Source organism: Brassica napus, chromosome A7, assembly GCF_020379485.1.
Source record: "Brassica napus cultivar Da-Ae chromosome A7, Da-Ae, whole genome shotgun sequence".
Lineage (NCBI taxonomy): Eukaryota > Viridiplantae > Streptophyta > Magnoliopsida > Brassicales > Brassicaceae > Brassica > Brassica napus.
Genome location: NC_063440.1, coordinates 2,739,749 through 2,881,700, shown reverse-complemented (window position 1 = coordinate 2,881,700; position 141,952 = coordinate 2,739,749). Strand labels below are relative to the sequence as shown.

The following is a 141,952-nucleotide window of genomic DNA, read 5'->3' as shown; positions in this document are numbered from 1 at the left end:
AAACAAACCGAAATACACCAAACTAAACCGAACATCCGAAAATTCCATTGAAACAAAACGAGTTCAAACACACCAAAACCCAACTGAAAATTTTTAGACACAACAAAACAAGACAATTTGTGTCTAAACTTAAAACCAACATTCAAGCCGAAAGAAAGTGATCAAATTGCAAAAAAAAAAAGCATAAACCTCAAACCGAAACAAAGAAACAAAGTGTTCACATAGCCATGATCTTCTTAAGCAGCAACAAAGCCTTAGTCTTCTTCTGGAACTATTGTGTCTCCACACTCTGCAAACACAAAGTTCAAAACCGATTACTAATTTAAAACTGAACATTCATATGATAAGAAAAGAAGATTGAAAGTATATGATATTATTACCTCTTTCAAGCATGTCCACTTCTTCAAGATCAGCTAGTATCTGAGCATTTGAAAGCACTCTTGACTCCATCTTTATGTCTTGCTTCAACCACTGCTCTGTGCACATTAAAACCTCCACCATGTAATGGGTGAGAGAGCTCCGGTGTGGTTCGAGAAGCCGACCAGATGTACTAAAGGCACTCTCTGAAGCAACTGACGAGACTTGTAAAGCCAAGACATCCCGAGCAACCGAAGACAAGATAGGATACTTAGCTGAGTTCTTTTTCCACCATGAGAGCACATCATACTCCATTCCAATCATCAAGTCAGGATGTTCCACAGACTCTTTGAGGTATGTTTCCAGCTCATCCTTCTTTTCTCTAACCCCTATTTCGTTGAGTTTCTGCTTGTACCTGACGTCCATTCGTTTATAACCCACACAGTCGTCCACAAGATCCATCCTTTCAATACATTGGTCTCTAGACTTACTTGAGTTGTTAGACTGGGAAGATTGGTCACTTGGATTAAGCGCGGCTCCAGCGGCTCCATGTCTTGAACTGTACTCTCTGAACAAACTCCTCAAGACACAAATCAAGGAGTCATACATCTCCTTATACTCAGTAGTCTCTAGCCCATATAACTCTTCAAAACACATCTTGGCAAGCTCCAACTTGTTGCTGGGGTCGAAAACAGTGGCCACAATTAACATCATGTTAATATTTTTCATACCATCCCAATACTTCTCAAACTTCTTGAGCATATCTGACGCCTTAGACCTCATCTCAGAATCAGGGCTGCTGGAGAGTTCTAATAGATTAGTCGCAATGGTTACAATCTCACCATAGCACTTATGTGAATTGAGTGAAGTTGAAGCCGAGACCACCAGTGTCGAGTTGTAGAAGATGATAAGAAATTGACATAACTTCTCAACAGCACTCCAATCCCTTTGCTGAGGAGGCCCGACCCTTGATGCTCCATTTTCAAACTCAGAGAAGTGATCATTGTAGAGCTTGTCTTCTGCTTCCATCTTATCGAAAGCCACCTTGAACTTTTGAGCTGTTGTCAACATTAGATAAGTTGAATTCCACCTTGTCTTCACATCCAACGGAAGACTTCCCCTTGTAATCTTACCGGAGTCAACTTTTAGCTCAAAAGATCTCAACTTGTTAGTATGTGATCTAACATAAGAGACAGCATTACGGATAGCAACTACACTCTGATCTATTTCAGCCATTCCATCTCTAACTATCAAGTTAATGATATGTGCACTGCATCTCATGTGTAAAAACTCTCCATCTAACACAAAAGCCTGATCAGAACCTAAAGCAAAACTACTCTGAAACTTCCTCAACGCTGAACTATTGGCAGTCGCATTATCAACAGTTATACAGAAAACATTTATGATTCCCCAGTCAGACAAGCACTCGAGTAGAACATTTGATATAGTCTGACCTTTGTGATCTGTGATGTGTTTGAACCCAATGATCAGCTTCTTCAACCGCCAAGAAGCATCAACATAGTGCACTGTGATGACCATGTAACTCGCACCTATATACAATAAACAGTAAGAACTCCATGATGTATAAACGAATAAAAAATGTGTATAAAGAATCAGAAAATGTGTAACAGATTACCTGTAGTTGGGGAGACCCAAATATCTGTTGTCAAAGATACTCGTTGAATGTTAGACAAGAACCATTTCTTGAGTGCTTCTTTCCTTTCCACATACATCTTGATAATGTCTTTAGTTCCAGTTCTTCTTGAATGAGGAGTGTATCCAAAGTTAACCTACAAACATAGAAGAGATAAGATATTAGTTACAATTTAACATGAACAAAAAATATAATTGACGGGCAAAGAACATGAGAAAAAAAACACAAGTACCTTGTTACAGAAATGTCTCCAAGCTACACTTTCAACAAATGACAACGGCAATTGTCCTAAGACAATCATCTGATTTGTGGCTTCTCTCAACTGAGCTTCAGTCAACTTTGCTTTCTTAAGTTTCCCTGCATCGTCAATGGTTGGCTGCTTATCTTCTTGTCCATCCGACCAAGCAAGATGACTCTTGCATTTCTCAAGATGGCTCTTAAGATTTGAGGTCCCTGAGCTTGTGAGACAGGAAAATGTGTTCTGGCAGTAGTTGCATACACACTTGTTTCGATCTTCCTTCGTTCTTGTGTAGTGTTCCCACACTTTGGACCTTGTTGGGAGAATGCGCTTCACATTTTTTGTCGCTCCACTCGCTCTCTCGGTTTCTTTTCTCTTGCCGGTAATACTATCCGGTGTTTGAATGTTGCCTGCATCATCCATGTTGTCGGTTTCTCGGTTAAAAGATGATGTAGAATCCATCTGCAAAACGAAATTAAGCAAAATATCAAAATCAATTAGAGTAGACACAAACACAAAAATCAATTAAGTAGACATGAAAAACCAAACACAAATTCATATGTTCCATAACGATTACGAACCATAATTATAATCGATTTGACTTAATTCACTAAGGAATCGAAAAAAGAGACAGACAATAATCAAAGAGAGACAATACCTGTGACTGGATTCTGGAATGCTTGGATGAAGAAGAAGAAGATGGAGAAGCTAACTGATTTATAGAGGCCGGTTTGAGCTTTTGAGTGATGATAATTAATTATCGAGAGAATTTTTTTTTGGGAATTAGGGTTCGTCGGCTCACGCGTACAAGAAACGAAGAGACTGTTTTCTTTCGCGTGTATAAGTGTAAATGAATGTATGTATACATTATACAGTTTTATAAATGCTCGGTATTGTTCGGTTACTTGTTTTGATTTCGGTTTTCAACCGAACCATACCATAACCGAAATTCGTGGGCTACAAAATCCATTCGGTTTTTTGCTAAGGCCCGTTACCGGTCCAATACCGAGACTTCGGTTCGGGTTCCACTTTGGGCTTCGGTTACAGTATAAAACGCCCACGCCTATTAGTCACTATGTATTGTTGTTTGTTCTTTGTTTAAAAAATATTAAACAATATTATCAGGTCTAACTTTTAAAATTTACTAGATATTCATGTACGTAGATTTTCCGAAATATTGTAAAACCATTTTTTTAGAAACCAAATATTTCTAAAATATTTCTTTTTCTTTTTTTTTACGAGAGAGCTTGAGGTTTTAAGTTATTTTCCTCGAGAGATTAATAAGAGAGTTATCTATATTATTAAAACTGAAGTACATTTGAGAGTTGTTTGGAAACTTGGATAGTAGTATAAATGAGAATTGTTTGGAAACATGGATAGCAATACAAAATAATACTTGCTTATCTTAATTGATTTTTTAAAAGATTTTTATTCTATTGTTAATCAATTCTAACCCTTCATCTATTATATTTACTAAATAAGTTAAATATCATTTATTACAGAAGTACAAAACAAAATTTATTTGTTTTCAATTTTTATTTTATCTTTTACATTCATTTTTCTCAATTTTAGTTATTTCTATACAAAATTCAAATCAAAATAATAATTTAAAATTAATTTATATAAATAATTGATTCAAAAAATATTTATATATATATATTTATATAAATATATATATATAAGAAAAATACAATACAAAACTTAATTAAAAACACCAACTTAAATTATGGCTTTTATATTTCATATTAAGTTTATAAATATAATATATGTGATTATTTATATGATGGTACATATAAAATAATATTAATTATATGATTACTTATATTATGGTACATATAAAATAAAATTAATTATATGATGACATATATATGATATATAATAGTGACATGAAAAACAAAACTTATTTGTTTTCAATTTTTTTTATTTTATTTTTTACATTCATTTTCTCACTTTTTAACTATCTCAATAATTATATTTACTATAATATTTTGCCAGGATTATTTACATATTAACTATAATAATTCGATATATCTGAATGAAACCACTCTATTTGTGATAAGAATTCAAAATGGTTAACAAATATATTTTTTTATTTACTTATGTATCGGTTAGACATGAACATTCGGATAACTATTCAGCTACGAGTTATTTCTTTGGGTTATCATGCTTTTTGAGTTTTGAAACTAGACTTCATTTCGATATTATAAATTTTCATGTGTGTTTCGAATCGGATCCAGATGAATTCAGTCTTGATATATACAAACCTACAAATATCCAAAAACTAATGTATTTGACGCCGGTACGGATATTTGTATGAAAAGTAAGAATATTAACCGATTCAATTCGGGTATGTTGAATTCAAATTAAAATAAAAATAATCAAATTACCAAAAATAATCATATTACTCTATTTAATTCAGGTTGGATTATGATGTATAGAAATCTAAAAGTACTTATGCAATTAATTATATTATGACACATATAAAATATATAATACTAATCATAAAAATAAAATATCAATTTATAAGAAAGTAAAAATTAACACCCGCACAGGCGTGCGGGTCAATCTCTAGTTCTTATTAAGCTTGATTGCGATTCTATATTGTATTGTCTGATAAATGTATCAAGATAGTTAAATTTGCATCCAGCCGAGATGCCTATAGCCTTGCTCACGAAAATCCTAACATTCTACGCCCTACGACCCCTCCTTCAAAGTTAATATGATTTCCAGGATAAATCTGTTCTCAACAATTGTCACTGGTTTGGTATTTTTATGTTCTGAGTTCAATTTTTGTTCGGTAAAGAGTGTTATTTTCTAAATCAGAATTTCGAAAAACTGATTCGGATCTGAAGGAGTTGGCTAAGGCACAAAGCTACCATACCATTATCCCAAAACACAATCCCCTATATATTAATCCTGAAGTATTACAACATGTTTTCGTAGCCACGTGTCATCACGAAGATGATTCTTAGAATTCTTAAAAAACAAGTTGGTTCATATAAACATATACTATGTTTTTTATTAAACTAACTATTAAATGAATTAGTAATATACAAAAGAATATTTTTTATTTCCTTAAATAAAAGCTACGGAATTACCTTATATGGTTAATATATATATGAAAATTAATGATTATTAAAAATACATATTTGATAATAATTTTTGTATCTTCTCTCTTTTTTGTTAAATTTCATATTATTAAAAAAATTTAAACTATCACATTAATGATATAAAAAAAAATATATTTTTTCTTACATGTTATATTTTGAATTTTTTAAAACGGCTATAAATTATTAAAAATGGTAAAAGTCCCACACTGAAAATTTTGTGATATTAGTTTAAATTTTTTTTTCTTCGAGAAAGATACAAATGATTATATATCGTAGGGGTGGGCATTCGGATACATGTTTGGATTCGTAACGGGTATTTAGGATTTGAGGTATTTCAGTATAGAGGTATAGAACCAGTTCGGGTATTTCTACACTTCGGTTCAGATTCGGGTATTTTATGTTTGGGTTCAGATATTTTGGGTCGTGTTTGGATATTTAAATTTTGAAGAAAAAATTATAAATTATTCATTGTTTAATTTTTTTTGTATATAAAATATATTTTTAACTTAACTGGTTTACTAATTTTTAAAAGATTAAACTATTAATAGGTTTGGAGATAAAATTTTAAAAATAGAAAGACACTAATTTAGTTGTTGTTTTTGAAATTTAAGATGCAACTTTTGTTAATGCAAGAAACAAGAGCTTGATATATATTTTAAGTGAGTAGCAAATGATTTAGTCCATAATATATGTATATTATCTAATTTTGAACAATGTGCATCATTAATATAATATTTTGGAAAGCCCGAAAATATTAATGTGCATCATTATCTAATTTTGAACAATGTGCAACCGAAGATGGATGACCATCAGTTTGCATGGATTCTATGGTATATTTGGAAAGCCCGAAATAACAAAGTCTTTAGTAATTTGGATATTGATCCACGTGACACTCTAAAATTAGCGGAGGTAGAATCTTCACTCTGGACAGAGGCACAAGTAGGAAATGAACCAACGAGGGGGCTCTCAGTACAAGCTATTACTCCTTTAGAGATATCAGGTCGATGGTGTTTTGTTGATGGTTCCTGGAAGGATAAGGATCTAATGTCAGGGCAAGGCTGGTATAGTACTTTACCGGGTTTTGATGGTCTACTGGGGGCAAGGAATGTAAGGGCATGCCTCTCTCCCCTTCATTCGGAGGTAGAGGCTTTGATTTGGGCAATGGAATGCATGAAGAATTTACGACAGTTCCAGGTGACGTTTGCAACGGATTGTTCTCAATTGGTGAAGATGGTTTCGGAACCAGAAGAATGGCCAGCATTTGAAAGTTATTTGGAAGATATCACGCTTCTCAAAGGAAGTTTCCTCAACTCAGACATCGTTCATGTACCTCGAATGGCGAATCTTCGGGCGGATAGCTTAGCACGTAGTGCAAGGAAGCAACTGTCCTTTGTCGTTCACATGGATGCGGAGTTACCAACATGGTTTACAGAGTCATCATGAGTCTGTGAATTTCTTGCTGTCAAAAAAAAAAAAATAATATTTTGAATAAAATGAGAGAAGTAAACTAGAAATATACGGTTAAGTATACTTATGTTTGGTTATCTTCGGATATCCATTCGGGTTCAGATATTACCCATTTGGGTTCGGATATCAGATAAAATGCCCAGTCCTAATAAATTGTATGAATATGAAGTCTCATTAATAGATATTCATATTATATATATATATATATATATCATTTGAAATAAATTATATAATATATAAAAATATAAAATATGTTAATTTCAAAATTTGCAATGAAAAATTATTGAGATCTTAATATTTTAAGTTTTAAAATTTGTATTGAAAAATCCAACATTAAAATTTTGTTATTAATGGTTTAAATTTTTGTTATAGGAAATATACAAATGTTAAAAAAAATCATATGAGTATGAAGTGTCAATAATAAATATTTATATTAAAATATACTGTATATCTATGTCAATATCAATAAAGTTTAATTTATACCATATAAAGTAAATAAAATGATTGTTTTGATTTATTTACCAAAAACATGATTGTAAATTAACAAAAGGTATTGGTTTTTATTTATGTACTTACTCTAATGTATATACTTTTATGTATACAAATTATGTTTTAAATATGTGGTTTCTGATATCTTATTTGGTCCTCACAATCCGAGAAACACACTTCTTCAAATCATAGTGATTTTAATATTGAAAGCACTATATATATTATTTTATTCAGATTAAATAATTTATTTTTTATTTTTATTCATAAATTTTTTTTAAGGAAATATCATGACAAGATTTCAATCACTTCCTTTTGAGTTTGTTCTAAGAATGAGAGATCTGATCATTTGTTTAATATTATTTCTCCGTAATATCCTATCTAGCTGTTAACATTGTAAGAATGAGAGATTTTAACTATTTATTATAAGTTTTTTAGTTTATCATTTAATAAATCAAACAGTTCTTAGTTTATACATAGTTTACATATACGTAATTTACATATACTAGAATGGTCAAGTATTATATATATTTTTATCTTTATTATCTTAAGTAACTAAACCTCAAAAGTGTAGGCTAATAAAACAAGTAATTTGTTTTGTTGTTCTAGAATTAGATGATTTTAAACCAAAATGGTGAATATATACTAGACATACATTTGTATTTCGAGTCATCGCTTATATTCTATAACAGCTTGATATATTAGATTTTAACACTAACATGTTAATATAGTTTGCTGATGATTTTCTTCAAAATTTTGATTCTTAGATATGTATCTGGAGTGAAACTAATATTTACATATGTCCATCTTTTTAAATTGACATTTATGTAATTCACCGAATTCATAGAGAAAGTTAAAAAACAAACTAAACTCATATCAATGAAACAAAGACAAGAACGAAATCACAAATTTTTTAGAGGTATAAAATGAAATCACTTATGGAGAGTCAATAGTAAATAAATCAAGGGCAGAAAACCTAATCTCCTTTCGTAATTAAACAATCGGGGTTGCCTATTTGGTTTTGGTGATTTGTGTCAGCCGTAAAACTTAATTTCCTTTTGTGGATATTAAGTCTTGAAAACAATTAAAATGAGATGTAATACGTTAACTCTTCAACAACGATGATATATTTAATAGACCAACATTTGTATTAGTTGTTTTATAATCGATAATGATTGTAATATAACAAAATGTTAAAACTATTTAATGAACAAACATTATTATAAACTCACCCTGCGTATGCGTTCGGGCTATCATCTAGTTATTAGTGTTTAGGATTATCCTAAAACACAATTATTAGTGTTTAGATATTTTATTTTCCGATCTTCAGGACACATTCTCTTTGTCATCATTTTATTGATTATTTTTTAACTTTAGACTGAATGTCCTCTTTTTCTATTTTAGGTATCTTCTAGAACGAGAATACACATGGAACATGGCGAAATAAGTTTTATGATGGCTCTTCAAAGTTCAGATCAATAATTGTCAAATGAAGACCACAAGAACGACATCGGAAAAGGAAAACAAAGAGAAAAAAAAAAGAATAGTAAAAAGTTTAGCTGTCCTAAAGGATTATGGCTATGTTGAATCTTGGCTTTTGTGGTGGCTTTTTAGGTGCAAGAGAGTGAAAAGTAAGAAGTTTGGGTGAAATGGTCAGAATACATGTGCAAGTTGCTGGTAAATGCAGAGAAGTTGTCAAATACGTAACCAGAGTTGGAGTCTGAAGACATGCTCTGGGTCGAAGAGGAGAGTAACAATACGTGGCCATAGTTAGGTTAGTGTAAGTATTGTTAAGTGTTTAAATTTATAAGTTTTGGTGCTTTACGTTATATGAATATTTTTCATAATTTCCTTTCTGTTTTAGAGTGTTTTTCGCATTAGGATTATGAATAAGTAATTTTCATGACTTAACTGCAATCCCAAAAATACGATGGTTAAAAGGAAGATTTATTGACGCATATAGATATTTGAAAATATTCAAATATATTATCTTTTATTTTATTGATTATTTTAAATTTAGATAATTATCTTTATTGTTTAAGGATTTTTGCGGTTTTCTTATATAAAGTCGTTTATGTTTAACTTTGTATTTTATTTATTATTTGATTAATAAATTTAAGATTTCTTTTTTTGTTTCTTGTTTTCTATAAATCAATAAAGATCTCAAAGAATTAAAGAAGACATTGATTTTAGGTATTCGAAGTCTAATGAAAATCCTCCTATTTATCTAGCTTCCGCTACATCACACCATTTACCTAAGCTTTCTATCTCTTTCTATCTTGAACAAAAATTTACATCAGGCTTATTACTAGGTTTTAATACGATCATATCAATCAGAAGACTTTTGATAGCTTTCTCTTTCTCTTTCTCTTTCTGAGTTGCTTAATTTTTTGGATGAAGATAAGGTTCATTTGATATATATGCGAATTGACTCAGTCGTCGGTTTTTTAGGAAGCATCGAGCCATCAAATGGAGTTCCACTTGAAGGCAAGTTGGATGTAGTTGATAATGATGCAATGGATGGATGACATCAATGTTAGGTAATTTAGTGAAGAAAAAAATGGAGAATGTAGTTGTCTCTGACTCCAGAAAGCACAGCAACCTAAGAGGAAAGTCACCAGTAACAGCATTGGTTAAAAGTATAATGGTCCGTCCTTGAAGCCCTATGAGAATCGACATGAACAACATTGGTAGTTTTATTCCTAATGGAAAAAGATAAACGAGTTGATTTTTTGTCATCAGAGTTGATTTATCAATGAAGTTAATGCAAATATGAGTTCATATTTTTGTTTCACTAGTCATCATTGATGCAAGCAATGATTTCATACCGACCCGGATCCACGAAAGAATCGATAAATCCACTGATCCATATATAATTCGGTTCGGAATTATTAAAAATATTTAACTTAATAATTTGATAAGAACCCAAAAACTTACCAATAACTCACGACTCGATTCATCCGATATAAACCCATAAAAACCTAATACCATTTTTTTTAACATCTGATATATTTTTTTTAATAGTACATTAAATGAAATTTTTGATTTGTACTTTTTCTATTTTTATTAAACTTTTAGTGTGTCGTTTGAAGAAAATGAAAAGAATGGTGATGGAGAAAAGCAAAATTTGTTAAAATGATTTAGTATTAGTTTATTTTCATTATTATAATTTATTATGTTTATAGTCTTTGTTTCTTGTGAATTTAAAAGTTAACTCTATAAAAATTGTTATTTAATTTTTTGTTATCTTAATATTTTGCAAAGTCATAATAGATTAATCAAATGATTTTTTTTGCATGATAAGTACTAACTGAAATTAAAATAAAATTTTCAAATATTGAATTATATTTTTAAAAATATACTTGAAATTTTGAAATTATTTAATATTTTACAGTGATTAGTAGTATTATATTAATATACAACTATATTATAAAAACAATTAAATAGATGATCCGCAGTTCAACTACAGTCGATCTAGTGACCTAGTGATCCAAAAATATCCGATCCAGTGTCCAGATCTGATTAAAAAAACATTAGATACCAGATATGATATGTTAACATTTTCTGTAGCAATATAAGTTTTCATTTCAATACCAAAAGCATCTCTAATATCTTATTTTATTTTTACTTGAAATTTGATAATTCCAAAGTAAAATGAAGTTTTACAGTAAATGTATTCTATTTTGGAATAAAAATGAAGTGAAAAACTGAAAATAATTTGATTATTTTATTTTTAAGGTAAACCTAGTTTTTACTTTATAACTGAGTTAAAATGAAACAGGATTTAAATACATTTTACTGTAAATTAGAATTTGAACTTAAAATAAAATAAAATTTGGAGATTCTCTGAATGGTTTCTGGTTACATTGAAAAGTACATTTCACTAACATATACTCCATACAGCCTATACAGTATATATTAATTATGTTTTACTGAATAATCATCATCCAATTATGAGGAATCTTGTTAGGACCCTACCTTATTTTTGGGTAGTTCCGCTGATATTTTATTGATGTTTGCTTAAAAAATTAGTTGGATGTTCTTGTTCGGCATTCGTAATGACAAATAATCGAATAAAAGTAGTTTTTTTGCAATTTCCGAGAAACTATTATATGCTAACGTTTTAGCAAAAAAAATATATATTATATGCTAGCATATATTCCATGCCACACTAGTCGCTATCTCTAATCTCTATAATACTTTTCTGTTTCATATTAAGTGTTGTTTTAACTTTTAAATTTTTATTTCATTATAAGAGTCGTTTTTCATTTCCAAAGCATATTTTAAACAAGTTTTCCAAAATTTCCCTCATTTTTAATTAATTAATCAAGTAAACTAAGCGAAAAATTATATTAAATAAGGATAAAACTGAAAATTTAACAATTTTCTTAATTCTTGTGCAAAAAACTTAAACGACACTTATATTGAAATGGAGAGAGAAATATTTTAAAAAACAATTTTGATGTACTAATCTAACATTAATTCTAATAGTGATATATTTAATTAAATAAACATATTACGCATAAATAGTAATTTTTTCTATTTTAATATTTCTTTTTACATAATGGTTTTGAATAAATTTTTAATTTTAGTTTTCCAAAAATTATGAAGAGGTGCATATATATATATATATATATATATATATATATATATATATATATATGATTTCAGAAAAAATCTTTCATAAAAAATCATGTAAACATTCATTTTAGATAATACGTTTTTTAGAAAAAAATTTCTCAGATAGTATAATAAATATTAAAAGAAAACAACTAAAATAATTTATTATATACCTATTTTATCAAATGACTAGATTAATAAAAAGAATAACAAAGTTGATTATGGATCATATACTGACTATTTGATCATCGGATCTGATCATATTTTTATGTCATTACTAACTTTAAAGTAAATTAGACACTGACCCACACGGTTGTGCGGGCGTTTCTTCACTTTTATGTATATATTAATTTTGCAAACACGATAATTCTATTGTTTACATTTTTGTCTAATCAATTAATTTTTAAATCCACCATATATATGTTTGTTGCTTCTTATTATAGATTTATTTTATGGGATTTATATTTAATTATTACACGAACTAATATATACTTTCTTATACAAATTTGAAATTATTTTATATTTAACATCTTATTATGAAAATTAAAATTTACATGTAATTATTTTCAACTTAAGTTATATATAATAAAAAATTATCAATTATATTATAGTTTTTAGGAATATAATTAATCATCTTAGGACTCTCATATGCATTGCATTTGATAGAGAATCAATTTTTAGATTATGAATGATATTTTTTTATGTCTTTATTATTTTGTCGCAGATTAACTAATACATTATATGTTTCGTTTACTTGTGTTTTCAGATAATTAAAATGCACGGATCATGATTCTTAAATGTACAAATTAATTGCTTCCTTCCGATCTTATAGAAAAGTAGTTATTATAGTCAATAATATATGAAGTAATTTAATAACGATGCCAAAATTTTATTAAGAAATAAATGAAACATGAATTTCTAGGGTGATCAATTTTTAAAAATATTACACATAAATAGAAGTTGTAACTTCTATTTTAATAGAACAGATAACCGATTCATGAATTGGAATAAAATTATGATGACTAATTAATCAAAAATAAAATTAGGGAGACTGATATCACTTTTTTCTCTTAAAATAATATATAACGCAATATTATTAAAGAATTCATTTTTATCTGTATCGCTCCTACTTAATTCATAAGAGTGATCAATCACAAGAACATATGAAATTATTATGTATAATGCCATTACAAAGTTTTAATTTATCTTTTTACTTAATAATATTTGGGAATATTTTACATAAATACAAAAACAAAGCATCCCTAAATAAAATTTGAAGATATATATATATATATCTGTGTGTGTGTGTGTGGCTTAAAAGTTTTTTTTTTCTTTAAAAGTAATTTAGAAAATAATATTTTTAAAAATACTATCTCAGATAGTATATAAATATTACACTAATAATCAATTCATGAATTTGAACTAACATTATGATGATTAATTAACACAGATAAACTTAGCTAAACTAATATCAATTGAATAATGTTTTTCCTATTTATCTCAAAATAACATATAAGAAAGTATACAGTTTAAAAAAAAAATATTTACAAGTTTAAAACAATTTTGTTTTTGAGCCTAACTCGCTAAATTCCAGATTAATTTTATTCATGAAATTTAGTTCATTCCTTCATCCTAAATTTGTGGATATATTTTCGTAAAACTTTGAATAAACTGAAATAGTCGCCAACTGAGAGTTTGATTCCATCAGGTAAGTCATGTGTGGCTCCAATAAAGTGAATTATAATTATTTTCTCTAAAAATTCAAATCTAAGGTAAAATTTTACCAAAGTTTTCAAAATAACTATTTTCATATAATATTATTGAAATATATATTGAAAATTTAATATTATTACTCACGAAAGAAAAAAAATTATCTACAAAGATCGTGGAATACCAAAAAATTGAAAGAATTTATTGTAAGATTGACCAAAAAAAATTATCACATATGTTGCAAGTAGTTGATAATTATATCTAGATATTATATGATGATGTAATTGTTAACAGTGTTAAAAAAAAGAATCTATTGTAAGATTGAGGAAAAACAAAGGCTATAAAACAGAGTATGGAAAGGATGATGCAAAACAAGAACATCATGACAAGCCGTCATCCATTTATGTAACCGATCGGAAACTTCATTTTGTTGGCTGGTGAGAGATGTGATTCGATTTCGATTCTCATATATATATATATATACACTTGGGATTTTAAAATATCTTTATATAATTGCAAGTATCTTAAACATCTGTAAAACATGCCCCATTAACTCGTGTGATAAAATATATATGTTAGCATTGAACTTGCCACTTGTATGCTATCCTAAAGAAAAAAAATTTGGCAGGAATTTGTAAGCTTTTAGCAAATCAATATCTCTTACATCTTATTTGGCATTTGATCACAAACAATGGTTGATTATGGATAGTTTGGTTAGGGCTGGGAATCGGGACCAATTCGGGTTTCTGTTTGGATTCATCCGGGTTTCGGATCTTCGGGTTCATGAATTTTAGTCCCATTCAGATATTATAAAAGTTTACGTCGGACTGGGTTCAGGTTTGGTCAGGTTCGGTTCGGATTTAGTTACATGTTCAAGAGTCGGTTAAATCCAAAATAATTTTGGTTTCAAATATTAAATTGGGTTATCGATTCCAAACATATTGATTTGTACTTTATTAAACTCAATATTTCTATTAGTTTCAATTAATTTGTGTATGTAACTTCTTCAAACCATATTGTTATCTTTTAAAATAATTTTGGGAGACTCGTTTATCAACCAAACGAGTCACTTCTTTGAACTATATATAAAAACATTAGACATATCATGACAAACCAAAGCTTTGTGCAAACAAGAATCTCATTTCATGTAAGCAAATTAAATTAACAATTAGTAACTCTATAAACCTAAGAAACACTATTTAAAATTTAAAAAACATGTTTAAACTTGAGAAGCAAATTTATTCATAATTGCACTTCAAATGCAATTGTTGAAACATAAGAACATTAATATTAACCAAATGCCAAAAATATATATTAAACTTTTTATTTGAGTTACATTTCTAATAGTTAAACATTTTAGGTACTTAATAATATCTTAGTGTATTTTGGATATATATTAGGGACTGAGATCGAGTTTGGTACAAATTATTTTCAGGGATTTTGATTTTTTTTTTGTTTCATTCGAATATCCATTTGAGTTTGGGTTCGGATCGGGTAAAATCTATAACCCAAAATACTGTAAAACAAGATTCATTTGGTATTTGTGTCAGGTTCGGATAGGTTTGGATTCATTTTTATCGGGTCAGGTTCAGTTCAGACTTTCTGATTTGGTTTATTTGCCCAACCCTAGTTTGGATGCCACATTATCTTATACCTTACTTTTAAATTCACATCACTTGAATTTGAGATACATGACACAAAAATTAAAAGAATAGCCAGCTTTTGTAAGTTATTTGGAAGATATCAAAATCCTCAAAGTAAACTTCCTCAACTCAATAATCATTCATGTACCACAGACGCAAAATTCAAAAGCGGATAGCCTAACCCGCAGTAACAGGAGTCAACTGTCTTGCGTCGTTCACATCGATGTGGAGTCACCCGTTTGGTTTATAAAGTCAATATGAATCTGTTTATGTTGATGACAATACAAATAGAAACATGCATCAAACATCCATTAAATCAATTTTCTATATTTTCATTATATTAAATAAGGAGACTTTTTAATATGGAATTAATAAAAATGACGTTAAAATATTTATGTAATAAATGAGTTTGCATATATAATTTGGGTTTTATATAATATATTATTGTTATATATTATGAAAGTTTTGAAAACTAATGCTGAATTAATTATAAGAAAAATTAAAATTCTATTTTATAGAAATATCTAAATCATGTCATTTATTTTTTAATAAATATCTCAGTAATTAATATACTTCAAATTCTTAGTTTATTAATTAAATAACTTAAAAATATAGTGATTCTGTAAAATATATTCCGTCATACCAAAAGTATATCCACAATTTTTTGTTCAACCGACTTTAAATATTCAGTAACTTTATTATATTTTATATCTTTCCATTCGATGATCATGATTATACAATAGTACGTAATATTAAACTACCCAAAACCGTATTATCGGATTTACAAAGGCACAGGCCCAGTCCCACAATCTTTTAGACTGGAAGCAATCAGAAGAAAACGTGGCCACTGCCATTTGATCCCAACCAGAAAAACTCGAGCGATAATCCGAACCAAAATAATAATATACCCGAACTGTTATAAACATGTCTGGATATAACTTATAAACATACATATATTTTTTTTTGTCAAAAACATACACAACAACTGAGATTCTGCAAACCACATCGGTAACTCGGCATCCATATGAACGACAAGTGACGATTGCTACTTAGCACGCCGTGCAAGACTGTCCGCTCTTGTATTAAGCGTCCGGAGTATACGAATGAGCTCTGAGTGATTGAAAATTCTCTTCAGTATCTTAATGTCTTCCAAATAACTTGCAAATGCTGGCCATTCTTCCGATTCTGAAACATACATATATAATCCTAAATCTACATTTCTTATTCTACATTTAGTTTAGCCGACTTTATGCAATTGGTTAAAATTTTTGATTTCAAAGCTAATCCAATTTTTGATTTTTGAACCATCTCCATCTAAATGGTCAAAATTGGTTCAGCTGAATGGACTTTAAAATTAAGCCTAAGTTTCCGAAAATCATCTAGATGATCCATCCGGAGGAGTTGCACTTTTAGTGTCTAAACAAACAAAACTTTCATCTCCATCCAGATAGCTCATCTGGATGGAGAAACGAACCGGCCATAAGTCCTTCCATAGATCCGAGACACCCTCAAATTAATAAAAAGAAAATTACTATTAAAATCTTTCATTATTACTAGTTATTGTTTCTATGTTTTTATTATATATTTTAATGTTCTTGAGATTTAAAATTTTCTATATTTTAATTATTTTTAAATATTTAACTAAAGCATAATTCTTTAACAACAGCTTTAAAAAACAATGGCAGCAAAGCTCTCTTGGCCAAATCCTCAAGACCCCTTCTAAGATGAAAACGCGTGGGATCCATCAACTTTGATAAAGACCTTTCTCTTTCCTAGTAAAGATCACAAACCTCCAAAGTATTCAGAATAGTTACACAATATGGCTTTGCATCTTTCTTTTGACTTGGTCTGCTCCCTCAAAACAGTGCCTCATCACACAACACATTGGGTCCAAGTGCTGTATATAGGTGAGCATTCTATCAACTAAGTGATATCACCACCAACGACATTTTCACTTACACAGCTTAACTAAAACCTGGTACGTGTTCTTAGGGACAGTGAGAGATATGTCAAAAGAGATTCAGCTGCCAGGTTTCAGATTCCATCCAACTGAGGAAGAGCTTCTTGATTTCTACCTCAAGAACATAGTTTACGGGAAAAGATGTAAAGTGGAAGTCATTGGTTTTCTCAACATTTATGGTCATGATCCATGGGACTTACCTCGTATGTACTAGTATAATTGCTTTCTTCATTTCTATTATTATAGCTCTTTTTCTCAATAATTGTGTTAATAAAGTCTTGACTTTCGATCGCAGGTTTATCAACAATTGGGGAGAGGGAATGGTATTTTTTTGTGCCAAGAGAAAGGAAGCATGGGGACGGAGGGAGACCAAGCAGGATAACTGAGAAAGGATATTGGAAAGCAACTGGGTCTGATCGTAAGATCATAAGCTCGTCTGAGCCAAAACGTATGATTGGGCTCAAGAAGACTCTTGTGTTCTACACAGGAAGAGCACCAGGAGGAACCAAGACTGATTGGGTCATGAACGAGTTCCGGATGCCTGATAACCTCACCTTACCAAAGGTACTTTTAAGCTCGGTTCTGAATCAGTTATGCGACCTAGAAACAAATTTGTTTCTCATCTTGTCTTGTCTTTTGATCGCAGAGCGTTGTGCTTTGCAAGATATATAGAAAAGCCACTTCACTTAAAGTATTGGAGCAAAGAGCAGAGATGGAAGCTAAGATGAATCAAACACGCCCAAGCTCTCCTCTCTCGTCTTCGGGGACGAATTGTTTAGCTGGAAAAGAGGAAGACGTGATGATGACCTCGTTCCCTTTTCCTCAAGCAGAAGCCATGAAACAACCAAACCACATCTTAATGTTTCAAGAGCATAACGAAAATGCTAAGAACAAAGAGAAACAGAGAGAAGCCGAGAGAAAGCAACCTTCTTCATCACTGAAACTGCCATCTGGGGTCTTACCAATACCCGAGCTGCAGCTACCTAAACAAGGATTCGAATTGGGACAAGACCAGTTCTTGAGTATAAGCCCATGGCTGCAGAATCTTACACCTATAATCAACCTATTATATTTTTAGTTATGCATCGAAGATATCTCGTACTAAGATTTAATTATACTTCAGTGTTACCCTCCTTCACCAGCAAAATACAGAACTTGTCGGATGTATGGCTTTTAGCTTAAGAGTTACCAACAGTAGTAAGTGACTCTTCTATACTCATGTAGGGATATAAAAATTTACAAAATAATCAAATTATATGTATTTAGTGTGTATTTTCATTTGTTGATCAATTTAAAATTATTTTATATTATATACTAGGGTCGGCCCGCCCTACGGGCGGGTTATGATTTACGTATGATGTATATGTCTATATTATTGTATGTTTTCTTTGCATGTGTTTTATGTTAGGAATTGAAAAAAAAAATATGTATAATCATGTTTATGGTTGTTAAGATGTTTGGGCATGGAGAAAATATGGTTTAGCTCTTATTGGTAGTGTGTTAGATTTGCTTTCGAACTAATATGTGTTAGCGTTGTTTGCTTTACTAAATGATCTGTGCGAGGAAATGATTACCGGAGATCAACCGCACGAAAAGTTAGATGTGGTGTGAGTGAGGTTGTATGCTTTCGAATTAATATATGTGTTAATTTGTTTAATTCTTACATAAACGGACTTTTGATTTTTTATCTTTGACGGTAAAATCGTTCCATAGAGAGTTTCATTTTATTGGTTGTTCTATTCCGGTTTAGTTATCCAGACCACCTCAAGTTTGAGTAATATAAAAGCTTTTCGTCAAAAAAAAATAATAGAAAATAATCAATAAATTTTAAATAACCAAATAGGAGTAAACGGAACATTTAACATTTTTCTTAATTAATGTGAAAAAATTAGAACGACATCTTATCTGAAAAGGTTGAATATTATATATAATACTGGTGTAGTTTTTTTTGTGTGAGTACAGTTTCAATTAGAAAAAATAGTCGGCTAATATATATTATAACCATGGGTAGATCTACATGAAGCAGGGAGGGGGCAACTGCCCCCAGTGAAATTTTAAAAATATTTAATTTGTTTACCAGAATAAAATTTTTAAAGCTGACGTTCCCCCCCCCATTAACTAAAAGTCTTAGCCCCGTTCATTTATGGTTTAGTCACGTTTTTAATTCGATCTTGTTTTGTTTTAAACTTTTTTTCCTTTCCAACATAAATCATAAACTATTTCCTAATTTACCTCTCCCATAAATGTCATTATTTTAATGATTTCAACATATTTTGAATCTATGTCCTATGATATATTGCTCGCATATTCTTCATTTGTTTCTCGCATATTCTTTTTACCAAGTTTTATTTTACTCATTTTTATTTAATTATCTATTATGTAACTATTTCTCAGAATGTTTATTTACTTTAATGATATTTAAAATTAAAAAATATATTATAATAGAAATAAATTTTAAACTTATATATATATATATTCTCAAAATTTTGTTTATGTAATAATAGTTATTATTTAAAAAATTTGAACAGAATATGTTTTATATAAACAAATAATTGTAATAAGTATTTTTATTTTATATTTAAATAATATATGTCCCCACTATAAAAATATTCTAGATCTGCCACTGATTATAACAACTCGGTGAGCTTTCATTTTGTGGTTGGTTAATTGTTTTGTTTAAATCATTTAGTTTAATGGCTAACTGTTAATATTTTTTATGGAATTAATAAATAAAATACCCTTTTTACATGGCATTAAAAACATAAGTATAATAAATATGATGATATTTAATAATCTCATAAAAATATATTAACCTTCTGACAAAAAAAATATATTAATCTTTTTATATATAAATGTTTTGTAATAGTTAGATATTATGTTTTACATTGTGGAAAGAGATACATATATGAATATTGGATAGTAATATCGCATTTTTAACTCATAATTATCTTTTCAAAACTGAAAAGCGAATTTATTTTGTTACTTTGAATTTTTAAAGAATCATAAACCCAAGGATTATATTTAATGGATCATAAAGCAAAGGATTACTTTTAATCTCAAATGGATTATATTTAAAAATATAATTATACTGAGGTGCGGGTTTATAACACTAATTTATAATAATGTGTACGTGAAAATATAAATTTAACCTACTTTTGTTTATATTTAAAACAATATATTTGAAAAATGTAGCTCTAATTAGTAAAAATATCATTTTCTAATAATTAAACCTGAGCATTACAAAAAAAAATTATATATATATGGACATCGGTTTATAATGTACGTGTATCATTGAAATTAACAGGATGTCTTCATGTCTTCACGCCTCTGTTTAGCCTCATAACAACTGAAAGGGAGGATAACATTTTTTTAATCAGTAATATTCTCATGTACGATACAACAACAAAAAAGATTATAAAAATCAAAGAGCAAAAGAGAACGGAGGAGCTCTCACTTATCACATATCTGACAGTATTTGCACCGACTGCATACAACAATTCAAGATATGTGCAAGAAGTTTGCAAGTGGACAGCAATAAAGTCCTCAGTTGTCGCCAAAGATTTATATGACTTTGTATATTTACAAAGTAAATATTTTCAAGACTAAATATTCGGTAGGGTGTGTTTATATAAAATTATTTTATATAAAATGTATTTTAGTTTTATAATATAGTACATATTGTGCGATGTCAAAAAAAAAAAATATAGTACATATTGTTTTTTCTAAGATCATATTGTAGATTTGTTAATTTTGTTTAAATATTATATCTATTTTGTTAACATTTGACCTTTGTTTATAATTTTTTTGCATTTAGATTTTTATTTGTTATCAACTATATTTTATTTTATCAACTATATTTTACGGTATTATACTTTTTATTTCCAGTATTCATTTTTGTTATATTTTTAATGGAAATAAGTTTTCTTTTTTTACATTTGCATGAGATTATATTATATTATTTTCAGTATTCATTTTTGTTATATTTTTAATGGAAATATAGTATATTAACATATTTTACAAAATAATGTTTATTTTTAGAATGGTTTAGGTTAATTTGTACCGAGTTAAGCTGAAAAATTCTATAGTCTTAAAATATTTTATTGATATTTTTACATTAATTTTTTTTTTGAAGTTTCACCAAAAATTTCTATATATATATATATATATATATTAGTGGTGATAAAGGCTTATAAAATTTATAAGATATCCTATATACATTTTACAACATGGATTTAATGTATATTATTTATTAACTATTATGTGTTTTGGATATATATTTTTTTGTTTCTAAACGAATTTGGATTGATTAAAGCATATTAAAAAAAAAAATTGATTTAATTCGATCGGTATTTTGTTTGGCTGTAGAATATAAATGTTTGGTTTTCTATTAAAATGGTTTAGCTTAGCTTATTTACAGCCTAAGTATATAGACAGTTAACCATTAATATTGTAATTGATGTACGTACAATTTTTCAATATATCTACTGAAGGCCAAACAATTTAAAAGTTAAATGTCGAATGTGCGCCCATCTCAAGACATGATCTTCATAGATAGAAAAATGGTTCATAATGATTTAGTGAAGGCAATAGCTCTCAAAGCTTTCATCCTTTTGAAATTTTTTGCCTATGTATTTTGTTACTTGAATTCCCCAAAGCATTCCTCAGTTTTATATTTAATAGGGTTCTTTCTTATTTTTTAGCTTCTTTTTTTAGAGAATTTTTTATAGCTTCTTTGTAGAATGGAATCTGTGTTTATATCGGACACTACTCCAGAGCAATTAGAGTTGTTGCTCTTTTCTTTCTAATTAAATGGTTTGATACCTTATAGAAAGCTTCCATGAGTGACTGAGTAGGTGACCTTTTAGTTCATTTCAGGTTTGAATAAAGAGGTTTGTGGTAAATATTTGAAGGACTCAATAACACCAAAAGAGTAAAGATCTGTACATAACTAAACAAATATCATGAATATGTGAAGAGCTCATGCATATAAGGTGAAGGCCAAAAACAAACGCAAACAAAGAGGCAGTAAACTTTGTTATGTTTTAATTAAACGACACGGTATGATGATGTACAGATCACCTATTAAAAATTACACAACCTAGGGCCCATGAGTGGATAAGATACTTGTCTTCAAAGGGAATCCGACTCAGCAGATTCATGAGAAAGAGTAGACTGAGTTGTAGCACCAGACTAAGCATCCTCCTTGAAACTGGATGTGATCCAAGAGAAAGGTGTGTTGGTCTCAAAACCCTTGTCAAGATTATCCTGACATTCAAACCTGTAGTGAACAGTCATATCCTCTCCTGCTAACAGGCACACACCGCAAGACAAAAAACAGTTAAGTAAGATGCTTGTGTTTACCATGTTAACCCCTCAGCAAGATGCAAACTATTATTATCTATGACAACACCTGACTATTCCAGTAAAAATATCATCAAGTTTGGCGAGCTTACTGCAATAACATATCCGTCTTGCATGCTTCAGGTTGAGCTCTTGCAAACGTCAAAAATTTGTTTAAAAATTAATTTTTAACCTGTAAGAAAAAAAAACAGAACCATTTTAGTTGTTTGGCGTGAAGGTTATCAAGTTCAATTGCTTTTATTAATTAACAATCAATCAACAGACGACTCACACTAACACTTAACAAACAGATATAAGCGTGTAGCCATCAAAGTTATTACCTAAGTAGCAAAAGAGAGGGAAACTCAGTTTTGGTAATGAATAAGAACAATGAGAGGTCTAAGGAGGATTTAATTGGAGTATAATGAAAAACTATCTAAAGAATCCAAAATTTTAAAGGAACGCTAACCCTAGATTCAATCCACAGCTTAAATCACCAATCGAGGAATCAAATAAAATTTAACAAAAATGATATTTCCTGAATCTTAAACTTAAAAATAAACGAAAGGAAAGATCTTTCTCTTCCTCATCCAAGAAAAGATCTTTCGGAGCCCTAAACGCTAGGTGAGCACAGATCAACACGACTCCGACCATCACAGCCGAGACAAAAACAGATCAAACATCGGTGAGGAAAAGCACAAAGATCCGATCGTGACAGTTTCTGAGACTCGGTTGATGAAGACGGGAATTAAGGGATTGCGATGGGTGGTTGAGATTCGACGGAAGAAGGAGCGGCGGAGGGAGTGGTTTGGGAAGTGGAGATTGGGAGTATGTGAGACGCCGTGGAAGTATGTAGATACACCATGAATGAGATGATGTTTCTGAAGATAGGAAATCATACCTTTTTATTGTCGAACTCCACCGCCTTGCATAAGAAAAATCTCGTATTAAATCTTGATCGTGGGTGATCAATTAATTGAGTGCTTAAAGATGATAAATCGGTTACTGACATCGCGAAGAAGGAGACGAAAATCGGCTGCTCAACCGAAGTCCCCATTAGCTTTGGAGATGCGAGTATGATGTCTCGCATACCCAAATGAAAAACGCGGCGTTTCATCACGTTGAATTGGTTAAAGCACGCAATGGACTCGACGTAGAAAGACATGGCCCAACAAAACAGAAGCCTGCACAAACAAAATAGACAACACGTGTCAGCGTCCCCTCACCTCATTTACTGACGTGGCAGGAGGAAAAGAGAGTGGAGCTCTTCTTTATGTTATAAGATGTATAAAAATTAAACCTAATATGATGTTTAAATAAAATCATGTTGTTATGTCAATTTAATGTTATTTAATGTATAAAAATTAGATTGGTTCAATTTTCTTTTTTAATTATATTAGAATACATATTTTTCAACTAAATCATAATTTATTTTTGGTTTAAATATATTAAAATAAGATTATTTTAATTATATTAGCTCGATTCATCGTATTTATTTTTAAATATATTTTATAAAAAAAATTATCGTTTAATATATTTTTTAGGGAGAAGAAAAATAAAAAAAATAAATTTTAATTTAATTACAATTTCAATTATTATATAATCAGTGACATTATAAAAAATTATCAGTGATATTCTAAAAAATTTAAACATATTTAAATATTTATAAATAAATTGATTATGATTAAAAAGTATTGATTCTCCCAATTTAAAACTGAATAATTAGAATATTTTATTTTGAAAAATAGTAAATACTTTGTAAATAATTATTTCATAATTATAAAAAAATATAAAATTAAATAATATATTTTGGTATAATTGATTATATATATATTCTACAATTATTGTATAAGTGATTAATTGTTAGACTAGTTCTTATTGATCCATTACAAATATATTGTTGGAGGCATCAGTCACATTGTTTGTGTGACCGGATTGGTTTTTGATGACAAAGGTGAATTGCTGGAGAAAATCTATCCACAGAGCAATATGCCATTTCCCAAGTGTTTGAAAGCGTCATGATCCGTGTATAAAATAAACTCTTGATGAAAGAGATAATGGTGCATATTCTTGATAGCTTGGACTATGGCGTAAAACTCAATGTCATACATACTACAACAAGCACGAGATCCGCAATATTTTCACTATAGAACGCAACAGGTGGACTATTCAGGCTAAGAACCATGTGTATCTTGATTTTACAAGCATCTCAATGTAGTTTGAAAACTTGTGTAAAATCTAATAAATAGCTAAAATATGACCTGAAACCAAGTGACTTTTGAGTTCTTCGAAAGCTGCATTAGCTTTTGAAGTCCACAGAAAAGAGATTGCCTTCACGCATCCTGTAAGGGGGACCACTATATTACTAAAATGATGAACGAACTGACGATAAACGAAACAATTCCGTGGAAGCTGCGAACTTCGCTAATTGACCGAGGAGTTGGCCATGACTTGATTGCTTCGACCTCACCCGAATCGACTTTAAGGTCCTGATTCGATACTATATAATCTAAGAACAGAACATGATCAACACCAAATACACACTTATGCTGTGCATAAAAAAAACATTCACGTCGTAGTACAAGTACGTCCTGTAGTTGTGACACATGACTATCCACATTGGTGCTAAAGTTCAAAATGCCGTCGAAGTAGACTACCACAAACTTTCCAATGAAAGGACGAAGATCTTGATTCATAACTCTCATGAAGGTGCTAATTGCATTCAACAATCCAAAAGGAATGACTATCCATTCTAAAAGTCCTTCCCGTGTCTTGATAGCTGTTTTCCATACATCTCCCCGACGAATAAGAATTTAAGTACCCGCTTTTGAGATCAATCTATGTGAATATGGTTGCTGCTCTGATCTGTTCAAGAAGATCATCCAGTCTTGGTATGTGAAACTGATATAGTGTCGTAATTTTTTGAATGGCACGGCTATCAACACATATACGTCAAGTACCATCCTTCTGAGGAATAAGTAGAGCTGGAAAAGTGGCTGGACTAGTCCTTTGGTGAGAAGTTTTTCCACTTGTCTTTGCAGTTCGTCATGCGCTTGTGCGCTCATTATAAAATGAGGTCTATTGGAAAGTATTGCGTTGGGGGCCAAATCGATGTGATGTTGTATGTCCCTTAATGGTGGGAGATCACTAGGGATTTTATCTAGAAAGATATCACTAAATTCAGTTAGTAGAGGATCGAGGTGGTCAAGATGGTGTGATACGTTGATGGAGTTGATGGAGAAGCAATGAGTGCCCAAACAATGGCATTATCTATTAATTGCTTCTCAAAAGCTGCTTTTGGTAAGGTTAACAATGCGTTTTTCTGAAGCAGACTTAACAGGACTGTTGTCAGTTCGAGAACTTGGTTCATGTTTTTCTTTAGATGAAAGTAAAGTGATAGTTCGATCCCCAAAGAAGAAGTTGTACATGTTTTTTTGCCTTGGTGGACTACGTCACGCTCGAATTGCAATGGGAGACCGAGTAAGAGGTGACAAGCGTCCATCGAAATGAAATCGCAAGTTGTTGAATCCTTGTAATTGCCGATGGAGAAGGAGAGGAACACTTGCTTGGAGACTAATATATGTACCATTATCGATCCAAGGGAGCATGTAAGGTGACAGATGAGGAGTGAAGTCCAAGCCCAATATATGTGCGTCTTGTGAGATTAGTTTGGCATAGCTTCCCAAATCTATAACGAGCTTAGAGATTCTGCAGTTGATGGTGCCTGTTAAACGAAACAGGTTAGTGTGTACCATGATTCTTGCGAGGCCTTGGGAATAAGACAGTTCTGGCGAATTACCAAAATCAAATGGTATTACCCTGTAAAATGTCGGTATTTTCTTCATTTTATGCCTCACAAACATCAAAAATTGGTTCGCCGTCGAATTCCTGAATGATGAGACCCCGATTTGTTTGCTTAGGACACGCCATTTGGATGTGTGCCCGTTCTCCACATGAGAAGCAAACAAGAGCATTTATCGAGCTGGTCACGAGTTTGCAATTGATTTGGAATTGGTTCCTGGTTTCGCAAAGTCCAAGCGTGGAGTTTCACCGTTCGAGGAAGTTTGACCTGTGTTGTTGCCCGTGGAGGCGGATTGAAAGAAAGCGCAAGATGTTGAGGTCCACTACGAGCGGAGTGGAACAACATTGAAATTGCTCGTTGGGGAGCCTCTGAAACAGATATCCAGTTGAATTGAGCTAGCGCCACTTTTAACTAAGCTCGAAAACCTCCGAAGAAGTGAGCGATGAGTTTCTTTCGGTTTCACCCGAAGTCATCTTAGCCTTCATCAGAAAAATTATGTTGCATATTCATAAACCGATCGTGATCGTTGTCTTAAGTTTTGTAACTTATTGTACAAGGTACATTGATAGTTGAATGGTAAGAAATCTCAACGCATGTGTTTAATCAAGTGGTCTCATGTATTTATACGAATTTTGTTATCTTGTCGTCGAGACTCTTTAAGTTGTTGCCACCAAGCCATAGCTCATCCTTTGACGCGTGTTGCGACAAGGGAAATGTAGAGAATGATGAGAGTAAGAGATGGAAGATATTGTATTGACTCTCATAAGAATAATGGTAGGAGTTAATATATATTTATGCTAGAGATGTTTCCTAAACTAGATAGATACAAATATATATGAGTATCTTATATAATAAATGTACAATATTAACAATAATGTTTATGATCTCCTTGATCCTTATATACGCCCCCTCAATCTCAAGGTGGTAATGTAGTTGTAGCGGAATTAGCTGCTTGAGATTGACTCAGTAATTATGCCATTATAGTATTTGGATCAGCAGGAGAAGACGGTGGTGTTGGTTGTGAGGAGGTGAATGGACAGAGATGATAATGATGTGCCTCCTTTGGTGCTTGTGTTCTCGTTGACTATGTGTAGCGCAAACACTTACATGAGGGAGTGTTGCTTGTTGGATATGAAGCACCTTGGCTTGGAAACAGAAAATAGAAGGTCGAAGGCTTATAGATTCAGAGGCACGTTTGATGAGCTTGAATGATGATAGGAAGCACTTTGGCTTTGTAACAAAACCATTTTCTTAATGTTTTTTTTTCTAATACCTAAAAAATATAGAAAAGAAAACGTTTCTTTTTTTTTCAAAAAAAAGAAATAGATTCAGAGGTCTTCGGAGACATGAATAATAAGAAGCTCCATGGCTTTAAGAAAAACAAAACAAGAAGCATTAAGCTTTGATTTTGGAAGTGAAGCCACAATGGCTTAAGAATTATAAAGATAAAAATGAGACATGAATATAAAGAAGCACTAGGCTTGGATTCAGAGGTCTATGCTAGACTTGAATAACAAAAAGCTCAATGTTTTAGATTCAGAGGTTCACATGAACATGAATGGTGGAAGCATATAGCTTAACAGAAAATATAATAGAAGCTCAATGGCTTGAAATCAAAAAATAAAGAAGCTCTGTAGCTTGAAGAAAATAAAAGAAAAACAGGAACAGAGCAGATCGTTAGATCATTGTAGCTCTGATACCATGTAGAGAATGATGAGAGTAAGAGATGGAAGAATATTGTATTGACTCTCATAAGAATAATGGTTAGAGTTACATATATATTTATACTAGAGATGTTTCCTAAACTAGATAGATACAAATATATATGAGTATCTTATGTAATAAATATACAATATTAACAATAATGTTTATGATCTCCTTGATCCTTCTATAGGAAACCCTAACATCATCCAGAACTTGACGAAACACAAGAACTTCAACCGTGTTTAACCAGTCAATGAAATCCTCAGAGTATAAGGTTCCGTGAAATTCCAGAATATCAGAAAAAAATCTGGACTCCTAACGATTCTGAGGTCCTTATCATTGATCATGATCTTTTTTTTTTTGAACAACTGATCATGATCATCTCTGCGAACGTTGTATTTCTCGTTTTGATGGTTGACATGTCGCCCTTGTTTTTCATTGTGTTTCTCAACAAATTTGTCGACCATATCTTCCTCATCTGATGCTTCAAGTGGAGCATCGTGTTGCTGAGGTTGATGTTGCTGTCGATCTCCCAGATTATCGTGTTGATTGCTTTGCTGTCGATCTCCCGGATTGTCTTATACTAATAATAAAAGGCCTAAGTCTTTAAGTACTATCATAAAGTCTTTATTCATATTTTGTTTTGTAATAATAATACTAACGTTTACCTTAAAAAAGGAAAGTAAAACAACAAAAGCTTTCCAGGAATAAGAACATATGCTGCATTACTTGACAAACTCATCTGTCTTCCTTTCACACAACAATCTTTATCCCTAGAGAGAAACAAGAAAGCTATTGAGCAGCTTCTTTATGAATCTCTCAAGATCTTGGATTTGTGAAACATTTCCTAGGATGTTTTTACGCAGCTGAAAGAGAGTATCATGGAGATCCAATGATGCTGAGAAGAAAGCGCAGAGACCTATTGGGAGAGGTCAAGAAGTACTTAGCCTCAATAACATCCATCAAGGAGTCACCGCAAAAGGACCTTAAGAGTTTAAATGTGAAAAAGACCATGAGGGCAAAGATGAATATTTGGCAGTGTAATTTGGACAATCAGAAGCTATTACATTTGCTAAGTTCGATTCACTGTTGTTGGAGACCAGTTTGGTTACATTGTCAAAACCCTTCTTAAAGTCAAATCGGTCAATTTAATAAATGAAAATTAGGAAAGAATATAAAATTAACAAGGAACAAAAATTGGCAAAAAAATAAAGAAGTCGCCAAGGGACAATACCCTAAAACAAAAGGAAAAATCTAGACGGAATAGTAAAAGACACATACTACATTTTCTATAATTAAGGAGGCTTCCCAAGTGTAAACGATCATATAAACTCATGGGACATTATCTCAACAACTCTCTACACAAAGCCGATAACTCTCCTAAACATCTCCCGACGACTTTATCAGCATTCTTGTAATGAACTATGATTTGGCTTGATCCATAATCAAAAAGTAGACATACAATTTTAAACCGGATTCAGCTATAATAAATATAACTTCTTTTATGTTCATTCGCCGAATTCCAATCACAATACAGAGATTTCTCCTAAACTTTCAATCGAAATCGTACTTTTATTAAATACGTTGATTTTAGATTCAAAACTGTTTTGATTCATCTATGGATTAAAGAATTGCATAAAATGGTCACTCGTCTAAAATCTAATGAACCAAAAGAAAGTTACAAGCCAAGCTGCAACAAATAAATTAACAATGGTTCTCCGGATTCCAATCACAGAAGACCTTAAATATGGAATGTGCAAATCCTAGAGTCATGCATTCGAGATCTTGAAAATGAACTTGAATCTCTATTCAAGTGCTAGGTGATGGATGAAGCCGAGATCAAGCCAATGTGTTCTCTCGGTTTCACAGAGGGTGGGAGGGAGAAAAAACTTCCTATCAAATACCAAGATTTAGAATGAAAGACAGTACAAAGACGAGGAAAACATGGCCATCGTGGTCGTGGGTGTAATCGCTAGCTACCATCTCTCATTTCGTTGTTGGTTTTGCTCATTTCTATCTAAGTAGTTTCTTAGGTACAAGATGTTATTTATCATGATATATGTTCATGCAAATTTTATCTCGTTATAGAACTTTAATAAGTAATAAATATTTATTTAATTTAAATTTGAAAGTCTTTTGTCAAAAAAACCCATCGTACTCAGCTTTTATACAACTCTGTTGCACTCTCTTATTTGATGATGACGTGGCTTTAGTGATTACGTTCTTTTGATTAGTATAATCATAAATTTATCAGGCAAACGTGTGCAGACTGCAGACAGAGGGACTTATAAATCAGAAAATATTCAGACGCAGGAGACAAAGAAGCCAAGCTGGAATTGATAAAAGGTATTGAGAGTGCTTGTGCAGTTACACGGTTTGTAAGATAATAAAAGCTTACATTTAGGGCCTTATAGGCTTTATTTCCGCACCTTCAACGTGATTACCTGACTCTTTTATCAGCATTGTCTATTCCTTGTCCTATGGCTCATTCTACTCTGGAATCTCACTGAGAAAAATATATATTTTAGTCCTTGAAGATATGCACGAGATTTACACGAGTGGCACTGCCTTGAATAGCAGACAAGCCAGACTGGAATATATCTCATTGCAATGAAAACTAATCTCAATGCATTAAGTAAATTGAGATGTAGCTGGAGGGAGACACTGAGCTTATATGGTGGAGATCTCTACCATTATTTGTGTATAATGAGAAAATGATGCCTTGTGCCATCTTGAAAAGGAGACATTGTATTAATGCTGTTAATATTATAATCACTATGAGATCCCTCTTGCCTCTCTTTCTTAGATGTTTATATATGTATTGACTTGAGAGGCAATGAGAAGGCAGAACAAACATCATTATCTCTCTCAACGCCTTCTCTTTGATCAATAACAAAGAGCTTAGATTCCGAAAAAATGGCAGCCTCTTTCCACGTTCGCTCTAACAGTTTCCCTTCTAGAACACACCCACAAGCCGCTCATGTCGATGAGCAGTTGGCCAGATTGAGATCATCTGAGGAAGCCTCAACATCTTCTACCTATTCAATCTGCAAAAGAATTGACAACCTCCAAGAGCTACATGAGTCACTTGCCAAGCTTATTTGCCTACCCGTCACACAACATGCTCTAGCTCAAGGACAGAACAAGAAAGCCGTCGAGCAGCTTCTTGATGGATCACTAAGGATCTTGGATTTGTGCAACATTTCTAAGGAAGCTTTATCGCAGATGAAAGAGGGTCTCATGGAGATCCAATCGATTCTACGAAGAAAGCGAGGAGATTTATCAGGAGAGGTGAAGAAATACTTAGCCTCAAGAAAGTTCCTCAAGAAGACATTCCAGAAAGTACAAAAGCCCTTGAAGCTTGCACGAGATGGAGAATCTTTGGCTGTCTTTGGAGAAGCAGAAGTTGTTACAATTGCTCTGTTTGATTCTCTTTTCAGCTACATGTATGGATCAAAGATTTGTGGCAAATGGTCACTTGTCTCAAAGCTAATGAGCCAGAAAAGAGTTTCATGTGAAGCACAAGAAAATGAATTCACAAGGGTTGATTCTGAATTTCAATCTGAAAAGACCATGAAGATAGAAGATGTTCAGATTCTAGTATCATGCATTCAAGATCTTGAAGATGGAGTTGAATCACTTTCAAAGTCATTGATCAAATATAGAGTCTCAATTCTTAACACATTAGGCCAATAAAGCCTATAAATTTTGTATAGCAGAGAAGATAATAGAAACGTCTTCAAAGTCTCAGTTCTAAAGTGCTTACTTATTTAATCTCTGACTCTTTAACCATCAAAGAACAAGTTCATTCTAGAAAAAAAGAAATCAGAAAGTTCAGCATTAACTCTTTGAACTCGAAAATTACACAAACTTTTAACCTAATAGTAAAACATTAGTTTAATAACTTAATTCATGTAATTGGAGTTGTCTTTGGTTATTTATTACAATAAAATCTCTGAGTAATGAGATAATTGAATTTCACACGTCCCAGCAATGATACCTCTGTTAATGTCTGTATGGTACCATACATTTGAAGTGATTCAAGAAAAAAAAACTTTAAAGTCTTCATGTGCGCATGTTAAAATAACGACGAATATGGATCTTGCCGTCTATTATCAATATTAAACTTTGTTTTCTTTGGATCCACACTTTTTTTTGAACTAAGATCCACACGTTTTCTACAACTAATTACTCGTTCATGTCTATGGAGTGGGACACCAAAAAGTAAAGAACTTTAAAATTCTCGGTGTGCATGCACATGTCAAAATAGCTGGATAAGGATCTTGTCTCTATTCTAATATTGAAACGGTCGTTTATTTACAAATCTTGGTATAGTATTAAGGTACACATTTTTTTTGTTCGGTTGAAATATTTTAGATACAAAAATAAATAAATTTATTTTAGTTAATGATTTAGTTCTTTGTGTTTGATTTGATTTTTTTTTGTTTTGGTTAAAATGCTAGAAATTAGTTATAGTAGTGCATAATTTATCCTTACATTTTATCTAATAATATTAATAATAAATATTAATTATATTTGACTAAATTTGTAACACTGAAAAGTAAATTACAAAAGAAACGAAAAGAAACGCACGTTAACGTATGTTCCGCACTACAACCAAAGCGTAATCACGTATGTTCCGCACTACAAACGCACGTTAACGTATGTTATTTTTGTTTTGTTTTCACAAGTGCGGTTTCGATCGGTTACTGTTGGGTTATTCAATTTTTTCTTGACTGGTAACATATGTGTGGTAACATATGCGTTTTTTCTCTTTCCATACCACAAATACGCTCCGCTTTTTGTACGCCAATCACAACATTAGACTTAGGGTCTGACTGGTTCAACCGCAACGGTTGCGGTTGCGGAAGTTTGCGGATGCAGGTGGTTGCGGTTTCTAACGGTTTTACGAGATTTATACGACTGGCTCTGTGGTTAAAAATTGGTGCGTTTGCGAGATACTTATGACTGGTTAACTACCAAATGCAACAGCGGTTAAATAATAAATTAACAATATTTATATTTTATACAATTATAAAAATATCAAAAATAATAATATTATAATAAATATAAAAGTTATATTTAGAAAGTTATAGTTTAATTTTTTTTAAAATATAGAAAATATTTTTATTTTAAAGTTTTATAATATTAATTAAAATATAATAGATATATTTTAGCATTTTTATAATTCTAATTTATTTTTTTTATTGAATATTTTTTATTTTTTGTATTTATATTGTTTTCGAAAAAAAAGAATTTTTTTTATTCTCCCGCAACCGCAAACGCTAGCTGGAACCAGCTTTTGAATTTATGAGGTTCAGAGCGATTTGGAGCGGTTTGGAGCGGTTTGAGCGATTGTTGCAAAACGCCAATAACCGCTACCAACCGCAAAAGCTGCGTTTGCGGGTGGTAGCGGGAAAACCAGTCATACCTTTAGCCGACAGTTTGAAGGTATTGAAATTCGATTATAGTCCAAATTCGGTGATGTAAGTTGTTGCAAACCTCGTTAATTATAGTGTAATTCATCATTGACTTTTTCAACAAAACGAGTGAACTAAATGAATAATGCTAAATTATAACAATACCAACCGAACTACAATTACATTGTAAAAATAGACTTAATTCCACAGCTATTTTTTCAGAATACAAACGATGATGGCTATATGTGCTTATTGAAATTTGAGATTTAATAGGAATTTTATTTTGATCAACCGATACTATTTTGGTTTCTCTTGTCATTAAAGAAAATAACAAACGAAATACCATTTAAAAGTAGTTTAGTTAATCACTTCATCTGAACCTCCACATGTTTTGTTCACATGCTTTATCTACGGATACGGATCTTACCGTTACCTCCACCCAAAAGGCCAAATTTGCATTATTATTATTTTTGGTAAAAACCAAACTTGCATTATTATCATAGTTAACTTGTTTTATTATATTTTTATTGATTAATATAAGTACAACGCAAACGTGTAGATGTAGATCATACTGGCAGGCTCATGTGATCAACCTCTTGCCGTTAACTCCACCCAAAAGGCCAAAATTCGCATTATTATTTCTTTTGGTAAAACCAAAATTTGTTTTTTTAGAGAAAATATGTATGAAGGCAAAAGCATGCATTGTTATTTTGTTACTAAAAACAAAAACTTCCATTATCATAGTTGCTTTATTATATTTTATTGATTAAAATAAGAACAACACAAACGTGTGGTAAATCATTATTTTAGAAGGAAAAAAAATACTTACATTATCACTCTTCTTTACTTTGAGTCACAGAATTAAAATTTTTAATATAGATTTAAATTCATAAATTTTCTTTTAAAAAATGTGATTGTCGCGTTGAGCTTTCTTCTTGTGTCCTCTTTGGAAATGTTGGATTCCTCCATTTTCAACAGCTTACTCGGTTTCAGGTAACTAGAAGCATTTTCAACGTGGCTAAAACATGAAATGCACAATCGTGGATCAGCATTGTCCATGCATTGTCCTCTGGCACCACATTGTAGTCTGTAAGTTCACGTGTAATGTGTAGTAGCTGGAAAAAAAAAGAGACACATTATTATTACTTAAGCTATAGAAAGAAAGGATGAGATCTGCATGTTGGTAAAAAAAAAGGATGAGATCTGCACGAATGGCATGAGCTTTTTAAATAGCAGACAAGCCAGCATTGGTTTTAATTAGTCCCTCGTGCAATGAGCACATCTCAATGCCTTAAAAGAAAATTTGAGAATTGAGCTTTGAGGATGGTATTGGCTGGCAAGAGATATAGATCTTGATAATTACTTTTATATTAAGTTGAGATGCCTTTTGTCACCTTCGAAAGGAGACACTATACTGATGATCTAAATATTCTAACCACCATGGATTCTCATATCTCTCTCTTTCCTGATGGCGTATATATGTATTCCCGGAGAGGCATTGAGCAGGCAGAACAATCATCGTTATCTCTCTCATCTTTAGCTTAAAGATCAACAAAATGGCAATCTATTTCCATGTTCGCTCTAACAGTTTCCCTTCTAGAGTTCACCCACAAGCTGCTCATGTGGATGAGCAGTTGATTCGTTTGAGATCTTCTGAGGAAGCGTCAACATCTTCAAGCTCTTCAATCTGTCAAAGACTTAACAACCTTCAAGAGCTTCAACAATCTCTTGAAAAACTTATTCACTTACCTGCCACAGAGCATGCTCTAGCTCAAGAGCAGAACAAGAAAGCCACCGAGCAACTTCTTGATGGATCTCTCAGGATCTTGGATCTATGCAACATTTCCAGGGACGCTTTGTCGCAGATGAAAGAAGGTCTCATGGAGATCCAATCCATTCTAAGAAGAAAGCGTGGAGATCTATCAGGAGAGATTAAAAAATACTTAGCCTCAAGAAGATCTCTCAAGAAGTCATTCCAAAAGGTCGTCAAGAGTTTGAAGGTCAAACAAGACCTGAAGTGCAACGATGACTCTTTGGCTGTGTTTGAAGAAGCAGAAGCTATCAGCGTGAACATTTTTGATTCTCTCTTCTGCTTTATGTCTGGATCAAAGACTTGTAGCAAATGGTCATTGGTCTCAAAGTTGATTAACCAGAAAAAAGTTTCATATGAAGCTCAAGGCAACGAATTCACAAAGGTGGACTCCGAATTCCAGTCTGAGAAGACCTTGAAGATGGAGGACGGTCAGAACCTAGAGTCATGCATTCAAGATCTTGAAGATGGACTTGAATCTCTCTCTAAGTCTTTGATCAAATACAGAGTTTCAATTCTTAACATCTTAGGCCAATAAGCCTACAATTTTTGTATATACATGAAAGAAAATTTAATAGAAACTATTTTATGATTTATCATATACTTTGTGTTATCCATTCTTAATTTGATTCTTCCATCATCTAAGCACATGCTCAGTCCATAATCAAGAAAATAACAATAACTTTAATCAACATCTATCAATAGGTCACCGGTTCGCACCCGGTTGTGCCCTATTCTTTTAATTAAGCAAAAAAAAAAAACATCTACCAAGGTCTGTAGAACTTCTAAATTGGAAAAAGTTTTCAATTTAATGAGGGTTATTGATTTATGTATTTTAATTTATTTAATTAGAAATTTAAACTAAATTTTCTGGCAAGTTAAGATCCAACTTAAATACAACAAATTAATTTTAGTTCCAAAATCCTGATTATAATAGGATAAAATCTCTGAATTCACACGCTTTCAGCAATAATAGCTCAGTTCATGTCTATTTGATTAAGAACGTGGATATTTTATTTTATTTTAAAAATTAGTCATGTATGGTATGAATGGTGACCAAAGAACACGAAGAATAATGCATTCCTTAACATTCCTAAAAAAAAATCAATATTCATAAGGAATAATTTTGTCTTCTCATTCTCTACCATTCGTTTTTTTTTTGTAGAGAAATAAAGAACAAACTTATTCATTGTTAAATATGGGATGGAACAACCATTCTTTTTCATTCCTGCAATTTTATTCATATTCTTTTATTTTCTATTTGTTCTTTTTGTTTCCAGAGTAGTTACCAGTCAAAACTTGATCTAATGGTTACCAAAGTATTTTTCATATATGTTTAGAAAAAATGTATGATTTATATCCAAATACAAAATATAAAACCCTAAATATCTACTCTATTCTAATATAAACTATAAACCCTAAATTATAACTTTAAGCCTAAATTATAAAAAAAAATTATAAACCCTACAACATATCTTTAAACCATATATTTAATAGTATAGATCCTCGATCAGGAGACTAGAAATTTTGAAATTTTAGTAACTACAAATCTTTAGTAAATAGTATTGTTACCATTTCAAAATCTTTGTAAATAGTACCAGTATTTATTTTTTCACCTATTTTAGACCAAATCGAGGTGTATCCATATTTTTTAATAGTCACCTAACAAAATTAGAACTGAGTTTTTTAAAATAATTCATTTATATTAGGGGAATAGTAACAATATTCATTTATCATAAGAGATTCTTATTTTCAATTTATTATGAATTTGCATTTTGAAACGATTTTGTCTACAATTTATGAAATATTTTCATTTTGAAAAGATATTGTGCATAAAAATATGAATATCAAAATACTTACAAATATAAAGCTTCCGTTATATTTGGACCGACTGTAATCCCTCTGAAAACACATTGCTGGAAAATTCGGTGTCCACCAAAAATTAAACATTTTTTTGCGGCAACTTGTTACAAGGTGTATATTGGTTAAGAAGAATTTGAAAGCTAGAGAGATTCAAGGGAGACATAAGATGTGCACGTTGTGGAGCTGAGAAGGAAACAATAAATCATGTATTTTTGAGTGTCTAACGGCTATCCAAGTTTGAACCCTCTCATGTATTCCTTCAAACTCACAATTCTTTCCCCTTCACTCGCTCTTTCCAAATATGGACCTTTTTTTTTTGGAGAGTTTTCCCACAAATGTAAACTCAGCTATTTGCATGGATTCTCTGATTTATTGAGAAGGATATGAAAAGTACGTTTTTTAGCAATATGGATATGGATCCAAGGGATACAATCAAGTTTTCAGAAACGAAGAAACATTAATGACGTCATTTCCTTTGATTCAGGGACGATGATGTTACACGGATAGATCATGGAAAGCTGAAGGTGCTTTTTAAGGACAAGGATAGTATAGCACATTAGAAGGATTTGATGGTTTGATTCTAAACTTTTTAAGGTTCATAGAGCCATTCAAGCTCATGATTCTTGTTCATTAAAAAGTTAGTCGATTTGGTGGTGAGTTTTGTGTGGTTAGAGAAGCTAAGAAAGTTATCTCATTGTTTGAAACTATCAAATCAAAAAAAAATTTCAGAAGACTTACACGGAAGTCTTTTGTTCAATGCATATGTTAGTTTTACAGTTAAATTTATGTGTTTGTTTTAGAGACAGCTTCTTTAGATGTCTTCTAACTTTTTTGTATTAACAAATAAATTTCAAGAAATACCAGAGAAGACTTTTCGGTAAGTCATCTAGGATAAACATGTTAGTTTTGCAATTGACTATATTGTGCTAAAAATTTGACTTTCTCTAGACGAATTACATGGAAGTCGTCCCCCAACAGATTTCTATGTAAGTCTTCCGAAATCTCGATGGAAGTCATCTCACTTTCGGTGAAAGTCGTCTCAGGTTACTTTTGCAATTAAAAAATAAAACTTAAATATTTAATTTTAATTAGATGACTAAGTTTTTCGGAAGACGACTTATCCGGAAGAGGACTTACCCGGAAGTCTTCTGTGATAACAATCATGTAGCCAGACCCTGGCTCTAGGGATGTGCTAGTAGTGTAAAAGCACATGATCTTACAAAATTTCTTAAATCTCTTTGATTCAGGGTCTCAAAATATACTAAGCCTGGACCTGTAAATGTTCAAGTTAAACAGTTCAACCCTATAAAATATTGGATTTGAGGTTAGTTATATAAGTCCAAATATAGTTGGGCTTTACAGGCTTAGTATATTTGCGTCTTAGATATTTTAGGCTAAAACCTGTTTAGAATACGGCCGGTCCAGAAAATCAAAAACTTTATATTTAGTTTAGATAATATCATTTTTCTAATGGTAGTCATTCTTGATATTGACATGGTATTTTTTTCTTGATCTAAACTATAGTAAAACACATGTAGAAGTTGTAAATGTACCTTGGTGTTTGAAAATTAGAAGAGTCACTTTTTCAATTCGACAAATAAGCCTTCTTCATTTTATAGAACAAGGTTGAGATATATGCCTTGCGCGGTATGAACATTATATAAAAAATATTTTATGTATAATATGTTTTTGCAAATAAGAAATGTATATTGAATAATTAAAAAATTATTCACTATTACGTTTATAATTAAATTGGTACGGACATAGAAATAAATTTTATTAATCCAAAATTTTTTTTCTATTTGATATGGTATATAATTAAATTTAACATATATATAGTATATTTTTATATTAATATCTATTAACTGATGTTTTCTACTTACGTTTTTTTAATCATTTGTATCTTTTATAAAGAAATTTTCATTGTGGGATTAATAGTTTTAGTAATTTATATATAACGAAATTTTCATTGTGTTCAAAGCTTTTATCAACAAAAAAAGATCAAGGTAAATTTATAAATTAAATATATATATATATATATATGTATTTTTTATACGGTATATAGATAATACATATATATATATATATCTTTTAATCTTAAAATATATTAAATGAGATTTTCTATTTTTATGATTTTGTAATCATTTGTATCTTGTCATAACAAAAAAATTAAACTATAGATCACAAAATTTTAATGTGAGACTTTTAACAGTTTTAATAATTTATAGTCGTTTTAAAAAATTTAAAATATAACATGTACGGAAAGATCTAAACTTTTATTATATGGTTAATATGCTTGTTAACAGATATGATAGAAGATAAACTAATTTTTAGCAAATATTTATTATTCATAATTATTAATTGTCATATGTACTTTAGCCACATTAGGAAATTCCGTAATTTTTATTTAGGAAAATAATGAAGAACATTAATATTTATTCTGGTTAGTTTGATAAAAAGTTTATTATTTATTTAGATGGGCCAGCCTATTTCTCAAAAGATTTTAAGAATCATACTAGTGATGACACATGACTACAAAAAAAAATATAGTAATGCTTATCAATTAATATAGGGAAATTTGCGAGAAATAACCTAAATATTCATTTTTAACATAAAATTAGCCCCCATATTCAGTCAAATGCAGAACCAAACTAGAGGGGTGGTAAAACTACTATTTAACCCGTAAGACAAAACAAAAAAAAAAAACAGAAAATTATTTTATGATTATGTCATTTGTAAATATACATGTAACAAAAGAAGTCAACAAATCCATAGACCGCCTAAGAAATCTATTTTGTAGTCTACATCTTGATTTGATTTTATAATTAATTTTTAAAAAGTATAAAAAGTAACTTTTCAGAAATTTTTAATTAGTCATCAATTTAAGGGTTAATATGAAGTTTATAAATTAAACATTTATATAATTGGAAATTTTTTTAAAAATATATATCTATATTGATTTGGTAACTATGTGTTACACAATGTTTATGGTTTAGCAACAAAAATTTCTAACATGTTATGTTTTTAAGGGTTAGATTCTTAGGTTTGGATTTTAGATTGAGATTTTTTTTGGTTTATTGACTTAAATTTACATATTAATGTTGAGCAGTTTATATTAAAAATATTTTGTTATTTGATATAGTAATTGACACTTTTTTATTATAAAGCAAACATTTAGGGTTTGAGATTTGTGTATTAGGGTATAGTCGTCCTACAACAAAATCTATTGAATTGTAGACGTCTTTTTCAGTCTACCTTAATTAGTGATTAAAAAAGTTATTATTATTAAATTAAATTTAGCTCTTTATGAATAAAAATCTAAAATCATATATTATAACTACTAAAACATAAAGAAATAAATTTAGTAAATCATACACTAAAAGTACTAAAACAATAAAGAAAAAATAACCCCAAAAAATAATCGTTGTAAATTTGCAAAGAAGTCTACTCACCTGTAGCAATTTAACCTAACCAAATTTCACCAAGTTAATTTTAACCTAACTGAACTTAAACCAAACTTTGTTAACCTAATGTGAAATCACATATTAAAATTATTAGAAGAATATAGAACGAAAAATTAAATTTATATATTAATTTTTCTAAAACAATAAAGAAACAAAATATTACAAAAATCAAAACAATTTTGATTAATTTTAGTTTTTGTATGAATAATTAATCTTCAAACTAATATTCAAAATTGTAATATCATAAATTAAAATTATTATAACAATAAATAATAAACAACAATAACGAAATTATCATAGTAGACTTACACAAAGGTCAACAATAATGAAATTATGTTTTTTGGTTTTGGCGAGAAAATGCGTTTTATCCGGTTTTGGTGGGAAAATTGCGTTTTTCGGTTTTGGCGAGAAAATGCTTTTTGCGGGTTTGGCCGGAAAATCTTTTTTGGAGTTTTGGCGGGAATATGCGTTTTTTGGGTTTTGGCGGGAAAATGCGTTTTTTTTTGTTTTGCCGGGAAAATGCGTTTTTTGGTTTTGGTCGACAAGTGCGGTTATACTTGTTTAGCCTAAAAATGTGTTTTTATGAAAATGTGTGTTTTATGTTTTTCTGCGGAAAAACGCATCTTGCGGTTTGGGCGGAAAAATGTGTTTTTTAGTTTTTGCAAGAAAATGCATTTTTTGGTTATAGTGGAAAAATGTATATGTAAAATAATAGGATTTACGGTTTGAAAATAATATTTTGATTTTAAAAGGTCATTTTTGTCATTTATTATTTTGGACTGAACTAGATGCATTTGCATCCAGATGCACCACCAAAACTCACCTTCATTTGGGTGAGAACTTGAGATGAGTTTTTAAAAATTCAGCTGGGTGATCCATCTAGATGTAGCATTATAATGCACAAAACGAACAACAATTTGCATCGTCACCCAGATGGATCACCTGGGTGAGCAAACGAACAGGGCCTTACAATAAAGTCTACTCTAAAATTTCAAAAGAAATTTTAAAAGTCTTCAAAAGAAGTCTACGGTATCTTTTTGTCTCCCTATATAAATAAAATTTACATAATCTCTCTCTAAAATGACTGCACAAGTTTCAAAAACACTCTCACTTCTCTCTATAACTCTCTCCCTTCTCTCTAAAACTATCTTGTCTTTCTCACAATATTATCTTGTAATTTTAGGTATTATGATTCATGATTTTCATTTTTTCCTTTAAAAATATAAGTTTTAGATCAATAGATTTTAAATGTGTATTTTTATGCTATGTGTTTCTCACAATATTATCTTGTTTTTTATAGGTATTATCATTTATGGTTTTCATCTTTTCCTCTAAAATGTAAGTTTTAGATATATAGATTTTAAATGTGTATTTTTATGCTATGCCTTTTTCACAATATTATCTTGTTTTTGTAGGTATTGTCAATCATGGTTATTATCTTCTCCTCTAAAAATGTAAATTTTAGTATATAGATTTAAAGTATATTTATATGTTTATATTCAATTTTTTCCAGATCTGAAAATTATATGATATTGTTGATTTCTAATGAATTTTGCTTATAAGCTAAAGCTAGAATCTACTAAACCACTAATTTTAAACAGACTTTATTGGAGGTATACAAAAATATGACTTTAATTTTTTTCCAATGTTTTATAATAATTTTTTCTTATTTTGTAGGTATTCTCTTACATTGTTGTTGTCTCCTCTACCTAAAAAGTAAAATTTACATCTATAGATTTTAAATATGTGTTTTTATATTTATATTTAAATAAAATTCATCTTCAAAATTTATTTATTTAATTTACAACTATTTTGTCTTATAAATTACTTAATATGAAACTAGATTTTATATTCGCGCTATGCGCGAGTCTGTATTAATAATTTAGTTTAGTTTTATAATAATTTTTAAACTCATTGTGTAATTGATTATATAATTTTCTTATCTGAAATATGATTTGTTGATTTTATTATTTATGCTTAGTTATAATTTTACCATATAATTAGCAATTTGGTAAATTGTATTTATAAATATAATAGTATTGTTTAGAAACATATTGAATAAACATTGAAAAAAAGTAAAATAAAATATAAACAACTAACAGATATAACTATTAAATAAAAATTGAAAAACTGTCAAACAATAAAATTGAAATTAATATCAAATAGATCTATAATAATATATAAAAGTTGAGGCTATAAGTCATTAAAAGCGTCCACGTAGGATAAAACCACCAATCATATTATGAAAAATCAGATTTTAATTTTTAAAGTTAACATTTCTAAAAAACGAAATTAGTCTTCAAAATAAATATTAACATTTTACAACTTACTTAAAAATGGTAAATATTTTAGTATTATAGAAAATCAAAAGAAAAAGTGATATTCACAAAATATGTTAATTTTAAAATAGCTAAAATATAAAAGAATTTAAAAACATTTATAATATATAATCTACTATATAAACTATCAGCGTGATTACAAATAGTTATTGTTATGGTCAGTTTATGAAGAACAAGCTGGAGGCCTATGTGGACTTCCTGATAGATGGTCTTGAATTGTCAAACTACATCTCCTACACGAATGTCATAAGACTTATTGTTACATGCTCTATGCGATTAGCAATTACTATGGGAGCATGGGAGAGGTGATCATTACACTGCATGATAAAATATATATTATATAAAAGCTGATGTTAAAAATGATTGAAGGCATCCACGTAGAATTTAAAATGTCCAATGATACTATGAAAAATCATTATTTGAAATTTGTTATTTTTTAAAGAGAAATTCCCTAAGATAGCCATTTTTTTTACATTTTAACCCCAGAGTTAACTAACATAAACCTAGGGTTTAGAGTTAAAGAGTAGGGTTTTAGGAATAGAGTTTCAAATTTAAAAAAAATAAAAAGAAAAATTTAAAGTTTCAAAAGAATATGAGATATTTTGGTCATTTTTTCCTTGAGAGCTATTTTTGTGACAAAAACTTAAAAATAGCTATTTGAGAGAATTTCCCTTTTTAAATGTCAATATTACCAAAAACTGTTTATTTAAAATAAAATATAAATCATTATCAAATAAGGAAAACATACAAAACTAAAAACAGTATATATAAGTTAACATAATGTATAATATATTTTCGAAAATTAACATAAAACTAAATAACAAAAATACTAATTAATTTAAAAATGCAAGAATTCCAAATAAGTATAACTACATAAATTTAAACCATTATTTTTAAAAGTTTAGGTTATATGCTATTGAAAATATTCATAAGTAACATATAGTATATAGAAGTTTAAATTAACATAATTTATAATTTAACGTAATTTTCTAAATTAGGCCTTCCGCAGCAGAAAAGGGCTATCGACAGAGTCGACATCGGAGAGAGAGGAGTCGTCGCGTCTCAGAACCTAAGAAAAGGAGAGAAGCTTCTCTTTGTTCCTCCTTCTCACGTCATCAGTGCTGATTGGGTAAGTTCAAAAGCGTTAAACATTTATCTAAACTTGCAATAAAGTCACGAGCTTTAGATTCCTTTCCTCGGGGCTTGTCTTGTCATGAGCACAAGGGAGTGATATAGAGACCAAAATTTTCAGAGCAGCTGACTGTACAAAACCAGAAACGTCTTGCTTCTGATCAGCAGTCTCCCCAATTAGAATGTTATATATAAAAATATATTTTATATATTGTTATTTTTTTGTATTCATTTACGTATTATATATATAATTAAATTAGAGTAAGCACATAAATCAAAACAATTCATCTTATTCATTTATGATATTTTTTTGGTTACTTAATCAAAACAATCATTTTATTTATTTTATATGGTATATAACTAAATTTCAATCACATTAACACATATATATATAGTATATTTTAATATAAATATTTATTACTCTGAATTCATACTCATATGATAAACACAAATTTCTAATGTGCAATTTTTTTAATGCAAATTTTAAAATTAAAATATTAAGGTTTCAATAATTTTTTAATACAAATTTAGAAATTATCATATTTAAGTATTTTTATATGTTATATAATTTAATTTTAAACTATATTTATTATATAATATGAATGTCTAGTGAATGAGACTCAACCAGGACTTGTGGCCTGCTTGTGATTAACTTGAGGGAAAATGCCCAATACGGTGAAGCCACCAGGGTTCAAGACCCGTCACTGGAGAATTAACATTTCGGCATCGCCGGGAACAGGGAACCGATACATGGCAACACGTGACTAGTCTGGACCACTTCTGTGTAACCAGGATACCCTGTATAATTCAAAAAAAAAAAATGAGACTTCATATCCATACTATTCATGATAATTTGTATCTTGTTATTACCAAAAAGGTTAAACCATTGATCACAAAATTTTAGTGTGAAACATTTAACGTTTTTGTAATTTATAGTCGTTTTAAAAATTCAAAATATAATTTATAATTTTTTATTATATGGTTAATGTGATTGTTTAATACCTTTTAATAATATAAAATTAAACAAAAAGAGCTAAAATACAAAAATTGTTACTATGTTTACTATTCATAATCATTAATTGTCAAATATATGTTAATCATATTAGACAATTCTGTAGGTTTTATTTAAGAAAAGTACGAGAATATTCTTTTGTACATCTACTTTATTAAAATAGAAGTACAAATAAGAAATAACCCTAAGAGTTAGGGGTGGGCACTTTACTTGATATCCGAAGTGGCACCCGAGCCCGATCCGAAAAAACCGAACCGAAATCCGAACCGAAGTAGCAAAATACCCGAACGGGTATTGAATAAGGAGAGATTGGATACCCGAACCCGAACGGATAATACCCGAACCCGAATGGATATCCGAAGATAACCGAACATATGTATAATTAACCTTATGTTTCTAGTTTATATCTCTCATTTTATATAAAATATTTATATTGATACTACACATAATTTAAGTTCATATGATATACATACAATTCTGGAAAAAATGATTTGCTACTCACTTAAAATGCATGTCAAGTTTTTTATTTCAAAAATTAACAAAAAGTTATATCCAAAATTAAAAAAAAATAACTAAATTAGTGTCTTTTTAGTTTTAAAATGTTATGTCCAAATCTATTAACCATTCAATCTATTAAAAATAAAAAATTAGTTAACTAAAAGTTATATTTTTAAATACAATAAACTTGAGAAATGAAAATTTTAATATTTTTTTTCAAAATCTAAATATCCGAACCCGATCCGAAATAACCGAATCCGAACTAAAAATACCTGAACCCGACCCGAAGTACAGAAATACCCGAACGGGTTCTAGACCTCTATACCGAAATACCCGAAAATCCGAAATACCGACCCGAACCCGAACGGGTACCCGAACGCCCACCCCTACTAAAAGTTACAACTTAATTACAATACAATATCATTAAAGTAATTAATAAACTTAAATCTAAATTACTATTTTTCCTAAATCTATTCCACCACTTAATGCACATTAATACTATAAACCTTAATATATAAAGTAGAAAACTTTTTTCCATAAATTTGTGGGTATAATCCTTTATTAAATAATGTTTATTACATTTTTCAAAATTTTATTGTTAATGAAATCAATTCACAATATTTAAAAAATTTAAAGGATATACCGTATTTGGGAATAAAAACTTAATAATGAGAACATATTTAAAAAGATCAATTTTACTTGATAATTCTAAGTTTGTGCCTAATTAAAATTTTCAAATAACTAATTTGACTAATCTATTTAATTGGCGATAGTGTTTTAGATATATATAACTAAAATGCTATTAGAAAATTATGTATGATATTACATATGTTCAATTGAATTTTACCTTAAAGAATATTTTTCTTTAGTAAGGATTTGAAATATAAGGTAATAACATGTACACTTAAGTATTAGTATTAAAAAAATTAAAAACACCTAAGATTTTTCTTATGAAAAAATTGTAATAGGAAAAGTTTCAAAAGAATATTCTTCAAGTTTTGGTAAAGAAAAACATTTAGACAAGATAACTACGTTCTAAAAAAATTAAAAAAAAAGTTCATATAAAATAAAAATCCTACATATAATAAAATGTTAAAGTCAATAAATTAAAATAAAATTAATTTGATAATAATATAAATACAAGAAATGTAATTACTCATTCTAACAAATTACTCATTTTAATAAGTATAATATAAATATTTTACTAAAAATGCATGACGAATATTTATATATCGGATTGAGAAATTAAAAATTAAGACTACTTGTATAACGGGTTAGAAATTTAAATATAGTTATCATTTATGACCAAAAACCTATCAAAACATCTCAAATATTATTTTCGCATATATATTTTATTTTATGGAAAACACATACATAAACTAAAAATAAACTATATATATATTAATTATTATGCATAATGTCATAATAAAAATACATAATACGTGAAAAAATAAATATATTTTATATTATTTATAGAAAACAAAGGTATATTTCTAAAAAATGAAAAAAATGGTTTCTCTTTTTTACTGGGAACCCACATATTGTAAATAATTCTTTCCAACGCGTATCAAACCCGACTAATGAAAGACTACTAGCATTTCCTTACCACTAGCCAACTCATTATCAGGTAAATAAAAATGATATCGGTTAAAGAAAAATAAATATTCGCGTGATATTTACATTTACAGTTATATAAATCATTTTACTATTACTATTAGTGGAATTATGTAACATCAATATATGTATTATGTGATGTATTTTTGTCACCATTGTAAAAAATATTTAGTTATATTACGTAAAGAAAAAAACACCCGCTCCGTCGGACGGGTCCAGCTCTAGCTATTTATTAATTCAATAGTTAGTTTAATAAAAAATATAATATAAGTTAAGATGAACCAACCTATTCTTCTAAGAATTTTGAATTTCATCCTCACGGTGACACGTGGCTACAAAACAATGTTGTAATATTTCTTAATTAATATATAAAGGATGTTAAACATTGTGTACACAAATTATTTTTTATGCACTATTACTAGTTAGTTTATGTTTTTATATATTATGAAAAAAATAAAAATAAATATATATTGTAATTATTATGTATATAATTAAAACAGTTACTCTTGTTTATTTACAATCATTTTATGTTAAATAAATATAAGCAAACGTATTTCTCTATTTTATATGGCATATAATTAAATTTGAATGATATTAATATAGATATAAAGTATATTTTAATGTTGCTATCTACTAAATGAGGTTTTCTACTCATTGGTTTTATTATCATTTATATCTTTTTGTAAAAATAAATAAAATCATTAATAAAAAAAGTTTTAAATATAAGAGTTTTAATAATTTTAGTAACTTATAATCATTTTTAAAAATTCGATAGATATTTTGAAATTAAAATATTAAATTATCAATACTTTTTAATATAAATTTTAAAATTAAAATATTTATGTATTTTTATGATATATAGTTTACTTTAAATGATATTAATGATAATTTGAATATCTATTTAATGAGATTTCCTATTCATATAGTTTTATGATTATTTTTATTTTTATTAAAAAATAAAATAATTGATCACAAAATTTTCAATGTGGTACTTTCAATAGTTTAGAAATTTATAGCATTTAAAAAAAATCGATATACAACATATGTTGAAAAATATAAATTTGTATTTTATGATTAATATAGTTGTCTCATTTGTAATAATATAAAATTAAATAAAAATAATAGATGATGTATATATTGTTATCAAATCTTTATTATTCAAAAGCATTAAATGTCATATATTTTAACTACATTAGGTAATTATGTAGTTTTATTGAAGTAAATAAGAAAAATATTTTTATTCGTTAATTAATTTTGTGGTTAACTTAATAAAAATATAATATATATATTGATGGACTAACTTAATTCTTTAATATAAAAATTGGTATCAAATATGTATTTTATCAAATATGCATTTAATAATGATTCATATCATAGATAAAATATTATAACGATTCAAAAATAATATATAAACGATATATTAATTCTCTTTCATATTAAGTACCATTTTGATTTTTAAATTTTGTTTCATTATAAGTGATATTTTATATTTCTAATGCATATTTTAAACAAAATTTTTAATTCTTACCGTTACTTTTAATTTTTATTAATTGATAATATTAAATATGGATAAAATAGAAAATTTAATCATTTTATTAATTCGTATGCAAAAACATAAATGTCGACTACTCTCTGCGACGTCTGCGTGATAAAATAACTGACAACATTTTCCACTAGGGACCAAAGCACAATGTGAACAGCAGACTCTGTTTCATGTTGTGTTCTCATTTATTTGTCTTCCCTAAAACTCAACGGTCAACAGTAAACTCCAAAAGTCTTTTCTCGGTCAACTCTCTTCCTCCTCTTTTTAATTCCTTTCAGACCAAACAAAAAGCTCCAGATTACCTGAGAACTCCCCGGCGACAACAAAACAAACAAAAATGAAAACTTCCTGTTTTACCCTTCCCTTTCTTCTCATCGCCTTCTCCTTCCTCCTCACCCTCTCCGCCCAAATGACCGGAAACTTCAAATGCGGCGAACCAGGTGACTCACCCTCCACGTGTCGCTCCCTCGTCGGTTACTCAAGCAAGCAAGCCACAACCTATGGCAATATCCAAACCCTCTTCGCCGTCAAGAAGCTCCGTTCGATCCTCGAAGCCAACAACCTCCCACTCTCCACCCCTCGCGCTCAGGGCGTGAACCCGAACCAGGTCGTACGCGTCCCGATCTCTTGCTCTTGCTCCAACGGAACCGGCGTATCGAACCGGACTCCGGTTTACACCGTCAAGAAGGGAGACACGCTCTTCTTCATCGCATCTGAGATTTTCGGAGGGTTGGTTCGGTACCAGAGGATCAGTGACCTGAACAAGATTCCCGACGCAAGCGAGATCGATGTCGGTCAGAGGTTTTGGATACCTTTGCCTTGTAGCTGCGATGAAGTAAACGGTCAAAATGTTGTCCACTATGCACACGTGGTCAAATCCGGAAGCTCCCTCGGTGAGATCGCTTCTCAGTTTGGAACTGACAACAAGACGTTGGCTCAGCTCAATGGGATCTCTGGCGATGCTCAGCTCCTCGCTGACTACCCTCTTAACGTCCCTCTCAGAGGTACAAACATAATTAAATTTTCTTAGGACTTTGAATTTTGAAAAGTCTTGTGAATTTTTGACTAATCTAAATGACTTTAGTAGTTTGATTGGACAAATCTAGTTGAGATGGTTTGGTGTAATAAATGAATTGGAAATTTTATGATAAAACTGATTATTGGGTCTCAAAACTTGTAACTTTAATTACAGCTTGTAACACTTCCTTGAGGGAGGAGTCGTTGGACGCCAAAATGCTTCTACCTAACAGCTCATACTCCATCACTGCAAACAATTGCATCAGGTGTTCTTGTGAAGCTGCAAACAATTGGACGTAAGTGATGATGGATAATCTTGGAGTTGGTATGATAAGAATAAGATTGGTATATTTGATAGATTCTAATGGTTTTGATTTTTTGGGTTTGTGATCAGTTTAAGCTGTGAAGCCTCTCAGCTTAAGCCTTCGTCGACCTGGCAAACTTGCCCGTCTCCACAATGTGAAGGAGCAGAGAGTTTGTTTGTAGGTAACACGACAAATACCTCTTGCGGACCTCGTTCTTGCGCCTATGCTGGTTACTCCAACCAGACAATCTTCACAGCCCTTTCTCCAGATCCCTGTTCAGGTTTGTTTGCTGCAGGTTTATGCACGTTTTATCATTGTGTAATGGCGGTTTTATGAGTTAACCTGGCTACACTCTGATGATCAGGTTCTGGTGGTAATAGTTCTGGACCTCCTGGCAACTATGCTTCAACGTTCAGCTCAAGTTTCAGTTTCGCGATGGTGTTAATTCAGTGTGCTCTGATCTGTCTATGTCTTCTCTAGCAATGTAATAATGGTTTCGTGTATGTGAGGTGTGCACCTAAGTACAGTCCGGATTGAAATAAGAAAAATGGTTCCACGTGAAGCATGTCTTTTTGTGTTTATGTATGTACTAGGTGTATGTATTAGAAGAAAAAAAGGGTGTTTTGTCCAACGTTGAGGTAGTAATAAGTTGCTTGATTGTTATTGTGGCTTTTGGTATTATCCAAGAACTGCTAACAGCACAAAATCTGTTCTGTAAACCCATAAGTAAAGTGTGAGGCTTTATATTGCGGTGACAATTGTGGATGCGAAGTCTGTCAATTTTCTTGCAACAAAACACAATTAAAAATCAACGTCTGGTAGTTCAAAATTTATGATAGCGGGTCAATGGACCGAGGGCTATTCCTTTTAATCTTGTGCTAGTTTATTATTACTATTATAGAAATGTATAGAATCGAAATATGTTCCATCTCTTTGAATCAAGTTTGAATGGAATCTTTTTTGTTAATTATTTTTATGCTTGTTAAACCGGAAAAAAGTATATGTATATTATAAATACAATATGAGATTGTGGGATGAGATACATAGAGGTGCTTATGTATTATCCACGCCAGCCGTGTGATATAAGATTTAGACGGTTCAACTCGAAGGAGGCTGGCATTTTGGAAGTACTTCCCTATGGTAATGTTATTATACATATTACACGGAGTATATCACATCGACATCTTAAATTAAACTAATTATTAAATTTTTGTGTTACACAATCTAGTCTCCAAGTAATTCTTGTCGAGAGAGCAAAAAAAAAGACAAAACCATGTATTTGTGTTCAGTAGAAATTCGAGTTATGTCGAAAGAATTGTGGAAAATAGTACTTTATGTAGTTGCGATGATTACGCAAGGGGGAGTTGAAATTGTCAAGTCAATGCAAACTTGCAATGGCTGCATCAACGACCATAGAACCTACCAAAGTTTCAGAGGTTTGATCAATGAAAAAATCATACCATAGAACCTACTGAATTTCACATCCCTCACGAAGTTTTGAATACGCTGTAAGCATCATCTTGTTCATGAGCTACCCTTCAATACCAAATCATCTAAGAGAAGAAATATATCTTCGTAACATGGATCATTCTTTCAGGTATAGGCCAACGCCAATCCAAAAATTGCTTCAAATACAGAGCAACAAATTATGGAAAAATCATTATCCTAATAACACAATTAATGAAATCATATTTTTAAGCAAAACAGATTTTGAATGAAATTTAAAGAACAAAAGATCATTATACAAATAACATTGATTTAAAAATATCAAAATCCATGAATTAATAACAGTGAACTTATGTTAAAAATATATAAAAAAAATCAATAGAATTTAAATCCTTTAGTAATCAACAAAAAAATAAAAATAAAAAACCCCTAAACTATTACATCAACCAAAACAAAACAAAGAAGAAAAGAAAGTTCAGACCAATAAAAAAACCCTAAACTATTACAGCAACCAAAAGAAAACAAAACAAAACAAAGAAGAAGAAAAGAAAGTTGAGACCGCCGAAAAGAAACGACTTTGAGCGTCCTAAGATCTCTCTGATTCCTTCGCCTTGAAGAAATCTGGTAGCAACCCATTACCTACCGTGAGAAAATAAAACAAAAACAATCTCAAAGATCAACTCTTTTTTTTTTATTCCGAATCAAGAAATGCTCCACCATTGATTCAAGATGCAATCCAAGATCGTCGGCGGCGGCTTACCTCCGGCGTTTTCTCTCTTCCCAAGCTTAAACAAAACCTTCACATTCCACCAAATCCTCGTCCTCATCATCACCTTCCTAGCCTACGCTTCGTTCCACGCCTCTCGCAAACCTCCGAGCATCGTCAAGAGCGTCCTCGGACCTTCCGTCAACGAAGATTCAAACTCTCCGATCGACAACGGATGGGCTCCGTTCAACGGAACCGAAGGAACGCAGAGACTCGGCGAGCTCGATCTAGCGTTCCTTTCTTCCTACGCTCTCGGTATGTATTTCGCAGGACATTTAGGAGATAGGATCGATCTGAGGCTGTTTCTCGTGTTTGGGATGATGGGGAGTGGGATCCTCACCGTTGTCTTCGGGTTAGGGTACTGGATGAACGTGCATCTCCTCGGCTTTTACATGACTGTTCAGATCGTTTGTGGGTTGTTTCAATCTATTGGGTGGCCTTGTGTTGTCTCTGTGGTTGGCAACTGGTGTGGGAAGGAGAAGCGTGGGTTGATCATGGGTGTCTGGAACTCTCATACATCTGTTGGGAACATTGTTGGTTCCGTTGTTGCTTCTTCCGTGCTTGATTCCGGATGGGGATGGTCTTTTGCTTTGCCTGGTGGGTTGGTGATTGTGTCTGGATTGGTTGTGTTTATGTGTCTTGTTGTCAGTCCTCATGATTTGGGGTTTGAAGAGCCTGGGAAGGAGATTGAGATGAGTTTAGCTGCTGAGACTGTAGTGGTGGAGGACAAGGAGGATGATGATGTTGGGCTTCTTGAAACTGTGAATTTAGATGATGGTGATGATTCTTTGTCAGCTATTGGGTTTCTTGAAGCGTGGAAGTTACCTGGTGTTGCTCCTTTTGCTTTCTGCTTGTTCTTCTCGAAGCTCGTCGCTTACACGTTCCTCTATTGGTTACCATACTACTTAAGGCACCAAGGTAAAGATTCTTTACTCTCATATTATGAATCATGATGACGACTCATTGTTCTTTCTATACTTTACAGCTGTTGCGGGTGTTTATATCTCCCACAAAACCGCTGGGATTCTCTCGACAGTATTTGACATTGGAGGAGTGTTTGGTGGGATATCAGCAGGGTTCATTTCCGACAAGATCAAAGCCCGTGCACTCACATCAGTCGCGTTCTTGTCGCTATCCATACCTGTCTTGATTATGTACAGAGTCTATGGGAGTGTGTCCATGTTCATCAACATCGGTTTGATGTTTATATCAGGTTTACTAGTAAACGGTCCTTACGCACTCATAACCACAGCAGTTGCAGCTGATCTTGGAACACAGGACTCAATTAAAGGGAACGGCAGGGCGTTGGCGACGGTAACAGCTATTATAGACGGTACTGGCTCCGTTGGGGCGGCTCTGGGACCGTTGCTTGCTGGTTATATATCGAGCAGAGGGTGGAATAGTGTTTTCTTTATGCTTATTGTTTCGATTTTCTTTGCGGGTTTGTTCTTGGTTCGGCTTGCAAAAGCTGAGATTAAAGAGATGAGTAGTTCTGGCGAATTGATAGCGTCTAGTGGTCCTTAAGGCTCATGATTTTGATCCCACGAGGATGTTGTATACCAGTGTATTATCAGGTATATAGATTCAAACAAAACTATACAATACAAATGAAAACACCACCTTGATTTTTTTTTCTAACGTCTTGAAATATCTTTCTACTTTTGGAAAAGATTTGGTTACAAAAACCAGAAAACAGTCGAGTTTACTACAAGAGGATAAATTATTTTCTCTCGTCTCATTTGCCTTATCATCAAAAAGAAAGATGCCACAAATTTGGACGAAATACTACTAACCATAAGATCTTGTAAAAGCAGCATCTTGTTCCTCTCTCAGGCGCAAAATCTATATTATTAAAACTGAAGTACACATTAGAGTTGTTTGGAAACAAGTATAGCAATTTAAATCAAATTGTTTGGAAACATGAATAAAGCATGAACCAAATCGAAATGAATGGAATTACAATTTTGGTTCTTGGCCCGTTTGTCTCCTAAACCAACTGGTTTAGTTAACCATACAATTTTGAAAAACACGCTCATAAAATAGAAATTTTAGATATGGACACAATAATTAGCTAACTAACATGTCTATGTAAAAATCGCAAGGTTAATAGCAAGAATCTCTCGTGCAATCTTAGCAACAGAATATTACCTAATTATTTCATCCTAAACTTTCTTCTCACGTTTTTTGTTCTCCAAGGTAGATATTTTTTGGCTCTCTTATCTCATGATTTCCTTAAAACTTGTCGGATGCCTTCATAATTATTTACAATAATCTGCACAAACAAATAAAATAATATTTATCTTATTAAAATATAAGTACTTTTGAAAATTATTTAGAAGCATAAATAACATTTTTAAAAATATATATAATATTGTTTGGAATAGCAGTATATTAAAAAAAAGTATTAATGGGCTTATGTGAATTCTATTATATTACGAGAAACTATATATTTAGACTATCTTTAAAATATACGAAAATGGTCTAATCTAATAACCTAAAACATCTTTTGTCCAAAATAAATTTTATATACATATTTTAAATCAAAAATTGATTCAAAAATATACATATATTCAAAAATTGATTTTTACTAAAATGTTTTCCAACAACCATTATCAAAAAAATGTTTTCAATATATATAAGAAAAATATAATACAAAGCTCAATTTCAAACACCATCTTAAATAATGGTTTTTATATTTCACATTAAGTTTTAAAAGTATAATTTATATGATTATTTATGTGATGATATATTTAAAATATTATTAATTATATGATTACTTATATGATGATATGTATAAAATACGATTAATTATATGAGGATACATATATGATATATAATAGTGACTAGGGATGGGTGTTACGATACTCATTCGGTTCGGTCGGGTCTCTTTGGATTTCAGATTTTTGGGGTCAAAGACTTTAGTCCCATTTGGATATTTCTAAATTTTGATTCGGGTTCGGTTTGAATCTTTGCAGATTAGGTTCAGATTCAGATAACTCATTTAAATGATTTTTAAAATTTTAAAATTTATTATATACTTTAAATTTCTCAAAATCTATAAATAAAATAATATATTACATATAAATTTGAATAACACCTGTCAGGATACCTAAACTTAACATATAAATTGGAGTGGTTTAAATATTTAGATAGAGAATTAATTATTATTTTAAGTATTTTTAGTATTTTGAGTATACTTTAACGATTTTAGATGTTTACTTTTGACAATTTGTATATATTTTCAAGTATTTAAACCAACTTAAAAGTATCTTTTATATTCTGGATGTTTTTATATACATTAAATCTATAAACAATTAATATATATAAGTATATAAATCTATTTCGGATATATTCGGATACCCGAAATATTTTAGTTTGGATCAGATTCGGTTTCAGTTCTCTAAATACTAAAATTTTGAATAATTCAGATATTTAATCAATTTCGGTTCAGATTTGATACTACTTTTTTAGATCGGGATCGGATCGGTTTTTTGGATTCAGGTTTTTTGCACAATCCTAATAGTGACATGAAAAACAAACAGTAACATATTTTTGAAAAATACACCCGCGCGGGTGCGCAGGTCAAAGTCTAGTTGTTTCTTATTTCCTCTGACTACACCATAGCAGTTGCCAGTTCTATCTTCTGGAATTTTGGGTCCCTCCTCACATGGATACACAGCGAATTGAAACATCGCCATAGGACTTCCAAATTTTTAAAAAAAAATTATTTAGAAAAAGTCCCCTGAATTTATAAAAAAAATTTGTTTTTATAAAACCATTACTAAATTGTTTTAGTCCCCCAATATCTCAGGGACGTCCTGCCTCCACATGCCATGCAACACTAAAAACTACTTCTCATGTCACACCACTCAATACTCATACAAGCTACAGGAAGTTCCATGTTCTTTTATGCAAATAACAATCACCTAATAGAAGTAATAATCTTGCTACCAAAACAAACTCTAAATTTTTCTGTCATTCCAAGTCTAATGGCATTTTATGTTATATAAAACATGATTTAAAGTTTTTTTTATATATTTGAATAATCCTATATGAATAGTATAGATTAGGTTCTGTTTCATTAATAAATTATCCTTTACCGTATGAAGAAGTTAAACATTTTGACATGTGTCTTGTTTGGTCTACTACTTGCTGCATTGCTTAGTTCATTTTATTTCATGTAATATATCTCAAGATCTTAACATGTGTCAAGTGTTGGGTAACACATTCCTCCAAAACTCTCAATAAACCAAAACATTTCCACTGCCTCAGTGATAAATTGATAATCTGATATAACTCAGTATCAAGAACAAAATCTTAATCCGTAACAAGAACAGAAACAGAGTAGAGCTTTTATAAGAAGTTAACAAAAGTCTCATTTATTCAGAAAGTACATGAATAACAAAAGGATCATACAAGTATGTATCCTTTCCTTTCTTCTTGGGAGAGCAAAATCGCAATTTGACGACAACCCAATTAAAAATATATCAACTAGTATCTTTTGAGTGGAAGTTACGGAACCCACTTCCGAGTTATCTTGAAAAAAATGTGGGAAAAATAGAGGTACACATCTGTAGACCAGCGTGGTGTGAATCATGTATACCACCTATCTCGAGGAGTGATGAATGACTCAATCCAATTTTGAAATGACGGCATCAACGACCTCTTGAGTTGTACTCTTTCCGCCAAGATCTTCAGTCCTGCATTTTCCTTCAGCGATGACACGCTTCACCGCGGTTTCAAGCCTATCAGCAAAAGAAGGGAACTGAAGATGCCTAAGCATCATGGCTGATGAGAGCAGCAACGCCACAGGGTTTGCATTCTTCTGCTCTTCCGTCGTGTCCTTCCCCACGTTCCCTGCTGATGCTCCTTGCTCAAACACTGCATACTCCGCTCCAACATTTCCTGTTGGAAATTTTCAAATCTAATAAGCAAGAGGAGGATCCATTTCTCTCTATATGGTACATTAGATCAGAGAAAGGCTTACCTCCAGGCATGACTCCAGTGCCTCCAGCAATACCAGCAGCAGTGTTTGCAACTAGATTACCATAGAGATTGGGTGTCACCTGCAAAGTGGAGTAGCCACTTAAAATAAGCCAAGTCCAAGGAAACTACTAGATCAACAAGTGCTGAAACACTTTACCATGACGTCAAATTGCTCTGGTCTAGCTACAAGTTGCATACAGCAGTTATCAACAATGATCTCATTGTAGGCGATGCTTGGATACTTCTTAGCAACCTCTTGACAAGATTCCAGGAACAAACCATCAGCGAGTTTCATGATGTTGGCCTTGTGCACTGCCGTAACTTTCTTCCTGTTGTTCAAGTAGGCGTACTCGAACGCATACTTTGCAATACGCTCGGAACAAAACTTTGTAATCACCTAGCATAACATTAAGTATCAGAGACATCTTAAGTAAGACAAAAATGGCTCTCGCATATGCCCCCACATTAAAAAAATGATAATTAAAGTACATCATGTGAATGTGACTTATATACACACAATAGACACAAGAACCAAATCAATGGACAGAGGCTAGCATTCTGCAAACAGTTTCACAAAAACAAGCTTTTAATACATATACACACAATAAATAGACACAAGAACCAAGTCCATGGAGAGAGACTAGCATTTTGCAAACAGTTTCACACGAACCAAGCTCATGGATAGTGACTAGCATTCTGCAAACAGTTTCACAAGAACCAAGCTCGTATACGTAAACACAATAGACACAAGAACCAAGTCCATAGAGAGAGACTAGCATTCTTCAAGCAGATTCACAAGAACCAAGCTCATAGACATAGATACAATAAATAGACACAAGAACCAAGTCCATAGAGAGAGACTAGCATTCTGCAAGCAGTTTTACAAGCACCAAGTTCGTATACATACACACAATAAACTCAAGAACCAAGTCCATGGGCATAGACTAGCATTATGTGAACAATTTCACAAGAACCAAGCTCATAGACATACAAACAATAGACACAAGAACCAAGTCAATGGACGGGGACTAGCATTCAGCAAAGACCCACCAAAAAAAGGAACAAGCTTTAAGAGTAAAAAAATAACCTTAAGGCTCTCAACAACACCAGGAACAACTTCATGCTCAAGCCCTGCATACTCACCTTCAGTATTCTCCCTAATCACCACTATATCAACGTTCTCATGCCGAGACTCTAACCCAGGCAAATTGAAACAGTTGACCAAAGAAGCAAAGAGATCAAGCTCCTTCCTCAAGTTAACATTCAGCGAGCTCACACCTCCACCGACGGGAGTCTTGAGCCCTCCTTTCAGACAAACCTTGTTCTTCTTGATCGACTCCAGCAACCCCTCCGGCAAACTCTTCATGTCTCCGTGAACGTCGAAGGGCTCGAAGTAGACGGGAGCGTGCATCGCCTCCATCACTTGCTCCACCGCGTTTGTCACCAGAGGACCTACTCCGTCTCCGGGGATCAACGTCACGGGTCGTGGCTTCCCGTCACCGGGTCTGGGCATGTAAGTCACGGATCGGGTCTGGGTTTGGGACCCGGTTGTTAATCTACCGAGATTCTTCAGTAGGGAGAGAGATTGGCGGCGAGACATCTTGTTCTGCAAGTTTTTTTGATCGGAATCAGATTCGTCTTCTTCAGTAGAGAGATGATCGAGAGAAGGGACGTGCGACTTTAAAACGAAAAGCGTTTACTTTTACTTAGTCTTAAATTGACTGCTATTTACATGTTAGCTCCATACTCTTAATAATTCTTATGTTTTGGCCCGTATTTAATTTAAAGTTAGTTTTTTTTTTTTTTGACGTCAAAAGGCCATTCTATTACTCAAACTTGAGGTGGTCTGGGTAACCAAACCGGAATAGAACAACCAATAAAAAGTAACTCCCTATGGAAGGATCTTGCAGTCTTAGCTAAAAAATCTGAAATCTGATTGCGCGCCCGTGGAACATGAATGATGCTGAAGTCCGGAAAGCATATCTGTAATGTCTCTATTCTCTCCAATTCTGTCGCAAAGCTTGGCCAATCTTGAGGGTCCTTTAACATTGCAATCAGCTCCTTGCAGTCTGTCCCAAAGTTCTGGCATGTTGAATGTTGAAGCATATTTTCCATCGCCCACCGCAGTGCTTCTACTTCCGAATGCAAAGCTGATTCACGTCGAGTGAAATTCTTTGTTCCCATAAGTTGAATATTCCCAACACTGTCCATCCATACCCAGCCGCATCCGCTAAAGTGAGCAGAAGATGTCCAAGATCCATCTAGCAAGCATATATTACCCAAACGTATGACTTGGGCTATCCCAGGGATATTAGCTTGAACCACTGGTTGTAACACTAGTTGCACCGCTTCATTAGCATCAAACCATGCATGACATTCACTCTCTGCGTGTCGAACTAGCTCCAATGGATCTCTATCTATTCCTCTGAAGAGTTTGTCATTTCTAGCCTTCCAAATGTACCATAATATCCAGGGATAAGGATCCCTGTCTCTTTCTGGCTCGATGATGCTATTCTTCCTCCAAAACAGATAATCCATATTTGTGTAGACACTTGATACCGGAAATATATCAGGGCTTGTTGGAGTCGATGATAATGACCAGACTTGAAGAGCTGGCGGACATTCAAAAAATGCATGGGTCACAGTTTCCTCTAATTCTCCGCATCTTGGACAGTAATTGTCACACCTCATATTGCGTCTTGTCAAGTTCCTCGTTACAGCCACATGACCAGTCAACAATTGCCATATAAGATGACATATCTTCTTTGGCGCCTCTACCTTCCAAGCAAAGGCTTGGAGCTTTGTGATGCTCGGCTCTATAACTTCTTTCTCCGCTGCTGGTTTTAATACATTTTGTGCCACCCAATAACCAGATTTAACCGTATATTGGCCATTCTTTGTGTAGTTCCAGCAGAAAGTATCTCGGCGATGAGTCGAGCTTATGGCTAAACTCCTTATGAGAGGTATGTCCTCAGGGATGACGTAACTCTCCAATAGACCAATATTCCATTCCTTCGATACTTGATCAATAAGATCGCTGACTCGCATATTAGGGTGCATGACTGGCGCTATGGAGTTAGCTGGTCTCGCGGGGGTCGTTGGAATCCACGGATCTCCCCACACCTTAACTTCATATCCGGAATGAATTTTCTGTCTGATCCCTAGTAGTAACAATTTCCTGGCTGCAATAATGCTCGTCCACACATAGGATGGGTTGTTAGCAGTATCCACTCTTAGTGGAGAGCTCAATCTATAGTATCTTCCCTTCAAAACCCGTGCAACTAGGGAATCAGGGAACTGAAGTAGCCTCCATAATTGTTTAGCCAACAGGGCCAGATTGAACTCATGGATCATACGGAAACCAATTCCACCCTCCTCTCTTGGTAAACAAACTTTCTCCCACTTCGCCCAGTGTATCCCTCTCTTTGGTGGATTTGAACTCCACCAGAACTGTGCAATGGCACTGGCAAGATTTTCACAAATCTCTAATGGGAGCAGAAAGGTAGACATAACGTACGTCGGTAGGGCAAGCAAAATGGATTTAATCAACACTTCCTTTCCACCTTTTGAGAGCCATCTGCCTGTCCATCCATTCACTCTATGCATCAACTTATCTTTCAGAAATGCAAAAAGTTTGCACTTAGATCCACTTATGTCTTCTGGGATACCAAGGTAAGTTCCCATTCCTCCTTCATTCTGTATTCCAAGCACATCTTTAAGCTGTTGTCTAGTAGCCGCATTAATCCGCTTACCAAAGAGTAAGGAAGATTTATCAAAATTAATACATTGTCCAGAGGCTTTGCCATATCTCCTGACTACTTTCATTACTTCTTCACATTCACGGGGCTCCGCCTTACAGAAGAAAAGGCTATCATCAGCAAAGAGAAGGTGAGATACCGACGGACACGCGCGTGTAACGCGCATCCCTGTTATCTTCCCTTGGTTCTCTGCATAATTGAGAAGGCTAACGAGCGCTTCCGTGCATAGAATAAAAATGAAAGGAGACAAAGGATCTCCTTGACGTAATCCTCGCCCTGGAACAATATTTCCTCTTGGCTCATCATTCATAAGGACCTTATATTTCACCGACGTAATACAACGCATTATCCAGGCAATCCATATCTCTGAGAACCCCATTTTGCGCATGACAGCTTCAATAAAGGACCATTCCATCCTATCATACGCCTTACTCATATCTGTCTTGATAGCCATCCTTTTACTACGTCCACTAGGTTTAGTTCTAAGAGCATGGAACATCTCCTGAGCAATCATAATGTTATCTGAGATCTGTCTCCCAGCAACAAAGGCTGACTGAGTCTCCGATATCAGTCCTGGTAGCACTTTCTTTAATCTCTGGCATAAGACCTTAGAGATTATCTTGTAACTGACGTTACATAAGCTGATGGGTCTAAACTGGGCCATTTCATTGGGCCTCGTTGTTTTCGGGATAAGACATATATTTGTATCATTCAGTCCATTCGCCATCGTCCCCTCAAAAAGGAATTTATTAACCATAAGAGTTAAATCCTCCTTTACAATATCCCAGAATTTCTGATAGAAAAGTGCAGTCATCCCATCTGGACCTGGGGCCTTTTCCGGATGCATAGCAAAGAGCGCTAGTTTGATCTCCCATTCAGAAACCGGGGCTGTAAGATTGTCGTTCATATCTCCAGTGATCGTCGATGGAACCTGAGAAAGTGCATCTTCAATGTCTTCTGGATCCGATGATTCAAAGATCTGTCTAAAGTAACTAGTAGCAATGGCTACTAATCCTTCTTCGTCCTCAACTACGGCTCCATTCGCATCTAGGAGCTGTGTAATCTTATTTCTCGCTCTCCTTTGCTTTGTTAAGGCATGAAAAAATTTTGTATTTCTGTCCCCTTCCCTCAGCCAAAACACCCGACTCTTCTGTTTCCAGAATAATTCTTCTGCTTTAAGAGCATCAGAGAGATCCTTCAGCGCTGCTGCAATTTCCTCAGTTGTTGCATTATCATCAGCATACAGACCCTCCACTTTTTCCTTAAGCTCCTCCACTAATTTGGCCGAGTTCACATTATGTTGTCTCCTCCATTCACTCAAGGCTTTTCTACAACTGGAAATATGTTCCATAATAGTCGCATTAGGAGGAAGATCAGGAGATTTCCATCCATCAAGAATAACTTGCCTTAGCTCGTCATCATCCAGCCATCTTTTATCAAACTTAAACTTTTTCGATCTCCTTATTGGCTTTATGAGTATGTCTGCAAGGATCGGACGATGGTCCGATCCCCATAGCCTCATATACTTCACAGTCGAGTGAGGAAACTTTTCATGCCAGTCTGCATTGCCCACTGCTCTATCTAAACGACATCGAACAGTTGCTCCTCCTGCTCTCTTCCCTACCCAGGAGAGCATATTCCCCGTAAAAGGAAACTCTAACATCCCACAGTCATTAAGCATCTGCTTAAAGGGAAGGAATGAGCTATCGGGACGTTGTCGCCCACCTTCTTTCTCATTATGACCTGTGATTTCATTAAAGTCTCCTATCATGAACCAAGGTCCATTTCGTGTGGTTGAAAAACGCGTAAGACGTTCCCAAACTTGTTCACGTCTTCCTAGTACAGGGTCCCCATAAACAAACGTCATATAGACTTTTATTCCATCAATGACTGCCTCAATGTCAATCATACGGTTATTTGAAAATAAAACATTAACTCTAAGTTCATCCATAAAAAATAAAGCTAAACCTCCGCTGAGTCCAAGTGGCTCAACAGTAAACAAATGATCAAATCCTAAGTCTGCCTGAATGTTTTGCAGCAGCATTCTTCGGTTCTTCGTCTCAGAAAGAAACACAAGTCCTGGGCGATGCTTCTGACACATCTCCGTAAGGCGTCGAACTGTGAGGTCGTTTCCAATCCCTCGACAGTTCCAACTGAGTGTCTTCATATCTGATCGTGGGATGAGTTTTTGGAACCCATCAATCCATCAATTGTTGACGAACCACCTCTAAGCTTTTTTGAACTTTGGTGGTGGCGCCTAGATTTTCCTGCATCAGCATGAGACGAAGACGAACGCTTCCTAGGAGATCCCCGACGAAGAATCTCAAATTTCCTGCTCGGAATGCCCAAAGAGACATTTGTTTTTGCACTTTGTCTCTTACTTCGGGTCGCTTTATCAGCCGGTCTTCCTGCTTCCTTGAGCGATGCTCGACGCGAACTCGAATCCTCCATCTCCGTAAGCTCGAGGCCTAAAAGATCATCATTTCTCACGTCGCAGTCCATCATCTCCCCGTCGGGCTGATCAGCAATCTCCATGTCACTCAAGGCACCAATGATCTGGCCATCCCCAACTCCATCTTGCAACTCTTGATCACTTAAGGCAGCGAAATTTAGAGAACGAGTAGATTCCTTAACACGTTTAGTCACATTTTCTTCCATAGGATGTTCAGCGCGAGATGGAGTAACAATGGTACTGGCCAGCCTCCTAGTCGCCGTAATCACTGGTGAACGCAATTCATCAGTTTTGCCATCGCTTCTCGAGACCACAGGTTGTTCATAAGGGATACTTTCGCGGCTATGAGTAGCTTGTTCCCCTCTATTCCCTGTTTGCTCACGTAATGATTTCTGTCTCCAGGTTAGCGCAGGTGTGCGGTCATATGGACCTGTACCCACACGGGATCCACCATATCTATTGCTCCGTGAATGATCATCCCGTCGGCGTATGATTCGATCCGAATGAGAGTTCCCATAGTTGCTTTCCTCAAGCTTCCTGTCGCTATCATATCTGGAGCTACGGGATGAGTTGTATCTGCCGTGACTTAACTCCACACGGTAACGAGACTGCAGCTTAGGTTGATTGTTCCTCTGATCCGAGGGGACTTGTACTCTAGCGAACACATCTTGCCGCTCAATCGTAGGTTGTTTCCTGACCTCCAGTGACGGGCAATACTCCTTTTCATGCGTTAACATACCACAGGTGGAGCAATGTTTGAACAACATCTCGTACTTGATCTCCAGCGTGACCTCATCCCCTTCCGGTGACTCCGCCTTACGTGTGAACTTCAGAGGCCTACGGGTATCCACATCGATAAGCATACGGCCCTCGGTGTGTTCCACTTTGTCGATATGTCCCAATCGAGAACCTATGTTCCTCAGATTCTGATCAGTCCATAAGTGGAGAGGGATCCCTATCAGACGAACCCAAAAAGGTATTATCCATGGATAATCGTCGTGGACAATGGGCTCCCATCGGACCAGCACCACCATGCAAAAGTTGAAGTGGAACGGTCCTTGAGACAGAACCGATTGAAGATCTTCTTCTGTGGTAAAGTTAAAAAGGAACTTTCCATTACCCAAATCATTAGCCGTGATACGGTCAGCTAACCCCCAATGCGATGGCATTTTCTGTAGTAGTTTCTCGACGTTTTGTTTCTTTGGATTAAGGATCTTTCCAATCAATGACAAGCTGAATTCATCAAGGATTGTCGGATCATTCTGACTAGTCAGTTTAATTGGTTCATCATCATCCTCGTAAAGTATTCCTTTCCCCTTAATATCCGCTATGTGAGTAGAGCGGTTCCTATAGGAGGACCCCATGTGACGGTCGTAGTGATCAGATCACGAGGACAAACGCGAAGAGATCTCCAGTGGTCGTTACGACAAGGATCGTTACGAGCAGGAACGTTGAGAGCAGGATCGGTACGAGCAGGAACGTTGAGAGCGTGATCGGTACGAGCAGGATCGTTACGAGCAGGAACGTTGAGAGCAGGATCGGTACGAGGAGAACGTGACCAGAGCGTGGTGCAACCTCACGATCAGGAAAACGCTCAGGAACAACGAATGAAACCGCAATCTCGAAGAAGATCACGATCTGGAAACCCGCTTAGAACCGTCGATAGCGGTGAAGGACCAAGATCATCCAAGAGAATGAGAATGAAAGCGTGATGATGAAGAAAGTGCAGATGCGAAAGAATATATGCCGACCCCTTAATCAGATGACAAAGATCAATCTGATGATGCTTAATCGGCCACCAAAGAGTGGATCGATGCGTTGAGATGATGATCTCAAGAAGGTGTCGCCATTGTCGCCGCCAGAGCTCCTAGGGTTTTTTACTGCCGTATTTAAAGTTAGTTATGAGCCCAATTTTGAATAACATGTTCTTTTTTTTTTGGGTGAAAGATGTTAAGTACACTACAGTCTACACTATTGATAAAAAAAAAACTACACTAAACTAGACCAAACCAAAAAAAATGAAATCAAAATCTAAACTAGAACTCACAAATAACCTAACCATTTTTTTGTTAACTTTTTATATTAAAAGGCTCAAAGCCCAAACAAACAATTCAACCAAACTCAATTACATCAGTCCAGAATTTGTTCATGTTTAAATATAAGATTACAGAAAACACGTGTTAAATAAAGATGAAGTTCTTAATGCATAATCTCCACGTGTTCTATGATGTAGTAAAGCTTTGTCCAAAGACGAAGATGAACATCGATGGTATCGCCAGAAGTCGACCAGACCTATAACCTTAAAACGTTTCTCCGAGTAGGTTAAATCGCTTGATTGCTCTTTCTTTTTGTGTTCCCATCGGTCTATTGGAGTTTTTCAGCTATACGCACAAGAGTTAATCCCGGTGAGAAGCTTCAAGGAGATAGAGGCAAGGTTTTGCCAGAATGTTTTCAATAAGAGAACTCCAACTTATCTAAACATCTGCATCGATTTTCCACTGCTTAATCAAACATCTTAATTTCATACCGGCTTGGATACTCCGCCAGAATATACATGTAGCGAAGATTGATCCCTCATTTGAGTAAGTAATCAAACTTAACCAACGAGCAGATTAAAAACCTCTCAAATCAAACGGAATAATTAATATATCAAGAAAAGTGAGAGGGATTTTAAACACAACAAAATTGCCTATCGCGAAACAAACTAGAACCGCCAAACGAAAGGAAATTGCCTATGCGAAAAGTGATTTCGACAAGCTGAAAGGATAATCGATCAAAACGATCGAAGTATTTTACAGACAAAAAACAAAACAAAAAAGACTCAAGAATCTCTCGTTCCCTCTGTAAGATTTGTTATTGTGAAGAGGGACGACAAGAGAAAATTCTCTCTCTAAGAAGTAGAGAGAGAGTCTCATGAGATTAGAGCACGATGTTAACCATTTTCTATTTTTTGGTATTCAAAGAATTGAATCATAATTGAAATACAATATAATTAATATATTTAAATATTAATTACATTTAGTTCAAAAATGATATTTTAAATTATATACAAAAACTCAGTTTGTAAATATTTAATATTATTAAAACTTTAAATTAAGAAAACCAGTTGATTAATAATCTAAACTATATTAAGATATTAAAAATATTTTATATTTTAATGAAACCAAACTACATGATAAGATATTCTAATAATATACAATTGTCTTAATAGCTAGAATAATTGGAACCAAACCAAACTGAAATCAAAGTTTATAGGAGAAATTAATTGAAATACTATAAACTGGATACAAAAATACATTCAATCAAAAATATTATAATATCGACATTTAAGATTCGTGGATTATTGTTTAGGGTTGGATTTATAAATTTAAGTTTATTGGTTGGATTTATAAATTTTTATAAATAATTTTTAAGCATTTATAAATAATTTGAAAAGATTATTTTAGTATTTTTTATCACAAATTTAAAGTATTTATAAAAATGGTTATCATAATTGTCAGTTGTCGAATCGTCTATGTAATCTTTCCTATATCATAATTGTAAGATCATAATAAATGAGCGTTAAAAAAATGGTTATCATTTGAATTAGAATTAGAAAATTTGTATCTAAAATTAGAATTTTCCTATTTTATTATTTTTAGCTAATTTCCAAATTTTTAATACATTAACCGAAAAAGAATTGAACCAAAATTAAACCAAATTTTATAAATATTTATACGGTATGTATCTATACCGAAAGAACTTGAATCTCTTTATCGAAAAGAACCAAAAATTAAATAGGGAAAATTGCCAAAAGAGAACAAGAAATCAGCATAGTTGTCCCTATGGTATAAATCCATTTTTTTCCATTTTTTCTCCTTTTTACCCTTTCCATATGTTAAAATTAATGTAATAAATAGTTATAAGAATCAAAAAAATTATTAAAAATATAAAAAACTAATTAAACACCCATTTACACAAACACATATTTTTTTAGGTTTGAAAAACATAATAAATAATGTTTTTAAATTACGTTCTACTAAAAGTAGAATTCTGTTTCTACACAAAACGAGTGAGTAGAAAATGAATTCTAGAATGAACACATCCATCTACTTGTTTTAGAACGTAAAAACTACTTTTTACTATAATTCTAAATATGGGGAATACGAATTCTACTATTTGTAATGATCGCTACTTTTATTCAGAAACATGTTTCTACTTTTATTGAGTATTCTAAGTTATCAGGAATGCAAAATCTAAAACATACACGAACGTCCACATAGTGTAGAAATTACATTCTGGAATTTTGTTATGTTCTACACAGTGTAGAAGGTGCCTTCTACGGATAAAAAAATTGAATTTTCGAAAATTAAGGAAGTTGCAGTTTTAAAAATATTCTAAAAATATTCTAACTTCCTAAAACGTGTTTTCATTGATTTGCTTCGTGAAAAATTAAAAAAAAAACGATTTTGAATGTTCTTCTTCACCAATCTATGATTTCCCCATGATTTTTCTATAGTTTGTCTTGTGATTTTCACAAAAACTTGTTCTATGATGCATATCTATACAACATGTGGTGTTTGGGAGTTTGGAGCAACCACGGGATGGGTTTTTTCGGCTGATGAGAAAGGGGCTAGGCTACTGTTATTGGAATCAAGTTCTACCTTAGAGGTTTTTAAAAGAATGGTTTTGGAAGATTTTGATATGGAAGAAGATAGCTTACCCGATTTGGAGTTGAGTTATCTACCTAATGAGTTGATCAATACATCAACTTGTCCACCTGTGATCATTGCAAATGATCGACAGCTTCAGAATTTTGTTGGTTTTGTTCAAAAGTGTGTTTCTACTCGATTGTGTGTAACATCTAAAGCCAAAGTTGAGAATCTGAATGAACCAGACTTTGATCTTAACAAGTCGCCAGCTGATTCAAGTACTGCTCAAGAGGAGGGAAACTCGGTTGATAGGGGGAACGAACCAGCTCCTGTGTTTGTTGAGAGGCAGTGCGAGAAAAAGAAAGAAAAGATTAGAAGAGTCGAAGTTGATGAGGATGCCTATCATGCCGATACCATGATCTCGGCCAAAGAGGACATACATAAGATGTCAAAGTTTTCTGTGCTCAATGTTGTTAAGAAGGGACAATTGTTTGAGAACAAAACTTTGCTGAAGGCGACTTTCGAGATATGTGCAATGAAGCATAACTTTCACTACGAGGTTATCAAAACGGATAGACAACTTTGGTACGTTAGATGTGAGGATAATGCATGCAATTGGTGTGTTCGAGCAGAGTGTTTGAAGGATTCTGAATATTTCATTATCAAAAAGTATGTCGGTGAACATACATGCGCACCTTCAAACAAAACCAAACCGGGTAGGACTGCTTCGGCCAAAACTATAGGCAGTCTGATTATGCATAGGTATGAAGGGGTTAAAGATGGGCCGAAATGCAATGATATAATACAGATTATGCTTATGGATCATGGCTGTGAGATCACGAAATCTTTAGCATGGGATGCTCGTGAATATGCGGTTAATGCTGTTAGAGGTATACCAGAGAGAAGTTATGGAAAAATACCGAAATACTTGCACATGCTCAGAGAGGCTAATCCGGGAACACATTCATCGTATGAGATTGACAGCAAAGGGAGATTTCGGTACCTGTTTATTGCATTTGGGCAATCGCTACGAGGATTTAACAGAGTCATAAGGAGGGTTATTGTGGTTGATGGCACTTTTCTGAAGAACAAATACAAAGGAGTTCTATTGGTTGCAACTGCTGTAGACGGAAATTCTAATTTGTATCCTCTTGCATTCGGAGTAGTCGACTCAGAGAATGAAAATTCTTGGGAATGGTTTATGAGACAACTAAATAGTGTCATTGCTGATGATCATCATTTGGCTTTCATTTCGGACAGACATGCGGCCATTGCTAAGGCGCTTGAGACTGTGTATCCAACAGCTAAACATGGTATTTGCATTCATCATTTGTTGAATAATGTGGTAACATATTACCATGGGAAAGGACTTGTTGGGTTGGTTGCAAAGGCGTCCAAGGTTTATAGAGTTGCTGAGTTTGAAAAGATATTTGCTAATGTGTGTAATATCAGTCCGGCAATTGGAAAATACCTAAGGGATGCTGAAGTCCAAAAGTGGGCAAGATGTCAATTCTCTGGATATAGATATGACATAAGGACAACAAACCCTGCCGAATCCATCAACTCTGCTTTGCGTTCGCCGAGAGAGTATCCAATCATTCCCTTGTTGGACAGTATCAGAGAAATGCTGACTCGGTGGTTTTATAACCGTAAGAAAAAGATTTCAAAGCATAATCATCCTCTTACCGAAGATGTGGAGAAAAAGATTGAAAGGAGAACCGAGAAAGGCAAAAGATTTGCAGTTTACCCTGTCAGCGATGGTCGCTTGCTTGTTAGAGGTGATAAAATCGACTGCTTAGTTGATTTGGATAGACGTACTTGCTCATGTGGGAAGTACAACCTGATGAAGATACCTTGTCGGCACGCAATTAAAGCTGGGTTTCATGTTGGCAGACAGCCACACACATTAACTGATTTATTTTACACTACAGAAGCTTGGCGAGAAGCTTATCATGAAAGCATCAATCCTATTGCTGTTCCTGAGGATGCTTGGTCCATGCCAGAAGATGTTGTCGTGGACAATGTGCTACCACCAGAGTCAAGAAAATCAGTTGGAAGGAATAGAAAACGCAGATATGAAACTGTTGAAGATAAACTTCGGTCATCGCAAACATCACAAAAGAGGCAGCCTCGCAAGTGTAGTAGATGTGGTATTAGTGGGCACAACAGAGCAACTTGTAAAATACCAATATAGTCAGTCACATATGGTAAGGGTCAGCTTATATAGCCAGTTCGTTTATATGTTTTTCAATCTCGATTTAATTGTGTTTCAGGTATTGATGTTTCTGTTACAGGTTGGTCTGTTCAAGTATGCAAGTTGTGGTGTTTGAAAGTGCAGTATTGCCTTGTCTCGTATGGTTTTTTCTTCTAAAAACAATCAACTTTGTTTAACTTTGGCTACTTTGGATAATTCTCATATGGTTATTTTATCAGTTTCATTGTTATACATTGGTATTATTTTCACTTCACTTCTCTATCTCTCTGTTTGTTTAGTTATGTTCAGCTATGCTTTTGAGTTCGAGTTTAAGTTTGTTTGACAATAGCTGATGTCTGATTTTTCAACAAAAAAGGTGGATTGTAAGAACAGATCACTGAGCACAAAATATAAGAACCACTTGACTGGTAAAGTCGACACAAATATTGTAGCAACAAAACACTTATTGAAGCCAATACTAAGAACCAAATGACTGGTAAAAACGAAAAAAACACACTAACAAGAAGATACTTAGAACCAGTAGACTGATTTCACTCATTCTTGGCTTCTTAATCTTCCAAAAAGCCATAGAATGCTTCCTAAGCAACCTAATTCGAGTGAATTTTTCTGCTTCCTAACTTCTTCTTCTATTCTCTGTGTGATACTACTTTTCAGATCTTCAATCTCTTCTACAATTCTCCCTTGCTCAGCCTCTACCCTTCGAATCTCATCAAGCAAGGCGTCATCAACCCACTTAAATAAATGATTTTCCTTCTTTCGCTACATAGAAACGAAAATCATATTAGGAGAAGTAAAATGGAATGAAAAAACATGCTGTTTATCCTACACAATCGAAAATCGAATCAGACAAAAAAGGAACATAACAAATCGGTAATTGAATCGAAAAACAAATCAAGACTATGAACCTGTGCCCCTATTTCACATCTATAGAACCGTCGGTAAGGATTGTCATCAGTTCTCGAGTAGAATATCACAACCCCTTTCCCGCACCAGCACCTAGATGGCACCCCGTATGAATGTCGCCTTGAAGTATTCATGTGTGTGAGAAACTGATTCAGAGAGAAAAAGGAGATTGACAGAAAAGAAGATCTGAAAAAAATGGGAAAAGTCGGGTTTGGTTGCTGAGTTGGTGTTATATATGTCGGGTTTTAGGTTTATTGTGGATCTAGTTCTGGTCGGGTTTGATTGTTGAGTTGGATCAAAAGTCTGGTTTGCAAGAAGCCAAGTTAAGTGTATTACATTTGATTCGATTTATTTACTCCTACGGGATGATCTAGTAAAACAGTTATTCTAAATGTTCTTGTGGTCTTGTTCCGGGTTTTTGTTTCGTTTAGGGTATGTTTAGGGTTTAGGTTAGGTTTGACTGTGGTCTTGTTCCGGGTTTTTGTTTCGTTTAGGGTATGTTTAGGAGTTTAGGTTAGGTTTGACTGTGGTCTTGTTCTGGGTTTTGTGTTTCGTTTAGGGTATGTTTAGGGTTTAGCTTAAGGTTCTAATTTAAAACAGTGTTAAATTCTAGCATTCTTCAGCTAAAAACTCTTAATAACAAAACCACAAGATGTACATTTGATTACAAGAGTCAATCCTAAAAATCATAATTAAACACTAGAAGTTATACAATAAACTAAGCAGTCTTGTTCCTAAAAATGATAATAAAATCTAGAAGTTATACATCAGATTAAGCAATCTTGTTCATTACATTAGAACTTGAAACCAAGCAGTCTCACAAAATCTCCTCTACAGTCGAAGAGAGACACTCCGGGGATTGATACTTTGACATCCTATCAATCAATTCCGGATCATTAGCTGCTTCCCAAAGATCCCATAGAATCCTGTGGCGAGCTTCGATAATGTTACCATCATGCAACAACGACAACTCCAATCCAAGCGCATGACACTCAATGAACTTCACTGCATAGACGCCACAGTCACATGCACTTTTATTCAGATTCCCAACGGGGACATAGGAAACAGTATATGCACCGACTGTGAAATCCTTCTGGTGTCTCATAGGCTGAACTGCCTTGACAATACGCGGAATAAGGTTTGCGAACCCATCCACCTCCTTGTACCTTTTCCTACCCGAGCAGTCGAACACTTCAATGCTCCTCGTCACGAAACTGATGCACAAGGCGATCCAATGATTCCCACTGACATGAACAGGGACATACAGGCGATCCACATCTATATTCCATATCTCATGTGTCCTGCCATGTGGTGGAAGGACTCCTTTACCGAACTGCAGTAGCAAATTATGAAGCATGTAGCTCTTTCTACCCTGAGCTTCTAAATGACCATACTCTTTTTTAATCATATTGCTGAAGACGACAGTCATGAAGGCGACACGATGAGGTCTCCATCGTTTCAAAGATGTTCTCTCCCGGAATACGTACATTGCAGCGTCAATCTCCTGCATATTTTGAAAATCTTAGCACACACAATGTATTTAAAAGACACAAATGGAAGCAAATAGTCTCTAAGGTTTACCAAGCTATTTAACCACTCAGATTTATCCATAAGACGATTAGCAATCTCAAAATCTAAAGTGGCAGGTCCAATCCGTATACGTCTGAAACCAAATACAATGATAAAATTGTAAAACATTGAAACGTTTATTTTAAATGTATTAATACATGACATATGAATGAGAATAGAGTACTTACGTAGAGGAAGTTGACCAAGTTCTAACTTTTTCCCAATCCTCTTCACGGAAAAACACCAACGCGGCATCTGGCGAGTCTTCTTTGGTTCGATCCATTTCCTCATCATTCCACTGCAGTGGAGCCATGTTAAACGGTTTCGATTTACTTGACGTCTCAACTTTCACTTGAGACAGATCAAAACCGTCAACAAATGTAGCTTGGGACAGGTCCCGCAAGTCTTGTGTACTCAATCCAAAATCAAAATCATTAGTTTCTGTAGCAATCTTTTTCCCGTCCTATTCATTAAAATTTAAAACATTGCATATAAGAAGAAGCCATTTATTCATAACACAAACAAAGCATTACATTCATAGAGTTTAATACACAAACAGTCGAACATATTACACTTTAGAAACCTATTACACAAAGTTTCACATTCCATATTACATAATATTACACAGTCAATATGAAGTTCCATACGTCTAGCTCCAGCACCCTAACTCAAGCATCCTAGTTCCAGGTTCATCAAGTTCTACACTTTCTCTTAGGTAGTACCTTTTTTGTTGGAGTAGGTTGATCGCCTTTGCGCTTAGGTGGAGCTTCAGCGCCTTTGCTCTTAGGTGGAGCTTGAGCGCCTTTGCTCTTAGGTGGAGCTTGCTTGGCTTTGCTGTTTAGTGGAGCTTCTTCAGTTTCTTTCTTACTAGGATAGCTTCCTTCACCAGTCAAACTGATTGCGTCCTTGAGCTGTGAAACCTCAATCTCCATCTTCCCCATCCTCTCTGTAAACACTCTCTCCATATTCGCCATTTGCATACTGAGCACATCTCCCAATGAAGTGACAGATGTGCGGATAAGACCCTCAATGAAACTCTTAGTTTCAGGACCAAAAGTCAGAAACTTTTCTGCTGATCGCTTACACAGCACCTTCTTCTTTCTTGTCTCTGCTCCTTCATCAAGAAACTTTCTCTTGCCTTTTCCTGCAACCTGAACCGAAGAGGTCTCCTCGTCTGCTACAACATCCGTATGATCCACGCTCTTATCAGCTTCTGACCCTCTATCATGGCTGTCGGGTTCCTCCATTTTAGACTCTTCAGGGTCTAAAACTGGCCAGTCTGTGCTGCTCCAATCATACTTGTTCCTGATCCTCTCCAAAACAAGGTCCACTCGTTCATCTTCCATCTCACCCTCCCTTGTGTACTGAGCATCTAGAAACACATCACCATTACCAGTCACTGATATGACCGAGAAGAAGTTATCCTGCAAACAGTTAAAATATGAAAATCCAAACAAAATATATACAACAACCATATAAAAGAAAAAAATAGAGAGAATGTTACCTTGTTAGTTAAGGAGTCCTCGAGCTCAATGATGTCTTCATAAGAAACTTTTGCAACTCCTTTCCAATTGCCACACCTTGGACCTTTGAAGCTGTCTGAGACTCTTCTGCCTAAAATTTCTCCAAAATCTGGAATTGCCTCCATAATCCAAATCTGGAGAGCATAGGAGAAACCCTCGAAAATGTAGCTCTCCTTCTTACCCAACTTCTTCCTAGCCTTCTCAATCGAACTCAGCAGGAAATCATACGAGTGAAGACCCCAATGGAACTTCCGAACCTTGTCAAAATCCATCACCAACTTGATGTACATATGAGGGATGGACACCTTCTCATCTCTCCCCATCACCACACCCACTATTACACACAAGTAGATCAACCTCATCCTATCAAGCCGAGTCCAGGTGTGAACTTCTTGTAGATGAACCTTTCTGATCGACTGCAAGGTGATCTTACCACCTGTGTGCAGTAGGTTACTCCAAAAACCCCCGTCGTTTTTCCATTTCACTACGTCACTGTTAGTTTCCCGTGTAATCTTGAGGCCTGTCACGGCATGGTACTCCTGAAGCGAAAACCGGAGAGGCGTCCTCGCAAAAACAAACCACTTCTCATGCAGCTTTGAGGTAATCAGCTGCCTACATATGAAGCTATCCACTAGTTTCCCAGAGAACTTGAGATCATTTTCGGCAATAGCCATGATATGTGTGAAAACTGGATCTCTCTTCACATCATCATACTCGGCACACATAGCTTTCTTCAGATCTCTGATAAGTTCCATGCGGCAACTGTTGTTGATCTTCTTAACCCGAGGTTCTGAACCCTCTGCATACAATCGTTTGGGTAGCTCAAGCTCCATATCTACAAAAGATAATAAAACACATGGTTGTTAACACCAAAAGACATCACATGAAAGCATAAACACGCAAACGTCCGAAACAAGCGTAAGAGTGAAACTGAGCCAAACACAAGATAATAATCAAAACCAAACACCATTGTCTAATCAAATTTAAATTTAGAAACACAGTAGATCGATTAATCAAATTAAAACACGTCAATCTCCATCTCGCAAACAAATCAGCAAACTAAGACAATTACGAGTCAACTACACACAAACTTTGTTCAGCGAAATCAGTATCGTAACAGTCACGAACACAAACAATAACATTGTTCAACGAAATCAGTATCGTAACACTCACAAAGACAAACACAAACACTAACATTGTTCAATAAAATCGGTTCACATAATCAAAAAGTCAATCCACACAAGCAAACAAATATTGATCCAAGTCAAAGTCACAAAATTAATAATGAAACAAAGACTAAGACAAATCAAAGAAACAAACCGTTCGCAAATTGAGGCAGAGAGGCGGAGAGGCGGAGAGAAGCGGAGAGGTGGCGATAAGCGGAGAGGCGGCGAGAGGTGGAGAGAACCGACGAGGCGGCGAGAGGAGGAAAGACGCCGAGAGAGGCGGAGAGAAGCAGAGAGGTGGCGAGAAGCGGAGAGGCGGCGAGAGGCGGAGAGAGGTGGAGAGAGGCGGAGAGTAGCAGAGAGACGTAGAGGTGGAGAGAGAAGCTTCGGTGGGTTCCGTCGTTGATTTCACCGGAGGGAGCACAACGGAGAAGACAAAATCGCTATCTTTATCTCCGTGAAAGAGAGAGGCGGAGAGACCAACGATGTTAGGGTTAGGGAAATCAAGCTTTTGACCCCTTTTCTTCTGATTTTTTTTCTAACCCGGTAACTTTATTAAACCGAATCATTTTTATTTTTTTATAAAAAACCAAATTAATTATGTTTAATAAGATTAATTAAAGGTTACTTTTGGTATTATGGAAAACATTATACTATAGGGACTACTTTAGGTTGGATTTATACTATAGGGACAACTATGTTGATTTCTTGTTCTCTTTTGGCAATTTTCCCAATTAAATATAACAGAAGGGAAACCGAAAACTAAATGCACACACCTAAATACACCCTCCAGTTTTGAATTTCATTTCAGTTTAGTTTCCATGGAACAATCTGGTACACTAGTGAAAGCTTTGTTGAAGAACACGAACAATCCGAGATTAGCATGGAGACTCTACAAGAGAATCTTCTCTTCTCCTTCACTAGAGAGCCACGCCACATCTCTATCCGCCGCACCCACCATCGCTCGTATCCTCGTCAAAGCCCAAATGCAACAAGAAATCGACGAGCTTCACAGCCTCATCCTCTCCTCCTCACTCCAAAACGCGAAAGCCTCATCCTTTCTCTCCGTCGTCTCCATCTTCGCGAAATCGAATCACATCGACAAAGCATTCTCTCAATTCCAGTTCGTCCGGTCACATTTCCCTGAGAAGGGTCCCGGAATCTATTTGTATAACGTGTTGCTTGAAGGTTGCATCAAGGAGAGGCGTGTGGATTTCGTTTCGTGGTTGTGTAAGGATATGGTGATCTCTCGGATTGCTCCGCAGACTTATACGTTCAATCTCTTGATCCGTGCTTTGTGTGATTCAAGTTGTGTGGACGCTGCACGTGAGTTGTTCGACGAAATGCCTGAGAAAGGTTGTAACCCAAATGAGTTCACTTTCGGGATATTGGTTCGTGGGTATTGTAGAGTTGGTCTCCCTGATAAAGGACTAGAGCTGTTGAATTCAATGGAGAGTTTTGGGGTTTTGCCCAATAAGGTCGTGTATAATACCATTGTTTCGAGTTTCTGTAAAGAAGGTAGGAACGATGATTCTGAGAAGCTGGTGGAGAGGATGAGAGGGGAAGGTTTGGTTCCTGATATTGTGACTTTTAATGCTAGGATCTCGGCGCTTTGTAAAGAAGGAAAAGTTCTGGACGCGTCTAGAATTTTCAGGGATATGGAGCTAGATGAGTATCTGGGTCTTCCTCGTCCCAACAGGATAACGTACAACTTGATGCTGAAAGGGTTCTGTAAGGTAGGGATGCTGGAGGAAGCTAAGACCCTCTTTGAGTCGATCACAGGAAATGATGATCTTAGTGGTTTGCAGAGTTACAATATTTGGTTGCAGGGATTGGTCAGGCATGGGAAGTTTATAGAGGCTGAAACAGTCCTTAAGCAGATGATTGATAAGGGATTATGGCCAAGCATATATTCTTACAATATCTTAATGGATGGATTGTGCAAATTAGGCATGCTGTCCGATGCAAATGCTATCGTTGGCTTAATGAAAAGAAATGGTGTCGTACCAGATTCTGTAACTTATGGCTGTCTTCTACATGGTTATTGCAGTGTTGGGAAAGTCGACGCAGCTAAAAGCTTATTGCAGGAGATGATGAGAAATAGTTGCATGCCGAATGCTTATACTTGTAATATTTTGCTCCATAGCCTTTGGAAGATGGGGAGAATGTCTGAAGCAGAGGAGCTGCTGCGAAAGATGAATGAAAAAGGCTATGGACTAGATACTGTCACCTGCAACATTATAGTTGATGGACTCTGTGGAAGTGGCGAATTAGACAAAGCTATTGAGATAGTTAAGGGAATGCGGGTGCATGGAAGTGCTGCTCTTGGTAATCTAGGAAATTCATATGTGGGACTGGTGGATGACAGCATGATCGAGAACAATTGCTTGCCTGACCTGATCACTTATTCAACTTTGCTTAATGGTTTGTGCAAAGCCGGAAGGTTCGCTGAAGCAAAGAAGTTGTTTGCTGAGATGATGGGAGAGAAACTGCAACCGGACTCTGTGGCATACAACATCTTCATCCATCATTTCTGCAAACAAGGGAAAATATCATCTGCATTTCGCGTTCTCAAAGACATGGAGAAGAAAGGTTGTCATAAGAGCCTAGAGACATATAACTCACTGATCCTGGGGTTAGGCATACAAAATCAGATATTTGAAATTCACGGATTGATGGATGAGATGAAAGAAAAGGGCATTTCTCCTAATATCTGCACCTACAATACCGCAATTAAGTATCTTTGCGAGGGAGGAAAAGTTGAAGATGCAACTAACCTCTTAGATGAAATGATGCAGAAGAACGTAACCCCAAATGTCTTTTCCTTCAAATATTTAATTGGAGCGTTCTGTAAGGTCCCGGACTTTGACATGGCTCAAGAAGTTTTCGAGACTGCTGTAAGTATCTGTGGACAAAAGGAAGTCCTTTACAGCTTGATGTTCAATGAGTTACTTGCTGCAGGGCAACTCTTAAAGGCCACAGAGTTGCTTGAAACTGTTTTAGATAGAGGTTTTGAGTTGGGGGAATTTCTATATAAAGATCTTATTGAGAGCTTATGTAAGAAGGATGAGCTAGAAGTAGCTAGTGGAATTTTGCATAGGATGATAGATAAAGGATATGGGTTTGACCCAGCAGCATTGATGCCTGTGATAGATGGCTTAGGTAAGATGGGAAATAAGAAAGAGGCAAATGAATTTGCCGAGAAGATGATGGAAATGGCTTCAGTTGGTGAAGTAGCAAACAAAGTCGATCCAAATGCGAGGGATTTACAACAGAAAAAGCATAATAAATATGGTGGAAATAGCTGGCAGAACATACTGCACAGGTATGGTCATTTAAAGATGTTTTTGTTGGGAGTTTTCATAGTTCTTTGCTGTCCTTTGAAGTTCTGATTTGAAAAATAAAAGGTTCCAGGATTTGGAGTAAGCATTCATGTACATGATTAGAGAAAGGAATCTTTGATTTCAACTAAGTTCAGATTGAGAGAATCGTTTTAATTATATTTTTTCGGAAACTTAATGAATGTTCTCTCTGTCAATTGCTATTTTGCAGAGATGACGGCAGTGGAATTGCACTAAAATCTCTGACAAGGGTTAAAAAAGGATGGGGTCAGGGGGATATATCAAGCTTTCAGCCTCCGAGAGTTGACTACTTAGACTACTGGGAGGATGATGAGTAGAGATATTGCATGTCTCGGTTTTCTTTCTGATGGGAAAGTTTAGCTCACGGTCAAGCACAAATTTCTGGGGCAGCTCATCAAGGATGAAAAGGCTAGTCTCAGTTGACATGTACAGGTAAGAAGAAACTAGAAGTTGAAAGAACCTAACAAAATCCAACTCTAAGGACAATGAAACAAGAAAGAAAACTGTTGGTGTAAGTTTAGTTCTCCTAATAACAACCTTCTGATATATGGAAACTGCTATGAATTTTGGAAGAGTAGGAAGGGATTTGCAGCAGTAACTTTCTCTATGCTTATGTATGCGGTTTTAGCCTTATTATAGTAGCTCATGTATAGCCTGAGAGATCACTGATGAAGCTAAATATATCCCTATAGTACACTCATAATGTATAGGAAATCCGATCTATTTAGAGAAACCTTCATTGTTTGTTCGGTGAAACTGTTTTTCAGAGTTTGACCTTCGTATTCTGTTTCCTTCTGTCTTTACAGCCAAGATATGATGTAAGAAAGACGTTTTCAAGGGTACTAAAAGTAAATATTGCATTACTGGGCGGTGAACGCATGTGGCAAGACCAAGCTGGTGGAGAAAAAGAGGGGAAAGAGCCGCCCACTTTCGTATTGAATTTGAAGCCAACTTTGAATTTTTGGGTCAAAGGAACACAACCTACGTAATTGGATAAATATGTAAGCTACTACTATTCTTGTGCTTTTAGTTCGCACAGTTTCTGGTTTCTAGAACAATAGGAGTTTGATTGGTACAAAGCGACTAAGTTTGTTAAAACATACACATACATCAAGGATTTGATAGTAATACAATAATCATGAGATCAGACACTAAATAAGTGAAAAACACATAATGATTCACTCTGCGTAGTTGCAGAGCTTAAGAAACAAGATAAGAAATGATTGTACAGGCATAAAATACAAGTTTCTGTATGCAACGCCTATACACAAAAATCTGCAGGCAATGCAGGAGACCAGTTACTACTGCCACTTGCAAAATGGTCTTCAGGGCACTGGAAATATGTTTACACATGAGATTTTTAAACACTAGTAGATTAGCACAATCTTCCTGGTGCTTTGTATGTTACAACCTTGCTTTTGATTGTTTATTAGGATGGACCAGAGCTACCAAAAGAACCTCCCAGTTTAACTTGAAAAGGGTCGTGCAAACTTATTTTAATTGTTTGGCTCTGTGATGATCTATATATGTCAATGCATTCCTCGAGATCCGCTTCACATGTGAGAAGAACCCACTCTTCATCATCATCCAAGTACTTGAGATCAAACCAGGATACGTCAACTATGTTGAAACGCCTAGTAATCTCTTGCTGCAGCTCTGTGTAGCCCCAGCTCGGGAGCAAGGTAAACCGTATTATGGCCTCACCAAATGTTGCTTTCACTTTAATTCCCCCTCCATCTCTGAAGCTCATCTTGCTACTACCTGGTAATGGAGGCTCCTTGAATATGTTATGGCTCTGGGTTCTTGCTAGACATTTTGTTTCCTCCTGATTCCCATTCTGCAGTTCCGCCTCGCTGTGAGCTTCCTTCACGACCCCATCAGCATTTGGTGTATTGGTGTTTGAGCCAGAGCAAGAAGATGATGGTGACCTTGGTGCTGGTTTATCCTCTCCCGGACCACCGTTTTCGATTGGAACATTATAATGATGCAATTGTTCATTATTTTTCAAGGAAGATCCATTGCTGGAGATATTTGGGGAGCTCAACTCTGGGAAGCTTGTATAGAATGAATCGAGTGGGATAGATCCCTGTGCCCCTTGAACAGAGTCCATAACGAGTTGGAGTTTCTTCAGTGAGTGCCCAACCTTCTTGATTTTCCGGGAGGGCCATCTTGTTATTCCATGGTGTCTGCATATCCTTTTCAAGGTAGTTGGACAAACTGCAACATAAAAACGAAACACTGTCTCACATCACTGTCTGAAGCAATAAATAGGTATGTTGAAAATGCTAGCACAGCTCACTGATCCACTACATTATAGATAGTATGTAAAGACAAATTTATGGTTCTTGTCTGAGATGTGTGTCCTCATGCTTGAATTTTGGTGTTACATATTCATTTGTGCTTGGACTAAAGATCATAGTGGTTAGGACACAAGAAGAATTATAACTCATATGGAGTGAAGCTATGTTTCTAGCAGTGTACAATAATTTCTTACCACCAATGCTCTTGGCTGCATCCTTGAGGCTTCCTGCAAAGTATTGACGAAGAACATCCAAGCCAATGGTCTTTTCTGTTTTTGTTCTTCTCTTTTCTCCTGGTCTTCTACCACCAGTGGAAGCTGATTCGGTACTTGGACCAGCATCAACTCTGAGTCCTGGAGTTGAACCTTGTTGAAACTGCTCAGCTTCTGAAGGAATATTATTGGGGGCTGGATCAAGTTGACTGTTGTCCCAGCCAGGTGAGAGCTTGAACTCATCTTTTGGATCTTCATTCTGATACTCCCAAGAAAGTGACACATCTTTACCCTTCTCGTTAGCCTTTATCATGTGGGAGATCCATGAGGACTCTTGCAGCAGATGGATTTCTCTCAAAGCCTCTGCAGTTTCGGCTCCAGTAAGTGGGTTCTCTGACAAAACCATGTCCTCTCTAACAGGCAATACCACTTCTAACTCCAGATCTTTGTCGATGACAAGATTTGAACTCCTGAAATCCTGCTGCAGAGTCGCAGACAGTGACTTGAGCATCTCCTGTTTTGCTTCAGTGTCAAGGCACCCTTTTGGAAAGAAGAATTCAAGCACAAACTCGACCAAACCGTTGCATTTGCTCTTTAACGGGACTGCTAAAGCAGCGTGTAGTCCAGATATCTTGGCGTGGTGCGCAAGAGGGTAGTTGGTCTTGCTAAACGTGGTCACTTCAGGGACAAAACACAGTTTGGTTGCCTTGAATGCTTTCCCAACAATGCCTTCTCCCTGGAGAAGATGATGCTCAGAGCATGCCTCCAGAAAGTATTTGCTCTCTTCATCCAGGACAAAGCAAGCAGAATCAATCGTCGAAACGCACTGAGAAAAGTTCTCATCAGAATGCCGGGATCCACCTTTCCCCTGCTGAGCACAAGGGGCCCATGACAAAGCTAGAGGAAGATCATATCTTCTGCAGACTGAGGCCAAGAAATCTGATATCTCAGGTAATGCAGCGTAGTAGAAATCATTATACACCTGCAGAGACTGAAACAAATGGGGTATGACCTTAGCATTTGATTATATGACCTGAATGAAGTAAGAGTCCAGTTAATGCACCTCATTGTTTGGAGGTTTTAAGTTACTTGAACTCCTTAAATCAACGGCCTACAAAACAAGAAACATCTTTAAGCTTCTCACTCTTGTTACATAGAACCAAAGAAAATGCAGATATTCAAGACAAGGTATGATTTAGGAGGAAGAGTAGAACCTCAAGAGCTTTACAGATATTCTCAAGTTCTGGCCGGTAATTCATCTTCTGCGTTGTTGTGACAACCTCAACAACACCCAAACAAGTGCCACTACATCTTTCAAACACAGGAAGGGCAAGCGAGCCACGAACATCACACTTTTGTGCTTCTTTGATGCGCGGATACTCATCACTTCTAAAGAAACGTACATCAGGAGTCCACTCAGGAAATTTCTGCAGGAAAACGCGACCGGGAAGACCTCCTTCTGTGGAACCCTCATCAGCCGGGAAGTTATAAGTCTCTGAAACATGTCTGTATTTTGCAAGGCTTGAGTATTTTTGGTTGAATAAATGTGGTTGCGCCAAAGTGGTTAGAAAGTTCTTCCCTTCCTGCTGAAAGGGCACCCATATCTGCACCAAGAAGTCCTTATCAGGCACCGCCTCTTCAAGACCGCTTATAGCTCTTAATAGCCTCTCCTTCACTGATGAACAAGGGTCTTCTCTTGTTCTTGGGGCAATCCACCAACTTCTTCCCACCTCAGCTTCATCTAGTAGAAACTTTTCTGCTTGATCAAAACCTTCTTGATTCATTCTCTCTGTTTCTTCATTGGAGAAGTTATCTTGAGATGGGTTCTCACCAAAGCAGAGGAAAGAGCTATTGGCATTCATGGCGGTAGAATCTGAAGCAGCCTCTTCTGTCTCCTTTAAGCTCTTACTATCTGTTGTCTCTAGCCAGCATCCATCAAACAAGAGCTCATCCATGAAATCCAAATCCATGGCCGTCTCAGGGAATGCCCCAAAGCTAGAATTAGGTGAAAACCCACCATTTCCTTCTCCCCCATCGCTGCCACCATCATCTTCCATATCTAAACCCATAGGCGCCTTGAAGATGGAAAAGGCACAAGAGCAAAGTCCAGTGATTTAATGGTGTACCCTCCTCAGTATGTTAAAACGCCAATCTTGAAAAAGAAAAGATGCAGAAACATTATAAAAGAAAACTTCCAAGAACAAGAGAAGAGAAGAGAAGTATCAACTGTTTGTTTTGCCAACTTTGAATATTATAAGAGCTTTTTCTTAAGGATGAGATCAGAAATGCTATTAAAATTATGATATAAACAGCTTCACTATCAATGGAGAGTTGACTTAAAAGAGGGTATCAATCAAAAGCAGTGCCATCAATTTCAAGTACAAGATTCTCCCCTATGCACATGGAAACTCTCCCACAAGACAATCATTGAAAGCTAAATCAATGAAAAGTCTTCTGAAAAAAACTGGACCCAATTCCAAAAATCACTGAAGGAAAATCCACAATTAGAAAACCACAGAGATATAGTAAAAGTTTCAGCAAAAGTTACCAACTTTATCAAGATTTTCTTGCACAAAAGAGAGATAAAGCTTCACTTTGGGTTTATGACCTAACCCAAGAACACACAGAGAAAACACTGACAACAGGCAAAGATTTTGTGTTTCTAAATACACAAAACACCCTTCCCAAAATAAGAAGAAAAAATAAAGAAACCCTGAGAGTTATTTTCTCACAAAGCTTGTGTCTTTTGTGGAATGGTGTTTTCTTTTTTCTTCTCTTCTTCTTCTGGGACACAAGTAGCTGGTGAAGGTAAGATTAGACTATTTTAATCTCCAATCATGTGACTGATATGGGCTTAAAGATCCTTTCCCGAGAACAAAGTGGACCCGTGATAAGAGCATCCACTGTTCTAATCACTTTGTCTTTACCTGCATTAAAAAATGAACTTGGTTTATCAAGGACATATCATACTTGATCTGCTTTTTTTTCTACAACAGAGAGAAAGGATCTTAACATTTACACTAAAAAAAAAAGAAACAGAAGAAAGGAAAATAGAAAACGTTTGGAGCTGAGATGCTAAATGGTCGTGTTAATGTTGTGATTGTTGTCCTGCCCTCTTTGTCCAGATTCCTTTGCCCCTCTATTGATTAGTATAATAATAATTATTATAATTAATTAGTATAAGGTTATTAATCATTTGTCTTGATTACGTATGCGTACTTTTTTTTCTTTAGTCGGTACTTTTTTTATTGGGTAATTGCACTGGATATACATAGATAAAACATTATTTAGGTAATTGGTTATGACTGTTTCAATTTTCAAATATTCCAAAAGTACCCCTACAACACCTTATCTCACTCTACGTTTACTAACTTCCACCTCCTCCCTCCACAAGAAGACCTTCCTCTCCGACACTTCTCCGATCAATTCCACCAACACCCTCAGCCTCACTTCTCCGAAACACAGTCGCTTCTCACCGCCAGCTTTCTCAACCTCCCTCCCACCGCAGCCACGGCTGACTCTGATTTCGCGCCTCCGCATCGCGGCGGAGACAGATCCGCCGCCGCTGCTACGAACCGACGGTGGCTCTCCTTCGACTCCACCGAGATCCAAAACACCGGGGAAGGCCGCCCTGAAGTCATCGACGGAGTCAACGACGGAGGAGGCGAGGATTGGAAGAGCGCTAGCTGCAAGGCTGCGATTGTGAGGCATCCGATGTTCGAGCAGCTCCTGGTGGCTCACGTGGCTTGTCTTAGGGTCGCGATTCCCGTTGACCAGATTCCGAGGATCGATGCGCAGCTCAGCGAGTTGCACACCGTCACCGCAAAGTACTCCACTCTTGGTGTGGTTATGGATAACAAGGAGCTTGATCATTTTGTGGTAATTTTGAAAATTCAATTTCTCAATGTTGCTGAACAAGGAACTCAAGTTTGATTCCATGGTTGTGTTTGTCGTTTTTCATGAGTAAAGTTTGCTTCTTTGGAAGTTTCAGATATTTTTAGAGTGTAGTTTTCTCCGGGTGAGTATGGTCATTTCGTTTCTGTTTCTCTTTCCACCTATGCAAATTATTTTTCAGATGCATGATATACTAATTAACTTCTGTTTCCTGTATTTCTAACCAATTTGGCCTTTTTTATTTGGCTGGTTCTGTTTCTTTTTTTTTTCGGCTGCACAAATGAATCTGTGGAAGACTCTGAGAAGACATGTTTAAAAACCTTTTGAACCTTCAGACTACCAATTATACGCATTTTAAACCTTCAGACTACCATTTACAAGCATTTTAAAGTTTGAACTTTATTTACTAAGAGCATCTCCAATAGGAATTCTTCCCATTAGGATTCTTAATATATGTGTTATGTATATATATATATGTATGTATATATTGTATATGTATAACTAATTATGGAACCCCATAAGTAAGGTTCTTAAAAAAAGGTTTTAAGAATCTTTTTTTTTTTTGGTCGAACCTTTTATCATTAATACCTTAAACATTCATTACAGAGTTTCTCCTCCCTACAGGAGAGATTGAAAACACAGACAGAACATCTTTCGCAATACGGTCTGCAACATGGTTACAATTACGAGAGATGAACTGAAAAGAGATAGAGTTTAGGGAGTTGCTCATTCCCCTGATTCCATGGATGATTCCTTTGAGAGCAACCACAGAACATTGTCCTGTGAGCAGGCCAACTAGACATTTGGAGTCCGTGAAACAGACTACGTCCTTGAAACCCGACGCTATAGCCATAGATAGGCCTGATTTTAGTGCCATTGCTTCTGCCATCAAGGCTGAAGCTACAAATTGGCGAGATGATGATCCCTGGAACTGGATCGTGCCCTTTGAATCTTTTGCTATCCAACCCAGTCCACTGTCACCGGAAGAGCTGATCCAAGCAGCGTCCGAGAAACATACGAGGGCATTAGGTGGAACCTGTGGGACTTGGTGAGACTGGGCCGCTTGTGCTGCCTGTGCTGGAGTTATAGAGTCTTTAGACGAAGCAGAGTTCTTTCCCGGGCAAGGCTGAGCGGCTTGCCACTCTTTTGCTAGCATGACAGCTTTGAGGATTATCTCTGCTTCAGAGAAAGACTTATCTTCAAATAAGAATTTGTTACGGCTCGTCCACAATACCCACATAATCCAAGGGTACAAAGGAGATGACAGACCAACAGGCGGGAGATTCGTCATCCGCGTGCATCTGTGGAGTAAGTCACTCATTGAAAGGCAATTGTAGATAGTCGGAACTGAGATTGCAGGGGCGAGGTTCCAGACTTTCTTCGCTGTAGGGCAGGAGAACATAACGTGGAATGTAGATTCCATTTCTCCACATCTTTTACACCTGCCATCAGTAGTGATGCCTCTTCGCAAAAGCGTCTCACCCACTGCCATTGCATTTGTCTTTAGTTTCCAGAGGAAGTGGCGAATTTTTGGTGAGCATTTGACATTCCAAACATTTTGCTTCCAGTTGAAGGCGTCCTGCTCATAACTGACATTTAGTTTTGCAAGGATGTAACCTGACTTAGTGGTATAGCTCCCACTTTTTTCGAATAGCCAACACCTCTCATCCTCCATCGAACAGCTAGGAACTAATCGTCTGATCTGAGCCTCATAATGGGGGAGGTGTGTCCGGATCTTTTCCAAGTTCCAATCTGAGCCATCTGGTAGCAGGAGGTCTTTGACCCTGAGTTCTTCAGCTTGGACAGTAGGCGGACCCATAGGACCACACTGCTGCTCGGTAGAGAGCCAGAACTCCCTCCAAACCTTTATCTTTTCGCCATTTCCTATCGACCAGCCCAGACCTTTCTTTATGATCTCTCTGCCTGCTAAGATTCCTCTCCACCCGTGAGACGCCGAGTTAGGAGCATAGACATCCAGGATATTATCATCGCGACAGTACTTATTGAGGAGTGTCTGTCCTAGGAGTGATTCCGGGTTCTTCAAAAGTCTCCAGGTGTGTTTAGCCAATAGAGCGTCGTTAAACTGCTCGATTTCTCTAAAACCCAAGCCTCCCGCGCTCTTGGGGAGGGTAAGCTTATCCCAAGAGATCCAACACATTTTTCGTAGCTCCGGTTTCATGTCCCACCAAAACCTGGTAAGGACGGATTGAATCTGCTTGCACAACGATTTTGGGAGTTTGAAGCAGCTCATAGCGTAAGTTGGCATCGCAGCTAAGACTGTCTTTAGTAAGGTCATCTTCCCAGCGTTAGATAGAAACCTCACTGTCCATCCATGAGCCTTCTGTCGGATCCTATCTAGTATTGACGCAAAGATGTCTCTTTTCTTTCTCCCGAAATGTTCCGGCAGCCCGAGGTATTTACCTATGCCACCTTCATTGCTAATATTCAACTCTCGTTTCACCCGGACCTTGGCCTCAGCACATGTTTTCGCAGAGAACGTTACCGCTGATTTAGCTCGGTTAATACACTGCCCGGAGGCCTGCTCATACCTGCTGAGAATGGATACAAGTGTGGCGCAGCTGGTAGAGTTTGACTTCCCAAAAAACATCGTGTCGTCGGCAAACAACAGATGATTTATCGGGGGACAGTTACGGGCCACTTTGATCCCCGGGAGAGAGCCATTCAGTAACGCCTGATTACACAGTCCCGACAGTACTTCCGTACATAGGATAAATAGGTACGGGGATAGGGGGTCTCCTTGTCGTAAACCACGCGAGGGTTTAACATTGCCTTGCGGTCCTCCATTGATGAGGAATGAATACGAGACCGATGAGACACATTCCATTACCCAAGTTACCCACACATCGTGGAAACCCAACCGCTTCAGTACCTCTAGGAGGAATCCCCACTCGATTCTGTCGTATGCTTTACTCATATCGGTCTTTACCGCCATTGATACATACTTCTTCGCTCCCGACTGTCTCAAGAAGTGGAGGATCTCATGTGTAATCAAGACGTTATCTGAGATGGAGCGACCTGCCACAAAAGCTGACTGCGAAGGAGATATGAGATCTTGCAGAAGCGGTTTGAGTCTTCTAGACAGAATTTTTGCAATGATTTTATACTGTGTATTACACAACGCTATTGGCCTGTAGTCCGATACCTTCTTCGCCCCTGTGATCTTCGGTATCAGCCTCACGTGTGTTTCATTCTGTCTAGGGTGGAGGTAGGATGATTCAAAGAAACCTCGGATGTCCTTGTAGATATCATCACCAATAACATCCCAAAATGATTGATAAAATCCCGCTGAGAACCCATCCGGTCCCGGAGCTTTATCTGGATGTATGGCAAACACAGCCGCCTGTACCTCAGCCTTATCCGGGATTGAGATTAGACGTAGGTTCATCTCTGAGGAGACCTTCGGAATAAGTGCTTCGCGGACTACATCGCCGAGATTTGAACTCCCTGCCGTGAAGAGATTCTTATAGAAGGAGACAAAGGCATTTACAATCTGATTCTCATCGTAAAACGCTTGGCCCGCCTCGTCTTCTATAATGGAGAATTTATTACAGGCTCGTCTTCCTCTTGTGACGGCATGGAAGAAGCTAGAGTTTTTATCTCCTTCACTTAGCCACTGGATTCGACTTCTTTGCCTCCAAAAAGCTTCTTCCTCAGCATAGGCTTTCTCCAATGTCTGTTTCAGCTCATCAATCAGTTCAGTGTTGGGATTACTCGCTGAAAGTGCTTCTTCAAGAAGGTTTTGGTGAGAGCATATCCAGTCTCTGCTTGTTGCCGTTTGGAGCTTTGCCCATTCTACTAAGCCCCTTCGCACTCGGTTGATCTTAGTTAATACTGATTCAGGAGTATCTGACTTCCACGAGTTCTCTACCAGCTTTCGCACCTCTGGTTTAGCTCCTAAGCTTCGATCATACCGAAAAATTCCCTTTTTCTTCTTTAAATGCTGGTCGAAGTGAGTAAGCAAGGGCCTATGATCGGACCCCTCAAAGCGCAGGTACTCACTCCTAGCGGCTGGGAATAATTCCATCCATTCGACGTTTGCCATGGCACGGTCTAGACGCGATTGGATGAAGTGTGTATATCTCGTCCCTCTCCACGATAGAGAGTTGCCAGAGAATTGTAGGTCCCACAATCCATTTTGGGACACAAAGTTGCGGAAAGATAAGAAAGATCCTTCCCATCTCAATGGTCCTCCCACTTTTTCCTCATTATTTAGGAGGTCGTTGAAGTCGCCGGTTAACAACCAAGCAGACGATCGCTGAGCTCCTATCTCCGACATCTGTTCCCAGAAACGGGGTCGGTCTTCTCGGTTTGGGGCCCCGTAGATATAAGAGACAAAGAAGGTTTTGTTATTAAAGACAATCTTCGTGTCAATTACATTTGGTGAAGAGAATAGGATTTCCAAGTTGACATTGTCTTTCCACGAGAGAGCAAGGCCTCCACTAAGGCCAATTGGCGGGACTGTGAAGTGATTGTTGAAGTTGGTATCCTTGTACATCTTGTACACATCCTCGTCCTTCCGTTTCGTTTCCATCAAGAACATTATATCCGGGGAATTTTTATAACGAAATTCCCGCAGACGCCGAACTGTCAAGTCGCTCCCAATACCTTGACAGTTCCAGCTCATATTGACTAAGGAAGAGGTTTTGGACCGGACCGAAAATCCGTTCCTTTCTTCTTGGTTGGCGGGATGATCACAGATTTTGGTTGTTTTCCCTTCGCCGGAATAGAAGGAGCAGTCCCACTTCTTATCGCATCACTTAGCAGTTTCCTTCTTGGCGAGCTTTGTGTTTTTGTGACTCTCCTTCTTTTTACATTAACTCCTTGTGTTGGGCTCCTGCAGACTCTCTTCTTAGCTACCGGTAGAGAGGATTTGTTCTTCGCTGCACGCATTTCCACCGGCGAGCTCTCTCTAATCCCCTTCAATTTCAGAGGGATTGCCACATCTTCCTCGGAGTCTGGTTCGAGCAGGGGCCCCAGTCGCAGCGAGACATGTAGTCTATCTTCGCTCAGAGTCCTTATTGGAGAACGGATTTGGGATGGGTCATATTGCTCTGTGGCCGTCCTACCAGGGTTTCTTGAGCTTGAGGGTATATCCTTACCCCCCGACTTGTTGATCTCCAAGTTTTCCTCCAAGTATTGTATATTAACATCCTGTAACCTTCCAGAAGCACTATTTGCCACACCATCTTGGAGGATTGGGATTCTATCACCAGATAGGGAAAGTCTGTCCAGAGCCGATCTTCTTTCATGTGAAGGGACACTTCTTTCATCTGATTTTTGTCTTGATCTTGGAGTTGCAGCGATTTGTGGAGACATAACCTCTCTCTGAGGTCTAGGGGTATGAGAAACGAGCGAGTGCACCGTTTTCGATTGGGAGCCCGTCTTTGATCCTCCCGCTACAGGTCTCCATTCACTCCTTGAGGGAGGGTTGTTGTATCGAGAGATAGATCCTCCATGTGATCCTGAAGCCGCCTCCCTTGTAAAGGAAAGTCGTTCTTTAGCAGTTGGGCGTCGAGTTGCTTCCATCTCCCTTTGGTTGCTTGTCTGATAGTTTGGATCTTTCCTGGCTCCATAGGTGAAGCGGAAGTTTTTGTCCTGTTGCCAATCAGGTGTCTGAGCAGATGCTCTCTGCCATGAGTTGGAACTTGCACTACCATTAATCCAGGCTGGTCCAGTTCTAGGTTGTTTCTTTTCTACTTGTCTTCGTCTATCAGCCTCCAGTCTTTCTCTAGTGCGGTTTTGCGAGATTCCCATATTTGGGGTTTGTGTTCTCGCATTTGCCTGCGCTCTTAGTGCTGGACAGTCATTCCGATCATGAGAGAGTGAGTAACAGATAAAGCAATGTTTCTCCAAGTTTTCATATTCCAGCTCCACTTGCTTTATCTCTCCAGATGGTAGACTAATATCCAGGTTCATCTCAAGCGGCTTTAAACCATTAACCCAGATTCTGATTCTTCCATTATCCACATCGAAACCTTCCACTGGTCCTAGCGCATCTCCAATTGTCTCTATTGCCTTGTCATACCAGTAGTGAAGGGGAATCCCATGGATTTTTATCCAGAAAGGTATTAAAGATGGGAAGAAATCTGAGACAATAGGCTCCCATCTTTGTAGGATTATCATCCATTTCTTGAAGTGATAAGGAGCCTTTGAGAGAATTGCTTGCAGATCTTTCTCAGTTTCAAACTTGAATTGGAAAAGGTGTGGACCTAAGTCTCTGCCTGTTATAGATCCTGACTCTTTCCAGTGTTGCAGGAAGAACTCTACCAACGCTCTTGTCTTTTGTATCGTTGGATTTGTAACCCTACCAATGAGCGTTAGTCTGTTTTCCTCAATTAGAGCTGTCGTGTTACTTGCAGGAATTTTTATCGGTGGCCTGCGAGACCCTCTAGATGGACCCGAAGTCCATTTTTCCTTCTCACTTCGCGAGTAATGATGAGCCATAGTAGGTCGAGTAACTCACCACCAAATCTCGTTACCAATCCGCAGTAAACGGTAAAACCCCAACCTTGGGTATATCCTCAGAGACGAGGTAAAACTGTAATAAACAGTAAGAAAACTAAAATGCAGACAGAGTGGTCATGTTCCCTTCTGGGAGACCACCATAAATGCTGTAGTTAGTGATACAATCTCCATTCCAGATCTGCTTTAAATGACCCATTAGATCAGTAAAGTGAGACCGTAGGTGAGATGATAGAGCTCCGGAGAGCTCGTTGCTGTAGAAAAAACCCTTGCCGGAAAAGTAGTTGCGGCGGTTGTACGGTTAAAGACGGTGGAGGAAGCTGAAGATGTGGTGGTAATTAGGTAAAGTCAACTCTCAAAGTCACCTCGTAAACTGTGTCTGGGAGAAAATGTTTTTTCGATTTAGGTTTTAAGAATCTTTAAGAACTTTTATTTATGGGGTTTCACAATAATTGTGGATTCCACAATTATTTATGCAGATATAATATATACATACATATATATATATACATAATATATATATTAGAAACCTCAATGGAGAGAACTTCCATTGGAGATGGTCTAACACTTCTAACCTTTAAATTAACAATTTTGACATATCAGACCTTGAATTTTTTTTCCAGCCAAAATATTGATGACATTGAAATATGACGTGTTAGTAAGTGATGATTGGACAAAATAACTAGATAAATACCGATGATTAAAATTATAAATTTCTAACTTTAAATATAAATTTGGTAAAATTGAATTTTAATTTATTTTTAGTACTCTAACTGAAAATAAATTATAAATATATATATTTTTTAAATATACATTTCATCGATATTTATCTAGTCATTTTGCCTAATCATCATTTATTGACACCTCATATATTTCATGTCATCCATATATTGACGGGGGAAATTTTTCCAAGATTTGATATGTTAAATTTGTTAATTTGAAGATTGGAAGTGTTGATGATAAAAGTCCAAAGTTTAAAATGCGTGCAAATGTGAGTCTGAAAGTTTAAAATGCGATTTTCAAAAAAAAAAAACAAGTGAGTGTTTTTAGAGAAGACATGCATTTTCCTTATTTCAAATTAATATGAATTTTGGATATTAACCATACTTTAAAATTTTGAGATTTGATTAAGGTCGAGAATTTTTTTTTGTAATTTTGTTTTACAGTTACAGTCCAACCAATTATCCTCAATAAATTTTTATTAACTAATAAACTGAAAATTAAATATAATACTTAAATTTATCAAAAATGCACTACAAAAAATAATAATAACCAAATAGACAACAACATATTCTAAATATCAAATTTTGTGTTTGAATGATTCTGCCTGTTTTTGATCAACATAATTATGTAATGATTGTAAAAAAAACGTTGGTCGGTAAATCATTTTGTTATTTACATGGCGAAAAAGCTATGAACATATGACATTCACATTGTGTCATTTTTTATTGTAGTAGTTTTCATTACATGATCACATAAGTATCTGGATATTGTTTTAGGTTTTCTGCAAAGAAAAAACTTTCTAAATGATTTTTTTTAATATAATTCCGCAATATCGAAATCTCACATGTCATTCTTTGAAATCGTACTTAACCCTTAATATAAGACATCCATATATTAGTAACCTCATGAATTTATTTAATCTCTCACATGTCTGGTTATTAGTAACTTTATTTATTTAATCTCTCTATATCCTCGTGTAAGACAAATTGCTAAGCAGCGAAATAAAATAAATCCAGGTAGTTCCATGCTCAGTCTCCGATCAGACACTAACACGTAACATTCTAAATAATTTCATCATTCAGTAAAGCAAAGCTAATGGCTAAAACTTGTGTATCTTGATTCTTTAGTGTATGCATATATATATATATGTGCGCGAATATGTGATTAGTACAATTACAATATTCCTTAAGGACCAGGCTTAGCTAAATCAGCAAATGGCTCTCAATGATCTGGGGAGCCATCGTCCCTTCTTCATCGTACGAGTATTCTTAGTCGCGTCCAGGACATGACCGAACCGAAGGTCACTGAACTCTTTAAAATAATCCTCACTTCCTTAGACTTACCATTTTAAATATTATTTTTAGTTGAATCCTCGTGTAAATCATAAATTCCCTATCGATAATTAAGATATCTAAACATCATATACAAATACTTTTTTGCACTAAGTTTCGTTTTTTGTATTTTGTTTATAACAAGGATAGTTTTCGGATCAAACCTCAATGCAAAATCCTTAGACGTGTACAAAGTCGGATAATCACCAACTCAACTAAAAAAGGTAAGCCAACGTTTATTGATTATATAATCAAATGAAGGTTGCGACAAAATAGTGTGATATCCAGTCTACTCTTCAGCACTAAATATGTTTCTTCTAGAACTATCCGATAAGATATAGAGAAATTAAATGAAAATGGGCCGGGTTTCTGGTTATACTTGTTTGGATCTGGGATTTTTTTGTTGGATACGTAAATAACTTACAGTTTTTAGATTTAAAGGACACTAGGTAAATGCCTGCGATTTTGCAGGTTTGAATGTTTTGTAACAATATATTTATTATAATTTTTTAAATTAAAATATGTTTTTATCATTATGTATTTTTTGTTAAATATTTTTCTAAGAATAATTGTTTTAAAAAGGGATAAATACGTCTATTTTAAATACTTTTTGATATTTTTTATTGATAATTTTACTAAAATTAGTTATATATAATATTCATGATTCAGTTTTAATAAAATTACTTAAGTTTTGAAAATATATCATATATACTGAAACTTTTGAAATATTTTCTATAGTTTAGACATACTTGATTCCTAAAAATTATTTTATGAAGCATTATATATATATATATATATATATATATATTATATAAATCACATATTTAATTACCATAAATAATTTTGTGCAATATATTTAGGTCGTTTGAATAATAATAAAACTGGTTCTAGAACTTATTTTCTTACTCATAAAATAAAAAAAAATTGAAAATCATTAACAAATCAAATTATAATATTATTTTTCAAACTCTCTATATGATTGACACCTAACAAAAATTTAATTAAGGGATTTCTTATTTAATATAAAATTAAATTTCAAAATAGATTTTATAAATTAATTTATAAGCTTGTATAAATGACTTAAAACTTCTTATCATAATTTAAAACATATGATGAGCTAAGATAAATAATTTTATAAATGTATTTATAATTTTTATAAATGATTTATAAAGCTTGTATGAATTTTATTAGACAGTAATAGTTATTATAATACTTTATATACAAATATAAGTCTTTATATGAGAATATAAAATCATTATATCAATTTTAATAAAAAACACTGTTTATTATTTTATGTAGTTTACAAATATATAAAAAATTGAGCAAACATTATTATTCTTTCTATAGTTTCAACAAATAGTTACCATAAATAATTATTTTAAATATTATGTACATTTTTGCAAGTGATATTAACTGTTTATAAAATAAAAACAAATAAAAATTAGAATAAAATAAATTAAAATTAAAATTATCGAACAATCAATTTATAACAATATTTTAAGATTTCATAAATGATCGACACAAAAGAAAAAATATCTTAAGTGACTTCTCAATTAATATATAGTAGGATAGTAGGATGAGATTTAAAAAAAAAAAGATTTTATAAGTTAATTTATAAGCTCTTATAGATGACTTACAAACTCTTATGATAATTTTTTTTGATCAACAAACACTTATGATAATTTAAAATATACAATAAGCCAAGATAAAAAATTTGATAAATGTTTTTAAAGATGATTTATTTAGCATATAATATGAACTTTAGAAGATGTTAATAGTTATTATGATAATTTATATAAAATATAATGCTTTTAAATAATAATATAAAACTATTCTATTGATTTATATAAACTGTTTGTTGTTTATTATTTTATGTATTTTAAAAATATAAAAAATTTATCTATATTAAATAATATCGACCAATCAATTTATAACAATTTTTTAGAATTTCATATATGATCGACACATAACAAAAACTCTCTTAAGTCACTTTTCAATTAATATATTGTAGGATAGTAGAATGAGATTTTAAAATAAATTTTATAAATTAATTTGTAAGCTCTCATAAATGACATACAAACTCTTATAATAATTTAAAATATACAATAAGCCAAGATAAATAATTTGATAAATGTTCTTATAGATGATTTATAAAGCATGTAATATGAACTTTAGAAGATGTTAATAGTTATTATGATAATTTACACAAAATATAATTCTTTTAAATAAGAATATAAAATGGCAAGTGATATTACATACTGTTTATATAAATTAATATACATTATATTAATTTATATAAACAGTTTGTTGTTTATTATTTTATGTATTTTATAAACAATTAGTTACCATAAATCATTATTTGTAATATTATGTAAATTATTTGGCAAGTGATATTAATTGGTTATAGACTTACCTTTTTTAGATCTAAATAAAATAAATAAAAATTAAAAATTATCGACCAATCAAATTATAACAATTTTGTAAGAGTTCACATATGATTGGCACGTAAGCAAAAGTCACTAAAGTGATTTCTTAATTAATATATAGTAGGATTTGCTTGCTATCTAAATTAAAGTTTTTTTTATAATTAAAGTTAACTATAAAAGAAATTTATATTAGGAAGGGTGGTCCATATTAGATTGTTTTTACCTCTTGGGTCGGAATAAGAAATTAATCCTACTTTGGAAGTATTTTCTATTTGGCTTAACTAGTTCAAATAGTTTAATTTTACTTATACTCCCTACTTGGCTTGCTTGAATCAAATACTCGTTCAATCAAGTAATTAATTTTCTATAACTTTTTATCAAATCAATATATGAAAAATTAGGGATTCCCACCATGTGTCATATACTAAGTAAAACTAATTTTCCGAACAAAATTAAATAAAAATGAAAATTATCAGCTCGTTTTGTCTACACATTTTTTTTTTATTATAGTTATATTTTCATAAGTTAAGTTCTTATTTTTCCTCTTTTTTTGTTATCTATTAGAAATATTTTATTTTTTCTTTTCTTAATATTAGTTTTTCTGAAAATAAAACTTATACTTTAGTTTTTTTTTTGGTAAAACACTTTACTTAAGTTTTACTTTAGCAATTATTTTTATTAAATTTTATGTTTATTTATTAACAACTAAAATGAATAAATGTTTATCTGCGAGCGCGAGGGATACAAAGGATATATGATGTGCAAGATGCGGAACCGATGAGGAATCGATAAACCATATGTTTTTTGAATGTCCTCCAATACTACAGGTATGGGCTTTCTCAAAGATACCATCAAATCCAGATATTTTTCCGACAAGCTCTCTCTCTTCACAAACATGGATCATCTTTTCTGGAGAGTTTTCTCGCAGATTGATCATCAGTTTGCATGGATACTATGACACATTTGGAAAGGAAGAAATAATAAATTTTTTTAGTAATCTGGATATTAATCCTAGGAAAATGCTTAAATTGGCAGAAACAAAATCAACACTCTGGGCTGAGGTACAAATATTGAATAAACAGAGGATAGTACCACACGTTGAGGTTACGACTCTACCGTCAATTTTAGGAAGATGGTGTTTCACTTATGGTTCCTGGAAAGAGAATGATATTTTCTCCGGACAGGGTTGGCTCAGCACTTTAGAAGGATTTGATGGACTGATGGGGGCGAGGAATGTTCAGGCTAGTCTCTCTCTTCTTCATGCGGAGATGGAAACGCTACTCTGGGCAATGAAATGTATGAGAAACTTACGTCAATTGGTGAAGATGGTTTTGGAACCAGAAGAATGACCAGCTTTTACAAGTTATTTAGAATATATTAAGATCCTGAAAGAAAGTTTCCTCCAATGAAAGATCATCTATGTACCAAGGATGCAAAATTCAAAGGTTGATAGCCTAGCACACAATATCAGGAAGCAACCGTCTTTCGTCGTTCACTTGGATCAAGATCTCTCGTTTTGGTTCACAGAATCAGTATGAATCTATATAATTTGATGCCAAAAAAAACTATTTCTCAATTTTTTTACTCAATTATTTAAAATAAAAATCTAAAACCTTATAAGAATAATATAATTTTAAAATTCTTTACTCATATTTTCTGGTGAGATCACCCATTTGTGAGCTTATACCAGAAGGGAAACTTGGTCGGAAACCTCAATATTTACATAATTTAAAATTATTAGAAAAAATACAATCGATGAAAATGTTGTTTAAAATAGGTCCAAAATTATTACCAAAAATTGGCTACTAATTGTCTGAAACATATAAGCTTTCTCTGAAGAAATATAATCAGGCCTACGTAACTTTCTCAATTTAATCTTAAACAAATCTTTTTGATACCTTTGGAACAACTACTTCTAGTAATTTACAAACAACCAAAACTTCTAAGCCAATGTTCCTCCCAAACTTGAATTTGTCTGATCCTTTTCAATTATATCTATAGTTATAAATTGAGATTTGTCAAATGCACAATCCTCCATAGAATAATCAAAACCTCATTGAAGAGAACTCCACTTTTTGAAACATTGAGTTTGACTTTTGACTTTCTCTCTTCTTCCTCCCCAATCATATATGAATTGCAAGATCCTGAACCACGACCCATGTTGTTACCTTATGTCTAGCCCTATTTTATTTAGTCTTCAACTCAACAACATGAGTCATGGTTCAAGATTCTGCAGTTCATGTATGATCAGGGAGGAGGTAGAGGGAAGGTCAAAAATCAAACTTAATGTTTCAAAGAATGGGTTTGTCTTCATCGCGGTTGATTATTCTAAGGAAGATATGTATATGTCAAACCTCAATTTATCATGATAGATTGAACTCAAAATCCAAGTGTGTGAGGAACAATGGCTTAAAAGCTTTTGCTGTATGTAAGGTACTAGAAGTAGTTGTCCCAAAATGATCCAATAAATAATTTGTCCGAGATTAAAGTGAGAAGGTTTTATAGACCAGAGGATATTTCTTCAAAGAAGGTTTATGCTTCGGACATTCATAGCCAACTCTTGGTAGCAATTTCACGCAAAAATACTATTTTGTAAAGTAAATAGGATCATTTGAACCTGTTTTGAACAACATTTTCATCGATTGAGATTTTTTTTTTGTAATTATTAATTATGTAAATACTGAGGTTTCCACAAAACTTTTCTTTCTAGTATAAGCCCACTAATGGGTAATTCACCCAAAAAATAAATCTGATTTAAGAGTTTAAACTATATTATGCTTATGTAATAAAATTTTACATTTTTATTGTAGATAGTTGGGTAAAAACGAAAGACAGTTTTCATAATATCAAATATTTAATATTATAAATTTATAGTGTACATAAAAATTATTATTTTTAGTTTTTATAATAAAGAAACATAAACTAATAAAAATAATTGTTAAAGTAAACTTAAGTAAAGTGTGTTACCAAAAAACAAAATCTTAAGTAAAGTATAAGTTTTATTTAAAAAAAATTAAGAAAATAAAAGAAAATTCTATTAGATAGCAAAAAAGGAAAAAAAAATAAAAATTTATCTGATAAAAATATATAACTAAAATCTTAAAAATTTGTAGAACAAAATTAAGAGCTCAAATGTAAGTTGAATGAGACACTACTCAACTTAAACCAAAAGAGATGATAATTTTCATTTATATATACTTTTGTTCAAGAGATTAATTTGATTTACCATATGGTACATGTCGTAGATCCCTCATTTTTTCATATTTTTTCCGGGTTGTCATCATCTTTTTCCCAGTTTGGGTTAAGGGCTTCCAACATGCCGGCAGACTGCAAAATCATTGCACTACCGAATTGAGACCGAAGAAAAGAAATTCCGTAAATTGACTGAAATCTTTTTTTAGCAGATTCGATAAAGTTACACAAAACGAATTACGAATAAAATACTAAAAAAACTCCCTTAAGTAAGTATAAGTTTTATTTTTTAAAAAACTATTAAGAAAATAAAAAAAATATACCTGATAAAAATATAACTAAAACATTAAAAATTTGTAGAACAAATTTAAGAGCTCAAACTTAAGTTGAATGAAACACTACTGAACCAAAACAGATGATAATTTTTATTTATATATACTTTTTTCGGGAGATTAATTTGACTTACCATATGGCACATGCCGTAGATCCCTCATTTTTACATATTTTTCCACCTCCTGGTTGTCATCATCCTTTGTGTTAAGGGCTTCCAACAGTCTGGCAGACTGCAAAATCATTGCACAACAGAATTGAGACCAAAGAAAAGAAATTCCGTAAAGGAAGTCCCTTTACCTCTTGTGGTAGTGTGCGCAGCAGCCGATGGTTCCCAGGACGATCAGTACGATCAGTGCCAATACAACAATAAAATATAGCAAACACCGTTACTCTTATAAAAGAGTTGAACTAAAAAAATTGATTTCCAAGACTTCAAACTCTTAAACAAAAGATAAAATAAATGTTGCAGGGTGAAGCTTCTCGCATATATATAAAATCTGAGAATGTAAGAATAAAGATAACACTTTCACGTCAATGCATGCGTTACTACGTTCCGTTTAGTACCATTCGTCACTGCGGAAGAATGCTATCGGTTAGCTTGGTGAAGACGAACTATTTGGGACGTCTCACTTCTTTAATGCGCCTTTGTAACTAACTATTTTTCATTTCGATAAAATTACCAGTTGTGTTAATTCTTAATTAGAGGTTAAATATTTCAGGGAATGGAAGGTTACTCAAGCTCCGACACGTTTTTTATATAATTTTGAACATTCTCCTCAGCAAGCTATAGATACATAGACCAGTTGGATGAATATCAGGCGGAATCAAAGTTGCATAAAAAGAATCAAGACACCATATCCATATCTATGTCCGTGTACACAGAAAGAACAACAAGCCAAGTGAAGAAGAGTAATGAGGCAGAAATAATAAACACAGCCCTAAGTAGATTAGATCAGTGGTTTCTCTGCACGACTGGCCAACTAAGCATCTTTGGCTTGGTCAGCCTTTACCTAACCAACTCAAACATCTAATCAAACAACGGTTTTTAGCATTTTCAAAATCTATATTCTGTATTTTAGAACATATTTTAATAGTTAAGATAAGAATCCAAAAATTTGATAATTCTGAATTTCAGAACAGATTTTAATAGTTTAGATAAACTAAGCCTCCAAACTCATACATTTGTACACAAGTATTAATGGTACATATATTTTTTCGTAGCTACTAATTTAACTTCTGTCTACCTCCCTTTTTTGCTTGGGTCTAGACTTCTTAAAGATTCTGAGGAAGTTCATTCGTGTTTTTATTATATAATGTATACTCAACTTGTAACATATTTTTGTTGGGTGATATATTACTCCACAAAAAAAAATACAATGTAATTTGGAAAAGTTTTAGGAAGCAATCGTTGGTTACCTGAAAAGGAAAAAATGGTTGATCATCTTTAGGCAAAGATTGAAGCTCACTTGTAACCAATTTAGCACAAGATGGATTTGGATAAACCAAATCTCCAAGTTCCTCCAAAGTATACTCACTCTTCGCCACTACAAACCCAGCTCCGGCACCATTACAGTCAACATCCAGGCTTCCAGAGCTAGGGTTCAGGCGAATTCTCCCGGCCAAAAACTCATAAACGTCCATTGCTCTCACCAACGCCTTTCTCAGCATCTCCGCCACAAACTCCGGGGAATAAGCTTTGTTTTCTCGGAATAAATGAACCGTTTGGACATCGAACTATCGAAGTTGTAAACTTGGTCGACATTGAACAAGGACATAGATTTTCTCTCATGGGTAAAGGTTTCTTTAGATGGGAAAATGAGTAATTATTCTTTGATCATCACTTTGAGATCGTGAAGAAACAATGATGATTGATCTCTCACTCTATCTCTCTCTACTTTAATTTTGTTTGAGAGGAGTTTGTGTTGGGTTTGAAGCTTAATCTCTATTATATAGACTAACACATGGTGAGAGATGGTTATTAGCATATAAATTATGGTATGAAATTATCCATGGTTAGTAGTATGGATCCCATAATAAATGTGTGTTTTTAAAGCATAAGATTTGATACCGTAGTTAGAGAAATCGGCTAATTTCTACATTAACAGAGTTCAACGTCCCGATCAATACATGCACATATGTACATGCACATATGAGTTATGCAAATACATACATGAATACTCAGTTAATTTAAATTTAATATACTAACTAACAAATCCAGATTGCTGAAAAAAGATCCATATTTCACATAATTTAACCAATTGTCCGTGAGTTAAAAGTGAATCAAATGTAACAGAATCTGAGCTGTATGTCATGTACAGCACATGTTAGGTGGTTTTTTAAGTTTTGAATAATTATTAAATTAATAGATACACGATGCGTATATGCACAGATACAAATACATACATGAACACTCAGTTAGTTCAAATTTAATACACGAACTAACAAAATCCAGAATGATGACAAAGAAAAAAATCCATAATTTACATATATTGACCAATTGTCCGTGACTCAAAAATAACGTCCGAGTTGTCTGTTATGTACAGTACAAGTTAGGTGCTTTTAAGTTTTAAATAAATAATTATTTTTTTGTTTTAGAAACTTTTAATCAAAATTAAAATTTCATATATTATTTATATATTTTGGAATTTATAAACTTTAGTTATTTATTTTCAAAGTGCACAATAAATTATTTTAATTAAAATAATTGAAATTTAGATGAGAACAAATGATCAAAATTGTAATATTAATTTTGCTATAACTGCATATTTTAGTTTTTAATCTTAAATTTATGAAAAATGGTGAAATTTTATTTTGTGATGTATAATATATTTAGCGTTTGTGTTTATGAAAAATATTTGGAATATATTGCAAACCTTTATAAAAATATTCCATATATCACAACTCGGGATATTACAATTCACCTCCTCTCAAAGAACGCAATATCCTCGTTGCAATACAACGACAGGTTTCAAGACACCTCTCAGATCAGAATCGAGATGGCTAACCAGCTCTGATACTACTTGTAACAACTCGACCGCCCACGGCTAATGGGCTACCCACGCCCGTTCTTTCGGGCAGTGGGCCTTATCCCGTCCGATGGACGGTGCGTTAATATTTCCAAGGCCCGAAAGTTATGTCTACTGACCCTGCAAACACCACATGACTTTCCCCGTGTTTTGGCCTCACTCGCATGTATCACAAATAACTCCCCGATAGGTCATCCATCATTTCACTACTCCAGCCCACGCACAATTAATTCTGGAGTTTTAAACGGATTTCTAACGAAAAAATTAAGTCAACTTTGATGGCATAGTGATATTACGTGTATACGCACACCAAATAACCTAATGTGCACACTACCACAATCGAATGGTATGTCGATGTAGCACTTTAGGATCGAATCCACAGAGACCAAATCTTACACTTTATCTTTATGGGATCAGAATCAAGCTAAAACAATATGGGGGTTTTAAAGTTGAGGAATCGTAACAAGCAAGTAATAGATTGAATTAAAGTTTTCAGATGATTAAAAATGCTAGCCTAGGGTGGTTTGATCGGGTGTTAAACAAGTGTGAGCCAAACAATTATTCAAGTTTAATTAAGAGCAAGTCTAGAACTCGGATCACTCAAGTAGAACAGCCCACTGTCGTGGTACTGCTCCCTATGCTGATCGATCTTGATACCTAAACTCTCGTTTGGATCAAGATGCGACAGCAAGCAATAGAGGTCAAGTCCGATATGTTCACAAAACACCCTAACATCTACTTTCGCTGGTTAGGGATGCAATGCTCATTCAAGTTATGTCTAGCAACCTATAACACTTTTGATGAATAGATTAAACCTAGAATCAGGCCCTAAGTGGTTAACTTGATGCAAGCCTTAAGAACAACAATGAATGAAGACAATCGATTTATAACTTATTTATGTCAAGCTCACGGATCTAACACCCTAATACCCTAGACTAAGCAAGCTGATTACTCAGCCATGGAGCAAGAAAACACAGAGACAGAGATATAAAGCAACATGAAATATGACTGAAATAAAGTAATAGGGTTCAGGGGGTTCTTCTCAAGAGTGTAGAGATCCTTCTCCCTTTACAATAAGCAAATCTCAAGTCTCCAACTCTAAGGTCTGGTTCCTTGTCTCCAAAACAGCGTAGTGTGATCAGGAAAAACAGAAAAAGAAGATATATCAAAGCCACAGGCGGCTGGGAGAGAAAGATGAGATGATTAGGGCAAATCCCGTAATGACTTGTAGTTTCCTTAAAAATCTCTGCCGCTGGAACACTCACTCGGAACAGTCACTCGGGTTGCTCCGCTATCCGGAACAGTCATCAAAACTGTTCTGCGTGAAAACCACCAAATTGCATTGTTTTCTGCCTCTTTTGTTCCAGCTGGTCCATCTCCCATCCAATGCAACTCTAGACCTGTAATGACTCCAAAAGGACTAGGAAGACTCGATAAAGACTTGAAAACCAATTTAAAAGCATATATACAAGATGTATAAAACACCATATATCAATTCCCCCAGACTTAGATCCTTGTTTGTCCTCAAACAATGTCAAGTATCAAGAACAGGGAGAAAGGTTTGAAAGTGTGGGAACTCTCCTATTCTCAGCAACCATACTTTAACCACGAATCTCTGAACCATACAAGCAGTAAAACTAGGACAACACACCCTTACCGGAACCCCACTGACTGCTGTTCAAAAATCGGCTCCATACTCTTCATCTCAAACCTGAAAAAGCAACACTATCGAGACAGAACTCCCTACATTCATTTAAGAGTAGCGTGAGCTTCTCATCACAGGCATCATTCAGGGTAGACGGTCTAGGTGTGGAACAGGCTATTTAATGGTGGAGTTAAGAGTGTTTAGGGGCTACCATTTCATTGAAGAGGATGCAGGATATCACACAAAATGGCAAGAGAGGATAGATCCATTGATGTCCACAGCCTCTACTCGTTTTTGCTCTATCTGGTGCGACTGTTCTGATGACGGAACAGGCAACTGATTGTTCTGCTTTCCACTTCCTCTACAATCTCTTCAATACTTGGTACCAACTTCTTGCTAGACCTTTTCAGTGGCTCCATGTTTCTTTTCTTTCTTCCCCTTCTCCATCACATTAATCTCGTTTTTTTTTTTTTTTTTTTGAAGACTGATATGGTGATGTGACGAAGAAGGAGGTAATACATGATCGTTCTGAGTGCCACTGGTGGTTCTGATTTCGCGACCATTCTGGTTCTCCACCCCTGCTCTTGCGCAGTTCATTGGTTATGGAGCGGTTGCTCCCTTAATCTGCTTGTTCTCCTTTCTGACATAATTTCTGCAGCAGTAACGAGTAGGAGGCTGCGTTGATCCTTTCCTCTCCGACCTTTTTGCACATATCTGCACATATGACACTGAAAAACAAATGCATGAAGGTGGAATAAAGGCTAAGGTGCAGGGTGGGAACTAGCTAAAGATGAGCTAGCCACTCAGGATCAGCAAGATGGATAAAAAGGATAAGAAGTCCTGAGTGTGTTCTCGTTTCCCTGATCTAATGCCCATAACAAGAAGAATTTCAGTCAAGATTAGGTTCAAGTAAGGTGGAGTTAAGTCTACCCAGTGTAACCTGATCGGCTGAGAACTTCTGGAGAATCAAGTGAGATATGTCAGGGTGTTCCAGGTCCACATGTGTGTCTTTCGCCACTGCTAAGGTCACTGAATAAGATAACTAAAGCACGAGGTGGTTAGTGATCAACACGGAATAAGGTCCTAATTCCCACAAAATTTTGACTGACTCAATAAAAACTGACTCAAATTGACCCAAAAGAAAAACAAAAGAAAGAAACGAGTTAGTAAACGACGAAAACCCTCCCCCAGACTTACTTCACAACGTCCCTGGTGTGAAAATAAATCAGAGAGAAGGTGAAATCAAGAATAAACATTTTTTTTTGTTCGAGATACTTACCTGGCGCGGAGCAGCCTGACAGAGCAAGACGCGGTTGCTCCGGTAAAGGATGCTCTGGAATGAGAGCAGCCAGCTGCTTGCTCCAGTCAAGGGTCTCGGATTTTCTGATTTGTGACCTGAGACTCAACAAACTAAAAACAAAAATAAGTAAAAAGAAAATCCTAATGTTAATGACACTCACCAGTGGGTTGCCTCCCACCAAGCGCTTGGTTTAAGTCTCTAGCTTGACTTGGTGACTGGGATCAGTCGGGTTGAGCAGGAGGGCTTGTTCCAAAACAAGCTCCACAATCAGACATGTTCAGCTTCAAAACTCTGCTCAACAACCCTTTCACAGCAGCTTCCCCTTTCTCCTTCAGCTCATGTGTGAGAATAGCTCTGACTTTAGAGAACGGTTTAGAGGTACCTTTGCACTTTACCTCATACTCAATGGAGTTCTCATCACACTTGAGAGGTATCAAAGTCATTGTAGGATCTCCCTTGACCCTTTTCTTCTGGACTTTCTGTTTCACCCTTGAATTCCCTCTGATTTTAGTAGGATCAGTGCATGGATCTTTATCAGATAACAGCCTGCTCTCACCCTTATCACCATGCTCCTTCTCTGGAACAACCTTCAGCTTTTCTACATCAAACACTGAGATGCGAGAGGCGTGTGATGAGGAAGATCTGGTGGGTACAGCCTTGTAGAAAACTTTCTTGTTGATGTTGGAGAAGCAGACTCTCTTGTTGGGCATATCGATGGTTGCTCCAACAGTAGCCATGAATGTCCTTCCAAATATTAAAGGCATCTCATGATCCTTGTTCATCTCAACAACTTGAAACTCAGCAGGAACAATGCATTCCCCTACTTGAACATGAAGGCTGCGGATGGTTCCATATGGGACTGCTCTGGAAGAGTTTGCAAAGGTCAGGGTCAGCTGAGAACGCTCAACATCAGCAATACCCAAATCGTCTACAATAGCCTTTGAGACGAGATTCACACAAGAACCAGAGTCACACAGAGCATCCTTGAAGGTTGTTCCTGCGATGGAGCATGGGAAAACAAACTTTCCAGGATCATCAACCTTAGGCAATACCTTCAATGCTGGTGTAGACAGTGCTTTGATATAGAGGACCTTGATCTCCTCTTGAGTCTCTCTACAGTGTTTAAAGAACTGGAGCAATGGACGAATCTGCAGAGCATCTTCGAATGCAAGTTCTTTAGGAAGCCTTCTCACCATCTTGTTAAAACCTATCAGCTGCTCTTCACTAATGGGATCCATCAGATGTCTAGGTGGAATTGGATAGGGAACCTTGGAAACATAGACTCGAGATGGTGGAGTCTCAGCAGGTTCGCTAGGAGCAGTCACTCCAGAGCTAGCAGACTGCTCTGCTCTCTCTTCTGCGCCTGGAGCAGTCTCAGCGAACGGCTGCTCTATTGCATTACAGTGCTCAGTCCTAGGATTTTTATCAGTTCTTCCAGGGAGCGTCTCTTGTTGCCTCTTGACACTCTCAGTTGTTTGAGCAAGCTGAACATCGATCTTTCTTATGTGGATCGCAAGATTGTCATACTTGTTATTCAGCTCAGTGAACATGTTGCCCATCCTGGTGTCCATTTCTGTGGTTACCTGATTCAACGCCTTGGCCTGAACCTGCTGACCCTGCAACAATTGTTGCATCATCATACCCAGACCCTTCAGCTCATCTGGTTGACTGTTCCCGTTAGCTGGAACAGCTTGCTGATTGCTCTGCGGTTGTCGCTTGTTCTGGTTCTGAATATGCCCGGCCGTAGCTTGCTCCATGCTGAAGACGTGCCCTTGGTTGTTTTTCAGTAGCTGATCAACCTTGGCAGTCAGCTCATCTATTTTCTGGGCGTCAGAACTGTTCCCTTTCATGGAGCAATCACTCTCCTCTTTCTTATTAGCTGAGCTAGCAGCCATGTTCTCAATCAGCTTAAACGCTCCAGCAGTGGTTTGAGTCATGAAATCTCCATTGCTCGCAGAGTTTAGAGCACCTTGGTATTTCCAGTCCACTCCATCATAGAAAATGTCCAGGAGATAATCATCATCAAATCCATGGTGAGGACATTCTCTGCGATAGTCATTGAAGCGCTCCCATGCGTCGCAGAAAGGCTCATCAGTGAGCTGCTGAAGGAGGTGATCTTGTTCCTCAATGCAGCTGTTCTCGCCTTAGAGTAGAAATGGCTGAGGAACGCTGATCGGACCTGTTCCCATGAAGTGAGAGAGCCGGTAGGGAGAGAGTTCAACCACCGTGCAGCTTTTCCATCAAGAGAGAATGGGAATAACATGCACCTGATGTAATCTGGTGGAACACCATTAGCGCGAGTGAAACTGCAGACTTTTTCGAAGCTCTCAATATGCTCCATTGGAATTTCTGTAGAGAGACCAGAGAACACCTTTCTCTGTACTAGACCGATCAAAGCAGGCTTGATCTCGAAGTCCTGCCTGGTGCAGAGTGGAGGAACAATGGCAGAGCGCGTAGTAGGGATGTTACGCGGAAGGTTTCTCTGCCCGATTGGAACAGTCTGCGCCTGTTGTTCCTGCCGCGCGAGAGCAGCCTGTTCAGCAGCATCCTGCTGAGCTTGGATGGTCTGCTGCATTTGTTGCATCTGCTGCTGCATGAGTGCCATAGCCGCAGCGAGATCATCCTGATTGGCGTGATCACCCATAGTGGTGTCAGTTTGCCTTGGCTGTTGACGATTTGTTCTTTCTAACCTTGCTAGCTCCTGGTTGGTAAATGTAACTAACTCTCCTTGTGCGTTTCTCCGAGTATGTCTACTGGTCATGCACCTGGAACATTAGCTGCAACAAAAAGGATAAGGCAAGTTAGAGGTCTTAGACTAAATAAATAACCGAAAAATAAAGGTAAAAAGATGGTCCCCGGCAACGGCGCCAATTTGATATTACGTGTATACGCACACCAAATAACCTAATGTGCACACTACCACAATCGAATGGTATGTCGATGTAGCACTTTAGGATCGAATCCACAGAGACCAAATCTTACACTTTATCTTTATGGGATCAGAATCAAGCTAAAACAATATGGGGGTTTTAAAGTTGAGGAATCGTAACAAGCAAGTAATAGATTGAATTAAAGTTTTCAGATGATTAAAAATGCTAGCCTAGGGTGGTTTGATCGGGTGTTAAACAAGTGTGAGCCAAACAATTATTCAAGTTTAATTAAGAGCAAGTCTAGAACTCGGATCACTCAAGTAGAACAGCCCACTGTCGTGGTACTGCTCCCTATGCTGATCGATCTTGATACCTAAACTCTCGTTTGGATCAAGATGCGACAGCAAGCAATAGAGGTCAAGTCCGATATGTTCACAAAACACCCTAACATCTACTTTCGCTGGTTAGGGATGCAATGCTCATTCAAGTTATGTCTAGCAACCTATAACACTTTTGATGAATAGATTAAACCTAGAATCAGGCACTAAGTGGTTAACTTGATGCAAGCCTTAAGAACAACAATAAATGAAGACAATCGATTTATAACTTATTTATGTCAAGCTCACGGATCTAACACCCTAATACCCTAGACTAAGCAAGCTGATTACTCAGCCATGGAGCAAGAAAACACAGAGACAGAGATATAAAGCAACATGAAATATGACTGAAATAAAGTAATAGGGTTCAGGGGGTTCTTCTCAAGAGTGTAGAGATCCTTCTCCCTTTACAATAAGCAAATCTCAAGTCTCCAACTCTAAGGTCTGGTTCCTTGTCTCCAAAACAGCGTAGTGTGATCAGGAAAAACAGAAAAAGAAGATATATCAAAGCCACAGGCGGCTGGGAGAGAAAGATGGGATGATTAGGGCAAATCCCGTAATGACTTGTAGTTTCCTTAAAAATCTCTGCCGCTGGAACACTCACTCGGAACAGTCACTCGGGTTGCTCCGCTATCCGGAACAGTCATCAAGACTGTTCTGCGTGAAAACCACCAAATTGCATTGTTTTCTGCCTCTTTTGTTCCAGCTGGTCCATCTCCCATCCAATGCAACTCAAGACCTGTAATGACTCCAAAAGGACTAGGAAGACTCGATAAAGACTTGAAAACCAATTTAAAAGCATATATACAAGATGTATAAAACACCATATATCACATAGATAGCCAAAACAATTCTCTTAAGACTTTTCCATATATCACAACTCGGGAAGTTACAATATATTTTTAAAACTCGCACATAAGCTGAACTACATCTTTCATGGTGGTTCTTCAAACATGAAGAAAATGTACGATACATAATTATACAATGTAAATTTGAGTGACTCACATTATAATTTTTCCTATACATGATACATGTACAAAACGGTTAATAGTTTGGCCCTGTTTGTTTCTCCATTTGTAATCTCCATTCAAATGATCCATTTGTATGATCCATTCAGATGATCCATTCAGATTTTTGTGATTGTTTGTTTGTCCATCCACATAGCTCATCTAGATGAATCATCTAAATGGATCTTATGTTTGTTTCTTTATTTTCATTTTCATTCAAATGAATTTAGTAAAAAAATTACCAAAATATCCTTGTGTTGATTTAATCATATGTTTGATATTAATTTTAACTATATTATATTTAGTTATTTAGTTTAATATATTTATAAGGTGAATGTTCTTCATATAAAATTGTGTAATAATACATGTACGTAAACATGAATAAGGTGTGCCATACATAAGACTCACGTTCTTTGTAAACAAAAAAAGAGCATATGATTCACGTTAAAACACTAAGATATATTATAGGGCAATCTTTCAATAGTTTCTTTTAGTTTTTGTCGCAAAGATAGTCTTTGAAGAGAAAATTAACTAAAATTGTTCTTTTTATTTTGAAAGTTTTAAATTTTCTTTTTAAAAAAATTTGAACTCCATCATCAAAACTCCACCATTTAACTTTAAACTCTAAGTCTAGATTAGTTAATCCTATGGTATAAATGTATATTTACACTTTAATAAAACTTATTTCGGTCATTTTCTTATTAAAAGCTATTTTTGTAAAAATAAACTAAAAAGGACTATCGTAGGAAATTTCTCTACAGTTCTCTCAAATAGTTTTTTTTTAATTTTTGTCACATATCATCGAGAACGAAAAAATAACCAAAATGGCCTATTTTTATTTTATAATTTTTATTTTTTAAAATTTAAAACTACATCATCAAAAACCCCCACCCCTTAATTATAAACACTAAGTCTAGATTAGCTAACCCTAAAGTATAAAGGTTTATTTACACTTTAATAAAACTTCTTTTGATCAATTTTCTTCTTAAGAGCTATTTTTGTGAAAATAAACTAAAAAGAGTTATCCTAGGAGATTTTTTTATATTATACTTTAGATAATAAAATTATATTACAATATTTGGCTTCCATATATTTCTTGGCATATTTTGTTTTAAATTGATTTCTTAAAATTAAATGATAATGACACAGTTGTAAATACTTTCAAAGTTCAAAGGAATCTAAAAAAAAGATTTATATATTATTAAAACTGAAATATTTTTTAGTACCGCTTAGAAACATGGATAGCAGTATAAATGATAATTGTCTGGAAACATTGATAGTAGTATAAAAAAGAAGTATAGTGTCTTTTTAGTAATTTCATTACTATAATTACATTAATTGTCTTTTTATATTTCACTTATTAATTATAATACCTTAATAATACATCACATCATTAATTATATTACCATAATAATATAGTGCCGGTTTTTATTTATAAGTTAATCAACATTAACTTTGTGCCAATTATAACATCAAAAATATAAAATAAATGGGTTTTGCATATGGTTAATAATTCGGTTTAGTTTGTTTTACTAAAAAAAAATTTTAGTTTCAATCGGTGGAAACTTACGTAGCCAGAAACATAATTCAAAGACATGTTTTGTAAATAAAATAATAACTTAAATCAAAATAATAAAAATGTTACATTTATTTTAACTTTATTTTTCGTTCCATATAATTATTTTACTAAATAAAAAAATCTTTATATTTCACTTAATGTAGCCAAACACAAAGAAAAAGTCTTTTTTATTAGTTTATAAAATCAGTTAGGCATGAACATTGGTTATCCATTTAGGTACGGTTGTTCTTGGGTATTGTTTTTTTTTTTGAAATTAGGCCATGCTTGAATATTATAAATTTATGTGTGGGTTTTGACTTGAGACTTTCTGGTCTGGATGAGTTTGGTTCTGATGTATAAAAACCTAAAAATATCTAAATAATAAATATATTTGAAACGGATTCTGATATTTTTACCAAAAAATAACTATATTACCCGATTCGATTCAGATCTTTTGAATACAATTAGTTATATTACGACTCATCTAAAATATATAATACTAATTATGAAAAACAAATATCAATGTATAAAAATGTAAGAACCAATAATACCCGCACGGATGCGCGGATAAATTTCTAGTTCTATTTTAATAGTATAGATAAAATAATTAAAAAAACATTTATATGTGTAGAGGAACGAGTTCTCCAAAAGAATTCTCCAAAAGGGAACATGATTACCTGGATCCCAAACGAATTTAAGTAGTGATTGGGTTTCTTCGGAATCGATCAATTGTTCAATTTGATATATCTATATAAAAAACATTATCCAGCAATTGTAAGAGAATGTTAGACACAGGAATAATAAACTTAAATTCAGACTAGCAAGATGATGTTTGTTTGCTCGTCGTCCAAGTGTTCCATCTGGATGAAGATTAAAATCAATGTTCGTTTAATACATTACAAGTTTTTGAGATTTTTTAAATTTTATCTCAAATTTTCATCCAAGTGAGGATGAGTTTTCATGGTGCATCTAAATGCAGATATATCTAGTTCAGTCTAAAATGATAAATGACGAAAATAATGTTTTAAAATAAAAATAATCTTTTCAAACCAAAAATCCTATTTTTTTGCAGAAACATTTTTCCTTTTTTTTTGAACACCGCAGAAACATTTTTCCATCAAAAGTGAAAAACACATTTTCCCACCAAAACCGCAAAACACACTTTTCCGCCAAAACCGCAAAATGCATTTTTCCTCAAAAAACGTAAAACCGAACCTCTTAGACAAAACTGTAAAAATGCACTTTTCCTTCAAAATCGTAAAAATGTACTTTCCCACCAAAACGGTAAAATTCACTTTCCTGGCAAAACCTAAAAACCCACAATAATTGAAAACTGGATTTTCCCACTAAAATTGCAAAAACGCATTTTCCCGCCAAAACTACAAAAAAAATATTTTCCCACCAAAATAGTGAACCACACTTTTTCGTCAAAAAATTATTTTCCCACCAAAACCACAAAAAGGCATTTCCTGCCAAAACCGCAAAAAGGCATTTCCCGCCAAAACCACAAAACACACATTTTCTGTCAAACGCACAAAAATGCATTTTTCGGCCAAAACCGTAAAAATGGACTTTTCCGCCAAAACTGTAAAAATGCACTTTTCGTTCAAACCCGTAAAATGCACATTTCCGTCAAAATTGTAAAAATGCTCTTTTCATTCAAAAATGCAAAAACACACTTTTTCGTCCAAAACCACAAAAGCCCACTTTTCGGCCAAAACCGTAAAACGGATTTTTCCGTCAAACCCACAAAAATATAAAAACAAGTCTATTTTAGTCAGTTTATTAAAAATACCTTCTGGGTGTATATGAAAGTTAAAATAAAGAGCGAACGGACATAGTTGCATTAAGATGATTCATTTGAATGCATAGACGAAATATAGAAACGAACAACACCAAATAAAACATCTAAATAAGACATCTAGATGGACCATACCTACAACAGAACAAGGCCCAAATTAAGAGCATCAACAGGCTCAAAAACTAACCACTATTATAATAATATTTTGATTTTATTAAGTTTTGTATTAATTTTTAATGTTGTGTTACAAAGAAAATACACATAAAGAATTGTTGAGAGTGTCTTCTCAAAGGGAAAAACACTTTCTTTCTTTTTTTGCTAAAATATCTATATTATTAAAGTTGAAGTACATAATCATTGTTTGGAAACTTGAATAGGACTATTAAAAAAAATTAGAGTGTTTGGAAACATGAATTGTAGTCTTTTAAAAAAACTTAATTTGTTTGGAAACAAGGATAATAGTATCAAGAAAAAAAAAGGATAATGGGCTCATGTTATTAAAAAAAATTGAAAATCCATCATATTATAAGAAACTATCTATCTGTACCAGTTTTAAAATATACGAAAATGAGTCAATCTAATTGCCTAAAACTTTTTTTTCTAAACTAACCATAAAACAAAATTTAAATTTTATATACATATTTCAAATCAAAATAATAATTCAAAGTTGATTTATATCAAAAATTGATTCAAAAATATACATATATTCAAAAATGGATTTTTACTAAACTATTTTTCAATAACCATTGTAAAAAAATGTTGTCAATATATATAAGAACAATACAATACAAAGCTCAATTTGAAATACCAACTCAAATTATGGTTTTTATATTTCATAGTAAGTTATAAAAATATAATATATGTAATTATTTATATGATGGTACGTATAAAATACTATTAATTACTCCCTCTGTTTTTTAAAGATGAATGTTCTAGGATTTTCACACTTATTAAGAAACCATATTAAAACTTAGTTATTAATGCATAGTTTTTTGTAACTTTATATTTCTTATATTTTTAAACCAATAGAATTAAAAGAAATGTAATTAATATTTTTGAAACACACAATTTTTCATTATTAGTTGACAAAATATGCTTTGAAAACATGAAAAATACATCTTTTGGAAACAAAATATTTCTCTAGAACATCCATCTTTAAAAAACAGAGGGAGTATATGATTACTTATATGATGATACGTATAAAATACGATTAATTATATGATGACAATATACGATATATAATAATGACTAGGGATGGGCTTTCGGGTACCCACACGGGTTTGGTTCTGATCGGTTTGCGTTTCGGGTTTTCGGGGTCAAAGATTTCAGTCCTATTAGGATGTTTCTAAATTTTGGTTTGAGTTCGATTCGGATCTTTGCGGGTTTGGTTCGGGTTTGGATAACCCATTTAAATTATTTTTAAAGTTTTAAATCATTTTATATTTTAAATTTCTCAAAATTTATAAGTAAAATAATATATTACCTATAAATTTGAATAACATATGTCATAATACCTAAGCTTAACATATCAATTGGCTTGAATTAAAATTTTGGATACAGAATCAATAATTATTTTAAGTATTTTTGGTGATTGAGTATACTTTTACTATTTCAGATATTTACTTTTGACTATCAATATATATTTTCAAGTATTTAAACCAATTTAAAAGTATCATTCTTGATGTTTTATATACGTTAAATCTAAACATAATTAATATATCTAAGTATATAAATCTATTTTTAGATAAATTCGGGTACCCGAATACTTCGGTTCGGATCAGATTCGGTTCTCTAAATAACAAAATTTTGAATAATTCGAATATTTAATCAATTTATGTTCGGGTTTGGTACTATATTTTCGGATCGGTATCGGTTCTGTTCCTCGGATTCATTTTGCCAAACCCCAATAATTACATGAAAAATAAATATCAACATATTTTTCAAAATATACACCCGCGCAGGTGCGCGGGTCAAAGTCTAGTTTTCTATTAAGGGGAAAAACACTTCCTCTGAGGGATATATTTATTTGGCGTATTCTCTTTTTGAAAAAGATTTACTCAGGTGATTTAAGAGATATCGAAACCTATCCGATATTCTGACCTTCATACATTGACACTAGACCCTAAAATAAATCTAAACGTCTATAAACATAAACTATAATCCATAATTCATAGAACATGTAACTTTTATATTGGAATTACATATTAAGTAATTTTGTGTAACAAACGACATATATTACTTAAACCATACAATATAAGATTTAACAAAAGAGTTGGAAACCAAACTGAAATTAGAGTATAACAACCCAGCGAATTTTGATTAGAATAACCATATGATAGACTAAGACAACCCGAGATTGAGAAAATGGTAGTTAAAATATTTTAGAGAAATTAATCATGCATTAGCTATTTCAGCAAGTTTAGAGAGGTTTAATGACGAGTTCTGGACATCTTAAAGCAAAATTGGTTGAGTCACCATTGTAAATTAATCAGCCAATGAAATTATAATGTTTTATTTAAGCGTTTTTTTCAGTTAATAGTATAATTACTAGTATAAAAATTTGGGTCATTTTGTTATACATTGGGTTCAAAAAATATTATAACGTGGTTAGACAAAATCCTGATTTACATAAGAAAAACTATGTTTTTGGTAAATAGGTATTTATTTGCGGATGTATAGAAATATGTGTACAGTAAATAAATACCTATTTAGGCAAAAAAAAAAAATATTTTTAGCAAAGACAAAAACATAATTCTAAAACAGTGATACAACTTGTGAAGATGTTCATTCCTCTTCAGGGTAACATTTGCGCCTTGACAATTCTACATGATTGTTTTCATCTCGCCACTTTGGTGGTTTCTTACTAACCACCTTTGAGGAGTTTCCCTTCAATTTTACAAGCACGCCAGAAATTTCCTGCCCAGAAGAGAGCACATGGGACATAGGAACTCCATTACTCACAGCCTGCATCAACCTCAACGATGCTCCAGCAGCAATCGGACTATACAAATATAGCAGCGAACAAAATATTTTATTTTTATATATGTCGTTTTTAATATATGTCGCTGAATAACATAATTGAAGCTTAGTTATTATGACCGTATTTTGAGAAAAATTAGAAAGCTAACATAACAAAGTTTCGTTGAGATCCTAACAATTAAGGTTACAAATATACAAGTTAGTACGTAGAATTAGATATTTCTCTAAGGTTTCATCATTTTTAACTAAAATCACTGAAAAACAACTAATTTCTTAGAACAAAATTAACTAATGTTGGAGAGAAACATTCCTCTCATGTTATGAACTCATTTCTATTTCACTTAATAATATTCCCCTCATTATTTCACTAACAATAACAACTATTTGTAAATGGAACTGTAACGAGCACTCTGTAAAAATTAGATTGAAAATAAAGTTGGCTTTTTAGTGAATCTACATTTCCATATCTCTTGTAATGCAAATATTAGGATACAACATTCGATAAGGTGAAGTTTCAGTTAAAAAAAAAACATAACAAGAATATAACATTTCTTACACAGAGAAACATAAAGATCTAACGATTATGAAAACTGATGGACTTAAAAAAAAAAGCTAACTTTGACATTTATATTGAATATTACCAAACACATATATCCTATAATGCAATTTCACCGTCAACAAATAAGTTTAAAATAGAATATTACAATACCCCAATCGTATAAATTCATCACACAAATCGTGCACACACAAAATAGAGAGTTTCGTAAAGAGAAAGAAACCAATACCCATTATATATATTATAATGTCAGAGTCGTAACCTAAGATCCAAAGAAGACTCTGGCAATGTGTCTGAAGAAGAACCGGGCAAGTTGGTCGACGCAGGAACATTGAGATCGATACCAGTCGAAGCTTGTTTCTTCTCCTTTCGATCCTTATGCCAATGACGCCTCATGTGACCACCCAAAGCTTGACCACTAGAAAACGCTTTCGAGCAGATGTCACACCGATGATTCATCTCTGACACAACCATCACACTCTTACTCTTATCATCTTCATCAACGATCTCTTGAGGAGCAGAAGGAGGAGGTGGATCTACGTTTAAGTTCAAAATGGCGGAACATATATGTCCATCTAACGCTTGACGTGACTCAAACACTTTCTTACAACCTTCACACTCGAACCGTCCTCCAACTCCTACACTTGAACCGGTCGTGGAGGCATTAGCCAACACTTGACCTTCTTCCGCTGTAACAGAAACCGGTGGTGCTGTTGGTTGGTGGTTAGGAGGAGGGTTGATGCCGCGCCACTGACGCTCAGGGTGAGATCTCATGTGTCCATGGAGTGCCTTGGAAGACCAGAACTTTTTGCCACATACTTTGCATGGTTCTGTGATTAAGGGAGCATTAGGGTCAGGTTTACGCCTTGAAGAGGATGAAGAAGTGGCTTCGTTGTTGGAGGTTCTTCTAGTGCGTTTTCTTCTCGGGGCTTGGTTGTGACTCGAGGGAGTTACATTGGAGGGAGACGATGGGGGATTCAAATTGAGATCCAAGTCTAAATTGTTATTCATCGTCCAAAGAAAAGAGAGAAAAAATGAGACAGAGTGGGAGTTATGTAGTAGAAGGAAGGAAGAAGTTAGTTTGATTCGTGGAGTCGCTAATTACTTTGCGGTTTCTTTAGCAGTTACTTGTCGAATTGTTTTTTTATTCCTTTACCATGCCCCCTTGTTTTGTAGGATTTTCATTTTCTTTAATTTTTTGGTTATTCGAATTTAAGTCAAAACAATTATATTGTTCTGCTTTTCAAGCCTTGGGGGAGGGTGCATTCAATTTGGATAAAATTGATTTTATATTTAAAATTATAGATCTTCAGTTATTCAAACATAAATTTTGAAAACTCTTGTGAGTTTTTGTGTTTCTAAATTTGTGATTTTAAAATAAACTTTATATCTACTATAATTGAAAATATATTAAGTAATAGATTTAAAGAAATTTGTAGTGATTTTAAGAGTATTTTGATGTAATATATTTCAAGAAAGAATTTTAGAATTGTTTAACTAAATCATTGTAAATTTTTAATTCAGCCAAAATCATCTAAAAGTTCATTCAAATCAACTTTTTTTCAATCACTTACAAATACATAATTAAATTTGTACTAAAACCAAAAAGACGTCAGAGCAAAAAAAAAAAAAGAAGAAGACCAATCAAACTAAACAAAAAAGTATTTATTTATCTGGTTCAGGTCCCTTTTTTTGACATCAATTGTGTATAATTTTGGCTAATTTGGTTTGAACCGGGTACGGTCTCCAACCGGAGGTTATCAAGCCAAATCAAAACTAATTTTTGTTGTTGTTCGATTCGATATCAACTGCATCAAAACCTCTTTGGAATCTCTTGACGATGAACAACAAATCACAACGTAAAATTAAGGATAACGTTAATGTAGTAGCAATTCCAAGTTCCCAAACCAGCTCTTACATATGTAAGTTGTAACAACTCAAATAAAATCTGAAAGATGAAACAAAATATATAAAACAAATGTTTTGGGGGATGACGGGTAAAGAGAAAGAAGATGACCACAAATACCTATCGTGCGGCTTTTTTATCCACAAGTTTCACGATCCTATCATAAATATGAATTATAAGAGTTCCATAACTGAGAGATTTGATGAGAGACAATCAGTTCACGAACCTGCTGCTGCTACTGGCCAATACTTCCCAAGAGTCGTTCTACAGCAGCGTTAACGTTTCCATTGGTCGCAAGCAAAGCCCTTATGTTCTCTGCTCTGTCATAGAATCCCATTTCTTGCAGCTGTTGCAACTGAGTCGCAAAGCGTTCCTCTGGAGGAACTGGAATCAAACACGAAAAATGTTTCAGCGGAACCATCGCTACATATACATAAGAATAACAAGAAAGAACAGAGAGTAAAATTCCAGTGAAACCTAACCATTGGACTGGTTCGTGCCACTCAGGCCGCCAGCACCAAGACTGCCAAACATATTCATCAATAAATCCAGCCCTGCGTTGTTGCCTGTCCCTATAAACATTGCGTTCGTACCAATTTACTCAATAAGTTGCATGTGAATATGTATGTGCTACAATAAAACATGCACTGATGAAGCAAATGGAACAAAAAGGTGACTATAAGAGAAACAACTCAAGCCATTATAATTCAGATATAGATAACATATAGTTGCAACTACCTGCGGCAGCAGCACCAGTTTGTCCCGGTTCCCTGCAGAGAAGATGGAATGGGAATATGAATAAGGATTGATGGAAATTAAAAATTAATAAGAGATATCAACACTCTGTTAGCTTATGCCAAAAAGGCAAAACAAAAAACGTTTACTTTTATGTTCAAGTGTATTTCAACAATTAAAATGCTTCACAGCCCTAAGTAAGGGTTTACCAACGATAAGCCCAGTATAAAAATACAAGAGTTGCTGTTATTACTCATGATTCAATCCTTGCTTAAGATAAAAGATCATTCACCACCAATGGGATTATCTGTTTAGCTAGTCACACACTATTGTCTAAACTCAATATAACACACAAAAAAATACAATTAAGATATATAAATGACATGAGAAGGATATCCACACTTACTGGCTGGTAGTATTCCTATTCTGAGGGAAAAGTGATTGCTGTAGAGTCATCATTTGCTAAAAACCAAAAAACAATCAATGACTTTAGTTAATGAAACTTCATCATTTGGTAATAGCTTAGAGATACAGAAATGTTTCTTTGGAGGGACAACATGTTCCAAATTCACATGCATAAACACAAGAAAGGAGGCCCAACTGACCTGCATCATCTCCGGGGAGCTAAACTGACGAAGGAAATCTGGGTTCTGCATCATTTCCCTCAACTGAGGATTCGAATCAAGCATGGTTCGGAGTTGTGGGTTTAGATTCATAAGCTGCAACCAAGAGAAAACATTAAACACATGTTCATCACAATGGCAACAACCTCTTAGCATAGGTAGTCTAGGCGTTACCTGGTTCATGTATTGTGGATTCGAGAGTAAGCTTTGCATCATCTGGGACATGGCTGGATTTTGCAATATCTGGCTCAACTGAGAAGCATCCGGAGTGGCTCCAAGAGGTGAATCCGCTCCAAGCATACCCAGTCCACCAAGTCCCCCAAGACCACCAAGGCCTCCAAAGCCACCAAGACCACCAAGTCCAGGGCTTCTCGTATCCCCACCAGAGTTTGTCCTTCCTGGGGCGTTTGTCTGGCCTGTAAAGTGTCCCCACAATATGTTCAATAATGTTTATATCATTACAAGTAAAATTTAACATAGAAACAGGCCAAGAAACTTAATCATAACAACAAATAGAAAGAAACTACATAAACTAACTAAGCAATTTATTATAAACGATATTGCTCCTAAACCAACGTGGTAAACACAAACTTCTATTAATAACCAAGCCACTCTTACTGTTATAACATATTATGGAACACCCCCTTTAGAAGACGACTAATCACTCAGGCAATTAAGAGAAGGGGAATGAAGTTTCTTACCAGCAGTAGCACCCCAAGGATTAGGAAGTGGATTAGCATTAGGAATACCATTCCCTGTCCCCGTCTCAGCACTCGGTGTAGTAGAATTATTAGAAGCATCGCCACCCTGCGTAGTAACCCCCTGGTTTCCAAGGAGAGCAGCAAAAGGATTCGAAGCAGCATTGTTCCCCGCGTTCCCGGACATAGTAGTAGCATTCATGAGCGGCTCCTGGACATTTTCATACATGCGCCTAAGATGGTTAAACCCCTCAGGCATAGACTCAATATTACTCATGGCCCTATCAGTATTCCGCATCATCTCACGCATCAGCTCCGGGTTCCTCGCAGCTTCCATAGTCTGCCTGAGGATGCTAGGATCATTAAGCACGTGGCCAAGCTCAGGGTTGCGGTCCACAAGGTCACGCATTTGAGGGTTGCTCATAATCATACTCCTCATAAACTCAGGGTTGTTCATAAGATTCTGAATGGCTGGTGTGTTCATCATGTCTCTAATCATGTTAGGGTTTTGAGCTAGCTGCTGCTGTGCCTGATCAAGATCAGGAAGACCAGCTCCGAATAAGCCAGACATAGCATTCCCACCACCTAAGGGGTTGAATCCAAGCCCAGGGAACAAAGCTTCTCCTGCGTTTGAACCAACACCTCTAGTAACACTAGGAGGAGTGGGTTGGTTAACCGGAGCAGAAGGAGGAGGTGATGAAGACGGAGCAGAGCCTCGAACCATGTGAACGGTGTGATCAGCCTCCAAACCTAAATCAGATCACAAATCATTATTTAAGGGATTCATCTCAGAGAAGGAGAAGATGAAGAAACTCTCACCGTAGCTGAGAAGAGACTGGTCGTCCTTGAGGATGCGGCCTTTGTAAATCAAGCGCTGCTGATTCGCTGGGACTTCGCTGTGCTGCGCGACCAACTCTTTGAAGGCCCCCACGGTGGAATCGAGACTCGTTCTCACGCTAAACTTGGATCCGTTCGAGCACCTGACGTTGACGGACACCGTGGCAGCAGTCAGAGGCTGACTCGAATCTGCTTCTCCACCCATTCTTAGATCCCTTAGTTCGATCGATCAAGAGCTCTCTAACCCTAGAAAAGCAAATTCAACGAAGAAGACGAGAGAGAAAGCTGGGTGTGGGTAGATTTCTTGATATATAATTTTTATTTGGTCGGAATAACAAACAAATGAGAGAGAGACTTTGAGGAATGACTTGGGCTTCAGAGAACGTATCGACACCATCGGGTCGGGCAGTCGGGTCATATTCCTTTCTTCGATCCGAATCTCATGATACACAAGGATGTGATGTGATCTTACTACCCACGGCGTCGTTTAGTTTTGTTCAACTTTTCTCGTAAAGGCCAGGTGATCCCAATTACGACGATGTCGTTTCACATAATTTAACTTTTTCGTTGACCCGTTATGACAATCTCTAAAGGTTTACTTTATTTTTCACTAGGGGTATATCGGCGCTACGCGCCGGATCTTGAATAGTGATATATATATATATATATATATATATATATATATTAATGATTTCAAAACTATTATTTTTACGAAATGTGAAATTCATTGATCATTGTATAAAGAATAGGAATTTACAAAAAAAAATAAAAGCCTACAGATGAAAATTTACATGGCTTAAGAAAATGTTTTAGACTGCAAAGTTCTAAACTGAAACTTCAAACCAACGTTTCATTAAGCATGCAATCATGTTGCGAATTGCCTTGTCAATGATCCGAACCACTATTTTTGTGGTTAAGATTTCATAACTATTTTTGTGTTTGTAGGGAAAAATATAGTAAATATATGGAGGTATTTAAATTTTATTTTACTTTGTCCATCATTTTATGAATTAAAAAAAGGAAGTCAAATATATGCATAAGAATAAACATGACAACCAGTATTTTCGACTACACCAGAATTTCTAAGTATTATGCTCTTAGAAATGAATAGAGTTTTTTGTTACCATCACATCCATTTGAGCAAAATGCTTTTGGAATTCGTTGACTACTTTAGCTTGTTCTATGGGTGACATTTGCTGAAGATGTGAAAAAGACCAAGATTTATCAAAAAAGTGAGAAGATATATCAAAGTAGTAAGTGAAGCAAAGTGTGATCCATATCTTGTTCATTGCAACCGTGGATGTGGCTGCACCTTTCATATCTGATGAGATTGAGGTGCCTCATAAGAAGACGGGTCATCAGCCATGAAGAGCTCGTTCTCCACCGCGAGTAGCTAAAATGTGATGGTGGGTTAGTGGTTTATGATACGACCACAATAATATACCTTCAATCACACTGAAAAAGTCCAAATGCACAATATTACAACAATTATATTTAGCATGGGGTGGGGGTTGACATTTATGACTTTTTAAATATAATTTAGTAATTCACATAAATTCACGTTTATGTTCTAGTTTTGTCTAGAAGGCATATATGAGAAAATAAAACTTTTAGTTAGTTTGCGTTCCCAATAATTCAACAACCAGAAGACAAATTTTAGATGTGTTACTTCAGTGAAGGACAACTGATTTTTCTTTATAGAACAATGGTTATATTCTGTTAGACTCAAACCAATTATGAATCAGTCTAAAACCAATTTTGCATTGTCCGAACCAGATACGATTTCATTGAACATGCCTGAAGGCACAAAGTTGAATGACATATTAACAACAGGGCAATAAAATCTACGTTGCTGCCGTTTGGCTCCTGATGTTTTAAGCTCATTGAATAGAGAGCTGAGCTTTTTCCTGAGCTTGTCCTTATAAACCAGAAAACCCTATAAAATACAAAACAAATCAGGAGTCAATTCATTTCCTTCCAAAGCAATTCATCAAACAGTTGATAATCCTTGATGATCCAATCAGCCCCATGTACCTGAATAATTGATTAATAGAGACAATGTGAAGAGGGTATAGCAGCATTTGTGCAGGAGTCAAATTCATTTCCTTCCAAAGCAATTGCCTCAGTTTTTAATTTCTCATCACCACCATCTTCGACATTCTTTTTTTTGGTTGATCATACTCATTAAAGTCCATTCCTAGACATAACTTCAACAATCACTCAGTGTACAAAACATAACCAAAAAGCATATTAGAATAAGAACAATCACAAACACAACATCACTCTCATTCGGCGAGTGTCTATCCTTTTCAAAATTTCTCTTGAAACTTTTCAGAATAAAGAATCAACCAGACCCATGTCACATAAACAGATAATATGAAAATTTAACAATCTTTTGGGAAAAGTCTGCGATAGTGTTTAATACAACATATTAGGATAGGTTCTATATGCAGCAAAATATAAAGCACATGGGTCAGTCTGTGGACTCTTTGAAAGGCTTAACTTTAACTAATTGTCAACTGATTACTTCCTAGCCTAGCCGTAACATTCACTTTGCTATGAGAACCTCAACTATGATCACGCTAAATCAGCAAGGACACTAAAAACAGTTCCCGAAGAAGGAAAAAGAGACAAATAGATGAAAGGAGTCTTTTCTGGTAATACTTGATCACAACTTACTTGCCCAATGTATGTTTAGCAAGATCCATAGTTGATATCATGACCCATGCGGAAAAAGAACATAATTCTAGAGTTAACCCTCGCTTATCACAACACTGAAAACATAAATGCCAAGTCAAACAGATATGTTGACAGCAGAGTTCTCATTTTTTTTTAAAGCAGGACAAGGAATGAACAAATATTATAGGAAAACATGAAAAAGGGAAGGGTAAGTAGGACTCACCCAGGCTATGAGTAGATAAAAATGCAACAGTGGCTAACTGATAGAGTTCATTTGTCTGATTGAAGAAGAAAAACTGTTGGTTAATAATCTACAAAATAAATTGCATTGGACATAAGATAGGAAAACCATCTACCCGTGATGCTGACCATTTGCTTCACTAACCAAAGAATACATGTCCGTGATAATATTGACAACGTAGCCAAAAACGAAAGCAACACAACCACCCTTTATAAAAGAAAGAAAACACATGATTAACATCGATACTTAGAATATGATATAGGAGCAAATAATATTATCAGTCTTTCCTTACATTTTTGCCATTGACAACACGCCCTCGAGAACGCCAGAGTTTCCCCTAGAACAACCAAATCAAGCAGAAATAGATGCTACAATCAAAACTCCAAATCAGTGAAAAAAAGAAAGCAATACTCTGACAATCAAACGTTATAATTCACTTTTCCAACAGTGAGGTTGCAAAACAACTGATTCAGTGAAGATAGCATACCTGCTAATTAACCAGAACCATAAGCTCTCCAACTTTCTGCTTCCCAAAAACGGAGGAGGTGGGTAACAACAATTTCCTTACACCGACCGGCCTTTAACTCACCGTTTAATTTTGAAAAATGTCACACCGTTCCAAGAGCATGCCCTGCTGCTCCAAAAGGGTCACACATGAGCGTCCGATTATGGTACTATAACTGCTCTTTCTGCACTTTCTTTTGGTCATGGAGTGAATGGTTAGGTGATTCAGTTGACTGTAAACAACATGAGTACTAACATGAAAGAGTAATATCAATACATCCTCTGACTTACCACTGATGAGTTTAGGTTGATGAATATCTCCATATAGACAGTATTTTGTGGCTCTTAAGCTGTTGTTGGTAGCTGAGGCTGGTGGCCGCAGCCTGCAGGGGCAGAGGAGGGCCTGGAAAGTCCATAAGGTGCTCTGAACGCACTGATGCCGGAGAGAAAAGATTGACATCTTTCTTGCTGTTTCTTGGACCTATCTAGCTGTCCCTTTAGATCCGTCTGGAAGTGCTTACAGACAAAACATAAATCATTAACCAACCTAAGAAACTCAAAGTATATTCAGTTAAATAGTAACCAAGAAGTATCAAACGAAAACGGGAATCAAACAATTTGATCAAAAATGATGCCATAATAATAGAAGTAGAATTCGAGCATGATTGATATACCCCCAAACCCAAAACATAGGTTTTCATGACTCGATATTTTGTCAATAAATAGGGTCCGATAATCTGAATAAGAGAATTAATTTATCCAATCTGATAAGGGATTCGTACAAACCTTTGGAGGAGAGAGATTGATTAGAAACGAAAACAGACATGGAATCTGGGTGCTTGTTAGTCAATCTGAGAGAAAACATGGTGAGAGGTGCTTGTTAAAGAGTTTGGATCGACGCTTCAACTCTGTGAATTACATCGTTATGTGAAAGAGAAAGACAGACGACGACAAACCCTAACACTGAATGAGTTTCTAAACGGGCTCAAGTTCGGGCCTAATCTATTCATTTTAATAAAAGCCCAGTACGCTCAAGTACGGAACAGCCGACGGAAACAATCGCAGAGGCTTTGGTATTGTGACACGTGTCAATAAAAGCCCCTCCCTCCATGCTGACGTGGCTTAATGAGGAGAGAGGCAAGTCTGTTTTATTATATAAGATTCTAAAATAACTTATTCTATATCTAGGGTAAACCCACTATTTATTATATTATAAAGTAAAAACAGAGTATAACATTTTTATTCTAAATTTTATTTTAGATTGGAAAATAGAATGAAGTTAGAAATACCTTAAAACAATCTTTTATTCTACTGTATTTATAAACGTCCAGCATACCTCTGAATAAAAGTTGTTTAATGCACAATCACTGATTTGGTTTAACTTCTCTCTAGTCCAACCATGGTAACCGTCAAGGGCCAAGCCACCTTATATTATGGATGCAATAATAATATTTATGTTTTAATTTTTGTGATAAATTATGTTTTAAAAACTAACTAAAATATTAAAGTTTTTAATAAAATAAGAAAATATTTTTAAAATTCAGTAACCAAAATAAATTTCATACAAAAGTCTTATATAGTCATCTCAAAACACCAACAATCCATATATCCAACTATTTGTTATGCTCACCTGCAAAGGAGAAGAAAGAGGGTGAGTAATATAAGTCACTCTATGAGGATTTCGGTCCAAGAGTCCAGTCCAATATTGCTAAGATCCAATTGAAAGACAATGGGCCGACGTAGGTCGAAGGCCCATCCCGAGTTGACAAAGTGATTCTGCCAAGCTGACCAGTTCAAACCGAAACGTAAAGGAGATAAAGGCATTAAAGACGATCATAAAGGCCAACCATACTCGCCATAGATACGTCACTGTTATGATCCACACCCTCAACAAATATAAAAGGGAAGGACGGAGAACGAGAAAAGGGATTTGAATTTCTTCACATTGTACTCATAACAAAATACCTTTGTATTCTCTTGTTCTTAGATAACCTTCAGGTCCTATAATTGTATCCATTGACATTATCAATAAAACATACACATTTAAGAAAACTATAAGTGATGTGACTAATGAGTACCAAACTGGATGAATCAAACAATGACGTCTAAAAGTCAAATTATTAAGCATGTGTTAGCACTTATTAATCCATCACTTAGCTATAATACTACTAGTCTACATACTTCTTCTGAAATCACGTCGTATACACGCAATCGCAAATTATGTACCCTAATTTTAAGTGAATCTATATTCTTCACTCATCGCCAAGGAAATCATACTAAGAAGGATCAAAAAGAGATTGATGAGGCCATTAACTACCTCTCATTTCTTGCTGATGGTCTTTACCTCAATGTAAAATTGATTAGGTTAATCTACTTCCCTTTGCTAATGTTTCGTGTTTTGGTACACACATATAAAAATTCAATATGGTTAATCCAAAATGTTTACTTTCTTGTAGCATTGTTGACTTTGTGTCTACTCATAGGTTAGAAATACTTTGTTTACTATGGATGTCATTATACCATGGGTGGCTCTATAATCTTTTGGTACGTATTTTTATACATTTTTGAATTTTAACATTTCGAGTTATAGAAAAGTTTCAATGTTGGCTGGTTCTCCTTTCTTTACTACCTCCACGAATTCAAAATCATTGTTGCAATCAGATGAAATTCTAATGATGATTTGTTGATTGAGCTTGTTAACTTGGCGCAACTTAATCAGGAGCTAACCATTAGTGACAACAACTCTGAGATTCAACTCAAATATGAACTTTACTTTTTGTCAATTCATGTAAATGCACATGTATCTCTATATGAAATTTCTTAGAGTGCAAGATCGATTTATGATATAACTGAAGCTAGTCACACAAATCTGCTCATTGCATTTTCAAATTTTACTGGCAAATCCCATAAAGCATATGTGCCCCTAAATGAAGTTGAGAAACATGCAATTGTAGGTTCTCCAGTTTATCAACTCATGTGCAAATCTCTTCAGATGTGAAAGATACAATTAAACTCAGACCAGAAGATGATATTTTCATACACAAATATTATGTTATGCATTGAGACAACCCCATACGTTTCTTAACTATTCTGAAAAAAAAAACCTTGCCATGGTTGAAATTTTCAGGTGAAATAATCAAAGAATTCTTGAAAATATGCCAGAACCACTTGTGACTTAATCAACATATCTTGCTAATTATTTAAGATAAATTTTCCAAAAGTTAAGAGTTTATTAGCTGAAACTGAATTAAACTAGTTTTCGTAAAACACTTCTGCAAAATGATGTACCATTTTATTAAAAAAATTTGTCTATCCAAGTAAATGTAGTGGTATCTCTTTACGAAATGGTTTAGAGTGCAAGCTAAATGTATGTTAGAACTAAAGCTACTCACTCAATTCTGCTCATTACATTTCCAGATATTTTATAGTGCATTCTTCGTTAGCATGATGAACAAGTTTGATTTCTCGAATATCACTCTTTCTCTTTTCTTCTTTTCACAGTAAACTCTTCATCCTAAAAGAAAAAAAAAAGAAATCAAGACAAAGTAATCATATATGTCTTATATTGACAAAAAAACAATAAAGAACATAAGACTGTATTTTAAGTGAAGAAGACTTGCTGAAATATATACAGTTTGTGGATCAACACTGAAATGATTTGAGTGATTTTGGTGGTGAGTGACCTGAAAAACAAAGATATGAATCAGAAATGTTATTCAGCGAACACAAAACACAAATGAGATTAGAGTACCTATCCCAATACCTGATTACAGATCCATGTTGTATAATGAACCTCTCATATCCAACCCATCGCCACTTGTTTAAGATTCAACCATATAAACTCACAAAAAAGTAAGGATGCATATAACTAAATCAAAACTTTTAAAGAGAGAACAAATTCCGCATCTCCTACAAAATCATTATGCAAAACACTATTCCTTTTTTAATTTGAATCTGAGAAGACATTCAAGTGGTTTCACTTGTATCTGAGAGGACATCCAAGGAGTGGCTATTTATATCTTCAGTCTTCAATATTTTAAGTTTTCGGTGTTGATTAATCGATGGAAGAAGAAGTGTGATGAGAGAGCCGTTCGTTTTCGTCGCCATATTCAAATTTGGATTTATATGCATGTTAAATTGATATTGTAAATGATTTGTTGTATGCAACCTGCAACGTTTTTATATTGAAAGGCCGCATGAAGCTTGATCGTGATCTAATTACTTAAGAGGGAGTACTAAACCTTGTGGCAAAAAAACTGCATAAGGTAGCATCAACGTGAATTCTTTTTCATTATCTTATTGTCGATGATGGTGATTTGACGTGAATCTATATTTTTCTCTCAAGACCAGTGAAAGGATACCAAGGCGCAGCAAAAGTATGTCAATAAGGTCATTAACTAAATATCATTTCATGTCGATGGCTTTTACTTTAATTGTGAGGTTAATCTACTCTCTTTGCTAATTTGTTTTCGGTTTTTGTACGCACATAGAAATATTATATATTGCGCGCTAACCCAAAATGTTTACTTTCTTACAAAATTGTTAATTTTGTATCTACTCTTTAGTTAAAAATATTTCGTTTACTCTGGATTCCCATATACTATGGGTGGTTGTATAATCCCTTGTACTTTTTTGTGCATTTTTTTTTCTCTCAATTCAAAAAAATGTCAAGGAAACATACAACTTATTATCATGTCTTTTAAGAAAGAACTAGATCTTGACCCGCGCGCCCGCGCGGGTGTTTCTTTTCGGTTTGTATTGTTTGTATTGTTTATTTTTTTTGTTTTAAATTTGTATAAGTGTGATGTTGCTAATAGTGTAGTCTATGCTGATTAAAAAAAATAACATTAGTTATTTTTTATTATATCCACATTGTCGAGATAACGTTTGTTCATCGTAGAATTTGTTTGTGTTTATTTGCATATAAAACCAATTAGAAAAAATATTAATATGTTTTTATTTATTAGTCTGTTTTAGAAAATAAATAGTTTTATTTTTAAGGAATAAGTTTTCGCGAAAGTACTAACACTATTATTTTTTACTATAGATCAAATATAGTTGGGTGGATTATATGTATATGAAAGAAACTCGAATTTTAATATTTTTTGATATTATATAAAAATAAATAATATATAATTTGTTATATTAATATAATTTGATAATTTTGTAGCCGAAGCATCAGAATAGATTAAAAATAATTTGGTTCAGTATATAATAGCATATTTAGAAATAGATTTTTGTGATAGATATGTTGATAAAAAAATTTAATCGACATAATGGGCTTTTAATTGTTGGTGGTACAAATGGTTAACCTGTTAATAATATAGATAACTAAAGCCCAATTAGGTATTTAACTACTTTACGCAGGAAAAAAAAAAACAGAAACGACCATAAAAAAAACTCACCTCGCGATCTAAACAAAGGACTCTAGGGTTCCAATGTTCCAAGTTCATTAAACATCTATTTGGCGAGTTCCACAGAATTTCTTACAATTTCAATCCTGTTCAAATGGATCAAAATGCAATCAATCGTGAAATCGATAGAATCAAGGTACTAATTTTCTTGAATTTTTGTTGTAAAAGCTGAACCAACTATATCCTCTGTTTGACATCAACGACTCATCTTATGGGTATCATATTGGTTTACTTGCAGATGTAAGAACTGAAGACATAGAAGGAAAACGTAGACATTGAAGACTTCAAAATTAAGACTTTGAAGATCTGTGATCCTTTGCAAAGATCTGTGATATAATGGACAGTGGTCAGATGAAATTGTGATCGAGATAGAGATAAGAGAAAATCCATAACTGTAATGAGGATGAAGCCCACATGAAAGTCTAAGAAAAAGCTAAGTACTCTATTTTCTTCTTTTCAATATCCGTGTGAGTAATAATCTAAGCTACGCTGGTTGATATATTATTTTAGTCTGTTTGTCTTAACACTTGAATAAACTTATAAAGATAATCTTCTTTGAAGATAACAGTTGTTTGAATAGGTCAATTAGGATGATATATGTAACATGGTTTCTTTCTAAAATTGGTTGTAGATTACATGTATATGTCTATATAAGACAGAGAATTTATTTTCGGTTGAGTATTTATGGAACCGCATTGTTGTTTATGTACATTTGTGTTATTGTTTTCACTTTTAGAGCAACCAAAAACTCTTGTTAGACGTCGATGATATGAATTATAAAGCTGATTGATAGAAAGAAAATATACAACAAAGTTCTTATTTCTGATTTTTTTTAAAAAAAATTCTATACATGGCGTGCAGGTCATACAAGTCTGTTTGATACTCAACGTACACTTTCAAGAAGACAACATAGCATATCGAACAACACAAGGTTAGTAAATCACTGCTGAAGTTTAACTCTTATAATACAAAATCACATAATGTAGAACATATACGATTATAAATGTGATAGGTCCAGCCTTATATATATATTTGTTTTCTCTTAATTTGATTGAATTATTCATAACTGGTTATGGAAAAGTTTTCAATCACACGCCATTGCCCAATTGGTAGTTTCTATTGAACATTGTACATGTGATTTCTTTTGCATTAAGCATGGATTTTCTCATCCTATAAAATATGTTTTTGGTATTAGTTTTAGATCAACGGAACTTGAAAGAAAATATTTGATTGTGTTTTCAAAACTTACATATTCATCGGCAAAAACCAATCGAAGAGTCTCTCCTCCTCTGAATGAGGTGTTTTGTTGCCAGGAATTGAGCAATTTGACTTGAGATCACCATTTAGTTTTAAATGGTTTCACGTTTTTCAGAGCTGTGAAACTTGTATTGGTCGACATTGTTTTTGTCTCTGATGTGAATGGGAACGTAGTCCTCGATGTAGTATGAAGAGAATATATAGTTCTTTAGGCGAGATATTGACGGTAGTAAAATTTTAATTAAATTATTTGAAAGATTGATTTGCAAGTTGTAGAATAGGAATTACTAAATGTTAGGAATATTTAGTAAAAATCTTTACGGTACAATTTTGCGTAATGGTAAGTATTTTAAATTTAGGAATATACTAAAGATGTTGCAATGTGTCTATCCTAGTAAACTGTGATTAGAAAGTTTAGATATTTTGTTATTAATGTGATAGCTTTAATTTAGGTGCTTATGTTAATGTTAGTAAGATAGTCAATGATTTTAGGAATATTTTTATTCAGTTGATATCTTGTTTTAATGCTATGTCCAACTAAATCGCAAGAAAGATTTTCTGTTTGAAAATACTAAATTAATATAAATTTTGAATCCTATTTATTCACAACTAATATATGCTAAACCGAATGGTTTTAAAGTTGTATGTGATTCATGTAATATATGTAATCCGGTTTAGTGATGTTCTGAACAATTAACATTTCTGAAGTTATGTATTAGTTCTGGTTTGTAATGTTAATTGAATTGGATTTTGGCACTTGAATTAACAATCTCGGTTTATTAATTTATTTAAACCATTTCTTGCAGATATTGGGATAGTGGTGATATGAAAAAGGAATCTCATTTTATTGGTTAGAGAGATATTCACGCCATTTGAGTCAAACAAATGTTAATGAGCTTGCCCAATCATTTTGTCATACCCCGTGAAAGCCTCGTCTAAATATTAGTGAATACATAGAGTTAATGTCAGTGGCAATCACTTGTAATTATTTAGGAAAAGTCTGGGGTAAGTATAAAATGTACTCCTGTTTTAATAGTTTAGATGCTCATATTCTATATTTCCCACAAAATTATTCTGTAAAAGTCCAATTCCTTTCTTTTATCCGAATATGAACCAAATGATCTCACTTATGACCCGTTTAATATACAATCTAAAATTACAATGTCAAATTTAAAATAAACTTTTAGACAGCAACTGAAATGACATTTTTGGAATAAAATCATTTGGAACGAACATTCCATAGGGATTCCATAAAATAGTTATTAGTGTTAATGTGTTATGAATTACTATATGGATGTCCATTATTGTCTCATTTGGTTTTCCATGTTACGGTTTTAACGAGGCAACAAATAACACACAAATGATGGATACTTAGACAGGAAAGTTACCACTCAAGTGATGAACATCTACAATCTTCCAGTGTATTTTGAGATTGAGAGAAGATGAAGGGAATGGTCAAGATCAATCATATTTGAAAAAGAATCAAGAGATGAACACATTCCATTCGTGTAACAGAATTGAAGGTCAAAAGTTTGCCAATCAAATGAGACATTATAGATGAAATTAAAATATGAAATTGGTGTCCATAGAAATATCTTTGAGTCTAATTTCATCTCGAATTTGAATCAAGTCATTTCAGATGATAAAACTTGAGATATGGTTGTTTCCGTGGGACATGTAAAAGTTGTTTTAGGATACCTATTTTCGACTGATTTCCCAAATATCGCTCGATATTCTGTCTTACCAGAGCTAGACCGGTGTCTAAAGTTAGACATGGACATTAGCTTCGATTTTCAAATGGTTTGAAGTCATCAAAATATTCCAGTTTCAATGAGGAGTGTCAAATCTGCCAAGAGAAGTGAACCGATCCAAACCCAAAACGAATGAGTTAATTCATCACATTGGATTGTGTCCTATCAGATATCTTAAGTTATGTTATCATCAGGGGGAGTAGTTACTAGTGTTAATGAAAACTTTTAAAACATAATTCCAGATATTTTATTTTTAATGAAACAAAAATAATAAATCTTTAAAATCTATGATAATGTGAATGAATGGAATGTATAGAATTCTTTATTCCATTTATAATTTCAGTTTTAATTTCATTTCATGCATTCCATTCTTTTTTATTCCACAAATAATCATTTTTTATTTATAATATTCCTATTAGGAATGATGACCAGTTAGACCACAATATCGGGGAGGTATAAGACGAATCTTTAGCAAAATATATAGTAAAATATAGTGTGGACCCCACAGAAAAACAAAAAACCAGTCACAAAGGTAATGGATTAATGACCGATCTTGGTCTGGTACTGTTTGCGGACCCTGCTGAAACGTGGCAGTCCGCAATTGGTTTCTTTTTAAAAAATTTTTTTTTAAATCAGCAAAAAACAAAATAAAATTAAAACTAAGAAACCCAAAAAGGGTTTCACGGATAATAATGGTCTTAGGGCATCTGCATCGGGCGTACCTTGGGCCGTCCGTTCTTTTTTATTGGGTCAAAAATAATTCAAAAAAAAAATTAAAATGGGTGGGACGGGCCGTAAGTAAGGGACAATCGGGCTCGTCCGGTATTACACCCTTAGACTTTTCTCAAGTATATGAATCGCTTCTTTGGTATTCCCGTGTACGGTGTACTGCATATCCAGCGACCTTAGCTGGTGAAAGAAACAATATCAGATATATATATATATATATATATATATATATATATGTTTCTTCAAATATCTCTGAAGCTTCTATCATACTTCCGTATTTAAGAGTACATATTAATCAGAGAGCTACGAACAGTGGACTTCTGCTTTAAACCTAGATGAAGAAAGTGCATGAACTTAATCAAGAACTGACATGCATCTTGAAACACTCAGCAAACTAGCAAGAGCCAAATACTTAAAACCTTTTTCTCCTAAAAAACTTTCGTTGAGATCCATTCCATTGAATTTTCTGATGTCAAGCATCTATGAAGGCTCTGAACGACGGTATTTATCTCACAGTCACTTTGTTTTAGCTTCTCTCCCGCCAAGAACCTCCTAGACACGGTTCCTTCAAGAACCGTGCTATAACCCGCAACGACCCGAACCTTTCTCTCCTTCACCAACCTCCTCATTGACGCTACATCTTCCCACGATTTCTCTGCAGCGAACACGCTGGACGCTAGCAAATACCCTGAAGAACACAAGGGTTCAAGCTCAAGAACCTCAGCTATTGCCTCTGTGGTAATAATCCCACTTCTCAAACGGTTCCTGCAGCCGCTAAGAATTGATCCCCAAGCACTAGCCCCGGGTTTTACGTCTTCAGGAAGGTTCTTGATTAGTTCCATGGCTGTTTCAATCTCTCCAGCTCGGCTAAGCATGTCAACAAGACAAGAGTAATGCTGCAACGAAGGTTTCTTGTGATCTTTAACCATTGATTTGAAGATCATGAGACCTTGCTTGATCAGTCCTCCATGATTACAAGCTGATAAAACCGCAAGATAAGTCACAGCGTTTGGTGCGTAACCTTCTCGTTTCATTTCCTCAAACGATGCTAATGCTCTCTCCGGTAAACCATTTATAGCGTACGCTGATATGATCACTGTCCAAGAGACGACGTTTTTCCTAGGGACTAGATTGAATGCTCTTCTCGCCACTTCTATGGCGCCACATTTTGCGTATGCGTCAACAATGGAGGTATCAAGTGAGATGTCAGCTGTGGCTAAGCCTCTCCGGATAGCTATTCCATGTGCCCATTTGGATTTTCTCAAGTCTGCTGAAGCAGAGCATGCGTCAAGAAGATTAACCACGGTGACGGCGTTGGGCTTATCCTTCATCTGAGAGAAGATTGAAATGGCTTCATCTGGTCTTCCAGAACGAGCTAATCCAGAGATCATTGTGCTACATGACACCACATCCTTGTACGCCATCCACTCAAACACGGCTCTTGCATCATCAACAAGAGTGCAGCTTGTATATGCATCAATCAAAGAGCTCAAGGCAACTTCGTTAGACTCATATCCAAACCGGATCATCACGCAGTGTACTGACTTGCAGGGCAATGGCTGCTCAAAGAACTTGCAAACCTGAAGAAGACTCACGAGTGTAACTTCATCAGCTTCAACTGCCTCTTTTCTCATCAAACCAAACATCTTAAGAGCCTCTTCATACCTTTGGTTGTGTACAAACCCGGCCAAAATCGAATTCCATGACACACTGTTTCTACAAGTCGTCTCATCAAACACTCTAAACGCTGAATCAACATCAAACCCTTTGGAATATATATCGATGAGTGAATTGCGCACAAACACGTCCCCCAAATCAAACCCTTTACGTATAGAAAACCCATGAACTGATCTTCCCATATTAACATCCTCAAGAACAGCACATCCCTTGAGCACACTCGTTACAGTTACACTATCAGGCTCTGTTTCCCCCTCACGAACCATCTCTCGGAACAGCTTCAACCCACACACAGGTTCTTGGCTTTGCACATAACTTCTGATCACAACACTCCATGAAATAACATCTCTTTCAGACATTTCGTCGAACAGTTTGCGTGCGTTTGTTAAATCACATTTTGCATACAAGGACAAGATCGAATTTTGAACAGAGGAAACCCCATAAAATCCACTACGGATCACGTAGCTGTGAATCTTCTCTCCATCAACATACAATCGCAAACCACGTAACGCGTGAATCACAAGAACCAATGTCGAGACATTAGGCTCAAACCCCCAAACTCTCGACTTCGAAAACCACCATAGCCCTTCTTCTACGAACCCATGATCAAGAAACCCGAAAACGACGACGTTCCAAGAAACAGAGTCTCTCGAGGTCATACAGTCAAACACTCGCGTGGCGGAACACAAGTCTCCGCATTTCATGTAGAAGTCAGCGATGGAGTTCCCGACGGAGACAAAAGACTCAAACCCTCTCTTGTACAGACTCGCGTGGATGCATCTGCCTCGTGACAGCCATGAGAGCTTACCACAAGCTTTGAAAACGATGGGGAAGAGGAAAGGGTCGTTAAGTTGAGTTCCAGATGTCGTCTGTATCTCTGAATAACTAGAGAGCACTTCCCGCCATTTTCCATTGGAGGAAGCTTGCTTAATCCTCCAGGACAAAGCTTGTAGCTTTGAACACATGTGTGTTCCTGTTTCTTCAGGCTCTTGAGAGCAAGCTCATTTCAATTGCAACTTATATAGATTTTAAGCAATTACAAAACATTACACATTATTAAGTTGCAACATATGCTTTGTTTTATTTACATGTAGTAAACACAAATAGTGTTCTAATCATCTTTAATGAAAACAAAACCAGAGATATGGAAAAAAATCTCGGAGGGTTGAAAACAACACTAGAGAGCTCGTTATTTTGAGTTTAGCTTATCTAGTTGACGAGAAAGAGTTGAACTATTGGTTAGTTGGGTTGAGCCAGGCCCGTGCAGTACGAGTTTTCCTCTCTAAAAAAATAGAGTTAATATCGTGTGATCCGATGGACCACATATCAGATATTAAACTGATAAGAACAGATACTACACTTGATCTTAGCCAAAAAGCCGAGAAAGGTATGAGTTGAGAGCCTGCCCCTGTTTCCTCTTTTATAGTGTAAAGCTTATGGCTAAATTTCTATACCTAACCGATGTGGGACGTTTAGAAATAGCATCTCTTCAACAAAACAAAGTACATGATTTAGCAAAAAGAAGGGAAGTACAGTAACCAAAACTCGTGAATAAAGATTGAGGTGGTGGTGTTTAATTGAATCTCAGCGATCTATGTGAGGAATATATCTTATATGGAGAAAGGTTTTGTTTATTTGAGAACTTGAGCAAAAAAGATGGTGTGTCTGTACAGAATTTCCCAATTATTATTGTCTTTGGGAAGGTGTTGTTAAATATAGTTGTACACGAATAGTAACAACAGTTTCTCTATGTTCCTGGCTTCTAATTAAGCTCATACATTGGCTTCTGCTGCCAAGGCTGACTATATTTGAAAAAAAAAAGATTGGACTTCATCTAGATAACTAATATTTCAAAACTTTCTTAACCTCTTATAAGCATCTACAAACACACACAACAACACATTTACTAGTTACAACATATGCTTATGTCTTGTCTTTTGATTCCATATAGTATACATATGAATTGTTTTCTAATCATCATTTTAACGAATACAAAACCAGAGAGAGAGAGAGAGAGGAAAAAAGAATATCTAGTGTTCAAAAACAACCAAAACTAGTGACCTCTAGCCACGGTATGCCTCGGTTGAAATGTAGACAGATGTTCCCGGCGATAATGGCTTCGTTGGTTACTCACGGTTGGGGAAGCTCTGGTGGTCCTTCGTTCCAACGGTTTCTCATTGGCAGCCACAATGAGTTCTAGCGACTCCACCACTTCTGTCATGGATGGACGGTTCTTTGGCTCGGGTTCAAGGCATTTCAGAGACAGTTGAGCCACTCGGAAAGCCGATTTGAAAGGGTACTTTCCTTCTAGACGAGGGTCCATTATCCTCCTCAGCTTTCTTCTTTCAGAGAGATGAGGCTTGATCCAGTCCGTTAGATTGTGTTGCCCGGTGGGACGGGTAGGATCAAGTGCGTGTAAACCAGTCAAGATCTCAGCTAAAACGACTCCAAACCCGTAGTTATCACTCTTTACATACAAGTGACCTATCAAGAACCAACAACATAAGCACACAGTTTGTATAGAACCAAAGAAGATAAAAGACATTGTTGTATTTGTAGTACCTGTAGCAACATACTCTGGAGCTGCATAACCGTGTGTACCCATAACCCTTGTTGTGATGTGAGACTGACTCGCGGAAGGGCCTAACTTAGCCAATCCAAAATCTGATAGCTTTGCGTTGTATGACTGCAACAAAGATCAAACAAGTTGAACTCACTCCACACTTATATATCAAAGCCATATGTAGTTTACTTACACTATCAAGTAGAATGTTTGAAGCTTTGAAGTCTCTATAAATGACTTGCTTCTCTGAAGCGTGAAGAAACGCTAAGCCTTTAGCTGCTCCTATTGCAATCCTAAGCCTTATTTCCCATGACAGTGGCTGAACAACAGAACCCTCTAGAGAAACAGAAGCAGATACAAATCAGTGGGGAAGCATCCAACCATAATAACATCTAAAATGACTTAAATAAGAAGATGGTTCTTACTTCGGAAAAGATGATTCTCTAAGCTTCCTTTCTGCATGTACTCATACACCAAAAGCAACTCGTCACCTTCCAAGCAGTATCCCAACAGCTTCACCAAGTTCGGATGAGAAACCCTCCCAAGAAAGTTCACCTCACACTACACAGAAAAAAAAAACAAACCATCAAATAAGCAAACAAAACTCTGCATTGCATATATCATTGATATAAGTTTGGAGTACTCTACTCACTTGCCATTCCTCAAATCCTTGGAAGCTTTCGGAGTTAAGTTTCTTGACAGCAATCACAGTTCCAGTGCTGTGACTCCCAGGCCCTTTCTCTTCAAGCCAGCCTTTGAAGACTTTCCCAAACCCTCCTTCTCCCAGAACATTCTCAGACTTGAAATTCCTGGTTGCAGCTCTAAGTTCTGCAAGGCTGAATATCCTTAGATTGGGAATGGGAAGTATCTGACCCTCGGGGCAAGCATCTCCACCACTTCCCGCAGAGAATCCACTAGTGCTGGATATGTTACTTCTTGATGTTTCTGTAGTCGTTGACTTAAACGGACCTGTTTCCATTAGAAATCATTCCCAAAAAAAAAAAAAAAATGAAGTCACATAACATTCAGTGAATAACAGATCAGACAACAAGAAGATGCGATCAGCACTTGATCTTAAAGAACTATAAGCACAACAAATCCAAGAACCTCGGAACAAACAAGTACATAAATGATACGCAACGTATTACACAAGTTGAAGTTCAACCTATTTTAGGAAACTGAACAGATTACTCCTTAGAAAGAAAGAAAGAAGAAGCAGAGAAATGAGAAAACGAACCTGAACTGATATTACCAGTAGTGGTAGGTGTTGTTGTTGCAGTTGAAGGAGATTTAGATGAAGAAGACCAGCAAAGCCCCATACCGACAAACAATATTTAAAAGCCGAACTCTTTTTTTTTTTCTCAATTATATTAGACAAGTATCTCTGTTTTATACACTTCTTGTTTTCAGGGTTTTTACACAAGTCAAATCTAAAGAACAAAAAAAGAGGGTGTGAATCTAAAAACAGAGAGTGCTTTACAAGAAAAGACACAGTAGAGGATGATGGATAGAGATCGGACAACAGCTACCGTTTAAAACCGGGTGTGAATGAGTAGAGAGACAACAACAAAAAAAAAGATGTGTGTTTTCTCCAATTCGACGAAATTGCTTTTCTTTGTCATGGAGAGAGAAGAGAAGGATAAGGACGTGGTTACTTTGTTACCATGTCACTGAGAGACGAAAGGGAAGACTAAGTCTTTGAAAGAATGATGGTCCAAGTACGCAAGAGGAAGAGGATGAGCAAATGAGAGGTTTATGGTCAAGTCAACTTAATAGAAAAATTGTTTCCTTAGCCACCTGTTATGAGAAATCAATCAATTACACCCAAACAATTCTCAGCATTTTCTTTTCATCATTTTACTTTTCAATAAGTCACTATCTCTCTGTTTGAAATAGCTGGGATTTTTTCTATATAAGAAAAATAAAAATCTAATAAGAGTTTAAATCACAAAACCCTAATAGTGTTATTAAATTAATAGAGTTTAAATCTAAGCAAAATCTGCGGTTATTCGAATGATGATTCTAAATTCTATTTTAAAATCTAGTTTTACTAGGTATGATATTTTACTAATCTAATTTAATTTTTTTTGTTATTCAGTGAATATATCTAATTTTTAAAATCTAATATTGCTAGATATGATATTTATAAATCTAATTTAAAAATTGTTGTTATTCAATGAATGATTTAAATCTAATTTTTAAAATCTAGTATTATTCAACTTCAAAGGATTTTAAAGTTTTTTGTATTTAAAACTGATTTTAAATCATTTGTTAACGAGACTCCAAAACAAATGATTTGAAACCAGTTTTAGAATTCAACCAACTAAAATAATATTTAAATTTTAAATTTTATTAATAAAACATTGACAATTGATTTTAAATCATTGATTGATTAACATTCAATAAGATGTTTCTATAAATATATCACTTATGGAAATAGAAATATAAACAAGTTGTTTTACTATGACCAAATAAAACCTGATAAAGAACATCATCCATAACAACTTTAGTATAGCCCTAGTAACCTTCAGATCTTTGTATAGTAGCTCCTACTATCGATCTGCAGCACCAACCCCTTGTACAGTTTACCGGTGAGTTGAGAAAGACGTCGGCAAATAAATCGATTTGTGTTGCATTGATAGTATCATTGGATATCTGCTTATATAAAAGAAGAATAGGTGGACCGTCTGCACGCATGTGAGGGCATTAACATTAATATTAAATTGATAATTACATATTTACAACTATATAATACTTATGTTACATGTATATGGTTAATATGAAAGATTCAATGTTACATATTAATATTTACACTATGTGCATATGAACAAAGAATACATTAGAACATTTATAAAACGATCACATTTAACACTAATCTTAAAACATCAGGAAAATATAATTGAGAAAAAACAAATATTTGACACATAACCCCAATAAAAAATCAGCCATGAAATATAAAAGAGAGATTTGAATTACTTAAGATTTATTATCATTGGTTTCATTGTAACATCGGAGATGATTTACGGGTTCTTTCTCTAAGCCTTGAGTTAGAAAAGAGGTAATTCTAACAAAAATATTTAAAGATGTAAGCAATCCCCAAAAGATAGTAAATTATATAATTGATAGGACAACGCCAATGAGTTTCAAAGTTTTTAAAAAGCTTTGAGATTACCTTTGGCTCTCAGACGTACCCAAAAGGATCACGCACAATAAATAAATTGCACTTGATTAGCATACACATCTTATATTATATTCTTGATAAGTGATTTAACTTTATAAAAAAAAAGAATTACCTTTTTCGAAAGGGATGATCAGTTCCTGGATAAATAGAGTCGTCTTTTTTTGTTAGTTGAATCACTACTGATGCAAAAATATAGATAGAGATACAACATGGAGAGGAAGAGAACAAAAATAAACGGAGAAGAAGAATCCCCCATAAAA

General features: G+C 34.5%; 16 protein-coding genes, 2 long non-coding RNA genes and 2 other non-coding genes across 29 annotated transcripts; 8 read left to right on the top strand and 12 right to left on the bottom strand.

Annotated features, from left to right (window-relative positions):
* Positions 1-16,992: 16,992 nt before the first annotated feature.
* LOC106428676 (NAC transcription factor 29-like) lies at positions 16,993-18,555 on the top strand. 2 transcript variants are annotated; one of them, XM_013869424.3, is made up of 4 exons: positions 16,993-17,192; positions 17,278-17,448; positions 17,541-17,809; positions 17,892-18,555. In XM_013869424.3, the coding sequence occupies exons 1-4, from the start codon at positions 17,105-17,107 to the stop codon at positions 18,321-18,323; spliced, it is 960 nt and encodes a 319-aa protein (XP_013724878.1). In that variant the 5' UTR covers positions 16,993-17,104; the 3' UTR covers positions 18,324-18,555.
* A 3,587-nt stretch (positions 18,556-22,142) lies between these two features.
* Positions 22,143-24,044, bottom strand: LOC106428705. 2 transcript variants are annotated; one of them, XR_007315153.1, is made up of 3 exons: positions 23,596-24,013; positions 22,699-23,510; positions 22,143-22,548 (listed from the first exon to the last, which is right to left on the bottom strand). It is a non-coding gene; the product is annotated as an uncharacterized LOC106428705 (long non-coding RNA). The 2 variants fall into 2 exon arrangements; XR_007315152.1 differs by having other exon boundaries at positions 22,699-24,044.
* A 6,623-nt stretch (positions 24,045-30,667) lies between these two features.
* Positions 30,668-33,093, top strand: BNAA07G03190D. The gene has a single exon (XM_013869436.3). The coding sequence runs from the start codon at positions 31,008-31,010 to the stop codon at positions 31,785-31,787; it is 780 nt and encodes a 259-aa protein (XP_013724890.1). The 5' UTR covers positions 30,668-31,007; the 3' UTR covers positions 31,788-33,093.
* A 452-nt stretch (positions 33,094-33,545) lies between these two features.
* Positions 33,546-39,132, top strand: BNAA07G03180D. The gene has a single exon (XM_048737322.1). It carries the CDS (start codon positions 35,068-35,070, stop codon positions 35,857-35,859), a length of 792 nt encoding a protein of 263 aa, XP_048593279.1. The 5' UTR covers positions 33,546-35,067; the 3' UTR covers positions 35,860-39,132.
* Positions 39,133-48,729: 9,597 nt separating this feature from the next.
* LOC106428728 (lysM domain-containing GPI-anchored protein 2) lies at positions 48,730-50,770 on the top strand. Its single transcript, XM_013869488.3, has 4 exons — positions 48,730-49,789; positions 49,978-50,098; positions 50,197-50,387; positions 50,472-50,770. The coding sequence occupies exons 1-4, from the start codon at positions 49,123-49,125 to the stop codon at positions 50,585-50,587; spliced, it is 1,095 nt and encodes a 364-aa protein (XP_013724942.1). The 5' UTR covers positions 48,730-49,122; the 3' UTR covers positions 50,588-50,770.
* Positions 50,771-52,052: 1,282 nt separating this feature from the next.
* On the top strand, positions 52,053-53,957 carry LOC106428674 (putative glycerol-3-phosphate transporter 5). The gene is made up of 2 exons (XM_013869421.3): positions 52,053-53,237; positions 53,305-53,957. Exons 1-2 carry the CDS (start codon positions 52,283-52,285, stop codon positions 53,841-53,843), a joined length of 1,494 nt encoding a protein of 497 aa, XP_013724875.1. The 5' UTR covers positions 52,053-52,282; the 3' UTR covers positions 53,844-53,957.
* Positions 53,958-56,651: 2,694 nt separating this feature from the next.
* LOC106428724 (isocitrate dehydrogenase [NAD] regulatory subunit 2, mitochondrial) lies at positions 56,652-59,006 on the bottom strand. 2 transcript variants are annotated; one of them, XM_013869480.3, is made up of 4 exons: positions 58,393-59,006; positions 57,463-57,690; positions 57,307-57,385; positions 56,652-57,224 (listed from the first exon to the last, which is right to left on the bottom strand). In XM_013869480.3, the coding sequence occupies exons 1-4, from the start codon at positions 58,903-58,905 to the stop codon at positions 56,950-56,952; spliced, it is 1,095 nt and encodes a 364-aa protein (XP_013724934.1). In that variant the 5' UTR covers positions 58,906-59,006; the 3' UTR covers positions 56,652-56,949. The 2 variants fall into 2 exon arrangements, with proteins under 2 accessions (XP_013724934.1, XP_013724933.1); XM_013869479.3 differs by having other exon boundaries at positions 57,463-57,702; positions 58,393-59,004.
* A 211-nt stretch (positions 59,007-59,217) lies between these two features.
* Positions 59,218-62,930, bottom strand: LOC106428685. The gene is made up of 3 exons (XM_048737342.1): positions 61,380-62,930; positions 59,428-61,052; positions 59,218-59,374 (listed from the first exon to the last, which is right to left on the bottom strand). The coding sequence occupies exons 1-3, from the start codon at positions 62,928-62,930 to the stop codon at positions 59,218-59,220; spliced, it is 3,333 nt and encodes a 1,110-aa protein (XP_048593299.1).
* Positions 62,931-68,048: 5,118 nt separating this feature from the next.
* LOC106428713 lies at positions 68,049-70,517 on the top strand. The gene is made up of 2 exons (XM_022692908.2): positions 68,049-70,323; positions 70,420-70,517. The coding sequence occupies exons 1-2, from the start codon at positions 68,049-68,051 to the stop codon at positions 70,515-70,517; spliced, it is 2,373 nt and encodes a 790-aa protein (XP_022548629.2).
* LOC111201464 (uncharacterized protein At4g04775-like) lies at positions 70,436-71,400 on the bottom strand. The gene is made up of 2 exons (XM_022693464.2): positions 71,267-71,400; positions 70,436-71,120 (listed from the first exon to the last, which is right to left on the bottom strand). Exons 1-2 carry the CDS (start codon positions 71,396-71,398, stop codon positions 70,896-70,898), a joined length of 357 nt encoding a protein of 118 aa, XP_022549185.1. The 5' UTR covers positions 71,399-71,400; the 3' UTR covers positions 70,436-70,895.
* Positions 71,401-71,879: 479 nt separating this feature from the next.
* LOC106369472 lies at positions 71,880-75,376 on the bottom strand. The gene is made up of 5 exons (XM_048737320.1): positions 74,338-75,376; positions 73,556-74,257; positions 73,022-73,296; positions 72,846-72,927; positions 71,880-72,768 (listed from the first exon to the last, which is right to left on the bottom strand). Exons 1-5 carry the CDS (start codon positions 75,187-75,189, stop codon positions 72,082-72,084), a joined length of 2,598 nt encoding a protein of 865 aa, XP_048593277.1. The 5' UTR covers positions 75,190-75,376; the 3' UTR covers positions 71,880-72,081.
* Positions 75,377-76,231: 855 nt separating this feature from the next.
* Positions 76,232-79,959, top strand: LOC106371118 (pentatricopeptide repeat-containing protein At2g17140). Of its 3 annotated transcripts, none has more exons than XM_013811156.3 (3): positions 76,232-78,847; positions 79,075-79,316; positions 79,691-79,959. In XM_013811156.3, exons 1-2 carry the CDS (start codon positions 76,344-76,346, stop codon positions 79,199-79,201), a joined length of 2,631 nt encoding a protein of 876 aa, XP_013666610.1. In that variant the 5' UTR covers positions 76,232-76,343; the 3' UTR covers positions 79,202-79,316; positions 79,691-79,959. The 3 variants fall into 3 exon arrangements, with proteins under 3 accessions (XP_013666610.1, XP_022560366.1, XP_013666609.1); XM_022704645.2 differs by having other exon boundaries at positions 79,075-79,395; XM_013811155.3 differs by lacking the exon at positions 79,691-79,959 and adding an exon at positions 78,937-78,956 and having other exon boundaries at positions 79,075-79,252.
* A 50-nt stretch (positions 79,960-80,009) lies between these two features.
* LOC106371116 (protein NLP1-like) lies at positions 80,010-84,303 on the bottom strand. 4 transcript variants are annotated; one of them, XM_048737316.1, is made up of 5 exons: positions 84,129-84,303; positions 82,611-83,548; positions 82,460-82,507; positions 81,379-82,387; positions 80,010-81,101 (listed from the first exon to the last, which is right to left on the bottom strand). In XM_048737316.1, the coding sequence occupies exons 2-5, from the start codon at positions 83,463-83,465 to the stop codon at positions 80,314-80,316; spliced, it is 2,700 nt and encodes an 899-aa protein (XP_048593273.1). In that variant the 5' UTR covers positions 83,466-83,548; positions 84,129-84,303; the 3' UTR covers positions 80,010-80,313. The 4 variants fall into 4 exon arrangements, with proteins under 4 accessions (XP_048593273.1, XP_048593272.1, XP_048593274.1 ...); XM_048737315.1 differs by having other exon boundaries at positions 83,949-84,219; XM_048737317.1 differs by having other exon boundaries at positions 83,945-84,183.
* A 23,471-nt stretch (positions 84,304-107,774) lies between these two features.
* LOC125576751 lies at positions 107,775-107,880 on the top strand. Its single transcript, XR_007315177.1, has one exon. It is a non-coding gene; the product is annotated as a small nucleolar RNA R71 (small nucleolar RNA).
* A 9,127-nt stretch (positions 107,881-117,007) lies between these two features.
* On the bottom strand, positions 117,008-117,992 carry LOC106428716 (zinc finger protein ZAT2-like). The gene has a single exon (XM_013869465.3). It carries the CDS (start codon positions 117,906-117,908, stop codon positions 117,147-117,149), a length of 762 nt encoding a protein of 253 aa, XP_013724919.1. The 5' UTR covers positions 117,909-117,992; the 3' UTR covers positions 117,008-117,146.
* Positions 117,993-118,738: 746 nt separating this feature from the next.
* Positions 118,739-122,118, bottom strand: LOC106428722 (ubiquitin domain-containing protein DSK2b). Of its 2 annotated transcripts, none has more exons than XM_013869476.3 (9): positions 121,679-122,118; positions 120,863-121,609; positions 120,336-120,577; positions 120,144-120,257; positions 119,945-120,000; positions 119,542-119,573; positions 119,286-119,375; positions 119,030-119,187; positions 118,739-118,960 (listed from the first exon to the last, which is right to left on the bottom strand). In XM_013869476.3, the coding sequence occupies exons 1-8, from the start codon at positions 121,899-121,901 to the stop codon at positions 119,039-119,041; spliced, it is 1,653 nt and encodes a 550-aa protein (XP_013724930.1). In that variant the 5' UTR covers positions 121,902-122,118; the 3' UTR covers positions 118,739-118,960; positions 119,030-119,038. The 2 variants fall into 2 exon arrangements, with proteins under 2 accessions (XP_013724930.1, XP_013724931.1); XM_013869477.3 differs by having other exon boundaries at positions 119,286-119,369.
* Positions 122,119-122,616: 498 nt separating this feature from the next.
* On the bottom strand, positions 122,617-128,315 carry LOC125576708. Its single transcript, XR_007315151.1, has 8 exons — positions 125,907-128,315; positions 125,412-125,627; positions 125,104-125,314; positions 124,909-124,953; positions 124,732-124,823; positions 124,599-124,653; positions 123,731-123,893; positions 122,617-123,632 (listed from the first exon to the last, which is right to left on the bottom strand). It is a non-coding gene; the product is annotated as an uncharacterized LOC125576708 (long non-coding RNA).
* A 6,203-nt stretch (positions 128,316-134,518) lies between these two features.
* On the bottom strand, positions 134,519-137,599 carry LOC106428694 (pentatricopeptide repeat-containing protein At2g17210-like). The gene has a single exon (XM_048737313.1). The coding sequence runs from the start codon at positions 136,911-136,913 to the stop codon at positions 134,700-134,702; it is 2,214 nt and encodes a 737-aa protein (XP_048593270.1). The 5' UTR covers positions 136,914-137,599; the 3' UTR covers positions 134,519-134,699.
* On the bottom strand, positions 137,143-137,339 carry LOC125576810. The gene has a single exon (XR_007315234.1). It is a non-coding gene; the product is annotated as a U2 spliceosomal RNA (small nuclear RNA).
* Positions 137,600-137,783: 184 nt separating the features above from the next.
* Positions 137,784-140,313, bottom strand: LOC106428673 (probable serine/threonine-protein kinase PIX13). Its single transcript, XM_013869420.3, has 6 exons — positions 139,749-140,313; positions 139,164-139,480; positions 138,937-139,072; positions 138,705-138,847; positions 138,511-138,634; positions 137,784-138,432 (listed from the first exon to the last, which is right to left on the bottom strand). Exons 1-6 carry the CDS (start codon positions 139,828-139,830, stop codon positions 138,002-138,004), a joined length of 1,233 nt encoding a protein of 410 aa, XP_013724874.1. The 5' UTR covers positions 139,831-140,313; the 3' UTR covers positions 137,784-138,001.
* Between the last annotated feature and the right edge of the window lie 1,639 nt (positions 140,314-141,952).

Excerpts from the sequence above, each read along its gene's own strand:
- BNAA07G03190D (XM_013869436.3), top strand. The coding sequence starts at position 31,008 with ATGGCAGCCTCTTTCCACGTTCGCTCTAACAGTTTCCCTTCTAGAACA.
- LOC106371118 (XM_013811156.3), top strand. The coding sequence starts at position 76,344 with ATGGAACAATCTGGTACACTAGTGAAAGCTTTGTTGAAGAACACGAAC. Across the intron at positions 78,848-79,074 it reads TGGCAGAACATACTGCACAG|AGATGACGGCAGTGGAATTG; the intron begins GTATGGTCATTT and ends GCTATTTTGCAG.
- LOC106428673 (XM_013869420.3), bottom strand. The coding sequence starts at position 139,830 with ATGGGGCTTTGCTGGTCTTCTTCATCTAAATCTCCTTCAACTGCAACA. Across the intron at positions 139,073-139,163 it reads AAGGATTTGAGGAATGGCAA|TGTGAGGTGAACTTTCTTGG; the intron begins GTGAGTAGAGTA and ends TTTTCTGTGTAG. Across the intron at positions 138,848-138,936 it reads AGAGAATCATCTTTTCCGAA|AGGGTTCTGTTGTTCAGCCA; the intron begins GTAAGAACCATC and ends CTGTTTCTCTAG.
- LOC106371116 (XM_048737316.1), bottom strand. The coding sequence starts at position 83,465 with ATGGGTTTAGATATGGAAGATGATGGTGGCAGCGATGGGGGAGAAGGA. Across the intron at positions 82,508-82,610 it reads ATATCTGTAAAGCTCTTGAG|GCCGTTGATTTAAGGAGTTC; the intron begins GTTCTACTCTTC and ends CTTGTTTTGTAG. Across the intron at positions 82,388-82,459 it reads TAAAACCTCCAAACAATGAG|TCTCTGCAGGTGTATAATGA; the intron begins GTGCATTAACTG and ends CATTTGTTTCAG.
- LOC106428694 (XM_048737313.1), bottom strand. The coding sequence starts at position 136,913 with ATGTGTTCAAAGCTACAAGCTTTGTCCTGGAGGATTAAGCAAGCTTCC.
- LOC111201464 (XM_022693464.2), bottom strand. The coding sequence starts at position 71,398 with ATGAATACTTCAAGGCGACATTCATACGGGGTGCCATCTAGGTGCTGG. Across the intron at positions 71,121-71,266 it reads GATGTGAAATAGGGGCACAG|CGAAAGAAGGAAAATCATTT; the intron begins GTTCATAGTCTT and ends GTTTCTATGTAG.
- LOC106369472 (XM_048737320.1), bottom strand. The coding sequence starts at position 75,189 with ATGGAGCTTGAGCTACCCAAACGATTGTATGCAGAGGGTTCAGAACCT. Across the intron at positions 74,258-74,337 it reads AGGACTCCTTAACTAACAAG|GATAACTTCTTCTCGGTCAT; the intron begins GTAACATTCTCT and ends AACTGTTTGCAG. Across the intron at positions 72,769-72,845 it reads CTGAGTGGTTAAATAGCTTG|GAGATTGACGCTGCAATGTA; the intron begins GTAAACCTTAGA and ends CAAAATATGCAG.
- LOC106428676 (XM_013869424.3), top strand. The coding sequence starts at position 17,105 with ATGGCTTTGCATCTTTCTTTTGACTTGGTCTGCTCCCTCAAAACAGTG. Across the intron at positions 17,449-17,540 it reads TGATCCATGGGACTTACCTC|GTTTATCAACAATTGGGGAG; the intron begins GTATGTACTAGT and ends TTTCGATCGCAG. Across the intron at positions 17,810-17,891 it reads ATAACCTCACCTTACCAAAG|AGCGTTGTGCTTTGCAAGAT; the intron begins GTACTTTTAAGC and ends TTTTGATCGCAG.
- LOC106428685 (XM_048737342.1), bottom strand. The coding sequence starts at position 62,930 with ATGACGTTTGTTTATGGGGACCCTGTACTAGGAAGACGTGAACAAGTT. Across the intron at positions 61,053-61,379 it reads TTACGTCGGTGAAATATAAG|CGGATTAATGCGGCTACTAG; the intron begins GTCCTTATGAAT and ends CTCTTTGGTAAG. Across the intron at positions 59,375-59,427 it reads TCGGAAGTAGAAGCACTGCG|ACTGCAAGGAGCTGATTGCA; the intron begins GTGGGCGATGGA and ends ACTTTGGGACAG.
- LOC106428716 (XM_013869465.3), bottom strand. The coding sequence starts at position 117,908 with ATGAATAACAATTTAGACTTGGATCTCAATTTGAATCCCCCATCGTCT.
- LOC106428728 (XM_013869488.3), top strand. The coding sequence starts at position 49,123 with ATGAAAACTTCCTGTTTTACCCTTCCCTTTCTTCTCATCGCCTTCTCC. Across the intron at positions 50,099-50,196 it reads GAAGCTGCAAACAATTGGAC|TTTAAGCTGTGAAGCCTCTC; the intron begins GTAAGTGATGAT and ends GTTTGTGATCAG. Across the intron at positions 50,388-50,471 it reads TTCTCCAGATCCCTGTTCAG|GTTCTGGTGGTAATAGTTCT; the intron begins GTTTGTTTGCTG and ends TCTGATGATCAG.
- LOC106428722 (XM_013869476.3), bottom strand. The coding sequence starts at position 121,901 with ATGGGTGGAGAAGCAGATTCGAGTCAGCCTCTGACTGCTGCCACGGTG. Across the intron at positions 120,578-120,862 it reads TCCTTGGGGTGCTACTGCTG|GCCAGACAAACGCCCCAGGA; the intron begins GTAAGAAACTTC and ends GACACTTTACAG. Across the intron at positions 119,188-119,285 it reads TGGCACGAACCAGTCCAATG|TTCCTCCAGAGGAACGCTTT; the intron begins GTTAGGTTTCAC and ends GTTTGATTCCAG.
- LOC106428713 (XM_022692908.2), top strand. The coding sequence starts at position 68,049 with ATGCATATCTATACAACATGTGGTGTTTGGGAGTTTGGAGCAACCACG. Across the intron at positions 70,324-70,419 it reads TGGGCACAACAGAGCAACTT|GTATTGATGTTTCTGTTACA; the intron begins GTAAAATACCAA and ends ATTGTGTTTCAG.
- LOC106428674 (XM_013869421.3), top strand. The coding sequence starts at position 52,283 with ATGCAATCCAAGATCGTCGGCGGCGGCTTACCTCCGGCGTTTTCTCTC. Across the intron at positions 53,238-53,304 it reads ATACTACTTAAGGCACCAAG|CTGTTGCGGGTGTTTATATC; the intron begins GTAAAGATTCTT and ends TATACTTTACAG.
- LOC106428724 (XM_013869479.3), bottom strand. The coding sequence starts at position 58,905 with ATGTCTCGCCGCCAATCTCTCTCCCTACTGAAGAATCTCGGTAGATTA. Across the intron at positions 57,386-57,462 it reads CAGAGCAATTTGACGTCATG|GTGACACCCAATCTCTATGG; the intron begins GTAAAGTGTTTC and ends TCCACTTTGCAG. Across the intron at positions 57,225-57,306 it reads CACTGGAGTCATGCCTGGAG|GAAATGTTGGAGCGGAGTAT; the intron begins GTAAGCCTTTCT and ends AATTTCCAACAG.
- BNAA07G03180D (XM_048737322.1), top strand. The coding sequence starts at position 35,068 with ATGGCAATCTATTTCCATGTTCGCTCTAACAGTTTCCCTTCTAGAGTT.